At 41.3% G+C, this 144,179-nt stretch overlaps 2 protein-coding genes across 2 annotated transcripts; one reads left to right on the forward strand and one right to left on the reverse strand.

Annotated features, from left to right (window-relative positions):
- Positions 1 to 7,240: 7,240 nt before the first annotated feature.
- On the forward strand, positions 7,241 to 7,748 carry LOC131482784 (V-type proton ATPase subunit e 2-like). The gene has a single exon (XM_058678183.1). The coding sequence runs from the start codon at positions 7,283 to 7,285 to the stop codon at positions 7,526 to 7,528; it is 246 nt and encodes an 81-aa protein (XP_058534166.1). The 5' UTR covers positions 7,241 to 7,282; the 3' UTR covers positions 7,529 to 7,748.
- Positions 7,749 to 12,893: 5,145 nt separating this feature from the next.
- Positions 12,894 to 101,230, reverse strand: LOC131482780 (storkhead-box protein 1-like). The gene is given in 8 exon segments (XM_058678182.1): positions 12,894 to 15,606; positions 15,608 to 15,878; positions 15,880 to 15,970; positions 81,173 to 81,176; positions 81,278 to 81,425; positions 85,378 to 85,476; positions 89,830 to 90,092; positions 101,043 to 101,230. Coding segments are annotated over 7 exon segments (3,267 nt in total). The 5' UTR covers positions 90,003 to 90,092; positions 101,043 to 101,230; the 3' UTR covers positions 12,894 to 13,125.
- Between the last annotated feature and the right edge of the window lie 42,949 nt (positions 101,231 to 144,179).

Genomic DNA, 144,179 nt, shown 5'->3' on the forward strand with positions numbered 1-144,179 from the left:
AAGGAACAAACCCAAATGGCAAATAAACATATGAAAAAATGCTCAAGTTCCCTGGCAATAAGGGAAATCCAAATTAAAACATCAATGAGGTACCACCTAACGCCAGTAAGACTGGCCCACATGAATAAAAGCACCAACGACACTTGTTGGCGAGGTTGCGGGGAAAAGGGATCCCTACTCCACTGCTGGTGGGGCTGCAGGCTGGTACAGCCTCTATGGAAATCAGTATGGAGAATATTCAAACAACTCAAATTCAACATACCGTATGATCCAGCAATAGCACTCCCAGGAATATATCCAGAACACTTGTTCTATGAGAAACCAACATGTACTCCTATGTTCATAGCAGCACAATCAGTAATTGCAAAAACATGGAAACAACCAAAATGCCCATCAAAAGAGGATTGGATAAGAAAGCTATGGTTCATCTACTCCATGGAATACTACTCAGCTATTAAAAAAAACAAAATGCAGTTCTTTGTGGCCAAATGGGCCAAACTGGAAACCATAATGCTAAGGGAAATGAGCCAATCCCAAAAGGTTAAATACCACATGTTTGCCTTAATTTAAGATGATATGATGTTATGTATAACATGTTATGTTTTGAATGTTACATGTTGTGTATAAACTAAATTGAAGTATAGGTGAGGTGGTCACAGAAGGTGGCTGGGAACCCGCATTTACTTTTAACATATTGGTTACTCATTACTATGTCAATTAATTCCATAATGATGTAAATTTTTGCTGATGGTATGTTGGAGCTTTCAATTGACTGGGATGATACTCTGCTGGCTCTGTCATCAGACCAGAGAGGGTATACCTAAGAAGCCGTTGAACTTGACGGGACAATAAGATGCTGGACTCTATGTTTGGTATACGCTTGCAATGGGGAAATCTCAACTGAACTTGAGCTGTGGTTATGCAATAAGGTGGAGGAATCCACCATGGTGGGAGGGTTTGGGGAGGGGTGGGGAGAACCCAAGTATCTATGTAACTGTGTCACATAATACAATGTAATTACTGAAGTTAAATAATAAATAATTAAAAAAAAAAAGAAAAAGAATAATAATCTGTCATTTCTATTTAAAATTATGCATCATGCATATTTTTCCTTTGAATATTACATACAGATTTATAAATATATTTTATCAAATGGAGGAAAAACTGAGCTGCTGTTGCTTTCAGTTTGTTTATAAATGCAGGTAGCTAGCCTCGTCTTCTCCATAATCAATCCTATATGTATCCTCCCAGGGAGATTGGTTAACTTTAGTCAGCTGCATGGCCAAAGGGAAATTTCTTTCCTTTAATAAGTACATGTGCTGTATAGAGGACACATTGTGGACTTGGGGTTATGGATGTGGGTATAAAAAAATTGTCAAAGGAGTAAGACAGATTCCATTAGCTGGAAGTGGCTGCAAATTTCTTTTCTTCATTATATTAATAGTAAGGTCGGTTAGATTGAATTATAAAAGGTAGTTTGTCAAATGACTGGCAAATTTTATCAAATGTCATAGCTGGCCCCTTTCCCCTCTTTGTCTCTGTAACTGTAGCTTTCAAATTAAAATAAATGAATAATTGCATTTTATTTAAGAATGCTTTTAAATTTACAAATCAAAAGTTGTGAGATAGTAATATAAGAAATCCTCATATTCTTTCACCATCTCCTATTTCAGCATCAAATATTGCTATTTTTAAAAATTTTTGAAAACTTTAGCTCACATATAAATGAATAAATTGTGATAGATCTTTCTCTGACTTCATTCAACTCAATGTCCTTCAGTTTCACCCATTTTGCTTCAGATGATAGCGTTTCATTCCTTTCCGTAGTAGAATATAATCCACTGTGTGTGTCTGCACGTGCGCTTGTATCACGTATTCCTTATTCATGCATCTGATGATGGATGCCTTGTTTAGTTTTATATAGCTACTGTGAACAGCATTGCTATAAATACGGAGAGACAATTATCTTTCAGACAACAGTTTTTGGTTATCAAAAGGTATAATATATATAGTTTGTAGTTTGTCTCATTTTAGCTGATTGCATTTCAAACCTCAGATTAACATAATACTTTCAGAATATATTCTTTTCTCATTTGTAAACTGCCTCAGCGTGGTTTCCAGGAAAACCACAGCTTAATAGGTTGTGTTGTTAAGTAGAAAGGGCCTCCACCCCAGGGAGAATGAGAGATGGGTTTTTCCTGACCTGCCTCTTGTTATCAGCACAAACCTGTATGGAACATAATATGCTTTCTTTTTGGTCTGCTTACTCGGTGTCAAAATCTTCACTGTATTTGCCAGTCATGGTTGCTTTGAGCTGCAAATCTACCAAAAACAGTACTTGAAGTAACTTTGTTGCATTTTGTTTATTCATTTTGTTGGCAATTTCACAGGACTTTTCTTAGAATGAAACTTAGGCTGTACAATGAAATGTGAATAGTGTAGTGCTCTCACTATAGTTTTTGTGATTATGATACAATAATATTTTGGTGATCATTTCTATGGCATTTTAGTAGTATCACCAAATCTTGTCTAGTCAGCAGCCAAAGCATCTCGCCTATTGTAGCTAACAGTCTTTTAAAGCAGTGTAATGGACATTTGATCTTATTTTTCTACATGTGGACTTGCTTTGATCATTCCCACACATGGCCATGGGTGGAGGTCATGAGACAGTAGATATTTGAATCTTTTAGGTTTCAGCAGGGTGATTCCCAGTTACCTTGCTGTGAAAGTCAGTCACACAGAAATGCATTTTTATATACAATTTGAGAAGCCCACAGGCATTGGAAATTCTCTTCAGAAATATCACCGATGCCTGGCAGCTTCTGCAAGGTAACTTGCTAATGTCCCCTGTTTGTGCAGTGAGTTAGCTGCGTGTAGCCGTATCACCTTTAGCAGAGCCATTTTTCTTTCCTACTCTGGCATTGTGGAAATGACAAAGTAAGAGAAGAGAGCCTATTTTCTGTATTTTGGTTTTGAGATCCTTTTTCTGACTGCAAACTCTTCCTTTTCCTGCCTGACTTTCTCTACTTTCTAATATAAGTATGTGTCCTTTAAAGAACAATAGGGGTGTATCGGTTTTCTGCATAAAGATGGCTTTCTCTAGAGAACATCTATATGTAGTTTTTTCTTTCCAATGTCCTAAAGATTGAGCTTTAAGAATGTTGAATTTTGTGATGTCAAGAGCCTTAACTCAAATTCAATGATGACCAGATTATAGGAGTTTGTCTATCTTTAAGTTTCCAGGAATGAGTGAGTTTTAAGAGATATTTATAAGAACACACAGACATTATTGATTAGAGGAAGACAGATTTAAGAGGGTATCCAAATACCATGCAATGATGCAATCTAAGAACGTATGAAGATCCTGAACAGCAAAGACAGTACTGGGGAACTGATAACACAAAGTTAGGAAGGGACTTGGTAGGCCTGGGCTTCTGTAACAAGACACTGTACACTGGGTGGTTTGGCTTCAGCCACAACAAGTTTTTTTTTTTTTTTTCACAGTTCTGGAGGCTGAAAGTATTAAAATGTAGACCCTGGAATATTTTTCTTCTGGTCAGAATGCTTTTCCTAATTTTCTGGCAGCTAGTTTTTGATCCTATCTCTACATGGCAGAAAGTCAAGAAGTGAAGTAAAATACACTAGTATTATTGGATCAGAACCCCAGACCTCATTTAAGCTTAATTACTAAGGTAAGATCGTGTCATCAAATATAACCCACCTTGGGAGTTTGGGATTCACACTTTATCATTTTTGGAACAATCCAGTAGCAAAAGAAGAGAAAGCTAATCTACCTGATCTCTTTTAATTGCAAAGATCATATTTGTAGGCCATTGTAAGAGTTAACAGTTGGCATCAAAATTCTAGGCACTGGACAGAACTTTTTTTTAATCTTGCTACAACTCTATATTTCAACATTGTAGATAATCCTCTACAGTATTAACTAAGTGTTGTAAGTACATATAGGATAAAAATAGCAGTTTCAAGAAAGTGGGAGACAGGATATTCATTACAGAATGTTGATTCAATATAGTATAAATTTCAGAGTACATGAATAAACGAGAGAGTACTTTAGACTATCACTTGAAGAGTACAGCTAAATATTATTGCATTGTCATTAGTGCAGAGTCTGTTTCCCTAGCTGGTTCTTCTCTAAACAAAATTGTAAGGCTCTAGGATGACATCCCATTGCCTCACAATCTGCCCAATTTGTGACTGAGTATGCTGAACACGAAGACACTACAGTGAAGGGGAGTGGAGAAAGTCTTGTTCAGAAAACCAGACATGACCTACCTTTTTGTTTATTGGAATACTGTGTTAGGTGCAAGCCACATTCAACTTCATGCAGTCCTCACACGGCCATAAGTGATCAGTGAGTTCTTGAAGAAGCAGGAGTACTGAAGGGCCTCTGCAATTTATAGGCACTGGTTCTCCAAGCAGAAGCCAGGTCTCCCTAGTTTCTCTAAAGCTTGTCTTTGGTCATGCTTACCTCTCTGATAATTACAATCCTTTGGGTTTTGGAGGCGAAATTTTAGCTTGTGTAGGGGAGTAGAGAATGAGTGCTGGCTGAATGATAACATGTGAAAAACCGTGCAGCCATCTACCTTTTCCCCTCCCTCCACTAACCATGAATGCCCTGATATAATTACAAAAGTTTATCTGAGTTGTAAGAATAGATATTAACACTTGCCCAATTGCTATAATCACAATCAGTTGCCTCAAATGATGACCAAAATTTCAGGTGAGTCAGATGGCATTTCATCTATTTAGTACCCCAATATGTGAAATGTAATATCTCTAAAGCATTATCCGCAACACTCAGTAGATACATACGATTCCTTTACAGACATCCATTGTCTAACTTTCATCATTGCATGAGAACCTAAGAAATAGCTAGAAAATGTGCCCTCATATAGAAAAGGTGCCATCTTCCAATGCAGAGTCCTGGAAATACAACAGCTATTACAGGCACCCTGTTCTTTAGAACAATACTAATATATGTCCATTTCTCTTAAAGACCTGCAGGCAGGACAGAAGTCTCATGTTCAAATACCTCAATTCAGCATACCAGAATCACCTTGGCTATGCATGAATAGGCAGGGGTCTTTACTGAATGTGCTACCTCTTATTGCATTCCCTTTAGAAATGAATATTTCTGTGGCACAGGCCTTCTTGTAACTTCCATGATATTTCTAAGACATTGGCAAAATTGTCTTCAGTATTTTATTTCTGACAGCCACACCATAGTCATATACCTTTGTGTCCAAATTGTTTCCATGATAGAAAAAATACATGCAACTTAGGAAAACCTTTGTAGGATAAACCATGGGAAACTTTCAAGGATACTGATTTTTTTTTTGTAAGCAATTTCAACTTTCATTTATTTGACTGCCAAGAACCCAAACTCTTTAAGTGAATTGAACAGAAGTTTACTTTTCAAAATTAACTCTTTGTGACTATGGTTTATTACTCTCCTTGCAAGATAGAATCAATATTTAACAAATTAAAATTAGTTTCCTGGCTTTACTTCATGCTATGCTAGGAATCACAGGGTTCTAGAGGGCAATGCCTTAAAAGACTTACTATGTTTGGGAATGTGAAAGCTGAATTTCAGGGGTTAAACTGCAAATGTTTTGCTCCAAATCCTAAGTAGGAAAGTGGCAGAGATGGGACTAAAGCAACTTGCCAACTCTGAGACTGAATTAGTTTCTCTGTACTACTTCTAAGAGTCATGAATAATTTGTTATGGAAAGGTTGGTGTTTGACTGAAAACACATGCATTTGAACTATTTCAGAAATAAATAATGCTATCAGGAGCAGCTTTACCTTTTTTATGACTTTTTTTGAAGAGTGTCTACCCAAATTTATGGTTTTGTATTCTACCCACTTAGTAACTAAAAATATAAGGTCCATTTTGTGAATTACTCTCACCAAAAATACTATATTTACGATGGCATCATTATTACTATCTGTAGGTTACTACCTGCTATGTCTCCAAAGACAGCTAAATATGTAATTATAAGCTAATTAAACAATGGCACAGCAGGGAGAAGAAAGTGAATTACAATTTGTTCTCTCTGTTCTGAAAACTTTAATTTTATTTATATGATTATCAGAGAGCCAGACAAGAGACAGATAGAGATTTCCCATTTAATGATCCACTCCCCCAGTAAACCAGAGACTGGGTCAGAATAAAGACAGGAGTCCAAATACATGAGCCATCCTTGTTTCTGAGGTCAAACATTAAAGTTGGATTTCTTTTTTTCTGTCACCAGACTTTTATTGCACACAAACCAGGTTTTCAGTACAAGTCATGCTCGATGGCTCCACTCTAAAGAAAGGCTACGGAGGCCAGGAGAGGAAGGGACCCTGGAGGGAGATGTCCAGGGGATGACCGGCCTGAGCTCAGAACAGCCTGCAAGCCCAGAACCAAGAAATCTGGATGAGACGAATCACGTTCTTCTTCTGCTTTAAAAACAGTGCTGACTCCGTGGGAAGGAATGCCAAATAAATAGACAATAAATAGACAATAAATAAGAGGGGCTGGCTTTTCTTAACTGGAATGGCAGGCTGGATGTGCCATGTGCTGGGAACCTGGCCAACTGGGTGAGCACTATCCCAGTGTCTGGGCATCCCTGCTCACTCTCTGCTCAGGGTCCCGGGGCCTCAGTATGTCTGGTGTTCTTAACTGCACTCAGGAGTTGGGTAGTGAGGTGGGAGCAGCATCCACAAGGCCACTGAAACAGCGCTGTCTCCCCATCTTACTGTAGGCCCAGCTCCCGCCACTTGGATGCTGCTGAGAGAGCCTCTGGAATCTGCTGTGGTCATGGCACAGTGAGGCAGGTTCCAGGCACCCCGGGGCAGGAGGTGCTGTGCTCTGACTGACAACTTCAGGGAAGGGGTGGGCTTTCCCACACAGGTTCCTGGTGGGGAGGTGGAAGAAGGGAAACAATATTTTGAAATATGACCCACAAGCAAGCCAATTTAAGTGGCTTTATATCTACCAAGGATCCCCGACACCTACACATCACTCCTGATGTGTGATTACTCTTACTTTTTGTGTGTGGCTATTTCTCTAATACTCCAACGTTTACAAGAATTGCACAGCCAGAATGGAAGAAATGATAAAAATCCTATGCCTGAGCTGAGAGGCCTGTGACACAGATCGACAGAAACTCTGCAGCTCACAGATGTGGCAGGGCTGACCTGTGGGTGTTGGGGCAATGGGAATGGATCTGCATCCTCAGCTCTGCATCCCTCCTGGGCATCTCATGCCCCGGCCATGACGGCGCACTCCTTCGCCCTTCCCGTCGTCATCTTCACCACGTTCTGGGGTGTCATCAGCATCCCCGGGCCCTGGTTCGTGCCGAAGGGGCCTAACCAAGGAGTGAGCATCACCATGCTGATGGCCACCTCCGTCTGCTGTTACCTCTTGTGGCTCATCACCATTCTGGCTCAGCTGAACCCCCTCTTTGGGCCCCAGCTGAAGAACGAGACCATCTGGTACCTGCGCTTCCTGTGGGAGTGACCAGCTACCTGCTTCCCACGCCAGGTGCCTCAGCCTCTGGATGACCCCGGTTCAACATCCCTGATGACCCTCCCACCCATGCCCTCCCCCTGCAGCTCTGAGCCCCCACTATGGAGCCTGCCTGTGCTCGGGTGTACCATCTTCCCGCCAGTCTCGTCCCTCAGGGCAAGCCTGTGCTCAGAGACTGGTTGTCGTAAGGCTGTCCTGCCCTTTCATTCCCATTGCCCCTAAAGTTGGATTTGAGAATGAAGCCAATTGAAATCCAGGGACTCTAACATGACATGTGGCCATCCCAAATGATTTAAAGACTGGGTCAAATACCACACCCACACCCTTCTGTCTCACACTGCTGTCTCTCACTGCTTTTTTGAGGATCACATGTAAAGATCCACAGAATTCTCAGTGCCTTGACAGAGGAAGGTAACAGTCGCAGTGAAAACAAAATTTATGAGAAGGGGTTCAGGCTGTCATTCATAAGGCTCAGTTTTTTACAGTCGATTTGTCTTACTCTCTCACCAGATGTATTCCCCTGATAGCTTAATGGGAAATTTCCTGATTTCTTTCATTCCATACAACAAACCTTTCCTTTTCCTGGTTTCTTGGTATTTGCAGAGGCGTAACAGAAAGAATTTAACCAAGTGGGATGTGTGTTTCTGCTATGGAAATATTTACACTAATTAGATTTATAATTTTTTGCATATAAACAATTTTCTAAGAAAATCTTTTGAAGGATAACAATACTCAAAGCGGTTCACTTTCAGGGAATGTTACGGATCATTCTTGGGACAAGCATTAAGCCTATTAGGTATGATGATAGTTAAAATCCTGCGTTCCATATTAGAATATTTGAGCTTGATGCACAGCTTTATCTTCTGATTCTAGTTTCCTAAAGTTAGAGACAATTGAAAGTAGCATTAATTGCTCAAGTAATTGTACTGCCCGTGTTGGAGACCTAGCAGAGTTCCTTGGTTCAGCAGGAAGTTTGTTCCAGCCCTCACTGTTGTGGGCATTTGGGTGTGAACCAGCAGAAAACAGCTTTCTCTCTCTTCTATCCTGTCCAATGAATGTATACATATGTAGATTTTTAAATTAATAAAGTCTTATTGCTCAAGTGAATTAGACTATTTGTAAGTTTGTGAAGAACTCCAACAACATAGAAAAATGTTTCTTATATAGAACAATATGAAAACAGCAGGGCATAATTTGGAAACTATGAAATGAAGATCTCTGCATAAAAATGTTTTAAAATCTCCATTAAAATAACTATTTTCATAGGCTTAGTAATGTTTTGGATAATTTAAAAGTATTTCCTACTTTTTTGTGTTCCTCAAACTCTGTTTAACTTATTCATGCTAGAAAAATTAATAAATTTTAAATATAGGGTAGAATCCCTGCTAAGTGTTACAAATGGACTTGTGATCAAGAAAAAGAAATTAATTAAATATTATGATGGCATAAGCCAAGTTTTCTTTCAGAATTAAAAAAAAAGCATTCAGAATTTGGATGAGGAGCAAAGTACTCATTGGGACACCTCCAAGCCAGTTACAAAATGTAAAACATGAAGTGTTGCCACAGATGGAAAACATTGGTTGCATGACTAAATTGTGTCCTTCAAAAGTATATTTTAGAGTCCTAATCTACAAACCTATGAAATAGGAAATAGGGTCTCTGCAGCTAGAACAACAACAAAAGATAAAATTGAGTCATGCTGGGAGAAGATGAGTCCAAATCCAATAGCTAGTGTCCCTGAGGGGCAGAGAACCCTGGGGACAGAGACACACAGGGAATATGCACAGATAAGGCAGAAGACACCTACTGAATGACAGCATCAACTGAAGAGATGCATTACCAGCTAAGGCACTCTGCAGCATCAGCAGAAGCCAGAAGCGAGATATGGAGCAGTTCCTTCCTCAGAGTTCTCAGAAGGAATCTAACCTCGGGACACTTTGGCTTTAGACTTCTTACCCTCTAATCTTTGCAAGAAAAACATTCTCATTTTCTAAAGAATTATTTTGATTTTATTGAAAAGTCAGATATATAGAGAGGAGAGACAAAGAGGAAGATCTTCCATCTGATGATTCACTCCCAAAGAGGCCACAATGCCCGGAGCTGAGCCAATCTGAAGCCAGGAGGCAGGAACCTCTTCTGGGTCTCCCACGCGGGTGCATGGTCTCCAGGCTTTGGGCCATCCTCCACTGTTTTCTAGGATACAAGCAGGGAGCTGGAGGGAGGTGGGGCTACTGGGATTAGAACCAGCAACCATATGGGATCCCAGCGTGTGCAAGGCAAGGACTTTAACCACTAGGCTACCATGCTGGTCCCAGTTCTCATTGTTTAAGCACTCAGTCTGTGATCATTTGTAATCATAATACTGAGATGTCAGAAATTTTGGTCATTTAAAATGTACCTAGGACTTGGGGTTACCTTAATGCAATGCTATTCCATTGTTTCTTCACCTTTCAATCATCCTTGCCCTCTCAGTAATGACATTTTCTTTTGTTTGCAAATAAGTAACAGCACTTTGTAGATTTACATAATGTATAGCAGAAGACATGTGTCCCCTTTGAGTATCTGTTCATAATTGATTTAAGCCTAGCTTCCTGGATCACTCTAAGAAAAGAAGATAGATCAGACCATCCCAAGTCCTGCAGCAGTGCTTAACTGATGCTTTATAGGTGCATAGTAGACACCAGAACAAAAGAAAAGCTCTTTGGGGTGGAAGTCCCAGATATGTAATAAAGTGGATGCATGCCAAGCAGACAGGTGAAAATTCCTTTTTTTTCCAGATGAAATCAACTTCTGGCTGAGACAAACTGAAACATACTGACCAGATGAGTAAGTTTAAATGATCAAAAGAAAAACTAAAGTAAAAAGGTGGTATGGGATAGTGGCATAGGATACCCATGTGGACCATTTTAAGTGCTATATGATAACACTGCCAAACACATGCAGCAGAGTCCAGAGGGACGACAGATGACCGGTGGTGAACAGGACCATGAAAATCTCCTGGAGGCAGCCTGGTTTAATTGTAGGGGTCATGCAATATTTTAAAAGCTTAATTTAGGCAGGGGAAAAAGACGCATATTTTCTATGAGTACTCTGATGTCAATTGATTGAGAGTATTTTAGATGTTAAATCTAGGGCCCTACATGGTGGCCTAGTGATGGAAGTTCTCACCTTGCGTGGGATCCATATGAGTGCCGGTTCATGTCCCGTACTCCACTTCCTGTCCTGCTTCCTGCTTGTCACCTGAAAAAGCAGTGGAGGGTGGCCTGGGGCCTTGGGATCCTGCTCCTGGGTGGGAGGCCTGGAGAAGGGTTCTAGCTTGTGGGTTTGGATTGGCTTAGCTCCAGCAATTGTGGCTGTTTGGGGAGTGGACCAGGGACGGAGGTTTTTCTCTGTGCCTCATTCTCTCTATGGGTCTACCCTTCCAATAAAAAGAAATAGATCAATCTGAAGAAAAAGGAAGAATCTGAAGAAGGAAGAAGTTGTTAAACCTAGAAATAATCACATTGAGGAAAAGAGGTTATTGCAGAAATTCAGGTAAAAGAATAACAGTGTATTGATCATGAATCATGTATGATCAAAGTATATTGTGTATGTGTGTGTGGGAGAATATACATGCTCACAAACATGTAAGGACTGGTAATGTTTTTTTCTTTCCAGTTGTTTTCAATATGTTTCAGTTTGTACAGTGGTTGCAAAATCAAAATAAGGGCTGGATCTTCTGATCTTCATTAACTTCTCATTGCCACAAACTCATAATAGCTTAGGATATTCATTGGTATATTTTTGCCTAATTTAACTAATAGTTCATTGAAAGAACACATCTTACTCTGGTTCTCTCAAAAAGGCTTCTGTCTTATTGTTTACATGATTTATAATTTCATCCATAAATATTAATGCTGCAGTGATAGGCCGTCTTAGGCACAGAAATTACTAGGGGACCCAGGAATGGTCTTAGAAAGAGTGTGTCTGGATCAATTCACAAAATACCCATGTGATTAGCAGCACTGGAAAATGTAATCTAACCCTCCACACCACTGCCACATCTAATATATCAAATACTAATTTTCCCTTGCTTATTCCCTCTTTTATCCTCCATTCAAAAAAATGTGCTGAGCTGTTGTTGCATTGCTTGAGTGGAGGCATAGCTGAAGCATGGAAAATAAAGGAACTCATTCCAGTGTGAGTTTTATGTCTACTATCTTAGGAAGCCTGAGGTATCTTGCTCTTACAGGTAATACAAAAAAGAAAAGATATGGATATACAAGAACATGCACATGATATAGAAAAGAGTAAGTGTTCCCTCCAACTAGAAATTTCTCTGAGGTAGTGAACCAGCTGGAGGAAGATGAGGGATACAAAAAGAGATCTTTTGAATTTTAGTTCAATGGAGAATTGATACTGAACATCTTTTTGTACAAATAAAAGGAAGAAATAGACTGCCTAAAGTAGTAATGGCAGTTGATATAAATGGGTAAATATAATTATAAACAGACATATAAAATATCTAGCTGCTGCAGACACAAAGAGGCCGTAGTGATAGGCACAAGTTCCATTTAATTATTGAGTAATCAGTGTTAGAGGTGCTAGCTGCCAACTAAAAAATTGTTATTAGAAAAGCAAATTAATTTCCAGGAACATGTATTTCCTTTCATAAAGCAACCTAATAGCGTGTCCACCTAAAAGGGACATTGAGGCTAAACATCTTTCTGCAATAAATAAAATCAAGATGATACCAGTGAGCAATCTTGGGATGATGGTACTTAAGCAAATCACAGTAGTTCTTATTCACTAAGAAAAATAAGAAATGGGAGAAAACTTTCTCCTAATTGTGTCCTTTGGTTATCTACAGTTCTTACAATTCCAAAGTTTACTTGAATATTACTATGACAGGACGACATACTGAGTAATTCATTGTGGTTTTAAGTGGATGATGGGTTTTATGGCCATTATTTGATTGTTTCTCCACTGTCATCTCTGTTTATAAACACTGATTGCTATCAGAGCTCTATGGCTACACTTTAAAAAAAATGAAAGAAAATAAAATCTTGGCTGTTTTTCTGTTTATCCTTTATGTATACTCTTTGAATTAAAATAAACTTCAACTGGAAGTGAAAGCCATATTCTGTCAGGGTTGGTGATTTTTGATAATACTGGACAAATCTTAAATTGAGAGTATACACTTGAGTGCTGATTGTGAAGGCTGAAGGCATGGAAATGTAAATCCCTCCAAAGTCTTTCCCATATATAAAGAGGGACAAGGAATGAAATGAAACTATCCTTTTGGTGGCTTGTTTGTTTATTTATTTATTTATTTATTTATTTATTTATTTATTTATTTATTTTTATAGGAAGAGAACCAAAAATTCAATATTTTTATTGTAAATAATCTATACTTTCCCAATATATTCCTAGTAAAAATAAGCTTTCAAATTATTTAAACTATCAAAAGGGAGAAATCCAGTAATTAGAACAAAATATGTAATGAGGTTAATAGTCCATAAGCTTAACCTTAGAGGGTTCCTACACACTCAGCTGAAAGATTAGCAATGGCTTACATTTTTACAAAACATAACAGTTTCAAAAGAAGATTAAACATTTATGACAGGAGTTAGCTGTAGTAAGGAACTGGATGTCGGTGTCTGACTGCTGTTCATGCCTTCCTGCAGAAAATTCTGCCTTCTTTTCAATCCATCCAAAATGACTGAATTAGAAGCCAGGCTCTGTGTCCATGGAGAATCTATTCCACTGTCTCCCGCCACACTGTGAGTTTCTGTTCCTTCCAGGTGACTGTGTTCATGTTGCACATCCGGAGCCAACACTGGCATGTGTGATCCATTGAAAAGCTCTTTGAAATGCTTTCTTGTTTCCTGATTCTTTGCACTCCAGCTCCAGCTGGCTGTGTTCACTTCTCTGATACGGTCAAGGTCTCCAAGGCTTTCAGCTTCAGCAGTGGCCTTCCTGGCACTGCAGTTACCAAACACACTTCCATCAGCAGGTGCTGGGGCCTGTCAACAGTTAGTCACACCAGGTTCCTCTTCACAGTTAAAACCAAATGGAGTCCCTGAATTTAGTACATGGGTTTCTGCAGACAGATCAGGTTTTTGGCTTTTGCCTGGGTTTGTGAGCAACCCAGTGGGTTTACAATCTTCATTTTTTGCATTCATCTGAGGCACAAACCTGTCTGTATTGCTGTTATACTCACTCAGAGACCTCTCCATCACTTTTTGCTTTTCTAAATAATTCCACTTGCTTCTGCCTGATAAGGGAAACTGCATGCAGCCAGGCAGCATTTGACAGAAGTCATCATTCTCAGAGAAGTCATCATCCTCTAGATATAATGAACTGCAGGCCCCATCCTCAACCTCCACCTCATCCTGAGACAAGGCCTGAGCCTCGTCGGGAAGCCCTCTGTGTTCTAGACTCCCAGTCTCTGCATCCTGGACAAATGCTATCCTAGTTGGTTCTTCAGAGTCCCTGTCTTGCTCAGGTTCTTGCAAGTGGTTTGCACCAACTGGGTAATCCAAAAGGCCAAGATTTTGAAACTGGTGTATCGTTTGATCCACTGATCTGGAAGCAGTGCGTGTTTGGCCCAAAGAGGAGAGATTTGGTGAGGGTGGGATATGCTGTGTGTCTTTGGTTTCCCCTGACTTGTCAAAGTAAGCATGACTGTTCAATACATCTGGGATTAGGTCATTTTCTTCCCCATATGCATTATATTTTGACCTGCTTTCCCTAAAGGAACAGCATGTACTACCGTTTCTTCATAAAACATGAGACTGAGAGTAATTTAAGAGGCTATTTCTGTACCCATCCCTGATGGGCTTGACAACAGAGTTATTCACATGAATGGATTCTCCCTGTAATTTTTCATCAGCGTGCCCAGCACACAACTGTTTGGCTTCACCATCAAAGAGTCCCAGGGAGTTCCAAGGCTGTGACCTTTGGAGAGGTCTTTCCCTTGGACCAATTTGTCGGAGTTTGATGTCACTGGTCTTGTGAATGCTGTGTCCTTTGGTTACTGGACTCCCTCGCAGAGACAACCCCTGAAAAGGGTTACTGATTCGCTTTTTGTAAATCAGATGGGAGCCTGGCACTGTTGAATTCTCACCTAGTTGTGTCTGTCCTACTGCTTCGTTTGGGCTTTTGGTTCTGGGAGTGGGCTGTGGAGCAGGGAGCTCAGGGTGCTGCTCCGCTTCGTGAGCTGGCCGGAGTTCACTGCCCTGACTCCATGCTTTGTGTCTGTCCCCGTGTGAATGGCTTCGCCTGTGGGGCTTTGCAGGCCGACCCTGCTTTGGCCTAACTCTGTCTCTTAAAGCATGTTTCTGCCTGGCTGTCAGCACAGCAGTGGAAGTGCCCTGGCTGTTAATTTTTTTCTGTTCTTCGTATTTTTGCATTAGGACAGTATGTTTGTTTAAGTTGTCAATAGCCAAAACAGGGTTAATTCTTTTGATGATCTCATGTTCAACATCTCAAGGGATATTGTCCAAGTCATCTTCATCTCGGACAGGCCATTCTTCAGGTGGAAACTGGTCAGAGAAACTGCTGTACTCAGCTTTGGGCTTCTCCCTTCTGGATATGCTGCGCCACCAGAGACTAAAACCAAACTTCTTGCCTTTTTCTTTGTCTTTTGAATACAATAAAGGTTTGGTGCTGTCACAGACATCATTCTCCTCAGACACTGAAACTGCTTGATTCTGCACTAGTGGTTTGGATTGCCCAAGATCTTTCTGGCATTTTCTAGTCACTTCCACAGCAGGTGGTGGTTCAACATCCCGAGTGCACACATCAGGGAAACACTGGCATGACTGGCAATGGAACACAAGGGCAGCATTCTCATTGGTTGCACCTGCACAGCCCTCGGCGCTCACCAGATAAATCAGGGAAGTTGGCCCCGGGCGACTGCCACTAGGTAGGGAGACTCCCCGGTTTTCCTGAGTGGTTGTAGTTGTGACAAAGTAAGTGTGAGGAGTCATGATGAAGTAGCCTTCCCCTGTGTGATAAATCTTCCTGTCTTTTATCAGAGCTCACAGAGTGGTATAGAGAATGTCTTGAGATGGAACGGTGATGCCTTGGGTAATGTTTCATCAGATGCTCCAAAAGTGATTCCTGGGTTACCACAGTCTGAGCTGCATTCATATCAGACACAGCACAGCAAAGGACCTCAGCCAAAGGCACAAACTGAGACTGTGCTATTGGGGCCATTTCCACTGGAAAGACATCACCCACGGCGCTGATGCAGAAGCCGCGCGGCGGGCGCAATGCCCGGCGTCGCCAAGCATCACGCAACACCTGCAAGCAGGCTGGGGGCGCGTGCAACAGCAGCACTCCGCGCCGCAGCCACCTCCTCCGTGTCCCCCGCCGCCTCCTGCGCTTCGAGCCAGCACAGCACCAGCGCCAGCGAGCCCGGAGCCAGCTGCCCCGGCCCAGGCCATGCTGCGGCGGGCAGCCCGCAGCCTAGCGCTCAGGTGCCAAATGCCGGGAAAGAGGACCGAAGGACTGCACGCGACGCCGGCTGCCCAGACAATCTTATTTTTTTAAGACTTATTATTATTGGAAAGCCGGATATACAGAGAGGAGGAGAGACAGAGAGGAAGATCTTCCATCCGATGATTCACTCCCCAAGTGAGCCGCAACAGGCCGGTACGATGCCGGGAACCAGGAACCTCTTCTGGGTCTCCCACGCGGGTGCAGTGTCCCAATGCATTGGGCCGTCCTCAACTGCTTTCCCAGGCCACAAGCAGGGAGCTGGATGGGAAGTGGAGCTGCCGGGATTAGAACTTGCGCCCATATGGGATCCCGGGGCTTTCAAGGCGAGGACTTCAGCCGCTAGGCCACACCGCCGGGCCCTTGGTGGCTTGTTTAGTACAAACTCGTTGATGACAGTATGTTAAACTAGAAAATATCCCATTGGTATATAGATGTTAGAGTAATAATACGGGCCGGTAGTAGGGAAAATGAAAGAGAAAGTATCCCCTACGGATCCCTCTTTTATTAAAATGCATTTTTATGTGTTGGAAAAACAGGGGACAACAAGAGAAGTGGAAGAAGAGAGAGAATAAGAAGGGCTTACATTTGCTTGTTCACCCGCAAAATGGAGACAGGAAGTGGGGCTGCTCCGTGATAAAGTCCCGGGACTGGATCTCACTCAGGTCTTCCCTGTATTTGGCAGGGACCCATGGTAGGCATTCATAGCAGCTGGAATCATGAGCAGAATTGGAATTGAACCCAGGCCCCCTGATGTGGGATTCAAGTGTCTTTGTTGCAACATCAAACAACAGCCCCAAGAGTTGATCTTCTCTGGCCAACAATGTGGCCTACTGTATAAAGCCACCAATTCTGTTGGTGGGGCTGGTTCAAGTCCCAGCTTTTTCACTTCTTTTGCAGCTTATGCACTTGGGAAAAAGCAATGTGAGATGCTCCAGATGCTTGGACGACCCCCTGCAACCCATAAAAGAGATCCAAATGAGTCAGAGCTCCTGGCTTCTGACTTAGGCCTGGCTCAGACCTGGCCATTGTAGCAACTTGGGACTGAGCCAGCAGATGGAAGATCTTTCCTCTGTTAATAAATATCATAACACTATAATGTAATAACATTAATAATAGCATTGACTTTTTAAAAATTTAGATGATGTTTACATAATCGATCATGGTGGGAAGGATTTAGTGTTAGGGAGAAGTGGGTGTGATCATTGCTTCCAAGCTGTCTATTCCTTCTTCTCATTTCTGGGGGGAGGGGACAGAAGGGGCCAGGCCATACCCAGCCTCCCTACCATTCCAGTACCCCAAGGGCCACCCAGTATCAATCAAGGGTCACAATGGCGCATGTCCAGAAGGTTCTGCCCAGGTGGATGGAATAGTTTCTAAATGCCGTTAATCTCAACAATCTTTGGATGTGGAATCCCTTCCAGTGTCCATTGGCTGACACCATCAACCTTACAGTCTCCAATCGCCCAGATATTCACTGTCGTCCTTAGGCTCTGGTAGTTGTCCATATGTTCTGTTCTCCATTCTCTATTATGGTGCTAGATGTCTTCTGCAGGCCCCAATGAGCTACCATGTTCTCCATGTCACCATGGTCTGCCATCCAGCACTGCATCCTCTATAGTGGGCAGGAACACTGCCTTTCTAATAATAAAGAGTTCTTTTCTTTTTAAATAATCCTTACTCTTAAGTAATCCAAGAGCAATAAATGATAGTAGCGTAGAGTTAAAATGGATAGTAAAAGCCTGTGAATTTCATTCTTTGGGAAAAGTGTCTAGGAGGTGACTGAAATCTGAGCACGCTCTTGTTTTAAGATCTACTATCAGTACTGTGATCACATTTGCTTGCTCCATAACAAACCCTTCTCAGAAATTTATATTATCTGATCGTGTCCTATATATTATGTTCTGTTCCTTTAAATTCCTGTTATAGTGATTGTGTTTTGTAAATTCAAGTCATGTTGAGCATATTCTCAGTCTATTTGGTTTGGTGATCCTTGTCCTAGAGCACCTGGTTATATTCATTTACCATTTATTAAACCATCAAATATTTATGTCACACTCCCTTCCATGCTTGGTGCTGTTGACAAGTGTGAGAAGCAAGGCAAAGGAGAGTTTAGAACCTTGTGTCCAATTCTGTTCTTTGTATTCAGTCTGGCAATACATTAGAGCATCTTAGGTCTGTGCCCTCTATGTATTTAGTACTAAACTTCACCTAGTTTTTCTCCCATCAGAATCTAACATGCCCTTGCAAGTGTATATGCAGGAGTCATGTCTTTTTTTCTCAGGAAGAGAGGAACAGCGAAACTGGGTTAATTCCTTGTCACTGCTATACTTGAAGCTCCCTGGACACTGAGAACATGTGCTCCCCAAATCTCCCACAGGAGTTGAGTTTCCACATCATGTCTCAGAAACTAACTTTGGCGTAGATTACATTGCTCCATATTCTCTTGCCCCAGTTCCACAATTATTTTTTCATAATTTAACCAATATTTATACTTATCAGGAAAGATGAAGTATAAATGCTTTGCCACATGAAATATTTGAGAGTTTCCAGCTAGAATTATTAGAAAGGATTGAAAAGGAAGACTCTTTTTAGAAGGATCAGTGTGGATGACAGTTGCTAAGAGATTAAAATAAGAGTGATGGAGGGAGTGAACAAAGGTGGCAGCAGGTAGAAGTTAGTGATTTAACCAGCTACCCAAGTGCCAGGCCTCAATATCCACTTAGCTTGGGATTGCATGTCCTCACTAGTTTTCTTCAATTTCTCCTTCAGGATCTTGATTTCGTCTAAAACATTATTTTCCCTGAGCTACATTTCTTAATTCTTCAACAACATATGCTTTCCATGAAAACTCTAGCCCAAGAAGTTCTGTCTTCTAAGAAAAAAGTTTTTTAGTACTTTTTCTTTATTAATTTTTTGCCTTGATTACTATCTGATGCTTTTTGTTGTCAGTACAATGTGACTTTGGTAACATGCTGGTGTTATTTAAATGTAAACATTCTATGTGATCATGGATAAATTCTATCATCTTTGGTGCTTCATTGATAATAAGACCACTTAAAGAAAGCAAAGTTTCAGATACTTCTGTTAACTTGCTTCTGATTTCCTGAGCCATCTGGTACTTTTTCAAATAATTCCATGTTTGAGTGAAATGTATATAAAGTGTTTAGACAACAGCTGTGGGATTTATAAATTTGTTAATTACAATATAATTCTCTTAGAAAAAGAAAAGCATTTCAGTTTTGCATGAAAGATATCTTGTCAACCATAGAATCATTGTAGTTTAGAAATTATTTCTATAATTGAAATGACCTCAAGAGATCACCTGGTTTACCCATGATGTTGAGGTAATAAACAATCATGGCAGATAGGAGAATTACAGCAGAGGCGTTAAAGATTAGATGATGCACTGAAGGCCATTTGGGCTGTTCCACCAACTGAAGATTTCAGGCCTATATATCTTTATATTTTTCATCATTTTAACTTTCTTCAACTGGAAGTATTTGAGCTATGAATCTCAAACTTTTATTTATACCTTTCATCTGTCTGTCAGTAAGGATATACTGTTTGGCAATTTTTTCATTTGTTATCTTAAATTTTTTTTTGTTTAGGAACATATAGATCACTTCTACTTTGAAGAGATGTTGGGCTTCTATATGTAAAGTCTTCTCCACAAGATGTCCAAATGATTGATAATCTGAAAATTATCAATTATCTGAAAGATTATCAATTATCTGAAGATTATTTAATCTGAAGTTTTTATTACATATGTACTCTTTGATGGCAGGCCATACACACACACTCACACACACTATATATATACATATATATACATATATATACATATATATCTATTAACTTTTTTTAAAGAGTTATTCATTTTATTACAGCCAGATATACAGAGAGGAGGAGAGACAGAGAGGAAGATCTTCCATCCGATGATTCACTCCCCAAGTGAGCCGCAACGGGCCGGTGCGCGCCGATCCGAAGCCGGGAACCAGGAACCTCTTCTGGGTCTCCCACGCGGGTGCAGTGTCCCAGTGCATTGGGCTGTCCTCGACTGCTTTCCCAGGCCACAAGCAGGGAGCTGGATGGGAAGTGGAGCTGCCGGGATTAGAACCGGCGCCCATATGGGATCCCGGGGCTTTCAAGGCGAGGACTTTAGCCGCTAGGCCATGCCGCCGGGCCCCAATATTAACTTTTAATATATAACTTTCTATGTGGCAGTAATTTGAGTCATTTGTTAGTTTACAACAATGAATCGCTTTTCAAAGCTTCTCACTTTGTCTCATAAAGAGAAGTCTCGGTTAAGGAAAGACAGCCCTGCTTTCCCATCTTGTAGCTCAGCCATGTGCCTGGTTAATGGCATGTTGCAAATAGTTATTTACATCCTCAGACTTTATCAGGGCCACTGAAACCAGGGCACTGACTTTCGATTGGTCTTAAGGGAGTTTGCTTTGCCTCTGGTGAAATGTTTCTGTAATCTCCTGACCTTACTCTCACCGGACAGTTACAGTGATACAAGCAAACATCCACAATTTTTCCAAATCCATGCTTCCTTTGCGTTCCCTTGCCTTTGGCCTGAGTGACTGGCAGTGTGGCACAGCCCTTTTTCACCTTCAGAGTGGCTTTTCCACTTCAAACCATCAAATGTTAGAGCTTCGTGACAGCCTTGATCCAACCCTGGAAAGTATGCCTTCTTTGGTCCAGCACTTGCCTATTAGCTTGGCTCCATAAACTTTCGACTTAGAAAAACGTTTCATGAATTGTGTGAATAATACAATTATTGAAGTTTAGCCAGGAGGGTTTATCCTAAGCAAAGCACAGTGGTACTGAAAAGTGGGAGGGCAGGCAAAGGGGTGAAGGATAAAGCAAGTCAAAAACTTTGCATTTCCAGAGTGGCAGTGCAGAGCGACTGAGTACATTTTTTTTTTGCCTTCTCAATCACAGCTTTCACAGAGGGAGTAAAGAGCATCTCTCTTTGCTTCAAATCGGGGTCTCTTGACAGCCAGATTTAATTCAGCTGCACTTTCTGCCTGATGTGGAGTGACATGTGATAGGGGTGGACTGGCATTTCAGATGAGTGGAATTGCACACGAGGTTTACAGTGCCCATCTCTTCCTTGTTGTCTCGTCTTAGGCAACAAGAAAGGTGCAAGGTAGGCACTTAATTGTAAGGAACTAAAGTGACACTTCCTCTCTGGAGGCAAGTTCTTGGAGGTAGAGTGCAATTGACTTGACAAAAGACATCATGGCTCAACTTTCCTTCTCAGGTAACTTTACTTCTCTGATTTGGAGTCTACCACCTCCCAAGGACACCTCCTTAAGAAACTTGGTTTATAAGACTTCATTGTTTCATCTTTAAAAATTGGGGAAATAGTAGTTTATATACTACAGGGTTACACTGAGGAATCAATCCTACCACGTTCTTAGTACAAATCAGACACTGAATTCCATTAGTGAGCACACATTAGCAAAATGCATAATAATTTACTAAGATGAATAATAATGCTGAAGTTGCGAATTATTTCATGATTCCTCAATTTACATATTTGACTGACAAGATTGCTTAAGGAAAGACCTAACTTTGAACTGTAAAATCATAAAAAATGGACAAATTTTACATAAAGTGAGATGAGTGTTTTTGCTGTATTCTCTGTGGGGTCCTTAATTATTTCCCTATGAGAAGTCAAAATTCTCCAGAAGTCAGACATGTTGTCAGCTGCACGTGAACCCTAGTTAGGGAGCCATGTGGGGTTGGGTTGAGGGGACTCACTCACTTTACAGGCACCCCGTCAAGAAGATAAGGGCAATCCCAATGTTGATCCTTTCTCATCTGAATTATTTCATTCACAGTATCATTTGCTCTTCAAAAAAATTTTTTTTGCAGTACTTAGCTTCCGGGAAAGATCTAAATAACTGCCAAGAAGTGCTGGCATAAGATGTAGAAATCCATTTGAATGGCTAGTGGTTATGCTTCTTTAAATCTAAGTGACACACACCTTTGAGATACAAATTCACATTTTGGCTTTGAAATGTTTCTGCCTACTTAAATGTACAAAGCAAAAAAGTCATAAATTGGCAACTAAAAATAAGAAAGATAAAATTAGAATGCACATGAAAGTATCGATGCATAATATGCTTTGTGAAATGTGTTTGTGTGCAGTTTAGCTATCTCCACTTTAGGGTTTAGGAGTCATCATTTTCAAGAACTTCTGTGTTCTGTACATATGCAAATATTTCTGAGATGGGCTTGGATGACTGTGATGTTTGGCCTCCCAAGTTTCCTCTTAATTAGTGTGAAGATTCCAGTGGCTGCTCCTCCTTTACCATCCCCATACACACCACTTGATCATACTAGTCTTGTTTTCTTCCTGTTTTTGCTTAGTACATCATTAACAATTTTTGCATGAAACAGATTTTTGCTGAAAGTGACTGGTAAACAGTTAAAGAAGGTAACAATCACAAGCTGTCATCCTAAAATACATACTTTTTGTATAATATAGTATAATTTTTATTGGTTTTTGGTTCTGGTTTGCCTGCTAACCTGCCAGTGAGTCACTGGTGATTCTAATGGTCATAATTGGATCCCTCTTCTCCCTTCTTTCTTCTGTGTTCTCCCTCACTCCCACCTCTGCTACTATTTCCACTGCTAAAGAACAATGAAACCTCTACCATGTTTCACAACTGTACATGTTCATTTTTTAAGGTGTGGTAGTATTTTGTAAAGCAAAATGATTTTCTATCCTGAGGTTCTTATTTTTTGTTCTAAGCCATTTTGTGGATAATATTTGTAAGAAAATGTTCTTCCGATCAGAGCAGACACCAGAGATGGTGTGTGAATGAGGAAAGATTTCTTTCATATACAAGAATGTTTGCTCTGTGCCTAAGATAATGGTAACCCTAACACTTGTGGAGAGCCTTCCACAGACTGGGTGTGGCGCCAAATGCTTTGCTTGTCTCAATTAGTAAATTTTCCAAAAAGCTTTGGAGAGGAATGCTATCACTTTTTTTCCATCTTTGATGAAACTGAAACCTAGCTAGGGGAGTAACTGTCCAAAGGTTCATAGTGATTAAGCTGAGGAAGAAGCTCAGCCGGTCTGGTCTGACTCTGCAGTTCTTACTGTTGTCAGAGATGACTTTATTGTAGAGCTAACCGTGGGAGAGTCATTGACCATGGTGAGATTCTTTTCCCATTCAAAACAGACTTAAGCTTCTCCTGCAACTCAGTCTATGGTATTTCCAATCATTTCCTATTTTTGGTAGACTGGTGGAAAAATGAGAGATACTCATAGGTGCTTAAATATATCACATTAGAAATATCAATTAATATGCAAGGGTCTCATTTTGGGGAAGTAGTAAGTGTCTATTTATATCCTAAATAATATGTGTTACTGTTCAATTTGAAAGGATTACAAAAATGACCTTGAAATTTGAATATTCTGTGCAAATGCTTGCAACAGTATCCTGGTGCTATTATTCTTCTCTCATATAGTTGCAAGTATTAATACAGCTATACACAGTCTCCCGTGTAGGCCTTGTTGTGGCATTAAATATAGCATCATTCAATTTTTATTAAATTTAGGAAAATGTAAAAGACCAGCAAACTGTGTTTGAAGAGAAAACTACTTAGGCACTGTCTTCATAAATTCAATACCACTTTTAATTGTATTTATTCTTCAGTAAACGGCGCAGTTTATCATGCTCCTTGAGAAGGCATTTTCACCAAAGAAAATTTGGACTTTCTTTCATTGATGTTTTTGTCATAACAAGCTGATGCAAAACAGTGCAAAACAAACTGGGCTATTTGGTTTTGGACTGAGTTGCAGTTACCTTCTATATGTTTATGGTTTAGATACACTCTGTCAACTTTATATTTCTGAGGAAATTTCAAAGCAGATTCATTTAAAACCTTGGCCAGGGTCACTTGTAATGTGGAAATTAGCATTAGGTGAATGTTGAAAAATAGGACAGATGCCTTCTTTTTATTTTTAATTTTAATGTAAAATCTGTTTATGTTGTTTCCTTTAACTATAGATTATAGCTCTTTTTATTCTTTCTGACCAGTGTTTCTGTCATATGGATAGGAAGCTGGGAAAAGACTGCAAATTCAAACCTAATGGGTATACCAATTCCTGGAGTGTTTCCCTGCAAGGAGCTATTCCAGGCAGCCAGGGACCATTTTCCTAAATAAAACGCACTGTTCTGAAGTCTCGGTACATGCATTTAGCAAACTATAATAGGTTTCAGCAGATAGCACATGCTTGGGAGTGCCCAACATTGGTGTCACTTTTGGCAGCTGAAACTAAAGAGTGATTTAGGGAAGGAGTAGAACAGGCTTAAAAACCATTTTTTTTTTTTTTTTTGCAGATGATGAGATACAAGATCTAACTGGCATCCCACCACCCAATAACAAGACAAGAGAACAATGATGCTCGCGTGCGCACGTACACACACACACACACACACACACACACACACAAAATAAGGGCTATTACAGAAACAAAGAGCATGCTAGGATTATTCCAGGATTAGATGACCTTGGCTTTGCCCCCAGAGTACAAGATTCAGCAATTGCCATCACAGTTGGCTCTCCTAGGAACTACTATATCTAGAGGAGCAACTATCCTGTTTCCTTTCCTAGTGTTTTCCAAATCTCTACTTTGCTGTGGCCAAAGGCAGAACTGTGACTCCAGCAAGAGCCTTGCTTTGTTACCAACGATAATAAGAATAATGAAAGTAAAGGTTTTAACTCATAGGACTTGGCCCTTGCTTCTCTGGCTTTCACATGCAGCATCATAAATAAGAACCACCTGCATAGGTCACCCTCAATGTAACAATTTATTCTCAGCCAATGGGCTGTAAACGGAGAAATGTTTTAATGTGAATTTCTAGTTATTCTCAAAAGATAGACGTCTAAGTTGGAAACTTATTTTAGAAGACTCCAGAGTAGTTACTAAGGGCAAGTTATGTCCCCAAATTTTCTGTGTGTTTCCTTGGAAATATTTAGTGTGTTTAAGTATAATTCCATTAGATTTGAGTAAATAAAAATATATTTGCATATTAGAAGTTAAAGATATTTGTATGATTACAATACATGGAGTAGATTTTATATATCATGGTTGTTTCAAAAGTTATTGGAAAATTTTATCATAAGAACTAGGCAGACATTTTAAACATTTTACTGAACTAATCTTTTTATTCCATTTAAGAATATTTTAATGTACCTCAATATCATAATTATATGTATTTTATCTAAAAATGTGTAGATATGGACATAACTATAGCACATGCCAATTCAATATAAAAAGAAACAGGATGCAAATGCATGCCTATTTTTGTTTATATACACTTCACACATGCAATTCTTTTAGTACTTTTGCAAGTACTGTCCTGTTTCTTGAGATTTGTAACTGAAGGAAAACTTGTCTTATTGTATTAAAGTCAGTTAGCTGTATCCCTAACCAGTTTTCTTTCATTTTTCTAACAAAACTAATACTCCTTTCCATTTCACTTTTTAGATTGTTTTCTAATGACATAGTTACAGCAATCAGCTTGCATGGCCTTGTGGGTAGCATATAGGAGCAAGGGCTAGACAGTCACTCTAACGCATTCTCTGGCCTGCTGTGCTGATACCAAGGTTTAGCTAGGATATGTGGTCCAGGCATAGCAATATGACTCCATATTTGCTTTTCTTGCTTTTTTTCCAGAAAATTCTGAAACAGTATAGATATTTGATTGGTCACCATTTCTTCTCCCTGAGGAGAGGTGTTCATTCAGCACAAAGTTTCCAAGGAAGAAAATGCCAGAGACATGACTGGTATTTGCATTACATTTCCTCTGACAAAAAAGCTGCACTCTTTTTAGGAATCTCAGAAATGGAAGGAAGTAAGAAGTTAAGTAAAACCAAAAATATTCTTAGGTCCTAGAGGTGAATATTGTAATGACTTTTCTTTTTTCTTCTTTCTTTTTTTTTTTTTTGAAAAATAGTTTGATAAGTATATTTGGGAAAATTGTCTTGAATATCACTTTAGATGGGGAAGCAGTCACTATAAAGAAGAGAGGTTGGTTAGCTTCCAAGGCATTCTAGGTGGTGGCATGGTGATGGTGGAGTTAGCTCTGGAGAGGAAGCAGGGAGTGCTTTGTTGAGGGGAAGGCTGACATAACACAGTGATAATGCTCCCATCAGCTTCACGGACACTGTGGTATCCCTAAAATTATCATGGTTTGGAAGAATGCATAGTTTTTTATAAAATGATGAGAAGATATTGTTTTCATTACAGACACATGATAAATAGGAAACAGCAGCAGTTGTGGCTATAAACCAACCACAGAACTAAAAGCTTAAAGGAAAATAAAGCTGTGTTTGGGATGAGATTTGCTGTCACATAGTATGTAAGCTATCCCTAACCCATGATGATGTCTGCATTACAGCTGGAAACTGAACAGAGGATGTAGTTGATAAAGGGATATTAACAGGGCTGAAGAGCTCTCATTTTGAGGATTTTCATCCTCAACAGGCCTAATTCTAATATGAAACTACAGGTATTAGCAAGTACCAGTCTGTTAAATTCTCATGAAAAATGCTGTGAAGTATGATAGTGTGGGTAGCTTTTCAAATTTAGGTGTCTTTTAGAGTTTGCCAGCAGATGATAATCCATGCTGAGGACAGGAAAAATAAATTACATTATGTACAAATACCAGAGTTTTCTCTACTAAGGATGATAGATATCTGGAGTGGTGTTCAATAACACACTTACATAAACCTGAAATTGGTCTCAAGAAACTACAGCTTGAATCAATGCTGAGAAGAGGAGGTTGAGAGCGGTTACATCATTATCAAAATGCATATCAGCTCAAAACCACTTCCTTGTTCCTCCACTTACTATTGGCTTCCCAGTACATAAAGTTCAAACATGAAAATTTACATAGTTTTCTAGTTTCTCTCTGCTATCAATCTGCTTCTCTTCAAAGCAGAATATTTTGAATGACATGTGTGTATCAACTGCTTTAATTATTTGATCATTCATTCTTTTTTTGATTGTTCGTTCTTGTCTTACTTCATTCCAATACTTTTAAGCGTTACTTACAAAGCTGCCAGTAGCCTATGCTATGCGCAATTTGTTTTTCTCATGCTGTACCTATGTATGCTATCAACTGATAGCAACATCAATTGAATCATATCAATTGAATAATCAATTATATATGATGTGGAGTATTAAAATATTTGTGATGATCACATATCAAACAAATCTCTGTCCAGAGGTTTGAAAATGAAATGAGGCAGCAAATGTAAACGTGTTCGAACATGTACCCACAGCTCCTTCTCTGTCCCTGGTACTGATAATAATGATGATGTGAGGGTGAAGGAAAATGAAAGTTAATCTATCCTTGGATGAAGAGGTACTAGCTGGGCATCTTAGAAGCCAGTGAGCAGTGAGCATAGTCTGGGGATTTTAAGGAGGCTGAAGAAGATGCCAGGCTGTTGACCCAGGGGCTTCAGCCAGTTTGCAGGTCTGATAACAGCAGGGTTTCTTGAGTGTCAGCACATTTCTTCAAGAAACTTGCTTGATTGCTTGACTTTATCATGAAGAGGGCACAGCAGAATACCTGAGCCATACAAAATATTGTTTTGGTGGGATCCCAGACAGTGTTATGTTAAGAGATTCACGTTTCATGAGTTAGATGCATCCCACTCAACCTCAAGACCCTGCATATCATAGTCGCAGTAATTCCTATCACCTTTGTATTTGTTACAAAAAATTCAAACCTCTTAAGTTGTCTAAAGTTAGGACAGACCTTGCAACTGAAGCTGGATGTCTTCAAGCCAATGATTAAATTCACACCCAAACATTATTTGGACGCTTTTATTCAATCACAAGCTCAGTAGTGTGCTTTTGTTCAAGTAGTGTGTTTTTTCAAGCATATGAAGGAGAAAATGTCATGCTCAGCCCACTTACCCACTTAGTGACAACGTTACGTGAAATCCAGTCCCTTCATACCATCAAGGACCCTGGCTTTGGATTGGCTTGGCTCCAGCCATTAAAGCCACTTGGGGAGAGAACCAGCGACAGAAGATATTTCTCTCTGTATATCTGCCTTTCCAATAAAAAAACAAAACTGAAACAATAGATTGTTAAGGAAAGAAACTGAACAAGAGAAATAAATGAAAATATATTCAAGACATATGAATTGGAAGAACTAATACTATTAAAGTACTCAGGCAAGCCAAAACAACCTATACATCCCATGTACTTTCCATGTAACTATAGATGTTGTTTTTGGTAGAAATAGCACAGTTACTCTTATTAGTCATATGTAATTAATCACAGAGGCAGAATATTACCTATTCTTTCAAAGCAAAATCTATATATTTGCTTTTTTAGAAAATTGTTCTAATGAAGCACTTTTTATTTTTAAAAATTTCTATAAAGTAAGTAGATTTCACATTTCCTGCTATAGAATTAAAAGTACAGGGCTCCCTCCCTCCTCCTTTGCTATTTCCCTCCTTATTTTTCTCAAATTTTTACAAGATCACATTCAGTTGCTTAACTTTCAGTTAATTTCAGTTAATTTCAGTTGATTAACTTTCTAAGCTATAAAAATATTATGAGATATATCAAGCAGAGGAAGAAGAAAGTAAGCTGAAATCAATATGAAAATCCTATTTTTCAGGAGTGTAGGGCATGCTGTAGGCAGGAATGAATTCTCAGTATGTTGTTCTTTCATAGATTGTGTATTTATGCTCTGTGTATTAGTTGTCACAGAACAAAGAGCACAAGTTACATTTTTCCTTTAAGGACTGGCTTATTTCACTAAGCATAATGGTTTCCAGGTGGGTCCATTTTGTTGCAAGTGATAAGATTTCATGCTTTTTGATAACTGGGTAGTGGGCATCTGGGTTCTTATGGTAGCTATTATTGTTTGTGCTGTTACAAACATGAGATTACAGAAAACTCTGTCATACGCAGATTACCAAATCATATAGTACATCTATTTTCAGTTATACCAGAGGGATCTCCATTTTCTTAAGAAGTTGCAATAGTTTATACTCTCACCAACAGTGGTGGACTAAAGTATCTCTTTTCTCACATCCTCAGTAGCGTGTATTTTCCTATCTGCATGTTGGCCATTGTTCCTGGAGTTAGGTGGAGCCTCATCCCAGTTTTTATTCACATTTGCCTGATAGAGACCTTGAGTTTTTTTCCCCCGTATGTCTTATTAGCCATTTAAAGTACCTTTCTAAATATTGAACATTTTTGTAGATTTGCAGATTTAACTTCTGTTCCACTACCCAAGTTTAATAAGGTCTTTATGTACAGTGAAATTTGGAGGAAAGGATGTCTTTTTTTTTTTCAATAACTTCTTTTTATATTCCTTAACTTTGTTCTCTGCTCATTCAGATTTTCTTTGAGGAAAGAAAATCGAGGACATAAGCAAAAAAAGAAGAAATGTGAGAGTTGTAAGAATTATTTAAGAATAGATTAAATGCAAGGTTTCTCAATCAATATTGATATTTTTGCTGTGTGTTTATATTTAATGCATTGTAGGATGGTTAGCAGTCACTTTAGCCTTCCCCCAGCATATAACTCTGAAGCAATTTCCCCTAGTTGTGGAAATCAAAATGTACCTTCAGATAGTGCTAAATGTCCCCCCAAAGAAACAGAATCACTGTGCTGGTGATAAGGGATTGAATCAATCAATCAATCAATCAATCAACTGATCAATCTTCACTTCTGTGTCTCTACTAATGCTCTGTCAAGAAAGCCTGTGCTTTCTATAACAACACTTCTAGATTCTGACCTGTTTCAAACTTGAACAGAAACACTCAGAAGCAAGCTGAGCTGGTGGTGCGCTGGTCTTATATCCTGCCCAGCTTTCTATTGCTCAGTCCTTGCTCTGGATCTTTGCTTGATATTTCAGTTTCAAGAAACTTGGTGTATTACATGGCAATATTAGTGTTTCTACATAAACTCCAGTACTGTCATGCTTGCTAGGCTCCCTTAGACAAGGCCTTGGCTACACTCACTCCTCCTAACTGCTTGTGTCCACTGCCTTTTTGTTAAATGCTATGCCTTGTCTATCTGCTCGGGTGTTTGATTGTTGCATGCCACTTCATATCTAAAGCCCGACTATTTTGACAATGAACATGTTAAATCAGAGATGAATTTATCTGTCTAAAGAAGGAAATAGAAAAGAAATAAGTAACACAACTGATTTTCAGAGGAAGATGGAACAAAATGGTCCGTGGTAAAAAGAACACACATTCCCACAAAAATGAACCTTGGGGTATACAACTCAGCCAAAATAAGTGGAGTTTAACATCACATTAGTAAATTTCTGTCCTTGGTTTTCAGTTCTTTGTATGCTGGCACAGGCCTGTTTCCTGTTATTTCTCACGTGCTTGGCTTTATTAGGCATGTCCCAGATGCAGTGTGGTCTTGAGTATATGTTAACTGGGTCCCTGATTGGTTCTCAGTTCCCTTGGTTGTGTTGTATTTGTCACCTGACTAAACTGCGGTCAGGTAGATTCCCCTGTTTCAGAATCCTGATAAAGCATTGGTAAAATAAAGCATCCTAACGTGCTTATCCTGTCTTCTTAGAAAAGGATAACTCACTTTTCTAGAAACTCAACCATAGGAATGAAATCAGTAAATAACCAAATCTTTCACAGGTAGCCTCCTTCTTACAAAGATCTTTCCATTTCTAACCACATTTGTCAGGTCACCATTCCTGTGCCCAGCCAGTACTTAGATATTTGTTGAGTGAGTGATACCTTCATCATTGAAGCAGTCTTGATTTAAAATTAAGCTAGAGTAATTCAACTTAACAGAAATTGTGTCCTTTGAGGATTGACAAATAATGTGTCATTTTCTGCCTTTACCTGAAAAGTACATGTAGAGACTTAACAATATATGTTCATTTCATCATCACTATAAGAGCTTGTTCAGGAATAACTTTAGAACAGAAAAGCTTCTATATATTTAATGCACTTGAACTAAAATATAGTCACAAAAGATTCATGGTGGTTTGCAACCATTACGATTTTTGGCAAACAGATATATTTTATCATCTGGAAAAATTCATCTCTTTAATTGATGATATCCAACTGAAAATATTAGGAATCTATCTGAATTCTGCATTTTCCTAACTCTTTTTTTGAGATTTATTTTTATTTTCATTGGAAAGTCAGATTTACAAAGAGGAGACACAGATCTTTCATCTGCTGGTTCACGCCCCAACTGGCCACAATGGTAGGAGCTGATCTAAGACAGAGCCAGGAGCCTCTTCCAGGTCTCCCACTGCAGGATCCCCAGGCCTTTGGCCATCCTCTACTTTCCCAGACCACAAATAGGGGAGCTGAATGGGAAGTGGAGCTGCCAGTGTCTCCTTACTGTGCCATTTCCTTCTTTTCTTTGAACAACTCTTTTATCTCAACCATCTGATTTTCTTCTGTGTACTATTTCAAAGTAGTTTTAGATATTCTGTTCTTTATGAATGATGATATTGGGCCTGGCATGGTAGCCTTGTGGCTAAATCCTCACCTTACATATGCTGGGAGGTCAGATGAGCACCGATTCATTTCCCGGATGCTCCACTTCCCATTCAGCTCTCTGCCTGTGGCCTGGGAATGCAATAGAGGAAGGCCACAAAATTTGGAAGAACCTCCTCATTCCTAACTTCGGATCAGCTCAGTTCCAACCATTTTGGCCACTTAGGGAGTGAACCAGCGGCTGGAAAATCTATCTCTCTGTATTTCCTTCTCTCTGTAAATCTGCCTTTCCAATAAAAACAAATCATTGTTTTTAAAAAGTTATGCTATTTAATATGTTCTTTATTCATATAAATCAAGTCAATATCAGTTTCCTTCATTTAAGTTTTGTAATCATAAAAGCTGTTAAATATTCTGTGTTTTTTTCCTCCTTACATTGGCTCCAACTTTCTTAGGCTTCATCGAAACAATGTCTCACTATAAAACAAGTCATTTTCTTTTAAATTCTCTTGCTTTTTTTTCCCTTTAATTAAAGCACCATCCATCTCATCCTTAATACCAACACATTATGAGTGAAGGAAAGGTTCAGCCAACTTCTATAGCATGCCACAAAATCAATTACAATTTTATAGAAGAAAAATTGATATAAACTGTGATGCATATCCACAATGCAATGATACTGAAATGATAGATGTATTCTGCTGAGTAATATTTGATTCTGTCAACTTTCTGGGAAAGCTGGCCCTCTTGAGATTTTAATTGCAAGCAATGACCATGAGATGAAGTACATTTTATCAATACTTTTAATTCTCATTATGTGGTTTTCATTTGGGAAAATGTATGCCTACTAATATTTCAAGTCTTTCTAATGTTGTATATCATTAAGTGTTAAAATGCATTTTATATGTATGAGTGAAATTACATTTCAGATCTGGCAATTATTTATAGTCCTTGTCAATAATGCACCCTGTTGAACACAGGTCATTCTAGTTTTTTACTGGTTGAAGTACTTGTATTAGTGGAACACTTAGTCTGTGATTATTACCTAAATAAAAAGGATATTGTTGCAATAAATAAATCAAGGAGGAGAGTAGAAATTAAGTATTATTTCATCCTTAGAATTATATCTATGATGTGCTTCAGACGTGCTTATAAATAACATTTAAAAATCTATCAAAATATTTGGTTGGATTTTGAAATGAAGTCATAAGAAGCGGTGCTTTCCTTTGTGCAAAAGAGAAATGTTTTCTTTTTTTAATTTATTTATTAATTTCATTGCATTATGTGACACATTTTTTTTTATGTACTGGAATTTCCCCCATCCCTCCCCAAACCCTCCCTCCCCCCACGGTGGATTGCTCCACCTTGTTGCATTTCCATAGTTCAAATTCAGTTGAGATTCTTTCATTGGAGGATTTGACCAAGCATAAAGTCCAGCATCTTATTGTCCTGGTAAGTTCAATGGCTTCTTGGTGAGACCATCTCTGGTCTGAAGGTGGAACCAGCAGAGTATCATCCCAATCAAGTAAAAAACCCAACATAATAGTTACAACCATTTACAACATTATGGCATTAATTGACGTGGTATTGATTAACCAATATGTTACTAGGGAAATGCTGGTTATCAACCGAAACCTGTGACTTCCTCACAGACATTTCAATTTTGGTTTATATTCAACCATGTTCCATATACCTTAAAATGGTTATAGATTGCTATTCAGCTGTCTCTTGTCTATTTCAATGTTAGTATTTAGCATTTTATAGCATTGAAGCATGATTTTGCTAAACCTGGTTGTTTTTCGGATAGTCTAACTCTATCACTTTAACAGGACCAATGTCAACAGTTTAGGTGAACGTTTTTTTTTTTTTGGGGGGGGAGGGGTGTGCAGAGAAATCCTCAACACCCCAGAGAGGAGTAACTGATCTTTGTGTCCCACCCAGCAAGTTATAAGTGCATCCCTGCTGGCCGCTTCCTGTCTGTTTCTAAGCATTCCTAGTTGTTCTCTGTCTATCTATTCTAGTTTGTTCATATGTTTGTTATGAGGGGTTTCTGGAGCAATCCTGATGGTCCTTACAAAAGAGGGTGGGGACCCAAAGTTGGAAGCAGGCAAGGGCCAGAGAAAGCTCTTCTCCCTAGTTCCAAAGGAAGTTTACTGTTCTGTTTCTGCGGACCGCTCAGGGATCCTGGTTGTCGTTCTGATGACCCTGGATCCTGCAAGGCAGGAATTGGGCTTCTTCCATCCCACACTGTAGGTCCAAATGGGGATGGGTGACCTCAGAGTTCTTGGCCTCTAAGGGCACTCCTTTTCCCCCGTGGTCTCCTTGGCAGTAGGGATGTAGTCCTCGGTGGTCGTACTGAAAGTCCTTGGTGAGGCTCCGGGAGTCTTCAGGGTTGGGATACAAGCCTCCTCCTGTCCCCCTGCTCCACTCTGGGGTCCCCCACTGCTCTATGCGTATGACCTCCTGTTAAGAGGTTGTTAGGATTGCTCCTGATTCCCCCCACATGTCTTTGTAGTTTTGCTATTGTCTAATGCTGACTCGAGTCTGCTGTCTATGAGTTACCAGTTATGATCCTGATGGGTTATCCTTCTCCCGTCTTCCTCACACCTACTGGGGTGGTGTAAGATTTCTCTGCTCTCCCTCCCCATTTCCAAGTATCATAGGGCCTTACAAGTTTATTAGGTTTTACATTTCGTAATGTAGTTCATAAGCAATCTGACTCATATCAATTGTTGGTTCATTGGTTACTTCACAATGTCTTATTGCATGAGATACAGGCTGTTTGGGGTTGAAATATTACTGGTTCCTGGATTGACATCAGTTAATAACAGCCACATCTATCACAACAACAACAACATCAACAACAGAGTATAGCACCCTGATAAAATAATGTGCCACTGAGTAACCAACACATGCTTAATTAAAAGGAAACACAGAAGTCTTTTGGGAAAAATGATGCCATCGTCTGCTTCATGAGCACGTGATGAATTCTACTAGTGGAAAGAGATTATTTGGGAGCAATCAGACTGACATAAAAACATTATCGCAGTCTTGTTCAGTCTGTCCCGCCTCTCATTAAACTCTGGAAATTATTGATGCTTTTTGAAGCCCAACTCGACCCGACCAGCCCCCTACCCAGCCCAGATAAATACTGACATATGTGTTTCTGTTTAGCAATCCCACCCCTATCTTGGTTTCGTGTTCATCAGAGGGATAGTTACCTAAGAGGAAGATGCCCACTATTTCCCACCTAGGCCACTCGAGCTTCTGGGTCTTGGTTTGGTTGGTAACTCAATCTGGTTCTGATAGTTCTTATGGGTACTCTCATTCAAACCTGCATGTCTCAGTCCCACTCTTGCCCTAATGTTTATGTTTACTATTGTTGGGAATCACCAGAAATTCATCTCTGACCTACACAAAGGCTGGCCTTTTTCAAGAGTGTCCCTGGGCAGCTTTTTCTGATTGTAAAAACTCTGTAGCTCGTTGCAAGGGCAACCAGCAGGCAGAGCCTGGCACCATTTGGTGCACTGGCCACACAAAGCCAGGGACCCCCTCACTGCCTTGTGGCTGTGGTCCTGGCATGCTGGGTCCTCGTTCTCGGGTCCGGCCTGGCTGGGCTGCTCCCCCAGGGCTGTCCCTAGCCCTGGGGGGCAGCCAGCCATCCCCAGGCCAGCAAGGTTCTGGTCCCTCCCCCACTCGCCCCACCTCTAGCTTATGGCCAAGGGGTGGAGCTAGCCCTCTAGCCCGGGTCCGGAGATTCCCTTATGGCGGGCTTACCCGGAGGGAGGCAGTAGCGCTTGGGCCTGAGAAATAGCCAGGGACCCCCTCACTGCTTTGCGGTTGTGGTCCTAGCAGGCTGGGTCCTTGTTCGAGAAATGTTTTCTTCCTTCTTCCCTTTCTCTCTGCCTTTATACCGCTCAACTTCTCTTCCTTACTCCTTACTCTTTCTATATATGGAAATTTAAAGTGGGTTCATGTATGAATTTATTGCTCCTTACATTATACTCATTAGCAATATATGCCACACTCATGTAAGAATCTATTATAATCAAGTGTCACTAGGCCATTTATTATATGGAATTGATTTTCATAAACCCACTGAGGAAATAGCACATAATCCTTGTCCTATCACTTAATCTCTTCCATTACATGGAAAAAGGACCTAACAAAGACCATGTTCCCCAAAACTCAGTGTTGTGACAAAAAAATGGAATTAGGAAGTGCTTTAGGTGAAATTAGCTTCTCTTGTCAATTGTCATCAAGATGGATTACATTCAGCTACTATGCAGAAGTGGAAATGCAATCTAACATGTTTGTGGCTAAGACAATTGTGCATATTTTTAAACTGTATCAGGTAGGACCTATTAAGATTTGTTGCTGTTATCATCATCACTACATCCTACATTATGCAAAGCAAGCCATCAATTCCATTAGTCAGTCTCTTCCCTCTTTGCTGTCAAAGATGCAAATATAAACTTGTTTTGTTAAGATATCTGTTAGGAACTGTTAAGTGATGTAAGGTTATGCTTCTGAAATAAAATCACTATGGTTCTCTCTCTATTTCTTCCCCAAAAAGAATTTGTGTTAAAATAAGTTTAAGGTTATAATTTCTTTAAAATAAATGGATATGAAGTATTCACTTCTGAATTCATAGTACATAAAACAGCATTTAATGACCTGGTACTTATTGGAAAATACACATTTTTGAATGCAATGCTGATATAGTGAATAAATGAATGAGTAAATAAACTATGATCAATGGTAAACCATACAAAGGAAATGATTTGCTCTATTCAAATGTTCTTAGATATTCAGGAAATACAAGATAAACATATGCCATTCAAAATTCTCAAATATTCAACAAATAAATTGCACATGTTTTGACTTGCATACTTGAAAATCTGAAATACATCACTCCCTTAAGCAGTCACATATTGCTCTAAAGTGTTCAAGTAGATGTCCGTTGCTACTTACATGCGCTCATCAACTTCAATGTGAATCCAGAGCACTAGGGAAATTAGAATTTTTCATCACTGAAAAACATTAGATCAACATCTGTTTCGTTAGGTAAAAATTATCTTAGAAGTTAAGATGTCAGCCTCTATGCCTGTCCACTGACAGCCCCTCTGGGATCTACACCCATCTACAGCTCCTGTGCTAGCTTCCTGCCAATACACACCCATGAAGGCAGTGATAATGGCTCAAGGAATCGCATTCCTGCCACCATTATGGGAGACCTGGCACTGGCTTCTGCCACAGTGCCTGAATGTTGCAGGAATTTGAGTCATGAACATGTAAGACAGAGCTCCATCTTTCAAGTAAAATAAATGAAATAATAACTAATTCTTCAGAGATAATTCACAGATTAGATGAAAAGTTTTCTACATTTTCAGATGAGAAGTGATTGCGCTGATTTATCACAACCATTATTTTAATATAATCAAGTTAATAAAATAACCTGTAATTAAGAAGTTGGATAGTGTAATTTGTTTTCATTTTTGGGTAGTACAAATTTTTCATATATAATTAGACTATATCATGCTCATCCATTACTGCTGCTATGTATTGCATGAATATTTTACTAACTGTTTTGAAATTTATATATAATGCCTCATAACAATTTAAACTATTTGTGAGGCAGAGCTTATTAATAATAACTACCAAAAATAACTAGTTTGGGTAATCTGCCCAGTTGTGTAATGTACCCAAAAATATGTAGTTTTTTTTTTTCACTGAGTTATTGACATTAAAAAAGCAAACAAGAAGCAAAAAGATAAGCTAGGTTGCAGGGCATGATTGTTTTCCAGCCTTATGAGGTCCTACCTTATGAAAGAAGTTCCATAATGTTAACACAATATGGAAGCCATTGTGACTGACTTGATTGATAAAAAATGGAGAATAAATTTGAAAAAATCAAATTTGGCTCAGCGGTTTCCTTTTTTCTCTTAGAAACAAGCATCTCACTAAGATCACTTTCTTAGTGTCTTGAAAGTCTTAAAAAAGGGCTAGTAGCGTAGTGGCTGGGGTACTCGTCTTGCATCCCCAGGATCCAATATGGGTACCAGTTCTAATCCTGACTGCTCCACTTCTCATCCAGCTCCCTGCTTCTTGCCTGGGAGAATAAGTCGAGGTTGGCCCAAGCCCGTGAGGCCCATGTGGGAAACCAGGAAGAGGTTCCTGGTTCCTGGCTTTGAATTTGTTCGGCTCTGGCCTTTGCAGCCACGTGGGGAGTGAATTGAGAGGACAGAAGATCTTTGCTGCCCATCTCAGATTCTCTCTGTAAATCTGACTTTCCAATAAAAATAAATCTTTTTATTCAATCTTTTTTTAAGAAGATTTATTATTATTGGAAAGCCGGATATACAGAGAGGAGGAGAGACAGAGAGGAAGATCTTCCATCCGATGTTTCACTCCCCAAATGAGCCGCAACGGGCCGGTGCGCGCCAATCCGATGCTGGGAACCAGGAACCTCTTTCCAGGTCTCCCATGCTGGTGCAGGGTCCGAAAGCTTTGGGCCGTCCTCGACTGCTTTCCCAGGCCACAAGCAGGGAGCTGCCAGGAAGTGGAGCTGCCGGGATTAGAACTGGTACCCATATGGGATCCTGGGGCTTTCAAGGCGAGGACTTTAGCCACTAGGCCACGCCGCCGGGCCCTTTATTTAATCGTAAAAATGCCTTGTTCTTTTATGTATAAATTGCTACCTGGACAAACCATACCAGTGGTGAAGCCCGGCACATGACTGTGTTCTCCTGGACAGCTATCTAACTCTGGGGTTATTTCTTTCAGACCTGCTTCTTTCTCATACAAGGCTTTACTTTCCATTTTGCCTTTTATCAGATCAGGGAATTCTGCCCAGATTTTAATACTATTTCGTCTTATTTCTTAATTTGCACATTTTGAATTTTTAAAATGCTGTTTTGTAGGCTTTCTAAGAGACTGCCACACACAATCATATACGCATCGTATAGTTTTACATTCATTTGTGCAGATGCACAAGCATCCAAATCAGAAACTCAAACAAAACTGTAGATTTGAGTTTAAGTAGTACTTTTCCATAGGAAGCTAGTGACAGACATGATTTTCCTATGCTCATTTTAACTTCAGTGTCCTAAGAACTGGAGGGACCATCTGAGTGACATTCAGTGTAGGGTGATAAGTATGAATAATGTTTTTCATTCAACTTCAGTAGAAGGTTTTTTAGCTTTTTCATTTCTTCAGCAACACATTGATCATTAAATATCATGTTGTTTAATTTCATGCTGTAAATTTTCTTTTGATTTTGGTTTATGGAATTTTGTTTAAGGAGATGTATATTAACTGTGTAATAGCAACTATTATATCCAGATATGAAGATAAGATGCAGTATGCATCTCTGCTTCCAAATCAAAGATGGGTTCCCAGGGAAACTGTTGAATGTATCCTGACACTAAGATGCTGGACTCTGCCATTGTTCTTGCCTACAGTGTTAGGATATACTTAAATACCAGAATTGTGGCCTTCTGACTGATTATCAAGGACTATATTATTGTAATAATATACGGGAATTCCCCTGGGAAGGGAGGGATGGAGGGAGAGGATTTGGGGTGGTAGAAGGGAAATCCTTGAGCCTATGGAACTATATCATAAATATCAAAATAAATGCATTTAAAAATATTCTGCCATGTTTTAAGAAGTAAAGTGCTTTCAAGCAGGCCACAGGGAATCAGATGCCCTCGGAGGCCGAGTACTCTGAGGTCACCCACCCCCAACCGGAGCTTCCCCAGGGCATGGAAGAAGTCCAAACACTACCGTGCAGAAACCAACATCGTCGGAAAGACAACCAGAAGCCCTGAGCGGTCCACAGAAACAGAAGAACAAATAAACGTCCTTCGGGACCAGGGAGGAGAGCTTTCTCTGGTCCGAACCTGGCTCCAACTCTGGATCCCCACTCTCCCTCGCAATGACCATCGGGATCACTCCGACAACCCCTCATAGCAAACAATCATACAAACTAAAAAAACCTAAAATAAATAGACAAACAACAAAAAGTAGAGCTTGGAATCTGACAGGAAAGAGCTGGCGTGGATTGGCTCATGCCTCGCTGGGTGGGACACAAAGATTAGTCACTCTTCACCGTGGTGTTGGGGACTTTCCTGCACCCCCCCCCCAAAAAAATGTTCTGCACCTTAATTGTTGACAAATGTCTTGTTAGAGTTATAAGCCAGTCTAGATTATCCTAAATTCTGCCAAGATCAGCAAAATTATACTTCATCACAACAAATGGCTAAATACTAAAATGAAATAGACACGAGACAGCTGAATGGTACCTTATAGCCATTTTAAGGTATATAGCAGCCGGTCCTGTATATAAACTATAATTGAAATGTCAATGAGCTAATCATAGGTTGTGGTTAAGAACTTGCTTTTTCTTTTTTTTTTTTTTTTTTAACATACTGGTTACTCAAAGCCATGTCAATTCTATAATGTTACAAATTGCTGTTGATGTTATATTGGGACTCTTAATTGACTGGGATGATATTCTACCACCTCTAACTTCGAACCAGAAATGGTCTCCCCAAGAAACTGTTCAACCCATCTGGACAATAAGTAGCTGGACTCTATGCTTGGTATACGTTTGCAAGAAAAGAATCTTGATTGAATTTGAACTGTAATACTGCATCAACGTGGAGGAATCCACCAGGGGGGAGTGCGTGGGGAGGGGTGGGGGGATTCCCAGAGCCTATGAAACTGTCACATAATGCAAAATAATTAATGAAAAAAAAAGGAAAAAAAAAGAAGTAAAGTGCTTTGTTGCATTTTCCCAAAGGTAAAAATGAATGCTTCTTTTTCACATTTGAAAATATTGGGGGAAACATGCATTTAATTACAGTTTATTTGAGATACATGTGTTTATCCTTGTATTTGAAAATAAAGTACATTAGTTGAATGCCCTAAATATTTTGCTGCTGCTAAAAAATTAATATTGGCATTAAGTGTGTAATCCCCTCCTAAATAGCCAAGGGTGGGAGATACATTGGATCTAATCACATAAGTGTTATTTTTATACTATGGATGCCTTCTATTTTCTCAACTGATAATTTGTGATGGTTACTGCATTCAAATTAGCTTTACTTTAGTAACACACTACTTCTAATATATGCAAGTCAGTATAGGTACAATTACAACACCAGCACAAGTCCAGCCAAAATGTTACTTCTGATTTGATCATCCAAAGCAATTTGACAGCTTTTGAAAACAAGGAGGGCAAATACAGAAAAAAATATTAGCACTTGTAACAGAACTTATCCGATATGATCTAAGTATGTTCTGTTATCTCACCCATTTTCTACTTCTGTGTCTAGCATTTCATCAGACACTGTTCAGTACGGGTAACCCTAATTTTTATATGCAGGTTTTGGCACTTATATGCCCCAAATAAATACGTGGAGAGTAAGATCAATTAGAATGTTCAGTAGAAATATGTTTCTTTTAGATGATCTTATGTCATAGCCATACTTTAGACTTCTTAAGTAAACCAGAAACATACAAAAGCTTTTTTATATTCTTGAAATACACTATTAAATATTGCATATTGAGATTAAAACCAATAAATTAGGCCTACCACAAACTTCCTGTGTAAAGTCTACAAGGGAAAACAAAAACCCTAGGGTATTACAAACATGTGTCATTTAGCTGTGCATTAAATCACAAGCAAGGTTTAGACTTGTTTTTTTTTAAGAGTTCATGTGTTCTCTATTTAGTCTTCAATATAGGCAAACCCAAGAGATGATGGGACCTTTAAGAGATGTGGTCTAGTGAGCAGGAACCCTTCAGTGTCTTGTTAAGAAATGATTTCTCAATGTCGTCTAGGTTCCCATTATGGTGATGACATCCCCTGCCACCCATTTCCTCACCAGATTAAGGTGATGCCAGAGCTGGGGTTCTGTAAGATTTATTGATGTTTTAAAATTTTTTTCTTAAGATTTACTTATTTTTATAAAGTCAGATATACAGAGAGAAGGAGAGACAGGAAGATCTTCCTTCTGATGATTCACTCCCCAAGTGAGCACAACGGCCGGTGCTGTGCCGATCTGAAGCCAGGAACCTGGAACCTCTTCCGGATCTCCCACACAGGTGCAGGGTCCCAATGCATTGGGCCGTCCTCAGCTGCTTTCCCAGGCCACAAGCAGGGAGCTGGATGGGAAGTGGGGCTGCCGGGATTAGAAGCGGCACCCATATGGGATCATGGCACGTTCAAGGCGAGGACTTTAGCCACTAGGCCACACCGCTGGGCCCTATTGTTCAAAGGTGGTCAGAGATCACTCTGTACAAATCTTCCCATGTGAGTGGTAGGACTCAAGTCCAGGGCCATCTTCTTTTGCTTTATGAGGCATATTAACAGGAAACCATATCAGAAGTGGAGCAGCTGGGTCTAGAACTTGTGCTAAAATGGGTTCCCTACATTGCAGGTGGCAGCTTAACTTGTTGTGCCACGATGCTTGTTCTAGCCCCATAGCGTATATATCCAGAACATTGAGCTAAGTAAATCTTCTCTTTTCAAAAAATGACTTGGGCTTAGAGATGCCATTACAGCACTGAAAACCAGAATAATACAGCATTATGACCACTTATTTGTTAGGGCTATGATAGTACTTGCTTTATGTTACTTTTACAAAAGCCCTATAAAATTTATATTCATATTTCAAAGGATACATGAGGTTCCCAGAGTTTAAGCCATACTAATTTCTTTTTTTTTTTAAGATTTTATTATTATTGGAAAACCGGATATACAGAGAGGAGAGACAGAGAGGAAGATCTTCCATCCGAAGTTTCACTCCCCAAGTGAGCCGCAACGGGCCGGTGTGCGCCAATCCGATGCTGGAAACCAGGAACCTCTTTCCAGGTCTCCCATGCTGGTGCAGGGTCCGAAAGCTTTGGGCCGTCCTTGACTGCTTTCCCAGGCCACAAGCAGGGAGCTGCTGGGAAGTGGAGCTGCCGGGATAAGAACGGGTGCCCATATGGGATCCCGGGGTACTAAAGGCGAGGACTTTAGCCGCTAGGCCACGCCGCCGGGCCCAAGCCATACTAATTTCAAGATTAAAGATTCAGACTCAGGTTTCTCTATATTCATACCATTATCACTGGTATGCCTATACCGAAGCACTTGGATATAATGGGTACATCCTCTCTTGCAGTGACAGTATCATATGGATGCTCATCCAAGCTCTGGCCGCTGCACTTTGGTTCCATCTCCCTGTTAATGGTATCAGAAAATCATACATCCTGACTGGATCCCTGCCACCTGTATGGGAAACATGGTTGGAACTCCAGGCCAACAGCTAGCCATCATGGTCATCCTGAGGGACCCAGAGCATGGCTCTCTTTCATGTTGTTTCCTTCTTTCTCTGCAACTCTTTCAAAATAAATCAGTAAATCTTCACAAATAGTATTATTAGCTTCATTGGCATACTAATGAATATATAATCTTTTCACTTTTTTGAATTTCTCAAACGTAGTAATATTGGACTGTGTCAAAAGTTGTAAGCTAAGAAATTATCAATTACTCCTTGTAAGTAAGCAAGAAGACTGAATGTAAAGTGTGTGTGTATTTTCACCTGATTATCTGTAGTGTGTGGCCAACATGCCAGCAGTGCTCTATAAAGGCAGAAGTGTTTCTAATTATTGTGCTAGTATTTTATATAGGCAATTTTTAAAGAAAACAAAGATCACAATATTTCTCTGCCAAATGAAGAGTAATGTTTATAATAACACCGAAAGCATGCTATTATTTGAAAGTAAAATAAAGTTAACCTAGTGACGCTTCTTTGGGAAGATTTTTTTTAAGGCTTTGTTCCTGTGTGTTATCTCTCCCAGCCTCCTGGCCACGCCAGGTTTCTTCCAAGACCTTTTGGGGCTGTCTGCTCTTTGCACATGCCTCTACCTTGATCATGCAAAGAGGAAGACTGACCTTTCCATTTATTCTCTCTCTGAAGGTCCCCCTTTCCAGTTATAATTAGTATCATTAAGCCATAAAGAGAAAGAAAATATCTGTATTACAGGCTTCTACAGCAAGCTCTGGATGAGTAATGACTCTGTTTAACCTCAAGCAGTACTGACATTTGAAAACTTGAGTTTCTTAACACAGATGCATAAATCTCTAATGTTGGAATTTCAGAGGAAATGTTTTTGAGCAAAAGGTTCCTCCTGGAGCCAATAAACGTATTACATTTGGGTGAGAACAGTCGTGATTCTTTTTAAAGATAGCCTTGTGCTTTCAATGGACACTTTTTAATGTCGAGTTGATGCTATCCTCCAATACGATTACATGCCATTAAACACCATCAGTGTAGCCTTCGAAGATATTTTCTTCCAGCTTAATCTCTTAACTTAAGGACAGAAACTTGATTATTCTTGCTATTAGCTCCAAGTTTTATTCAGTAAGCAGATACTGAATATCTTCTCCACAAAGTCAATGAGCACATTTCCTTTTCTCTGAGACGCACTAGTTCCTTCCTATTTCCCAGTTTGGCTAATCCCTTTCCATCCCTTCACTCATAGATTAGATGCTACCACCTTCAGTGAGCTTCTCTATAGTTAATAATTTTTGTATTTCAGCTGGATGTTCGAACTACATTCATTTTAATTAATGTATTTGAGAGGAGGAAAAAGGGAGAAAAAGTGCGAGCCTGACCATACTTCTATCTGCTGATTCACTCCCTAAATGTCTGTAATGACCAGCTGGTGGCATAGGAAGCTGGAGACAGAGTCCTCAAATGGGTAACAAAAGCTCAGTTACCTGAGGCAAAATAACTGTCTGAGAGCTTCCATAACTAGAATCTGCAGTTAGGAACAGAGCCAGACATCAAACCCAGGCACTCTGAACTGAGACGGGGCGTCCTATCCTTGATCCTAATTATTAGGCCAAATAGCTGTTCCTATAGTCTCTTAAAATCATAGAAACTTTAAGGGCAGTGACCAGGTATTTCTCATCTTTGTTTCATCAACATATGGAAAAGTTTAGTCAATGAGAGGTGCCTTCAGGAATATGAAAAAGATCGACAGAGGATCAAGAGGCTTTATATTCTAGTGAAGACTATATTGATGTTCTTACTTTTGAAAGCTGTATTTTGTAAATGTGATACCGTTCATTCTTTCCTCTAACAGCATCATTACTTCCAATAAATGCAGAGACTAAGGAATGGGGGCTGGGGTTTCCTTTCACCTTTGGAGAGAGGACTTTCATAGATGTCAAAGTTTAAAAATAATTCATGAAAAACTGAGTTTAACTGTGAACCATTCAGTTTCCACTAGAAGAAACAGAGCTGAGCAGCAGGTTAAGACCAACTACAGACAAATAGAAGTGTCACTTTCTCCTACTCACTGTCATCGTTGGGTTCAGTTTAATAAATGCAAAATCTGAGTGTAATAGAGATTTACAAAAACATTTACAAAACACATATTGAGATGTGATGATAAAATGCAGTATGCATCTCTGCATCCAAATCTAAGATGGATTCCTACTGAAACTATTAAATGAGCTTTACAATAGGATACTGGGCTCGCTGCTACTTTCTGTCCATTCCTACAATGTCAGGATACACTTAAATAGCAGAATGATATACTTATGACTAATGTTGAAAGACTATACTATTGTAATTACCTGGGGGAGATTAGTGGGAGGGGATTTGGAGTGGGAGAGGGGAAGTCCTTGAACCTATGGAAGTGTATCATGGAATACTACAATAAATTTAAAAACAATCAAATGATTAAAAGTGAATCCTTTGCATGTTAGTGTCGAATTTTTAAACAAAATATATTTTTAAATTCTAAAAGGCAACTAATTTATAGGCAGAGTGATATGATTTTGTAGCTTTGTAAATCTCTTAAGATGACATTACACAGAAGATGTTAGGTTTTAATATTTGCCTCTGCAATCATTCTATTGCTGTCTTTAACTGTTTTTTGATACTCTGTCAGAACATTGCAGAATGTGTCATTCATAAATAGTACAAGTTGAGTTGCTTAGAGATCTGGGGACCTGGAAGTCCAAGAGCGTGCCACTGACACCTGGTAAAAACTCCCCAGCTTTGCTACAACACGATGAAAGGGCTTTTGAGAACTAGTGAGATGGAGAAAAAACTTGAGCTGAAGTCATCCTGGTATGAGGAGGCTAGTCATATGCAGTCACACCAAGTGACTCCCCTGCTAAAATCATTCATCTATCGAAAATGGCATTGCCTTGATAAAATGGTTATTGGTTGAAGCGCTCTTAATATGACTACATTCAATGTATACATTCAATGTATATTGACTACATTCAATGCATAGCGATTTTGATATCACAAGTCTTCTGCAGTACTTTTCTGTACACTCTTCACTGCTATGATGAAAACTATCTTGATTTCATGGAATTTCTCAAAGCTATTCGATGGCCACGAGATGTCTTGAGACTACATAATAGGAAACCTTGACAAATGTTTTTGAAACCTCCTTAGAAGCTGCAGTGACCATTACTTTGCAAGGAAATGCTTGGAAAAAGCTGAGCTATGCAGGTAACACTGACCTTAAGGGACATATTGTTCAACTGGAAAGAATGCATACTTTTTGTTCAAGGAATAGCATATGAAGCTTCTTGTCTATTCGGTTACATCTGGGCTGATACTGAAGTACAGAGCAACGGCAAAGTGTTCCTGCTCTTTGATGGGTTGGGCAGTACTTCAAACCTACAATGTTTAGACAACTAGGAGAAAACATCTCTTTGAAATGTTTACCTGGAAGTCTCCGGATTACAGCTGTCAATCTTGGCTCTTTGATTCTGTCTAAATCTAGTTCCAATTAATTAAGAATGTGATTTGCAATATCCTTATTAGCAGAAGCATATGGGCTTTTACAGCTAAGTAGTGCTTAAAAAGGAAAGAGCAAATCAGAACTCTCAGCAAAGGATATGGAAGCTAACCCTATCGAATTGACTATCAATAATTAAGGCTTTGATGCCTTGCATCATTTAGATAATAAGATTGCTTTGAAGTAAATAAATATCAAATTAGGATTTGTGGCAGTCACAGGTGTTTGGCAGAGCCGGCCTATAATCACACAGAAAATGAATGCGTTTTACTCAGCATAATTAGAAAAAGAAAGGAAGTTTATATGCGAATTGTGAACCACTTTAGTCAAAGATAACCGGTCAGACTGCTTTTGGTAATTTAAACTTTCATTTGGATGAGAATTTGCAAAGTATCTATTTTCAATGCAATTTGAGTGCAGCTGATTGCACCCTGTCAGTCATCTGACAGAGAAATTTAAATGTCCCTGATAACCCTCCAGTCTTGCTGTGGTGCTGACAGAACAACATGTGCATTTTTTAAACTTGACTTCTCTCACTTTCCCCTGAACGGGGAGTCACTTCCCACATTTATCAGAGGATTTTTCATCTTCTGGTACTGAGCCTATACAAATGCATTTCATGGGGCGGCATGGTGAGGAGCAAGACAGTAATGATTACAAAGAAGACATTTATTGGACTGGAAACATTAGGTAATCTAAGAACATACTGAAATGTAAACTTGGCAGCTGATAATGTTCACACTCAGAAAGTTACCTGACTTGTAACTTCTCTTAAATCCTTTATATTATGTCATACCATGATTTCTATGACTTTTTTTAAACATTCTTCTGTTAGACTATAAAATATTTATTGAAGGGTGCAAGAGCACAAACTTGCCCCTTATGCTCCCCAGATAGTCAGACATTTCAGAAGGCAGTCCAACCGGACCCCACCCCAGGCTCTGCATTTCCTGCCTTCAAGAACTGAGACCTACCAAGGCTAAGATGCCTGGGAAAACTGGTCAAGTCCCCACCAAAACTCTTCCATTTTCTTAGACAGTGTAGGTATGGAAGAATTCTAACCCTAACTTTTATATACATATAAACCAGTTTCCTGAAGGACTGGGCTTGCGTATGGGTTCAACTGTATCTGTATGGGTCTTGGTCACCTTCTCTGCATTTTCCTCTTGGTTAATAAGTTTGATATGGCTGTGAATTCCTATGTCTATTGCTCTGTTTTGTGTCTGTTTCCTAACATTTGAGAATAAGAACATTGAACTGTTTGCCTCAGTTACTTGGACCAGTATCTGTCCTACTTATATTCTTTATAAAGTTGAATTTAAATGTTGGGTACATTTTCCCCCACATCTTTACCAGTAGTTATTATTTTTTTCATGTTTGGATGATTGCTGTTCTGAATGGGGTGAGGTGAAACTTCACTGTAGTTGCATTTGCAACTCCCTGATGGCTAGTGATCCTGAGCATTTTTTATATTTTTGTTGTCCATTTGCATATTATTCTTTAAAAACTGCAAGTTTAGAGTCAATTAAACTTTTGTATGCAAAAACTGACTATAGATAGGGAGGAGTGGGTATTTAGGAAAGCAGAACAGTGAAGACAATGTGGTAACATTCTTTGAACTGCACCTTCAGAATGCACAAAATCTGTTCTCTACATATTTATAAATATTTAGGGCCTGGCAAAGTAGCCTAGTGGCTAACGTCCACACCTTTGATGCACTGGGAACCATAATGGCACTGGCTCTAATCCAAGAAGTACTGCTTCCTATCCAGCTCCCTGCTGTAGCCTGGGAAAGAGGTCGAGGATGGCCCAAAGCCTTGGGACCCTGCACGCGTGTGGGAGACCCAGAAAAGGCTCCCAGCTCCTGACCTCGGATATGTTCAGCTCTGAATACTGCAGCCACATGGGGAGTGAATCACTGGACAGAAGATTTTCCTCTCTGTCTCTCCTCTATGTATATATGACTTTCCAAAAAAAAAAAAAGTAAATCTTTAAAAACAATTAAACAGCAGTAATGATTGGCCTGAGGACAGAACTTGAAATTCAAGTAGGAAGAGTAGACCATTATACAAAATGTTGCAAATATTTAATATCCAAGCCATATCTTTGAGAGCTTTTTTTAATGTTTTGGGTTTTTAAGCCTGTCTTTCCAAACTGTCCAACAGTTGGTAATTTTATGTGCATTGTGCCAGCTCTGAATTCTTCTGTACCTGTGATTTTTATGCTACTAGTCACACAGTCAACAGTTAAACTTTTACATCTTTTATTAAGCACTGACTCCAAAACCAGTGCACGTTTATTTTGAGCAAGTATTGAAAACATATGAACTAATCAAGTTTACTGCTGAAAATCTCTTTCTAATATATACGCACACACATACATCATGTATTTATTTTTAATATATATCATATCTATACATAAATTATACACACACACACACACAACACAGTCCCCAGTGATACACTGTGGGGTTGTAGCACTAAGAGCCTCAGTATAGTCTGGACATGCCATCATTGCAAGGTTCCATGGGGGTGGAGCCACTTCCAAGCCAAGCCTAAGGCTCATAGCTCAACACTGTTTTTTGGTCACAGACTTACCTTTTTTCTTTCCCATATTGATTCTCCATAAGGAGTGCTTGATTCTCCATAAGAATCTTAAATGCTTCCTACAGGATACATGCCTCTTTAATGATATGCAAATACTACCAGAGATTTTTTTTATCATTCTTCAAAATGTTATTTGAGCAAATTCCCCAATCAAAAATACTTGGGTTTACTTAAGAAAAGTAAATTGCTTATCTGAGACAACCACACAAATGTATTTTGGGTTACTATATAGATTGGCATTTCATATCACACAGGATGATGTTCGCAAGCACAGTGAAGGTACATGTTTCTGTGCTGACTGCAGACATCTCCAGCTGTCTACTACACCTTTCTTTCAATAAGATTTTATAACCAACAGTACTAGATTTCCTTTAGTTACTCATCTAATTATCCACATATTCTTTTGTGTTATACCTATATAGTATGGTGTAATGTATATGACCTTGTATACATTCTACTCACCTGACAACTTTTGATTGAGGTTTTAAGCATTAGTTCAGGTTTGACTTCCTCTTTGAGATATTTCTCAGTTGTTTTATGAGGATATCCATCGCTATTTCTACAATACCTCATGGCTATCAATGTTATACTGATTGTTTTTTTTAATAGCAAGAATCACATGAATATATTCAACTCTGTATTCTCAAGAGTTTGAATGATCTAGGGTTATGCTTCAAAAAATCTCTTTTGAATAGCAAAGAAGATGGGAAAAAAAGAACTAAAGGAGACAATGGCAAAAAGAATAAATTAAAGTAATATCTTTCAAGGAAACTAAAGGCAAATTTTTTATAAGATTATTTCATTCATCTATTTATCAGAAAGAGAGGGAGAGAAAGAGTGAGAAACAGCTCCCAGTTCACTGGCTTCCCAGATGGCTGCAATTGCCAGAACTGCAGCAGCCTGATCTCCTTGCTGGGTTCAGGGAGCCTAGTACTTCAGCCATCATGTGCTGCCTTCCCAGGCACATCAGCAAGAAACTGAAGTGGAAGAGGTACAACTGGGACACGAGACAATACTTTGATATTAATACCAGACACAGCAAGGTCTAAGTCCTCACACTCAGTGCTGTTAAGTGCTGTGACAAGATATCATTAACATATGGTAATCCACGAAAATTACCACCTGGTTGATTAATCCATTCCCTTTCAGTTAACCTCTAAACAATTTGCAAGGAAATTAAGGTCAAAGTGTAGTCTTCCTTCTATGGTTTTAGGTTGTTACATAAACAAAGTTTCTAACGGTTAAACAGGACGTGAGTTTCATACTTGCTGTAACAGCAAGTCATTGCCCACAGATTTCTTTCTTTTACCAGAAATAGTCTATGTTAAACATTTTCATCATTTGACTCGATTTAATTTTTTTCTCAAGAGGCAAAGCCTTTCTGAAAGCAGGGGCACAGCACTTCTTACTATTCTCCCTTCATCACTCTTCCTTAAGCTAAACAAAGCATAGCACACGTCAGCTACGCAGCTGTGCCATTTAACTCACCAGCTATTATTGGAAGCAGCCACTTTTGTTTTCCAGTATAGTGTTCTTTCTGTGGCGGTTGTTTGGAACTTCAGTTAGAATGTTGCTTGACATGCCTGCATATTGAGTGGGAGATTGCCAGTCCCAGTCCCACTCCAGAATCCAACTTCATGCTGATCTGCACCTTGCAGGACAGCAGGTAGTGTCTCTTGTGGTCACTGGCACACAAGAGATTATATTGAGTCCCCAGTTTCTGACTTCAGATTGTTCCATCCTTGTCCTTTGAAGGGATTTGGGGAGTAAATTAACAGAGTAGACATCTATGTATATTTGTGTCTTTGTCTCTCTCCTTTCTTTTTCCAAAACTAATGTTTCATATGTGGTTTTCATCACTCCAAGTAATGGAAATGATATTTCTTGGAAATAGTAAACTGACTTTAGTAAGACTCATGTTGGAATGGGTGTTTGATCTCATCTCATACTCAAATACCTAGGTTCTTTTTCTAACTGTGTCATAATTCCAACCTTCTGTTAATGCAGCAGTGACGATAATGTGAAGCAGTTAGTATTAAAAGCCAACTAGCTGGATTTCTTCCACTGTGTGAAAGTCTTAGATTGAGTTCCTGACCCAGTTTTGGCTATTGTGGGCAATTAGTGACTGAGCCCGTAGAAGAGTTTCTCCCTGCCCTCTTCCCTCCCTCGCACTCCTTTTTCCTATATCTTTCTATACGTATACATCTACTTGTAAAATACATAAGTTTTGAAACATTTTAAAAAGTCCTTGAACTGTATTTGATACAGTGTTTCTTATATATAATCATAGCCCTATATAATGTATAGGAAACTTACACCTTTCTGTTTTGTGTTGTTTTGCAATATAGAAATTTCAAGTATGAACCATTGTTTAAACTTCAGATGTGTTAGATTTAGCAGTACTGTGTGGGAAAAAATGCCTGATTTATGAATTGGATGGCACTGAGAAACAGGAGGGGTTTAGGGAGCCCCATCCAGCAATATGGGCAGCAGTATTTATACACAGAAAGCAAAAAAGAAGTGGCCTACAGAAACAACTTAATGACAGTTTAGCATTTGTTTTATTTGATCCTGGTATAATAAAACACCCATTTTACATGGGCAGGGACTGATTAGCTGGTAGCCTATTAATGCCTGATATTTATCTGTTTGTATATCAATCAGTTCACCAAGTGCAAAGGCAGCTTTAGAGTAACATTTGTGTTTATATTTTCCCTTTACCTGTAGAGATGTTATCTGTGTATTTTTAAAATTACTTTTGTGAGTTGTTACTTTGTTGTATTTGCAAAATTAACATCTTCTCTTTGCACATAAGCTAGTTCATTGGGTACTTGTCTGAATGTGATTCAGTTCTGAGGCTCCATTTCTCCCAACTGGAAAGTTTGGCTAGAGAATTTTGGCATGCTGAATAGTGCTGTTTTGACAAATAGTGTGAGTAACGGGTATCCTTATAATTCAGAGTTTGGCCAAGGACACATTCCAATCAGGAATCATTCTGGGAAAAGATGCCTTGACAGAAGGTGGCTTTAGGAAAATTCCTCTAAAGTAAACAGTATCTTTCTTGAGAGTAATTATTTCAAAATCTAACTTTGCTGGGTTCTAGTCTCCAAAACCTCTCTTTGTTCTGAAAATGTTAACTCTGCTGTTCTTGCCAGAATTTCCTCATCCCAAAAAACATTGACACACATTGCCTTCACAAATCTGCTTTCAACTTTCAAATCTATTATGCCAAATCCAGAATTTTTCATAATTAAATATTCAGTGCAATTTCTACCCAATAAGCTTGCTTATTAAGCTATAACTGTCTCCTAAGTCATAACTGCTGTTTAATTAATCCATGGAAATGTGAAATAGAGTAATTAAATGATTATTTATAATACAGAAGGATAAGTAAGACAGTAACCCTAAAGAATTTCTTGTGTTAAGCCTTGTTTACAGAGTATCTCCTCTTCAGGGCTTCCCAGTGATGACTAAGTTGCCACAGTGTTTACTGGAGAAGCCAAATGTTGTTTGAAGTTTAATGACTTTGAAATTGCTTTTAACTCTTCTAACCTCCTTAGAACAACTTTCAAGCTTCCAGTGCTCTCTCACTAAGACTACATCATGGGAATTGCTACACAATCCACAGTTACCAAGTGCCTCATTTCAAAGTATAGACAGGAATAATTGAAATGGATTGATGAAAGTAATGGCCTGTTTTTGTAAAATGACGTATATTTGACTATACTTACTACATTATATTATTGATCAATTGTTATCCCAATGACAAATAGGTGAGGTATTAATAAAGTGTCAGTTTACCCCTGAGAAAATACAGGTATGAAGAGAATTATCATAAATAGGGTCATCTGGTAACTCATTCGGGACCCTCAACTTGACCCAGTTTGTCAAACTATATACTGTAGGTTCTTACCCACTAATCTGTTCTATATCCCTGAATTATTTGATTCTCATGAGCAAAGTTTGTGAAGAAGTATCCAGACTGTAGTGTTAACATATTTGAATGGTGAAAAAGTGAGAGAGAAAGAAAGAGACGGAGAGAGAGAAAGGTCTTTTATCTGTTGGTGGAACTCCCCAAGTTGCCACAATGGCCAACCAAGGCTAAAAGTCTCCCACATGAAGAGAGGGATCCAACCACTTGAGTCATCTTCAGTTATTTTCCTAGGTATATTAGAAAGAAAACTGGATGGAACTGGATTGGAAGTAGAGCAGCTGAACCACAAATTTGAGCCTACATGGAATATTGGCGTCATAGAGGGGCAGCTTATCACACTAGGCCATGACACTGGCCCTCAAACCTAAGTTTAATACTTCAATAATAGTTTGAGACTTCAGTTATTTAGGATTTCCCAAAGCATGCTCCTTTAGCATCTCAGAATGTGAGCTTACTTGAAATAAGGTTATTTTCAGACAGAAATAAGGTAGGAACCTCATCTCTTCTCTGTTGGTTGGCATGCAATAACATGCAAGTATTGTGTCTGTTATGTGCATCTGAGGCTTAGAGGTTATCCATGTCCACCCCAGCAAATCAGCAAGATGAACCACGTCTGGGTATCTGATAATGAAGAAATTCGAGACAAGTATTAAGGGGCTTATTCTGAGTTAGCTTAGTGAAAAATAAATTAGTTATGATCTTGTTTCAACCAGTTAAGTTTTTGAATCTTAAGATAGAACTTTTAAATGTTATATCCAGATATGCATAAAGATAGAACTAAAATTTCATTCAAAATGCATTACTTGTTAGTGTCTGTTTAACATTTCCTAATATCTATTTTTATACATGGAAAACTATGATAACAGTTTAAAATAGGTTACAATTCAATTGAGCTATCATATGACAAATTGTCAATTCTACGTGACACTGCCCAAGTATTTGAAACCTCATTCTTCACCTATGAAATCACGATGCACTATCTATTTAAATAACCTATACTTCAATTTTTCAAAATCTAAAACAGAATTACTGATGTTGTCTCTCATAATATTTTGAGCAGTTAAAGTACTTAGAATGAAATTGCGTCTGACACAAACATTGTAAGGTTTTTAGCTGCTGTCCTTATCATCATTAATATTGACTGTTATGTGTGAGAATCAAATTTGATAAAGTACAAATAAATGCTGAGCTTGATGTCTAGAAGACAAATGCTGACTAAATGATGCTAACACAATTTAATTATTCTTTAGTAATCTCATGAAATCATATTTCCTCAGTAATGCCATGCTGGATGAATTCACTTTTGGGGCATACTCTTACTTTGCTATGTAATATTCTGATATACTTCAAAATAGTTCATGCATTTATTTGAAAGGCAAAGTTACAGAGATGGGGTTGGGGGAGACAATTTTTCTTTCCACTAGTTCTCTCACCAAATGACTGCAGTGGCTGTCACTGGGCCTGTTCAAAACCAGAAGCTTCTGTGAGGTCTCCTACATGAGTGTAGAGGCCCAAGGACGTAGGCAATCCTCTGCTGCTTTCCCTGGCAACACCATCAGGGAGCTAATTTCGGCGTGGAGCAGCCAAGATCAAACTGGTGACCATACGGGATGTTGTTTGCATCACCTAGCAGCTTTGCTCACTATGCCACAGTACTGTTACTGGTAATATTTACTACCACTTGATTTAGTATTTACTTTTGTCAGAATCATTTTTAAAATTTTGACTTGATAGCCTTCTCATGGGTTGAACAGCATAGAAAAATTTTCATTCTTATAAATGCTACCGTAATGTGATTGCAATAATCCTTCCAGTTTTACCTTTCCGACTTTGGTGCTGTGTTCTGCACTGAAGTTAAATAATCTAACAATAATTTTGCTAAGTGTTTCTCACGGTTTTTCCTGTCCACAACATTCTTGGTGCTACTTTCCTGCTATCCATTTTGTCTTCTTTCTTTATACAGAGTTAGGACCATTAAAAGTGCCACTCATCCACCAAAGATTTCTGGATAGTTTTGAGTGAGTGCACATTTACTCTCATCTGATTTCTGTAAGTCTGTATTTCATAATTTTGCAAATTTACTTCATAAGTAAAAATAGCTAAATAGGAATTGAAGTGTCTCCCCTACTAGATCACTAATCCCTTAAGGTAGTGGGATGAAACCTGAACTTGGAAGTCAAGTAGTTCTTTTTCTTTAATCTCTACCCACAAGGTCCAGATCCCAGATGACTTTTCTGATCAGTTTAATCAATGAACTTCATGAGAGAAAAAATAGATTGACAAATGGCCTCCTTTATCCAATCTAATCCAATTTTAAAAAATGGTAAGTGACAGGAATGATACAGCATGACTGGTTTTACTGAACTTCATTGCATTCATTTATCACTTGGAAATCTTGATGAATTACAAATTCGAACCAGTACATCTGGGGTGTGTCTCCAACATCTCCATTTCTAACCAGCTCTCAAATGGTGACTGTGCTGCAGATCTCTGAATCATGCATTCGCAGTGACACCTCAACTTACAACAATAGATTTACATATTGCATCCTCTGTGGCTACTTGTGGTAGGGGTAAGAATACAGGGACTCTCATGTTGTTTATTTGCAAAGTAGTCATGTCTACACTGAATCTTCATACAAGACAAATTAGAGCAGTTTTTTCTTATTTACAGGAAGGTAGATAAAATGAGCCAAGTAGAAGAAAAAAAAACTTCTTTTTTTAAAGGAAAGAACGGTCATAGGAAACACATCCTCACAACTGAAACATGCAGAAATAATACTGGCATAACATTCACCCTCTCTTTATTATATGATCCCTCACATAATTAATCATAGATTAGTCACATAACAGTTTTCATTAGTTATACAGATTTGCTCATAAGAAGGACATTCCTTTATTCTCTCTCATCTCACCCAGTGTATATATAAACATTTGAAAAGTTTGAACTAAAACAAGCTCATGTTTGGATACTTATTATGGAATTCCTGATTTTCACACTAGGGATATAAAAAAAAGAGCTTTTTCTGGACACCTGAAGAAATAGCATAGCCACCAATACCCCTGTGCTGGCAAGCAACTAGTGAAGATTTTGTCTCATCATAAAAGCTGTGCAGAGTTGTCACAAGCAGTGTTCATCAGCTGGGGTGCTTGGCTGTCACTTTAAATTCAGTAATAACATGAATAATAGTATTTGTATTTCTCATGGATAAAATGATATAAACTAGATTAAGTGCATAGCATAGAACCAGAAGAATAAAAGATTTCAATAAATATTAGACATTTTTTTGCATTTACCTCTAAAACTGTCTTGGGTTACAGAAGAGGTTTCATTTAGGATTGAATGGTTTGCCTTGTTATATTCAAATAGCTCTTTTAGCTCTGTGATTTAATGGTACAATCAGTGGAAGCATTAGTTATCAGCTTCGTTTTGTATGTGGTAAATAAGCATCTTAGAGATCTGTTTCTAGAAGATACCATGAGTCAACCACAAAAGTTTCAGAAATCAAACAATTTGTTCTGGCTCTTTTTTTTTTTTTTGTATGTAAAAGGAAAAAAAAAAACTAACTGTGTAACTCAATAGGTCCAAAACTACAATAGTATGCAAACTTATTGGCTCATATGTATAAATATAGAAAGTTAGGTGTACTTACAAATGTATGTGAAATGTGTGACTTGTTTTCCTATTGTAGTGGAGGGGAAAAGATATGTGTGCCTACAGGTGTACTTGTAGAAGGAGTTAACTTACCTGAACATGAAATTAGTTTAAGAATTTCATGGAAACTGCATAGCATGTAAAAAGTATTTATCATTTTCAAAATACTTTTGCTACAAAACAAAATTATCCTTTCTTATTATATGCTATTTTTAAAATATTTATTTGAAAGTCACCACACACAGACACAGGCACATGCACATGCACAATTCATCAATCTTCTATATCCACAGATCTACTTCCCAAATGGCTGTGCTAGCTGGGACTGGACTAGGTTAAAACTAGGAACCTGAAACTCCATCTAGGTCTACCATATGGGTGATAAGGGCCCAAATATCTGTGTCATCTTCCTCTGTTTTCCCAGGCGCATTAGCAGGGAGCAGGATTTGAAGTGGAGCTGCAATTTGAACCAACACTCATATGGGAAAGCTAGCATTATAAACAGTTCAAGCTAACATGCCCACAATGCCAACACCTAGACTTTTTATTGCATTTTCCCATGTAAATGTTTTTTTTTTTTTTTTTTTTTCGGGCCCTGTGCTTGCTAGACCATGTAAATGTTTTTAAAAACTTGAAATACTCATATTTATAGATCTCCCCATACATATGTACGACACATACATATTTCCATATATGTACAACTTACATAAATATTTGAATATATATTCAGAGAGTTTAATTAGTTAGACAAAAAACCCTACTTTTTAGATCATGAACATGAATTGCTTGAGCAATAAAAGTTTTTAATGCTGTATATTGATAAAACATTGCTGTTGTTGTTGGCTTATTTCATGCAAAGAGAAAGGAAGTGAGTTCGCATTTCGGGTTCACTTTCCAGATGCTTAAAATGGCCAAAATATTCACTTATGCATCAGATGATCATTGAAGAAGACATTTTATGTCTTTATAGGAAAAAAAAAAAGCTGGAGAAACATGGGTGCTGGTCAGTTCTACATAGTTTCACTATCCCAAAGGAATCGTGTTTTCCAGGTGACAGTAAAATTGAAGGATGACTTACAATCATGACTTGAATATCAAATGCAAATCATAGCATCACAAGAGAGAACGTTGCATAAGAAAGCAGGCAAAGATAATTGGACATCTAAAAATAATCCAAGAGCTTGGAGAGTGAAATTTAGCTTTGCAGATTATACAAGCAGTCCCCTCCTGCAGAGGGCAAGGGGTTAAAGTACTGCAGAGGACACCCAGATGGCACTTGCTAACAACCTCAAGCTTTGCATAACAGTATTTACATTTCCAAGTTAGAATCCAGTCTTTTTTTTTTTTTAAGATTTATTTATTTTATTACAAAGTCAGATATACAGAGAGGAGAGACAGAGAGGAAGATCTTCCGTCTGATGATCCACTCCCCAAGGGAGCTGCAACAGCCGGTGTGCGCTGATCTGAAGCCGGGAACCAGGAACCTCTTCCAGGTCTCCCACACGGGTGCAGGGTCCCAAAGCTTTGGGCTGTCCTCGACTGCTTTCCCAGGCCACAAGCAGAGAGCTGGATGGGAAGTGGAGCTGCCGGGATTAGAACTGGTGCCCATATGGGATCCTGGGGTGTTCAAGGCGAGGACTTTAGCCGCTAGGCCACGCCGTCAGGCCCTAGAATCCAGTCTTGCAGAGTTAGACATTGGTACCATTTGTGAAATAAAATACAATAACTATCTCTGCAATGCACTTATGCCTTAACATTTTATCTGCAGCTATGACATTTTTTGCATGAGTAATGGCTATACAGATATTGATAGTATTGAATTCATAAACCATTTTTTTAAAAATAGTAGATTTTAACATCTTCTGTCCTCAGTCCATTTTGTCTTTTTTGTTGTTTTTCATTTATTCTTAAAATTATTTCAGGCGCGGTGCGGTAGCCTAGTAGCTAAAGTCCTCATCTTGTGTATGCCGGGATCCCATATGAACACAGATTCGTGTGCTGGCAACCCCCCTTCCCATCCAGCTCCTTGACTGTGACCTGTGAAGGCAGTTGAGGACAGCCCAAAGCCTTGGCATCCTGCACCTGTGTGGGAGACCCAGAAGAAGCTCCTGGCTCCTGGCTTCAGATCCGTTCAGCTTTGGCTATTGCAGTCACTTGGGGAGTGAATCAGTGGACGGATCTTTCTCTCTGTCTCTCCTCCTCTGTATATCTGACTTTCCGACAAAAATAAATATTCTTTTAATATTTATTGTTTCCATGATATGGTTTTATAAATATAGTGTTTTCCTTGTCACCTCTCCTTCCTCTCTCGGTATTCTCTCCCCTGACTGTTACCCCATATTATTACTCCTTCAGTGACAGTCACAGCCCAACATTATACTATTTAAGAATATCATGACATCGTGGGTATAGGTAATGGTAGAAGTCCGGTATCCTACTGTCAACAGCTTTTTGGGAATCCTGCCTTTATTCAGGAGTAGAGATGCATGCTGAAATGTACCTTCATTTCCCCATATGCCAGTTTACATGATACAGTTCATCTAGGAGGATATATGTATGTACATGTTTACCTACATATCTATGTATCCTGTATTTTGTGTAAAGATGGCCTTGTATCAGAGAGAACGTATGGTATTTAGCCTTTTGGAATAGTCGGCCCATTTTATCTCTCTGTAGCCTATCCACTGTCACTGGAAATACGTCTACTGAGTCCTATAACCCTCTGGGAATGACAGAACTTACTGAAAGAAATACACACACACATCTATATATGTGCTTATATTTATATTCTTCTACCCATATGTATGTATCCCAACAGATGAAATGTAAATTGATTTCTTATTCTTTGGCAAAAGGCACAAATTTTGTTATTCTATAAAACAGTATTAGGAAAATCAAAGTGTTCCATAAAAACTGGAAAAGCCCTTTGAATAACAACATGACAATCAAATCGATTGTTGCTTCTGAGGAAAGAAGTGTAGATAAATTCATATTATGTTTTGAAAACAAAACAACACAAATCAAGGGGATCATCTTCCTCGATGAAGACAGCTTTAAGAGGATGACATATGTGGAGTTGGGTCTCTGCTTTTGGCTGCAAAGTAGCATTTCCTTTCTTAGATCTAAGTTTCCATTAGCTTATTCAACGTTCTTTGCATATCAACAGGGAAAGAATATGCATCCTCAATGATCCTATTTCCTCCTCTTCTTAAAAAAGACACCTAAAATGTTTGATTGTTCATGCTTTAACAGTGCTAACAGTTACAATATAAATTTCTTTAACATGGAAAATTTAAAATACCAAAATAAGAGTTTCCATCAAAAGGAAAAACAAAGACTGCTTTTTGTACAGGATCCATAGGCATATACAGCAAAAGATTATCCTTTATACTTGAATTACCGACTAATCCACTTTATAAAATTCTGCTTATGTCATTTCAATCGACTAAGATTAATCCTGCATATTCCTATTTTCTCAGTCTAACACTCTGCATTTCTTCCTTAGTGCCTATCCCCATGGATTGTGGGTATTAAAGACTAGAGTTTTTAGATAACAAACATACCTGAACACTTTCTTTTGAGTAGATTTCCTCCAAGAGTGCTTCACATTGAATTCTAATGTGTTGCCCTCAGTAGCTCCACCCTCCACAGCTGTCTGTCTTCAAGTGATTCAGTGAACTGTAAGTAGGAATTATAAAGGTGTTTATATGCACACACATCTATATATAACTAGCCTTTTTCGCACAATCACACAGAAATATGCATTTAATAGCATGTTAAGTGTATCTGGGCAAGTGTAGTAAAACTCCTAACTCTTAGCATTCCAAATGGTTGAAGATATTACAAATTCTTGACAGAGGGATAGAGAAAGTTTTGAGCATATTGCATTCCCTCACTGTGTGTGGATCTGAGTAAGAATCACTAGGCTCTCACCAGGAGTTCTCTAAGCCTGAATTGCTTTTTGTTTTTGTTTTTGTTTTTTTAACATACTGGTTACTCAAAACCATGTCAATTCCATAATATTGCAAATTGCTGTTGATGTTATATTGGGACTCGTAATTGACTGGGATGATATTCTACCAGCTCTAACTTCAGACCAGAAATGGTCTCCCCAGGAAACTGTTCAACCCATCTGGACAATAAGTAGCTGGACTCTATGCTTGGTATATGTTTGCAAGGAAAGAATCTTGATTGAATTTGAACTGTAATACTGCATCAAGGTGGAGGAATCCACCAGGGGGGAGTGCGTGGGGAGAGGTGGGGGGATTCCCAGAGCCTATGAAACTGTCACATAATGCAAAATAATTAATAAAAAAAAAAGAGTTTGTAGGCAGCTCTGTTACTCTGCATCCCACAATATGATAGCAAGCATTTTTCCCTACTGTTCCCACAAGGCAGTAGATAATTTTTAAAATTACAATTGATCATTGTTTTTGTTTTACTGAGTGTGAAATAGAAAGTTTGGGACAGATTTAATAGCTTCATGGTAAGAACTTTTTCTTGTTCTTTGTTAACTAAAGATATGCTTTTTTTTTTTTTTTTTACTGATTGGTAAAATATTTTTTATTCCTGGGAGTGAGAGATGGCTGACTTCAGTATTTTAGCATTTTAGCCTTCTTTTGCTCATCAATTCTAGTTCACTGGCAAGTCAAGTTGATGCGATCTGTAAATTACAACCTCCGCCCATCTGCTTGAATCTATATTGGTTCAATTCAATATTCGGTGTTATATGAAAGTTGTGGTGATTCCTTTCTGGATTTCGAAGTCTTCTGACACCTAAACACTTGTTTCCCATCCAATAAGCAAAGTAATATACAGAGAATATAAACTTTGTGCCATTTCCCTGCTCAAATGCAGTGAATGACATTAGTCCTATACTCAGCTTATAACTGTTCTAATCGATTTCACTCTCACCAGTCTTCCTATCGCTTTAACTACAGAAGCCTATTTCTACCCGTGCTTCCTGGAAGGCCGATTTCCTCATGGGTCACCACCCTGCAGTGTGGAAGTGGTCCTGGGCTGACTCCCGCCAGGGATCAGCTCCTCAGACTCTGTTTCTGTCTGTCTCTCTCCTAATTAGTAAAACCCTTTATCTAAAGGAAAAGATTATCTCTCTTCTCTCTTCCTCTCTCTTCCATGTCGCCACTGTGTCCCCTTGAATAGAGAGCTCCTATGTGATTTGCTGTGTCTGGCTGTTTGGGTTTGTGGCAATAAAAGCTAACACACTCATTTATAATCATATTCAGTTTGGGATATTTAACATAATTATGTTCTGTTATTTTTAAAGATCTAACTTTTTACAGTTTAAGTTTTTGGTAGGCATTATTTTTTTTAAAAATCTGATGGCTAGAGTATTTTTATTTACTAAGTCACTCCAGCTGATTTTCAGGGTTCTGTTCTGGAAATGTGAGTCCAGTGGTACTACAGGCACACTGAATTCCTCATATTAAGCTTATTTTCTTCCAAGAATCAAGTCTGTGGCAGCTCCTTTTAGACAGCATTTAATATGAGATTAATTGTGGTATCTGTAGTAATGCCATCTTGTTCAAGATTTGTAATACAAAGTGATAAGCATAATTATTGAAATTTATACAATTTAATAGTATATATTTATAAATTTAATATAAGTTTAAACATACTGTTACTTGAGCCTGCTACATTACTTAGCTTATTTATGAGTAAAAGTAATACAAAGTTGAAGTGGAGTATTCACAAATTAATGGATTTACATTTGGTTATTTGAAGCATATTTATAAATTTTATTCCAAATACCTTTCATAAACAAATGGATTATGCATCATGCAGGAAAAGAAATTTAATTTTTTTACTCTAAATTCAACATAAATATATTTTTAGGAATCATATAGCTATAAACCCAAGTGTCAGTGTTTCAAAAGAACAAACAAATAATTCATTCCACACTTAAAGGTTTTAATTTTTCTGAAGTGTGGAAAAACGTCTATTAACTATTAAAATTACTACTAAAACTGAGGGAATTGGTTTCTCTCCAGTTTTATGATTTTATGAGACCATAAAATCATTTGATTGATTATGGTTTCTTTGAAAGTTCATAATACTCAAAATGATTCATATCTACAGGGTACCTTTTGATTACAGGGAAGATTATTTTTCATGTCAACATTACTATTTGCAATACTACACCATCATTTTTTCCGTTAGACATGACAGATTTTTCTATTGTGTCCTCAACATTTTAAACATTTAAAAATTTTAATAAAGATTTTACATATCAAAAAATGAATCTCAGAGAAATTAACTTATTTGGATTCTCCAGATAATAAATAACAGTTGATATAGAAAATTGCCACCCAAACCTGAACTGATTCACTTTTTCATATTGATAGATCATGAAGTAATTTTTCAAAATATGTATAATGTTTTAAACTTTAGATATTGGGCATATGGGCCTAGTGTTTCGCCTAAGGAACAGCTTCTGATGAGAGCTTTCAGCAAACATACCTGTTGCAAGTACATCAAACCAAGAGGATTTTGAGTCATGTGAGATATGAGTAAAGGCAATGTGAGAATCATGAAGTCATCAGACCTTGATAGACACCATGTTTGCTTTGCAAAGAGTTCCCTAAACAGTGCTTTTATCTCCTTCCCCTGTGAACAATTAATATGTCCTTCCTTTGTGAGTGCTGCTGTTTTCATTTCCTTCCAACCCTACTTATGTACATCCCACTCCTACCTTTCTCCACTATAAATGCAGATATAGGGATTACTCCCTTCCCTTCTACTTCTCCCAACAGTGTCTCTTTCCCACCATCTTCCCCTTATTATCACAATTTTATAGTTCTTTAGCAACAGTTAACACTCTGCCATTTGAGTGTACCGTGTCAATGTAGGTATAGACAGACAGAAAATCTACATATGTCAAAACATTTTTAAATGTTCCATTATGAGTCATTTTTATTTGGAAGTAGAGATGCCTCCTGCAATGAATCTCCACTTCAAGGTACAATCATTTCCATTGTACAGTTATTATATGACAATATATGTGTATACTTCTTTACCCATAAATCTAGTAGTTTTGTATTTTGCAAGAAGGTTGCCTTACATCAAAGAGAACATATGGCACTTGTCCTTTTGGGATTCACTTATTTCACTGAGCATAATGCTCTCTAGTTGGGATCATTTTACAATTGCAAATGATAGAAATGCATTCTTTATAATGGTTGTGTGGTAGTATCCCAAGGTAAGATGCATCACAATTTCTTTATCCATTTCTCTTCAATGGACATCTGTGTTGCTTCCATGTCTTCACTATTATGGACTGTGCCACTATAAATATAAAGTCTCATCTCATTTTCTCATATGCAGGTTTCACTTTATTTGGATGTATGGGAATATGTATCTGATAGCTGGGTCATACATTCAATAAGTTTTCAGTGCAGAGTGACTTACATAATGACTGTTCTAGTAAATAGTTGAACCAACAGTGAAGAAGGGTACTTATTACCGCATCCTGGCCAGCAGGTGATGTAAGTAGATTTCTGAATGTAGACCATTCTCTCTGGAGTTAGGTGGAATCTCAACATGGTTTTTATTTGTACCTGCCTAACAGCTAGGGAGCCTGAGAATTTTTCATGTCTAATACCTGTTTGAATGTGTTCTTTTGACAAAACTTGCTCATTTTGTGTGCATTTCTTCACAGGATTGGTTGTTTTGCTGTTGTTCAGTTTCTATAGCTCTTTGTAAATCCTGGATATTAGTCCCCTGTTCATTATGTAGTGTGCTGAGATTTTCTCTCATTGTGTTGGTTGCTTCCTCATTTCCTTTGCTATCCAGAGCTGCTAGGTTTGTGTTCATCTGATTTGTATAGTTTGGCATTGACTGCCTATGTTTTTGGTGATTTTTCTAAATCTTTGCCAATGGCTGTATCTCAAAGAATGCTTCCTATGTTTTGCTCTAATACTTTGATGATTTCTGAGGTTGTTCATTTAAAGCTGATTAATTGTTGCTGAGGGTATGTTGGAGCCTTTAATTGATTGGGTTGATAATCTGATGGTTCTGCCCTCGGACCGGACAGGGTCTCCCCAGGAAGCTGAGGAACTAGACTGGACTATAAGATGTTGGACTCTATGTTTAGTTTATGCTTGCAAAGAGGGAATCTCAATTGTACTTAATCAGTGGATATGCAACAAGGTGGAATATTCCACATGGGGGGATGGTGGGGGGGAGGGGTGGGGTGATTCCCAGTTCCAACGAAACTGTATCACATAATACAATGTAATCAATGAATAAAAAATAAAAAGCTGATTTTGTGTAAGGTAATAAGTGGGGGTAGGGAGAGAACTTGTTTGGTACTTCTAAAACTAGATATCCAATTGTCCCAACAGAAGTGTTTGAAAATGCTAAAATTTTACCTCAAATATTTTAAATTATGTTGTCAAAGATTAGTTGACTGTGCATGTGTGGAATCACTTCTGAGGTTTCTATTCTGTTCCACTGATATTTGTGTTTGTGCCATTACCACAGTGCGTTGATTACCACTGTCCTGTCTTGAAATCTGAAATTGTGATTTCCCCAGTTAAATTTTATTCTTCAAGATGGTTTGGTTGGGCCCGGTGCAATTGTTCAATTGATTAATCCTCTGTCTTCCAAGTTCTGGGATCCCATATGGATGCTGGTTCATGTCCCAGAAGTTCCATTTCCCTTACTGCCCTCTACTTGTGGCCTGGAAAAGCAAGGGAGGATGATCCAAAGCCTTGGGATCCTGAAGCCATGTGGGATACCTGAAAGAAGCTCCTTGTTCCAGGCTTTGAATCAGCTCAGCTCCAGCCATTGACGCTTTTGGGGGAGTAAACCAGCATGTTGAAGATCTTTCTCTCTGTCTCCCCTCCTCCCTAAAATGCTTTTTCTATAAATATACGACAGAGTAAAACTCTTCCTTCTGCTGGTTCACTCCTCAAATATCCACAATAGCTCAATCTGAGTCAATCTGAATCCTGGTGCCAGGAGCTCCTTTCAGATAACCCAAATGGCTGCAGAGTGCAAAGGCTTTGGGCAATTCTCCAACGCTTTCCCAAGCCCCAAGCAGAGGAATTGATGGAAATTTGAGCAGCCAGGGCATGAAACAGTGCTCATTTAGAATCCCGGTGCTGGCAAGTTGAGGTTTTAAGCCACTGACTTATCATACTGGGCCCATAAATATTTAAAAAGTTTTAAAAATAGGATTCACTCTTTGCAATCACTTATGTTTCCAGATGAATGCTTGCATCATTGTTTCCATCTCTGAAATGAACATTGAGATTTTGATAGGGACTGTATTGAATTTAGATATCGCATTAGTAATATGGCCATTTTGATTATGTTAATTCTACCAATCAAGGAAGATGACAACTCTCCACATTTTATGTCATCTTCCTTTCTAATATTTTTTTTTGGATAGGGTTTTTTTTTTAATTATTTATTATTTAACTTCATTAATTACATTGTATTATGTGACACAGTTACATAGATACTTGGGTTCTCCCACCCCTGCCCAAACCCTCCCACCATGGTGGATTCCTCCACCTTGTTGCATAACCACAGCTCAAGTTCAGTTGAGATTCCCCCATTGCAAGCGTATACCAAACATAGAGTCCAACATCTTATTGTCCAGTCAAGTTCAACGGCTTCTTAGGTATACCCTCTCTGGTCTGAAGACAGATAAGAAAGCTATGGTTCATCTACTCCATGGAATACTACTCAGCTATTAAAAAAAACAAAATGCAGTTCTTTGTGGCCAAATGGGCCAAACTGGAAACCATAATGCTAAGGGAAATGAGCCAATCACAAAAGGTTAAATACCACATGTTTGCCTTAATTTAAGATGATATGATGTTATGTATAACATGTTATGTTTTGAATGTTATATGTTGTGTATAAACTAAAATTGAAGTGTAGGTAAGGTGGTCACAGAAGGTGGCTGGGAACTCGCATTTACTTTTAACATATTGGTTACTCATTACTATGTCAATTCCATAATGATGTAAATTTTTGCTGATGGTATGTTGGAGCTTTCAATTGACTGGGATGATACTCTGCTGGCTCTTTCTAATATTTTTTAAATAATTTTCATCATAGAGGTCTTTGAAGCTACTTGTGAAATTTATTCCAAAGTGAAATGCTTCTCTGATATTTTAAAGGTAACTGGAATTACAAGCTCTTTCTCAGATGTGAGTTAGTTATATATATGAGGGTGATCCATTTATGTTCATTAATTTTGTATCCTGCTACTGTCAAACTATATGAGTTTCCATAGTCTCTCTTTTTAAAAATTGTTTGATACAATTTAGTTGACACTGCTGTTTTCCTTCCCCATCCTCCAAGATCCCTCCCCTCCCCCTCACGTCTCCCCTCAAGTCTCACATTGGTGTCTTTCATGAGTTTCCCCAAGTCCATCATGTTGCTGTTGGAGTGTCTCCCAATCATAAAGGAGACTGTCAGTCATTTCATTGTGAGTTCAGGCTTGTAGCCTGAACCAGTTCTGAAGATCAGATATCATATGTTTGTGCCAATAGCCTCTTGATTGAGTCTTTTGGTTCTCTTATTTATAGAACTTGTTCTCTGCAAACACAGAGATATTTTCATTCTTTAGTTTTCATTTGAATTGTTTTAATTTTTTTTCTAATAGCTCTAGAAAGTATTTCCAATACTACATTGAAGAGCAATAGTGAAACCTGAACTCCTTGTCTCATTCCATATCTTAGAGGAAAGGTTCCTAGTCATTCCATTTTCAGTCTGAGGCTGACATTGGGTTTTTCATATATTGTTTTGATGGTATTTGAAAATGTTCTTTCTTTGTGTATCTTGCTTAGGCTTTTTTTTTAAGCATAAAGTGGTGTTTGATTTTATCAAATGCTATCTTTGCATCTACTGTGATTATATATATATATATATATATATATATATATATATATATATATATATATAATTTCTGAATTTGTTGATGTGGTGCATCACATTTGTTGATTTGCACATGTTAAACCATTCCTGCATGCCAGGGATAAATTCCACATTGTGCATGGAGGATGATCTGTCTGATGTATTTTTTTATTCTGTTGGCTAGTATTTTGTTGAGGAGTTTTGCACACATGTTCATGAGTGATTTCAGTTGTATAGTTTTCTTTCTTTGTTGTGTCTCTACCTGGATTTGGTATTAAGGTGATTATTGCTTCATGTAATGAGATTGGAAGGATTATCTCAATTTTTTGTTTTGAAAAATTGTAGAGGATTGGAGTAAATTTTTTTTAAACATTTGGTAGAATTCAGCAGTGAAGCCGTCCAGCCCAGGGCTTTTATTGTTTGGGAGTGATTTATTCACTAATTCAATCTCTGTCCTAACAATAGGAGTCTATTTTTCCCTTTAAATCCATTAAGATTTGATTTAAGTAACTAGGTGCATTGGCATTTAGTGAATATGCACTAATTATATTGATTTCTTCTTGCAGAATGGGTCCCTTGAGAATTATGCATTGTCCTTCTTCATCCCCTTTAACATTTTACATGTTAAAATCTATATTATGTGAGTATTTTTCCTTTCCATTCATCTGGAATATCCTTTTACATTCTTTCACTTTCAGTTTCTGCTATTCTTTGTTGGTCAGATGTGTCGTATGTAGGCAAGAAATATTTGGGTTTTGTCTTTTGATGTAATTAGGATTACTCTATAAGTTAATTTTTATATGCATATTTATGATCTTTTCCTTATTTTCAACTGAAGAGAGCTTTATTTTCATGTGGTATTGGCAAAAATTGCTTTTTGTCAATTCTTTTGGGACTGCTGTGTCCTTCCTACATTTTCTTCCACAATTCTTTCTCCTTATTACAAAAGCTTTCCATTATTGTTTTACTGAATACATCTTTGAGCCCAGTTTCCATTTTTTGCACCTTCTGGAACTGCCATAACTATTGTCTTTGTACTTTTAATAGTGTTTCCTAACTCGTCGATTCTTGTTTTTTTGTTTATTTGTTTGTTTGTTTCTTGGCTTTACTCAGTTCCTATTCTAGCTTTTTGACTGTTCCAGAGTTATTGGAACATTTATCTTCAAATTTTGAGATTCTTTCCTCTACCTCACTCATTCTACTATTGGGGTTTTCTGCAGTCTCGTTGTCAGTGGTGTATATTACATGGATTGTTTTCTTTCTTTTCCTTTTGCTGGAACTGGACAGAAATTACATCTGTGGGAAACCTGGGTTTATTTTTTATGGACTCCCTGGGTTGCCAAATTAGTATTGTTTGCATGGTGGGACCACTGCAATGGCCTGGGAAAAAAACTGAGTTCTCTTCTGGCTTAGAGGAAATGCAGCTCGCTATTGTTTTCCCTCCAGAGCTTTTGCCACAGTATACAAAATGGCACCTGATGTGGCACTGCTGGGGGTATGGGCTTTGAAATCCACTCTTTTCCCACATACAACTACTAGGGCTCTGAACTATGCTTATGCTGGTGGCCAGATAAAAATGCAGCAGGACCCACAATTTTATGGCTCAGTGCACATCCTGGCTTCCTGCTGAACTTCCCTTCCCACTTGGTGACTGGTGGAGGCCTTCTTGCTACAAAATGCTGGCAAACAGGTCTGAGTGCAATCCAGTCTTATGTTGGATGGAAGCCAAGTCAGTATCATTTTCCCAGTGAGACCAGTGACTTGAGTTGAGCCAGAAGCGAATTCTCTCTTGAGTTCTCTCCTGATGTAATGCATCCACAGTTTGCTGTTGACCTTCCCCAAAGAGCCATTGCCACAATACACAAAATGGCATCCAATGTGGCAATGGTGAGAATCTGCATTATGAAATCCACCCTGTTCCCACACCTTACTTTCTGGGCTATTCCATTCTGCTCTTTTTCAGATTAAACAAATCAGCAGGAAGGGCAGTTTTAGGTCTGGGTTCACGTCCTGAGTTCCCAGTGAATTTCCCTTCCCACCTAGCTGCCAGTGGAGGTCCAGTTGCCACTGAGATCTCAGTTCACTGCAGTTCAAGTCTGCTGTTGCTACTACTTCAGTATATCGATTGGACTCCAGGTATTTCTCTGATATTTGCCTGTCCGCTCCTATTTCCTAGATTCACTTCCTGTCTGCCTCAACTTGGCTAGTCCTTCTTCACCTATTTAAGCTTATCCTTATCCTATTCTGCCATCTTTTTTAAAGATTTATTTATTTTTATTGTAAATTCAGATGCACACACACACACACACACACACACACACAGATGAGGAGAGACAAGCAAAAAGATCTTCCATCCACTGATTCACTCACGAAGTGATCACAATGGCTGGAACTGAGCCGATCTGAAGCCAGGAACTCTTCCAGGTCTCCCACGCAGGTACAGAGTTCCAAGGCTTTAGGCTGCCTTGACTGCCTTCCCAGGCCACAAACAGGGAGTTAGATGGGAAGCAGTGCTGCCAGGATTAGAACCAGTGCCCATATGGGATCCAGGCACCTTCAAGGTGAGGACTTCAGCCACTAGGTCACTGTGCCTGGCCTCTATTTTGCCATCTTCAAAAATCCTACTCACTAATTGGTGTTGCCATTTTAGGATTAGATTTCTTCTCTGGTTTAACTGATATTGTCTACACTTATATCTTTGGATATTGAAGGTGTTATTCTCTTTTTATTGTCTGAAGTAGATTTTTAAGCAACATTAGCAGTTCTATATGGTCAAGGTAAATTCTTCAATTTTTGTTTGACATCAATTTTTTAAAATTTCATTTTCTAATATGAATGAAAGCTTTCCTGGGTATGTTATACTGAGCTAATGCCTTTTTTCTTTTAGGATTTTGAATATATCTCCATTGTCTTTGGAGTAGTAAGATTTCCATTTAAAGTCAGCTGTGAAATCTGATTTGTATTCCTCTATAAGTTATCTTTTATTTCTCTTGTGCATATTTAAGTACTTTTCTTTATGCTCAACTAAAAAGAAGTTGATTATGATGGGTCATGGTGAGGATAATTTCTGATAATGTCTATTCAGGATTCTGTGCCCTTCCTGCTATTTCTCCCCTTTCTTCATGTTGGGGGAAGTTCTTTCAAATTATTTCATTGACAACATTTCAGTGTAGCTTCTCTTTCCTTGCCTTCAGAAAATGTTTATGACTGGCAACCACTGGTCATCTTGGAGCATATATTTTGCAAATGAATGAGAGTGCCATGACAATTGCATTCCAGCTCACCAATGAACTATGGACTGGGAAAGAACAAGTTTAAGTCTCAGTGTACATAAAACTGAGAAAAGAAGAGGTGCTATCCTTGTTGTTGGATAAGAAGGAACAGCACTGGGCTGGGGCAGGAGACTCCAAAAACAGGGCATCTGCACACCAAAAGTCATCTAGCAGGATGCAGTGAGGAGGCAGTGAGTGTTGCTGTCACATAAAGCTATAACAGATTGAGAAGTCACCAGTGGATTTGGCCTGTGGTGGGTACAGCGAACTGTAACCAAGCAGTTGGTGACAATGGAGTTGTGGAGTAGGTGGATTTGACTGGAACAGGCTAGTGAATAAAGGATATAGAGAAATAGAAGTCAGAGAACACAAGTCATTCAAGGACACATATTAAGAAGGGTAATGAGACATGGCATGGTGACTAGGACAAAGCAGGAAGCTGAGCTCAAAGCAGCTATTCTCATTTCTGTTAGGTGGGAGGAGCTACAGCACTTAAGTGGGCTGACAAAGACCTTGATCAGGAAAGAATGGACATTAGTGAGGCGAGAGAATCGGACAACTTACTGAGCTAAAGTAATGAGTGTAGAGAAGTTGTGGGCCAAATGACAGCCTGGGAATTCTGCAGGCACGTGGGAGACTATTGAAGGCAACACTAGATTCTCAGTCACATGACATTTTTTGCTAACATACGAATATTCACTTTCAAGTTTAAGTCTGTATGGGAGAAGAAAACATGAAGTGTGTATTGAAATTCCACAGATACTATTTAAACTAAAATAAAGCAATGATTAAAGATAACGATGAAGTTATTAATGTTCAAAAAATCACTAACAACTTTCAAATACCTAAGTACATTATTAATAGTGCATTATTAATAAGTATATTGTTACATCTAAATATTAACATTCAATAGCTTTATAATTCTAGGAAAATGTGAGCTAATAAATATAATTTTAAATACAAGATATACATAAGATACATAAACATGTTATTCAGCAGTAACAATTTAGGTTCTTTAGTAAAGATTGTTATATCACATTTTTGTCATTTTGGAAGTAGGCCACAAATAGAAATTATCTGAACATTTTACAGTGTGGTAGGCTCCTGGTGAATTTCCTTGTGCTTTTCCTTGTGTTCCCATGTCAGCACGTGGAGTGTGACTAAGAGACAGTTATAGCGCCTAGTACTGCAGCACTGCTGGCTAACATGCTGCTTGTGGTACTGTAGCTTCTATCAGAGTTCACCTTGGAGTTCTGGCTTCTCTGCTTCTGACTTAGCTCCTGCCCCTGGGCAGGCATCCAAAGATGTTTCAAGCTGTTGGGACCAGGCCACCAAACCAGGATGCCAAGGTGGAGTTCATGGCTTCAGGATGGTTCAGCCCACGTAATTGTGGCCATTTGTGGAGTGAACCAGTGGAGAGAAGATTCATATTCTCTCTCTTCTCTCTCCTCTCTCTTTCTCTCTCTCTTTCTCTCTCTCTCTCCTTTCCACATCTCTGCCTTTCATCAGTGTAAAATTGCCACATGAATTTGTCTATATAAAAGACCCATCAAGGAAAACGCCAAAAATTGATTGAGGAACTATCCATGCAGTGTTTCATTCAGGAAATATTCTGTATTCCTAGAGCCGTAACAGCATTAGTATAATCTGTACACACAAGAAGCTCACAAAGATTGAATGATAAATATTATATTACCTTTGAAAAATAAAATTAAAAAGAGATACTTTTAACACTTTAGCTTATTTTAACAATTTAGACAATAAGAACAACCTAGAGGCCTTACAAGGAGGTAAGGGTCTGTTTGCTTCAGTGCGCTGAGTAAGCAAACACATCGATATGCTTTCAGAGGAAAGGGTAATTCCACAACACCTGCTGGAAGACATGACCATCCTTTCATGGAAATAATAATTGGCAACAAATAGCTCTTCAGACTATTTTTATACTTTTAAAATCCAATTATAGTACCGCATTGATTCTTATTAGATGTATGATCAAGAAACCTCACTTCAGGTGTGTGCAAATCAAAACTACAAACAGCTAGCAGCTCACATCCACTGCTATTACTGTAAACAAAAGTATAGATGAAGGTGAAGGCCTGGCCTTGTCAGGGAGGGCAAATGATGCAGATGTCATATCTGAACTGTGACATGCAATCGTCATCAACATGAATGCTAGCTTTCCTTTCTTCTCATACTGTAGTTTCCAAGAGTTTATAAACTAGAGGTTAAAGCCACAGGGGATAGAGGTTTCTGAAATAATTGAATGGCTATAAGACAGAATGCACTCAGTAACACAGTCATCCTGCTCAACAGGGTGAGAAGATAATCTGATTCCTTTGTATTCGTTCCACACAGAAGGTTCCTTCTTCCCATTGAAAGGCCCCAGGAACATATTCAGCAAAGTAATAAGTTTTTCTTATCAAGCAATGGCTTGAATTTAAACCATGTACTTGGTTTTCTTTATGTTATTGGCCTCCAATGGTGCCTTTTGAGAATATTTTATCAAAGGTGTGGTTCATGCCATCAATATCTTCCAAACACTAGTAGGAACTTTGCCTATATCCTGACAGTCACAGGGCAAAGCCTCAGATGGCTTCATGTTTTCCTTGGTTGAGTCTGAAGTAAAGAACAGCATTTCTCTTTCTTTTCTTACTGTATCTGACCCATAACTTAACTTTACAGACCAGTCAGGGGGTGCCGAGGTACATGGTCCTTTGCTCTTTGCCCTCCTTGGATCATCCATGCACGCACATACAAACACACGCATTCACATGTACAAATGCACACACACACACACTCACATCTCAGTATTTAACTGTCATGAAATGCAATGCTTCCTCTGGCATGGGGAAAGCACTGCCCTTGATATACAGACTCTTCCCATTTGCCCAGTTAAATATCCGAAGCAGATGAAAAATTTGAATCTCCTTTTATTTTATTTATTTTTTTAAATTAGAAAGTATTTATTCTATCAAAATCAAAATAACACATTTATCTTACATTTAGAAATGGTTGTTTTTGATTGTCAACATCTTGATTTACTCTTTTCCTCTGCATTTCCAATGGGCCAACAATTACATATTTTAGAAAAGAGTTCTATATATATATATATATATAAAATCAACTTTTGAAAGAGAACACATTTCATGTATTTCATGATACAGTTTTGGGTACACTATGATCCATTTGTCCCTCACCCTCCGCTTCATTTCTCCTTTTTTCCTCTTTTTATTTATTTCATGACACAGATTAATAGTCACTAGGGTCTCCCTGTCCCTCCCAAGCTCCCACCCCTCCTCCCTGTTGCCCCCTGCCTTACAGTCTAAAAATGGGTGTCTTTCATGAATTTTCACAAGTCCATCATGCTGCCACTGAAGTGTCTCCCAACAACGTAGAAAATTATCAGCCATTTCGGTGCGAGTCCATCCCTGCACTGTATACATGGGGACATACCTCTGTCTGCTTCCACCTATACACATACTTATTTCTGCTACACTTCCACTATTCATCCCTTTATGGACAACCCACCACAGAGAGAAAATATAGTGAACTTTCATCCCCATGAAGTTAATGAACATATAACAAAGGTATCAATGTGGTGTTTGGGTGGTAAAAAAGGGTGTCCAACATCTTCCTGTATGAATAAATGCCAGAGTGTGTCCTGTGTGGCACTAATGAAAGCACAATAAGAACTAGATCATCATTACTTATGGGCAGTAGCAATAACAGTGATAAGAGAGACATTAACAATCTCAGGTTATTGCAAGCAATTGGTCTTTTATGGATGATTGATTAATGGGTTACATCACAAAATAGTATCATTTTCTTCATATTTATCAAAAGGCAAATCTGATTAGAGAATAACCACCTGATAAGCAGTAGGTGTTTAACTAGACAAACTAGGAATTGAAAGTTATGAAGATGTTTTAAAAGCTAAAATCTGAGAACAGGTGAGACAGCATGAAACATATGTAATGCACCATTTATTTTTAGATCACTTTTGCATTTTTGTTGCTGAATGCACTGTCATGTTGGGGAGGGGTAACATTTGACCTGCGGAGTGTTTGGAACTTCAGCTTTTAGCAACCCTTACCACTGCTTACACTGTCTGGGTCCAGTGAGAATATCCTGCCAAGGCAGACCTTGGGGAGAGGTGATGGATGGATGAAGCAGTTGAGGCCCTGACAGTCACAGGCAAGGCCTGGATTTCCACCTTTGAATCACCCCAGGCCCAATTATTGAAGGCAATGTGAATGAACAAGCAGAAGGGAACACATCTTGCCCCTTTTTCTCACTCTCCCTTTAGGCTGTCAAGTAGTTTTTGTAAAGTAAGAATTATAAAGATAATCCCAGAAAAATTAAAATTAAGGACATTTTCACCAGTAGACCTCCTTACAAGAATTCCTAAAGGTAAAATAGTACCTCATTGCCTACTTCATAAGATTTCTCAATAAAGAAGTAACCCGATAAAATTGATAGAGGCAAATGACCTGCTAAATGCACAAAGAGCAACATAACAACACAGAACAGGAAAAATCAATAGTACAATGCTGAAAATTAACTCCCATGCAACCAGCCCCAAAGAAAAGGAAATCATTACTTGAACAATAATTCCTGTAAATATTGGATGGGAAAAAAGGGAATGAGGGAGTTATGATTGCATTCTTGGAACTATAACCATGGAATCTGCATAATCTGTTTTCTTCATATTGTTAAGGAAGAAAAAGAATCTTCCCTAGAATAGCAGTTATACAAAGGAAGTAGTTAAAGAAGTAAGTGTTAAGGGTTATGCCATGCTTGTAAGAGTGGCATCTCCTGTTGAAAGTGCTGGTTTGAGCCTAGCTACACTCCTTCCAACCCAGCTTCTTATTGACTTGACAGTGATAGAGTGGATGAAGACCAAACTCCATTGACCCCTGCCAGTCGTGTGACAGAGCAGCTTAGAAATTCTGGCTCCTAGCTTTGGTCTTCCCTAGACCTTCTCTATTGCTGTGCATTTCAAATAAATGAAAAGTTCTTAAAACAATGCATAGACTGGTTGAGCCAATTTTATTTTAAAAAATGATATGCATCTACAGGACAATCCCACACAGTGTGAAAGTAAAATGATGGGAAAAAGATATTCCATGTAAATATAATCAAAGTAGACAAAGCAAATTTTAAGTTAAAAATGTAAAAAATAGGGCCCGGCGGTGTGGCCTAGCGGCTAAAGTCCTCGCCTTGAAGGCCCCGGGATCCCATATGGGCGCCGGTTCTAATCCCGGCTGCTCCACTTCCCATCCAGCTCCCTGCTTGTGGCCTGGGAAAGCAGTTGAGGACAGCCCAAGGCTTTGGGACCCTGCACCTGCGTGGGAGACCTGGAGGAGGTTCCAGGTTCCCGGCTTCGGATCAGCGCACACCGGCCCGTTGTGGCTCACTTGGGGAGTGAATCATCGGATGGAAGATCTTCCTCTCTGTCTCTCCTCCTCTCTGTATATTCGGCTTTCCAATAATAATAAAATCTTTAAAAAAATGTAAAAAATAAAATTGTCACAATACAACACACAACTTCATAAAATAACTATTATGATAAATAAAGGGAGAGATGGGCTCTAATACAGTAATTTTTGAGGGCTTCAATTCACCAGTTTCACCAACTGACAGATTATACACACAAACAGGAACAGCAAAGCAACAAAGTAGATAATCTATACTATTGAATGAGACAAGCTAATATTTAAAGGGCATTTCATCCACCTGCTTTGCAATAACATCCATTCCTCTCTATATCATTTTCTGAGATAGATTATGCTAGATGAATATAAATAAATTGGCATGAATTCAAATCGCGGTGAACTGAATGAATATAACACCACCTCTTGAATAAGAAGCAGCTGAAGAGAGCCATCAGGAGAGCAGAGGGCATAATAGAAGAGCTTATCTGGAAGGTAGCTGAAAGCGGGGTGTAGTGTCTGCACAGGGAATCAGAATCATCAGATGTAAGGGCAGGAAGAAGCCAGGAGATTGATCAGTTCAAAAATGCAATGTACTCATTAACTCAAAAACTGAATCATGTTCTAAAAATCCAGATGAAAAGCTTATATATATATATATATATATATATATATATATATATATACGCATATATATATACATATATATATTACTTGCAAGTAATGAACATATGTCAAAGTCAAATAATTAAATCCAAGCTCCCTTTATGTAAGTGCCAAGATCTGAGCTCACAGCTGTGGATAAATATTAAGCTAGGGTTCACTGACTTGTTTGGGTGTTAATGAGCTCTTCTATTTTTTTTCAGCAATCACAGACGTTGCTCTACTTGGAAAATTAAGTAGAAAAGTCAGGTCAACATTAACATTCCTGTGCTAGTTTAATTCTACATCGAAGCCATAATTCCATAAATTAAAATGTCAGGTGTATATTTTGAGATCATCTAGAGACATTCAATTTTGCATTTCACAGACTTTTAATATCCTTTTGTGCCTGCATATAAAACATATATCTGTGTCAAAAACCTTGAAATCATTTGTAGATATATTTTTTTCTTTTATTGCCTATGTTAAGAATATTTACCTGTGGGAACTATAAGAATTCCAAGCAATTTACTGTCTGGCCAAAAGTATCACATTTGCACATAATGTATTGATGGATAACGTGTGCAAGGTTGAGTAGCACTTCATCAATACATGTTTTCCTTAGCTGCTCTGGGACAGAAATAGGGCATCCCTTTTTGGCCTGACGTTGCATGGGCTTATCCTAAATGGCTGGAAATTTCAAGATCATTATTCAGCCATCAGGGCTGTTGTGTTAGGAAGGTTGTTCTTGCCATTATGTTCACTGGGGTGGGGGGGAGCGGAGGAACTGTCAAGGACATCATCCACTACCTCACTCAGTGCCTGCCCCATTATATCCTATGGGAGAAAATTCCCTCTGCTCTTTGCACTAGGGTTGGTTACATTCATTGGCAACCACTTTTTAATTTTAGGATGGTAAGCCTTTCTCTCACTGTATTCCATTTTAAATAACACATTATCCAAGCATCTGTTGATGGACTCCTAGGTTGATTCCACATGTTGATTACTGTGAACAATGCTGCAATGAACATTGAAATGCTGTCTCTGACAGACTGATTTCAATCACTTTGGATCTGTACTAGAAGTGGGAATGCTGATAGTTCTATATTGGAAGATTCTGAGAATCCTCACGCTGTTTCCAATAGTAGCTATTTTAAGTTTATATTTGCACCACAGTGTGCCAGGGACCCCTTGTGTCCACACTTTGAGGAACACTCGTTAGCCACAGCTTTTCATGATGCCATTTTTACAGCAGTGGAGTGATACCTCATTACAGCTTTGATTTGCATTTCCCTGATGATCGCAATGACGAATGTTCTGTTAGCCATTTAGATACCTTCTCTTGACAAGTGTGGATGTAAGCCCTTTGTCCGTTTTCTAATTGAGTTATTTCTTTTCTGCCCCTGAGTTGTTTGCATTTCTTCTCCTTGTATCTTCGGGGTATCTGCTCTTTGCCAGATTAAAAACTAATTTTTTTGGTGCAAAAATGCTTGAAATCCATGCATTTGAGGAGCCTAAAAAAGTTCATGAAAGATCTCTTATGAAAAAGGTATTCGTTGATTTTTTAAAATGTGACAATAAACAAATCTATTATTTTTTTCATAATTTTCTGAAGCATCCTTGTGGTTTGCAGATACTACCTCAAATTTGTGCAACTCTTTCTTCCACTGAACAGCTTTTTAGCTTGATGTAATCTCAACTGCTTACTTTCACTTCTGTTATTCTGCTTTTGGGTCTTATTTCAGGCATTTCCACCCAGACCGATGTCCTGTGACAGGTCTGTGCGTTTCTTTCTAGTAGCTTCACTGTTGCAGATCTTACATGTATGTCCTCAGTTATTTTGGAGCTGCGTTTGTGCGTTGTGCCAAACAAAGGTCCAGTTTAATTCTCCTCCATGTGGATATCCAACTGTCTCCGCACCATTCAATGAGGAAACTGCCCTGCTCCCATGCTGTACTCCTGACACTACTGCAAGTCAATTGCCATAAATGCATGGGTTTGTTTCAGGGCTCTCTGTTGTGTTCCCATGGTCTGTTTTTAGGCCAGTGCCATGCTGTTTTGATGGTTAAAGCTTCTGTAATCCATTCCTAGATCAGAAATAAACAAGAAAATATCTGCCTGCCTTGAATTTGGTTTGGTCATTGAAATGTACATTGCTTTTGCTAGTTCAGATTTACACCAGTTTCTTGTTTCATGCTGGGTGTACTTCAACAGACTTTCACATCCTCCCTTTGCCCTCACACTTTGTTCTCACAAAGAACAAACAGATAATGCATTATTGGGTATTGCTTGGCATGTGCAGATAAGGTGGCACACAGACCTCCTAACAAGCTGGAATGCCACACAAATCACAGATTGAAACAGGAATCATATGTCCAAATTTGAAACTGAAGGACATATTTGGCTTTCAAAATGTCTTTCTTTAGAATACCAACAACAAAACTTGTAATGGTTGCTGATATTATGTTGGGGCTTTTAATTGATCGGGATTTTACTCTGTTGGTTCTACCTTCAAACCAGAGAAGGTCTCCCCAAGAAGCCGTTGAACTTATCTGGACAATAAGATGTTGGACTCTATGCTTGGTATATGCTTGCAATGAAGGAATCTCAACTGAACTTGAACTGTGGTTATGCAACAAGGTGGAGAAATCCACCATGGGGAGAGCATTGGGGGTGGGGGTGGGGGAATCCCATTACCTATAAAACTGTGTCACATAATACAATGTAGTTAATAAATTAAAAAATAAAGTAACTCATGCATATAAATATATTGTATAGCCTGTACCTTTTCTTCAACATAATTTTCTATATGAATGACATCACAGACAAAGGCCCTTACTTGCTTTTACCAAAGACACAGAAAAGCAAGAAGAAAACATAAAATGTTTATTTTTCACAAGTACTTCTGGACTTCAGTTTCAGTGTTGCTATCTGCTATGCTGTATCACAAATGAGTATTGTGATGGGTACCAATACTCACTGGTGATGAAGCAGCCGAGCCCCTTGGGACAACCACATTCCTCACGAGTGCTTGTTTAAGTCCCAGTCCCCGACTTCTGATACAGTGAAAGCAGTGAAACATGGCCCAAGCACTCGGAGTTCTGCCACCCATGTGGGAGACCCGAACAGAGCTCTGGTTCCTGAGTTGGTGCAGCCCAGGCCTGGTTTCACAGGCATCTGAGAAGTGAACCTGCACATGGGAGATCTCTACCTTTCTCCTCTGTCACCTTCCTTTGAAATAAATGCATAAATCTCAAAATAAAAATGACCATTAATCACTGCAAAACATTGTCTGTACTCTATTCTCATTTAGCCACTTAAGCACATTATATGGATTGATTCTTACATAAAATGTTATATGACTTGGCCCAATACATATTTGAAGCACTTGTAAGTTATTTATTATCTAAAATATTTATTCAGTTTTGTTTATTTCAAAGAGCAACAAAAAGATACAGAGAAAAGAGATCAAGAGAAAGAAAGAGAATCTGCCATTCACTGATTCATTCCTCAATTGCCTGCAACAGACAGTGCTGACCCAAGCAGGACCCCCACGAACTTGAGTCATCACCTGCTACCCCCAGGCACATTAGTAGGAGGCTGGATCAGTGGGCGGAAGCAGGACTCCACCCCAGGCACTGTGGTATGGTTCATGGCTGTTCTAGAGTCAGCTGAACCTGCCTGCAACACCACACAAGCCCTAGCAATTGCAGTTTATTAAGCATCATGTCTCAACTATGTTTTCTTAATCATTAAACTAACTCGATAGTATAGGCGCTGTTAATGTCATTCTGCAGGTTAAGGGAAAATTCAAGGTTCAAACCACACCATTAACTTTTCTACAACCACACACTGAAAAGTCACCTAGCCTGGAACTGAACATATGGCCTAGCATTGTGATATAGTAGGTTAAGCTGCCAGCATCCCATATCATGTCCTTGCTGCTCTACTGCCAATCCAACTCCCCAATGATGGCCTAGGAGAAGCAGCAGAAAAACAGCCTAAGGGCTTGGGTCCTGCCACCTACATGGGAAACCCATGTAGAACTTCTGGTTCTTAACTTGTGCCTAGCTCAGCATTGGCCACTGCAGTCATCCAGGCAGTGAATCAGTGGATGCAAGATACCACACTCTCTTGTACCTCTGCCTTTTGAGAAAATAAATAAATCTTTAAAAATGAAAAAAAAAGAAATCAAAATCCATTGTGAAGATTCATGTATTTCACCATGCCTCACTACTGCGCAAAAAAAAGGTGCCCAAGTAAAGACATGCTAGCGCTCGTGCCTCCCCAGCCAGGAGACAGGGCTGACAACAGGCAGACTCACTGCTCCCTGCAAACTAGCCTTGATCCCTCAGGAAAGGGAGATCTTCTGTCGGGCACATTTACACAACAAGAACACTTACCACCCTTTATGAGAGAAAGGAACAATAAACTTAGAAGCAGGATAGACATTATGGCGAAAGAATTCGAACTGAACATGGCAAACATGGTCCAAAAGGCATTCGTACCTTTAGATATTTCACCAGCTTCTGAATTTGCCAATATTCTGATGGTGAATCCATGTTGGCTTCCTGATGAAGGTCAGTCGGCTCCTCCTCCTCCTCACTCTCTGAGGAGTTCTCCCTAAGAATCTCCTCACTCTTATCAAGGTTCTTACTGCGAGGGACAAGAACAGGCACAACAAGGACCTGATTACACTTGGGCAACGTGTACACAAGCAGCAGATAAGACACTGACATCTGCTGAGTGCTTGCAGATGATGGCTAAGACTGATAAGAGAGGCTGGCCATATCACGTGTTCTGTATCACCACTCTGACTGTGGCACTAATCATAATAAGAAACCAGAAACTGAACAGCCAAAGGCTGTGCTGCACAGTAAGGCAATGATTGGTCCCCGTGTGTCCCTACAACCCCTCACTTAAATCAATTAATTTAGCTAAAACTGAGTAAAATTAAAACTCTTCTTTTCCAATCCCACTGGTCACATTGAAGTGCTCAGTTCAGATGCCGACCACATCCTTCAAACACAGCAAGGTCAACTGGGCAGTGAGAGGGCTGAGCGCCCTCTTCTCCATGATGCCTGCACCAAGTACTGCCAAGGCACCAAATGTCAGAGCAGCTGCCACAGCCTGATATGGGGGTGCCTGACCCACACAGCCTGACACAGCTGGGAGCCAAGCTGTCCCCAGCAGCCCCTGCAGACAGTGGGTACTGTGTCTCAGGAGGCACACATATATGTCATTCACATGTAAGTACCAAGAACCCTGTCCCACCTTGTTTCCTGTCTCTCCAGCAAGTAGCACACAGATGTACTTCTCCAAACAGTTGGTGTGAGAGAGAATGAACTGAAGCATGCATGGACGAACACATGATGGAATAACAAATAAACGTATCCGGGCCAGGGTAAGAGTCTGAAAGGGAAACATTTCTAATACTGAATTCCAGGAAGTGGCAAGAGAAGTGGGGGTGACAGGCAGGAGGTGACAGTGAAGAGAACTGACACCTAGAAGCTGGGAGACCAGGGCTGAGGCTGGCCTCAAGCACTTGGAGTTTGGGGTGTCCCAGAGTGATGATGGGAAACAGGTGCAGCTGAACTGATGCCCAACTCCTCAAGGACTGCACGTTTACAGACAATGGCCACCAGGAAGGGAAGAGGTGTGCACTGTCAGTCTCAAAGGAAAGACACCTCTGTGACAAGGAGAGAGAAGTCTGGAGCCATGACAAATGTTGCCTCCTGTCCCTAGACCCTACAGTTAGGCAGGGACTGGGGACAAGAAGAGCCAGTAGAGAACTGCTACCTTCATGGGACATTTTTAAAACATGTGAGGAAGGAGAGGGTGGATGCACTTATATACAGGACACGTATCAGGAAAAGCACTTCTGGGTCATGTGAAGGAACCCAAGAAGGCTCAGAAGGAAGAGCATGGTAGGTCTGCACAGATGGAGGCCTGGCAGACGGGCCTGGGGACAAGAGTTCAGGTGAAGAATATCATGCAGAACAGTGTCCACGCGTGAGAGGAGCCTGGCCACCCTCCAGACACTCCTGAGCCTTCTATAGACTCCTCCATACCTCATCAAGCAAGAATAGACACAGTAAAGCAGTCATTTTTTTTCCCCAAGGGAAACAGTTGCTACTGGGGCACTTCACACACACACTAGCCCAGAGTTCTCTAAATTCTCTGAAGTCTTACTTGAAATTCAAATACTTCACTTTAGACCAAACACCCACTTAGGAACAATGACATGGGTATGTTTTTTCCTATCCCTCCCATGACATCCTAAATACCACTGAAAATCCTAGGAATCCTAAATAAAACAAATGGAAGATGTCTCCGAAAGAAAATCTCCTGAGGAGTAGCACAGTGCTCCAAACCGTCCTAGCCCGGGTCCTGGAGAAGAGCACACCGAAGGTCCCGTCCGTCCTTCCCCACAGTGGAAGACACAAGCACTGATGGAGCATAATGGCCTTGAGAGAAGATGGCCTAACCACACAATGAAGAGTTGGACTTGGTGGGCCGAAAAGGAAAGCCAACTACAAGTTTTCTGCCACAAACTCAATTCAAATACAATGCTATAGGTGGTTTGACACGACAAGGAAGGAAAAAGATACTATTCAAAGCACTACATAAAAAGTAGAATTTGCTGTATTAATATCAGATTAAGCATATTTCATGTTAAAAAAAAATTACTGGAACATTACATAATGATAAAGGAGAGACACAGCAATCCTAAACATATACACACCAAACAATAGAGCTAAAAAACACATGAAGGAAAACAGAACTAAAAGAAAAACAGAAAAATATGCAATCACAGCTGAAGGCTTTAACAGCTTACAGAATAATCGGAAAGAAAATAAACAAGGATGTAGGAGAAATCCCTACCAGCACTACACAGCGTAATTCAGTCCACAAGGACACAGCACTTCCGCCAAAGAAAACAGAATAAACATCCTTTCCAAGCACCCAAAGAACCTGGTCCATACAAACCACCAACAATTTTAAAAGACATAGTTACACAGAGTATGCTCACTGAGCACAATTAAACGACACTAAAAATCAGTAAGAGAAGGATAAAAGGAGAACCTCCAAACACTGAAAACTACCCAAGTAATGTAGGAGTCAAAAAGAGTATATCAAGGGAAAATTTTTTTTTTTTAAAGATTTATTCATTTTTATTACAGCCAGATATACAGAGAGGAGGAGAGACAGAGAGGAAGATCTTCCGTCCAATAATTCACTCCCCAAGTGAGCCGCAACGGGCCGATGCGCGCCGATCCGATGCCGGGAACCTGGAACGTCTTCCGGGTCTCCCACGCGGGTGCAGGGTCCCAATGCATTGGGCCGTCCTCAACTGCTTTCCCAGGCCACAAGCAGGGAGCTGGATGGGAAGTGGAGCAGCCGGGATTAGAACCGGCGCCCATATGGGATCCCGGGGCCTTCAAGGCGAGGACTTTAGCCGCTAGGCCACGCCGCCGGGCCCGTAATTTTTTAAAAATACAAACTCGGTTGAATGAAAATCGAAACACAATGCATCAAAATGTGGGCTTGTACTCAGCCAACACAGCAAAACATTACAGCAGGACATGCTGACTTCAGAAAAGGTCTATCAATAGAAATAAAGAAACTGGAAACTAAAATAACAGAAGAGCAATATAAATGCAAGTCAAACTGAAGGAAGGAAATTAAGAAATCAATAAAATTGGAAACAGAAAAAAACAATTTGAAAAATGAGTAAAACAAAAGCTGTTTCCATGCAAAAGATTAATAAAGTGGACAAGTGTCTAGCTATACTGATTATGTAAGTTAGGCAACAAAGATCAAATGAATCAATCCCTTTAAAAGCAGAAACCAGCACAGTTCTCTCAGAATGAAACAAGTAAGTCTGGACAACTCTAACTATAAATGGCATCTAATTTATAATTTCAAAGCTCAAACTTGGGTCTTGAGCCCTCAGTGACTTTGCTGGAGGATTCTGCCTGACCTAGGAGAACTACTTCTAATTCCACACAATCTGTTCAGAAAGCAGAAAATAAATGATTAAGCATATTGAACTTTTAATTATAGGGATCCAAAAGAGTAAAAATTTGCACAATGTTAGTTGAGTGCCTTTAAAGTTTTCTTCCCTCAAGTGCTGAATGTTTACTAAAATATGGGATATATGCCATTTCCTCCCACCCCTACCCTGTCACTCTCCTGCAAGTGGCTAACCCTTCTCCAGCCACTATACTTCTGCCATCAAACTGAAAATCAGGTGTGAGGTGGCTAGGCGGCCTCTGTCTCATTATTGTGCTTGGATGAGAAGCATCGTTAAGTGACTGAGGAGCAGATTGTCACAGGTGTGAGGGGCAACATAATTGCAAGGATGGGCACACTCAGGGTTCACAGCAGGCCTGATACTTGGTTCTCTCACTGAGTTGGCTCACACTACGAAATCCCACACTGCAGGTCACTGGCACGCCACAAAAGCACAGTCCAACACTCTCCCATTGGCTCCCAGGCCTAGGAGCAGTCAGCCTTCACCTGGGGTCCCCAGAGTCCCAGGAAGAAGCCACTGGTCCATGTGCTCACACCTGTCCTAAGAAGCCATTGGTCAAGACAAACTCACCGAGGCAGCTGTGCTCTTCCAGGTGTGAGAGAAGCCCTGGGCTTTTTGAGTCTTCCTCCATGTTTTTCCTCTTGGGTGTCTTTGACTGGGAGTTTGGGACTAAAAATTAAAAAAAAAAAAAAGCACATTAGTTTCATATTGATGAAGTGAATGAACAGGAAGGAGAAGGTGGAAATGCACCCAAACACTCCTGCACCCCAGGGAGCTTCTTGACAACAGAAGGAGATGCTGCAGCCCCCCTTGCACCTGGAAGTGTCCCTCTGGCCTCCGCTCCTGACAGACACACCTGACAGACGCACCCGACAGACAGTGTCCTGAAAACCCAACACTGCCACCATCAGACCCACTCTCAGCATTACAAAGGTCACAGGAAGGAGAGGGGCTCCACTTTCCAAAACAGTCCTTCCCTCCAGGTTTCTGGGCTTGCTTCCAGAATATTGTGCAGGTGTGGATCCTTGTGTGTCCCTGCAGGAACCATGGTACTGACAGAGCTTTAAGTGTTGTATGCTACAGGTAAGAGTGTGATCTGGGTGTCCTGGGTGCCCTGGGCTTTGCAGTCTGGTGTGAGGTCAGACCCTGATCCTGGCTTTGTCAGCAGTCTACAGAGGATCCCAGATGGGGTCAATTTTATTGCCTATATATGCCAAATCAGTGTTTACTAACACAGGCCGATTAATACTTCTGAGACTGCAGCATTTTTATAGTTGGGAAGGGATGCTTCAAAGAATTTAAGGAAATGGGAATTCAAAGATAAGCTTATTTTCACATTAAGAAATGTTGAAATTCACCTGCAATTTTTCATATTTCACATATCTCAAGAATGTCTTGAAGATTCCTCTTATGCATGGGTTTTGATTTTTTTTTGGCACAGCGAAATTATCTTTAAATCCATTGTTCATGGACTTTGTAAAATGCCCCTGTATTCAGGTTATATCAGCAGGGAAAGTGCCATCAATGTAAAGGTAACTCTATATTAAGGAGTTTTTTAAAAAAAAGATTTGTTTATTTATTTGTATTTTTTTTTTACAGTGATTTTTAAATTTTATTTAGGAGCTTTTTATATTACTGTATAAAGTGTGTATATTTTACGGGGTAAAGCACAATATTTCAATTCACATACATAGTTCAAACTGATAACAACAGAAAAACCAGGGAAATAGGCTTTTCCATTTCCTTACCCTTCTTAGTGGGTACCAAAAGAGTGAAATAGAAGTAATAAGGTCTAGTGTTTCACAGCAGAGTGAGGTGACTATATTTCACAATAACGCATTATGTACTATAAAATGAATTTTCCCAGAGGAGGTGGTACACTCCAGACATACAGGGAAACATAATGAAATGGACAAGCTAGTTCTTGGTTATGTGAACCGTTACATTTCAATAGAACTTAAAATTTTATTTATTTATATATTTGCATAAAATAACAGAAACCTCTTGAAAGAAAAAGCCAAGGTACAATATTTTCTAAACATTAATAGCTTAAGATGTATGATTGTATCTTCTGCACATTTCTTATATGGAAAACTTCATTGAAAATTTACTAATTTGGTGTTATGGACAGACAAAATCACACTTGGAAGTTCTGCAGATAAACAGCTTTCTAGGAAACTGAGGGGGAAAAGGAGACAAACTTAGATCACTCAATTCTCACTCTCATTTTTTTTCCCAGTGTAAATTTTCCAGTGGTGAGAACATCCTGTGATGTGTGAATCTCTCAGTTGAAAGTTTATCTACCAGAATAAGTGAAGAACAGTCTGAAAGCGACACAGGAGAGACTGACAGTGTTGACTTTATCTGGTGAATTACAAGCTCAGCACTATGACTGTTTCTAATAAGAGTATCTGAAGATACAATAGGAACAGAAAATGTTACTGACTGATCAAAGAATTCAAAAGAGCTTTCTGTGTACTCTGCTTTATCTGCACATGAATGCAAACTCTGTGATACCAACAACTGGCACTAATCAAAAGAGCAGTTTCATAGGAGCAGTAAAAGAAAAGCAATGTTAGTAAAAACTAAAAATCTATCCCTGTACTTCTCATTTTTATTATTAAAATATACTTTTTCAGGCATACTTTTTCAATAATACTCTCAGTGCCAGAAGAAAAGCAGTCTAGGACAAAAAAGATGGGCAGAATGTGACTTCTCAAACATGCGTAACTTCATATGTACATCTTTAATACCCTAATGTCGAATCCTCATACCTAAACGTGTAGCCACCAAATAACAAAGTCAGGTATATTAGAAGAAGACCTGAATTTGATGGTTTCATTTTGGAATATTAGTTTTATAACTAATACAAATATCTAATACTACACCACCATACTTCTCAATGTATACAACAAAATAAACTTAAAAACCAAGTGAAAACAGCCAATGGATGCTTAAAACTTCATGTTAACACTCACGAAACATTGTCTTCTGTCAGCTTGGTAACATCAGAAGAAAGTTCGTTGTCGTCAGTAGCTATGAAAACCTTCTTTGGTGGATCTTCACGTGCCACTTCACCTTCCCAATTCCACTTCTGGGAGAAACCTCTGGGAGTACCGAAATAAGATCAGTGCATGTTAGGGAAGATGGTTTTTCTACATCGTTGTCATTCAAGGTCAAACATCGTTCCCACGATTGACTGATCTGTATTGCTGTTTGAACTTCCCATTCAGTCATTGCTTCCCTCGCTGCCAAATTCACGCCCTCCTCCAGATTTGGTCGATTTATAAATGTTGAACTGTTTCTTCTAATCCTCACAGTATCAGCTTGGAAAGCTTGTGAACTATCACCAATCCCATTCATCATTGGGGCACTGGTGGATCGTTTCAGAATGGTGTTATTTGTGTTGGTGGGATTTGGCAGCTCGGAGTCTGTTTCCATTTTTTCCTGTGACATTCCTGTCTCCAAGATGAAGTCACTACTTAGTTCGAAGTTCCCAAGTTTTTCCGGTTCTCCTTCATACATGGACGGATAGACAGTCAAAATAAGAATCAAAATTTCCCGCCTCTGAGACTCACGAGCGCCCTGCCCCTTTGCGCACGCAGGGCTCAGCGCAGGCCTACTACACCTATTTATTTGTATTTGAAAGGAAGGATTAGAGAGAGAGAGACAGAAAGATAGAGAATGTGTGTGTGTGAGAGAGGGAGAGAGAGAGAAAGAGAGAGAGAGAGAAAATCTTCCACCTGATGATTCACTCCCCAAATGGCCACAATGGTCAGAGCTGGGCTGATCCAAAGCCAGGAGCCAGGAGCTTCTTCTGGGTTTCCCACGCAGGTTCTGGGTCTCAGGGACTTGGATGAGAAGCAGAGCAGCCAAATGTAAACCAGCATCCATATGGGATCCCGGCACTGCAGACAGGATTAACATGATAGGCCACCATGCTGCTCCACTCCACCTAAGTTTAGACATTCAAGACTCTTTAGAGCATTTACTGAATCCAGTCCATACCCCATGAGACATTGATATTTCCCATGAGGTTTCTCCATATGTTGTATTATCTTTTTTGCATATTATTTATCCTGACTCTCCAAATATAGCGAACAGAATCCTAATTTCCCTTTCCCTTCACAGTGCTCCAAACATGAACCCTAGTGCTGTCCAATCCTGTTGCTCTGGGGAGAGGAGTTCTGCATAGTGATTGGTGGTATACCCACATTCTATACTGGAACCCCTGAGTTCAAGTATAAGCTCCACTTCTGATTCTAGCTTTTGTTGATGTACCCCTTGGGAGGCAGCAGTGATGGTCCAAAATGATGGGCCCAGGATTAGCACTGTCATAGCTGGTAAAGCTGCCTTCTGTGGTGCCAGCATCCCATATGGTTACCAGTTTATGTCCTGCCTGCTCCACTTCTGGTCCAGCTTCCTGTTAATGTGCCTGGAGAAAGCAGTGGAAGATGGCCCAAGTGACTGGACCTCTGCTGCCCACATGGGAATACCAGGAAGAAACTCCTTGCTTTTGGCTTTGCCTGGCCTAACCCCAGACTCCAGTCATTGCTGCCATGGGCCGGGGGGCAGAGGGAGAAAGATGGAGCAGAAGATGAAAATCTCTATCTCTCATGATCATGCCATAACGCTTTCGAATAAGTTTCAAAAAAAAAAAAAAGCAGCTGGGTCACTGCCACTTATGTGAGAGACCCTGAATGATTTTCCGGCTTCTAGCTCCTAGCTTTAGTCCAGCCCAGCTTCACACATAACCCTAATGTTCTCAGTATTTGGAACGTGAAGTGGTGAATGGGCTCACACACACGTTCTCTCTTTCTCCCTCTGCCTTCAGATAGGAAATAATTAAAAAAAAAAAATCCTTTGCTGAGAATACAGAGAATAGCATCAGGACTCAGTTTGTACCAGCTAGCATATTTAAGCATGATTCTATATGTTTCTACTATGAAATGAACATATATGAAAACTCAGACCCTTACACAGGGCCTAAAATGTCAGAAAACCCAGCAGTAGTCAACATACACTTTGACATCAACAGTGGCCCTCCAATTTAAAGTCGGCTGCAATCTCTTGGTCATTTGATTCTTCCCAAAATCACTCTGGCTCTTCGGTGTGGTCTGCTCTGGGCCAGCTGCAGCGTCTCCCTGTTTGGGTGCCTCAACAAGTTGAACCTTTTCTTTTGGTTGCTCTTCCATGAATTTAACCACCTTTACACAGGCAAAATTCCAAGCACTTTCTGCAGCAATGTTCTTGATTTATTCCGTGGTGTTTCCTGAAGCTGAAGCCTGGGGAAGCGAGCAAGAGAGACAGCATGATGCCAACTCATTCCGCTGAGCAACAAGGCTGGCTCAAGGCCATTTCAACGTCGGTGGGCTCAGGCAGAGTGTGACAAGATGAAACTCTGCCTGAGCCTACCCGGAACAACAGTGCAGCTTGGGCCCACACACCTCTCATGACCTGAGACACGTCACATCAAGTGCCCAGAGCAAAGCCCAAGGCAGCACCTTGAACGTATCCAACAGACACAGCACTCATGGAGAAGGAAGTATGAGTCATTTTAAGAGATTTCTTATGAGAAATGGTGCAAACCAGGGGGAAAAAAAGATAGCAGTGTCTTTAAAGAACTGCAAAGAAAACAAAGGTAAAGACCTGTCCAACTCCTCTACTGAGAAGTGTACAGATACACACATCACTCAACAGTTAAGGCAAGATAGAGACACCCACAAACAAACAAAAACAGCATCCTCTGACCACAATCCTAGAGTGTGAAATGTGCTTCTTCAGCTGTCAGAACCATCAGGCCAGAAACATGGACCTACCTGCACAGAGACTCAGGCTATAGAAATTATAACAATAAAATCACAAAACATACTGAAGATTTGTGTATTATTTAGAATTACTTAAAAACATAAAAAATTTTAACCAAAAATATCTACATTTTGAAGATGTCATAGACACTAGATTGGATATTACTGAAGACAAATATTTAAAAATTAGAGATGTCCACTGTAAGTCCCAAGGCAGGAACAAAGAAACAGTTAAAATGGAAGTGTGAGTAATAAAGAAAGAGCATAAATAAAATAGACTCACTTTCAAGGTTCAACTATTGCAAAAAGGGAAGAAAAAGACAAAACGGACAAGAAAGTAAATTAAACTATTTCAGTAGTTATAAGCAATGACAGTTCTTTCTAAAACGAATTAAAAGAAGAAAAAGGAAACATCCACTTCTTGAAATCAAGAGCAAATTTACATGGATATTAAAACACATTAAAAATAGGAAGCTGGAGTGGGCATTGTGCACAGGGGTTAACCCAGTGCTTGGGGCACCCGCACCCAGTACCTGCAGCCCTGAATGTAAACCCCAGCCCCACTGCTAATGCTAGCTTTCTGGAAATGTGCATCCAGGCAGGCAGGAAGAGACGATTCAAGCACTGGGATCCCTGCCCTCCAAAGGGAGGCCAGGACCAAGGGCCTGACTTCCAGCTTGATCCTCGCTACTGTAGGCTTGCAAAAAATGAACAAGCGATAGAACATCTCTCTCACTCTCGCTTTACCTCTTCATCCTTCTACCCTTCAAATAAACAAAACAGAAAAATAAACATATTTTAAAATAAATAAAATGCTGCCTAAGAAATGTTCATGCGATCAATAAAACAAAGCAGGAGAGGCTATAGCAAAATCAGACTCTAAAACAAGTAACAGCGGAGATAACGGTCGACCGAGAGTCATGAAGCACGTGATTCTAAATAAAAAATCACCGACCAGAACGTCACAATACTGGAGGCAAAGACAGGACTAGAGGGGAACCACACAAATCCACCACAAGGAGACTTCACACAGTCTTCTGCGGGACACAGCCAGCGAGCGGACACTCAGCCAGACACGTCAGCCAGGACCAGGTGACCTGAGGCACATTCAGCTAAGCCCACTGAGGGGCACCGCAGGAGCACACACTCTTCCTAAGTTCCTAAAGGAGATTGTACCTTCAGCCATAAGTGAACATCAGGACCCTGAATGGAACTTAAATCATTTGAAAACCATTTCTCGGGGTTGGCACAGTGGTGTAGCACAATAATCCTCTGCCTGAGGCATCAGCATCCCATGTGGGCACCATATGGGTTCACGTCCCAGCTGCTCCACTTCCGATTCAGCTCCCTGATAATGGCATGGGAAAGCAGCAGGGAGTAGGGGGGCTAGTCCTTGGGCCCTGCAATTACTAGCAGAAATGGAAGCAGCTCTCAGCTGTGACTTCAGATTGGTCCAGCTCTGGCTGTTGCAGCCATTGAGAGAAACAATGAAAGGAAGACCTCTCTCTATATAGTTCTTCCAAGTAAAATAAATCTCTAAAAATGCACCATTTCTCTTAATTAAGCTAGAATTCACTTAATAAAGATCTAGAAGATCATAAAATACCCTTCTATGAATAAATAAATCACATATCAAAATCTATGACACAGTTTATGCAGCATTTATCAAGAAATGTAAAGAAAAAACTTAATTGCAAAAAAAGCAATTATTGATTTAAACTTCTAATATAAGAAATTAAATTAGAAAGGCAAAGGGAAAGCCCAGTGCAATAGCCTAGTGGCTAAAGTCCTCGTCTTGCACACATCAGGATCCCATCTGGGCACCAGTTCTAATCCCAGTGGTCCTGCTTTCCATCCAGCTCCCTGCTTGTGGCCTGGGAAAGCAGTTGAGAACAGCCCAAATTGCAGGGACTCTGCACCCATGTGGGAGACCTGGAAGAGCTACTGGCTCCTGGCTTCGGATCAGCTCAGCACCAGCCATTGTGGTCACTTGGGGAGTGAATCACCCAACAGAGGATCTTCCTCTCTGTCTCTCCTCCTCTCTGTATATCTGACTTTCCAGTAAAAAAAGGAAAAAAAGGCAGAGGGAAATCATAAAAGCTGAAATCAAATAGAAAGACAAATAATAAATAAACTCTATGAAACAAATATTTCATTCTTGGAAAAATATCAATAAAATTACTACATCTCCATCCAGATTAATCATGGAAAGCAGGAGAGGAAACACAAAAACAACAAACATTAGGAATGAAATTGGAGTCTACAGATAGGAAATAACATGGAATCTTATGTCTGATGCTAATAAATAAATTAGAAAACCAGTACACATTCATTGGAACACACGAACTGCCAAAACTCCCTAAACAACAGAAGTGGGAGAAGTCCACGTAACATGGCATGTGAAAGGCAAGGATCAGCCACTGAGCCATGGCACCAGACCCCTCTTTAAATATTGTTATTTCACCCTTTTCTCCAAAGCAAGCATTTTATGGCTTTTCTAGTGCATACCCAAGTTGTCAGACCACCATTCTTGTGCTCCAGAGCCACAGTGGCACAAAATGAGTGTCCCTTGAACACATGCACCGTGATTCACAATGGCCCATCTGGTAACGAAGATGGCTACTAAGAAGACACTTGTGGGGAGTGGACACAGCAAGAACGTGCTGGAGCACAGAATGACTCATGCCCTGGCAGGATGGAGACACATGGTGTGAGATTTCATCATGTTACTCAGAATGGCATGCAATTTAAAATTCATGAATTACTTGTTTCGGGAACATTCCGTTTTGTATATTTGGACCACCACTAATCACAGATAACCGAAACCACAGGTAAGAGGGAACTACTGTAAGTCCTCAATGAATGGAAGGCCATACTATGTTCCTGGATTAGAAAACTCAGTATCCGAAGAAGTCTGGTTTCTTTGAATTCATCTTACATTCATCAGTCATGATTCTTCAGGATTTTCCCCCTTTTTGAAGAAACTGACAAGGCTGACCCTAACAACCCTTTAAACATATAAAATACCTAGAATAGCCAAAGTTTAAAACACAATACTGGCAAACTCCTACAACGATCAAGCCAGTTGTAGTATTGGTATAAAAATAAGTGTGGGGCCCGGTGCGGTAGCCTAGTGGCTAAAGTCCTCGCCTAAATGTGCCAGGATCCCATATGGGCACCGGTTCTAACTCTGGCAGCCCCAATTCCCATCTAGCTCCCTGCTTGTGGCCTGGGAAAGCAGAGCCTTGGAACCTACACCCACGTGGGAGACCCAGAAGAAGCTCCTGGCTCCTGGCTTTGGATAGGCTCTGCCCTGGCCGTTGTGGCCACTTCGGGAGTGAACCAATGGATGGAAGATATTTCTCTCTGTCTCTCCTGCTCTCTGTAATCTGCCTTTCCAATAAGAAAAAAACAATAAATCTTAAAAATATATATGTGTAAGATCAAAGGTAGAGAATGGAGTGTACAGATATAAATTCTCACACATATCTAAAGCTGATTTCTGATAAAGATATAAAGATAATTCACTGGAGAAGATGATAGTTTTGCATTTTTTGATAAATGGTGTTGTAAACAACCAGATATCTATTTGCAAAACAAATAAACTTTGATCCATATCATATAAGCAAAAATAAAACTAAAGATACTATAGGCTTAAATGTAGAACATAAAATTTAAAAAATTCCAAGAAGAAAATAAGAGATTCATCTTTGTGACAATGGGTTTGCCAAGATTTTTTATTAGATCAACACTACCAAAAAAAAAAAAAAAAGAAAAAAACACATTTGAGTTCATGAAATTACCAGACAATGGAGCATGAAAAAGCAGGACTTGAACTAGAAACAAGTATTTATCAGTCATACACCTGACAGACCATACATGCCAGCAACATACATATGCTCTTGCAACTCAAGAATAAAAATTAAACAACCAAATTTTAAAAACTGCAAAAGACCCAAATAATGATAAAGATACACAGGCAGGAAGTGAGCCTAAGAATGATTGCTGTCAAGAAATGCAAAGTAAGAGCATGCCTTTGGCACAGAGGTTTACATGTCTGCTCGAGTCAGCGGCATCCTTCTAAGCCAGCATTCGGTTAAGCAGAAGGGGGGAAGCAGCAGGAAGTGAATTGCTCCAGGAGTGGGCCTGAGGCAGCTGCATGACAGGTCCGGAGCCACAGGGCTCCAGGAGTGGGCCTGAGGCAGCTGCATGACAGGTCCGGAGCCACAGGGCTCCAGGAGTGGGCCTGAGGCAGCTGCATGACAGGTCCGGAGCCACAGGGCTCCAGGAGTAGGCCTGAACCAGCAGCGTGATAGGCCCAGAGCTGCGGCTTTCCGACTTGAGCCTGATCATCAGCCCTGGCTATTGTTGGCTCTGGGCAGCAAAATACAACCAGAATGCCTCTCTCTTTCTGCCTTTAAAATAAAATAAAAACTAACCAATTAGGAAATGCAAATGAAAACCCAATGAGATAACAATACACTCCTAAACCATCTAAACCTAAGGATGACCATACAAGCTACAGAAAGCATGTGGTATGGTCTTCTCCTACACACCCATCATGGATGTAAACCATAATAACCCTTTGGAATGCAGTTTATCGATGACTTAAAATTTTAAATATACCACTACCATATTGCCTTGCCATTTCATTCTCGTTTTATTGAGAAGTAAAGGAAATGAATGGCCATACAAATGCTTGTATAAAATAGTTCATGGTAGCTTTGTAATAGTCCAGAATTTGAAGCAACCTGTATGTCCATCACTAGGTGCATGGAGAAACAAATTGTGGTATATCCATACAATGGGACTATTCATTCATTAAAAAAAATCCACTGGTGATAAATGTGAAGGTATAGATGAATCTCAAAAGCATTATATTGAATGAAACATAACATATGACTATATTTATAGGAAGAACATACTCAATACTAATCTATAGTGAGCCAAATCAGAAGTTACCTATGAGAGAAGATTGAAGGCATTTTCTGAAGTGATGAGAATGTTCCATTTTTATTTAAAGTATGGCATAGATATTTGTCAGAAATCATGACAGAGGGATGAGCATTTGACCTATCAGCTTAGTCCTGATTCTATCCCTAATGCAACTTGAAAAGAGACTTTCAGCAGTGACAGGCATTGTGATACAGCAAGTCTCTTCTTGGGATAGCCACATCCCATACTGAAAGGGTTAGGACTGAGTCCCAACTCCGCTTTCCATCCAGCTTCCTGCCAATGCGCCTGGAAGGCAACTGATGAGGGCCCAAGTGTGTAGGTTCTTATCACTCCTCTCCGGGAGCCAGATAGAGCGCTGGGCTTCTGGCTTTGTCCGGTTCATCCATGGCAATTGCCTCTAGGGAGTGAACCAGCAGATAGAAACTTTCTCTTCCTTTCACTTTGCCTTTCAAATAAATAAAAGTTTAAGAGATACTATTACCAATATACTAAGAGAGAAGATATTACACACATGAAACAAGACTCAAATTTTTAACATCAAAAAATTAACAAGATGAAAGCTTTAAATTTTTGAACTTTGGGTTACATACAATGAGCCATAAAGGCAAACCATGGTGGGATGGAGTAGAAAAAAAAAAAAACTAGAAAACTAACTGCAGAGTAACTAGTAACTAGTAAAAGAAAAAGGGAAAAAATTAAAGATGCTACATGAAAAAATATTTTCCAGTGCTGAATGTCACCACTAATGAAAAACAAACAAAATAAAGACCACCATGAAATCACAGAAGACCTAAAAGCTTCAGAAGACAGGAAAAGCCAAAACATGTTACAAAATGCCTTTAACTACTAGGTGAAAAATCTACTTCCAGGTTGCCACAAGTATTATTCTAGGAATGACAGCTGAGAGCTGAGAGGAAAAAAATACCTGATCCTCAATTTCTTCCCCGCCCATGTGTCTACCCACGAATCTCCACCAAGTGAATGATGCGGGGCACTCAGAAAAACAGACATGGAGTGAACGGACATGCTCAGCATGAGAAGGGCTGTGAGTGAAAACCCAGTAGCTAACACCATACCAGTGGTGTGGAACAGCTTCGCCCTCCAGTCAGGAACTTCCATCCAACAGGGTCTGCAAAGTCACAATAATTAGGAATGAAAAAGAAATTTTTTAAAAATATCCAGGTTAGAGAGGAGAAAATGAAACCATCTGTGTTTACAGATGACATGCTTTACTATATAGAAACATCTAAAGAATCTACTCTTACAGGCATGCAAAAGTGACCCCACTGAAGTTGTAGGACTCTTGCTAATTTTATCTATTCATTTGAATAGGAAAGTGAGAGAGATTTTTCCATCTTTTGGCTCACTCCTCAAACACAATAGTCACGGCTGGACCATGCTGAAGCCAGGAGCCAGGGACACCACTCCAGTCTCCTATGTAGGTGTGCGGGACCCAAAATACTTGGGTCACCATCATGTGCTGCTGCTGTCTCCAGGCACATGAGCAAAGAAAAGCATCAGAATATGGGATGCAAGCCGCCTGAGTGGCAGCTTAACTCACTGCACCACGGACCCAACCTGGAATTCCTTCCTGCATTTAATATCCAAACAGTCAGATACACTTTAACTGTACTGTGTCTCTATAAAATTGTAACATAAAATTCAAAAATTCAAAATAAAAAATTAACAAAGAAAATTTTAAACACACTGTGCTTCTATGTGCTAGCAGTGAATAACTGCACATATTAATAAAATAATTCTATTCTCAGCAGCATCAAAAATAATAACACAATTAGGGCCTGGCATAGTGGCTTAGCAGCTAAAGTCCTCACCTTGAATGTGCCAGGATCCCATATGGATGCCGCTTCTAATCCCGGCAGCTCCACTTCCCATCCAGCTCTCTGCTTGTGGCCTGGGAAAGCAGTTGAGGACGGCCCAAAGCTTTGGGACCTTGCACCTGCGTAGGAGACCTGGAGGAAGTTCCTGGCTCCTGGCTTCAGATTGGCTCAGCAACAGCCATTGCGGTCACTTCAGGGAGTGAATTACCCAACAGAGGATCTTCCTCTCTGTCTCTCCTCCTCTCAGTATATCTGACTTTGCAATAAAAATAAAAATAAGTCTTTAAAAAATAATAATAATAACACAATTAGCAAACCTGATGGAGGAGAAAGGCTTGTGTACGGAAAACTACAAAATCTTACTGAAAAAAATCAAAGATAAAAACAAAGATATCTCTGGGCCCGGCAGCGTGGCCTTGTGGCTAAAGTCCTCGCCTTGAATGCCCCGGGATCCCATATGGGCACCGGTTCCAATCCCGGCAGCTCCACTTCCCATCCAGCTCCCTGCTTGTGGCCTGGGAAAGCAGTTGAGGACGGCCCAAAGCTTTGGGACCCTGCACCCGCATGGGAGACCCGGAAGAGGTTCAAGGTTCCCGGCATCGGATTGGCACAGCATCGGCCGTTGCGGTCACTTGGGGAGTGAATCATCGGATGGAAGATCTTCCTCTCTGTCTCTCCTCCTCTCTGTATATCTGATTTTGTAATAAAAAAATAAAATCTTAAAAAAAAAAACAAAGATATCTCTTACTCTTGGATTGGCAGATTTAATATTGCTAAGATAACAAGCCACATAAAGTTTACAAATTAAGTGAAGTGCCTATCAAAATCCCAAGGGCAATTTTTTTTTTTTTTGCTCAAATGGCAAAACTAAGTCCCCAATTTATGTAAAGACTCAGCGAATCCCGAAGAGCCAAAGCAGTACTGAAAACTAAACAAAGTATGGGGACTCCCCTTTCCCTTCTCTCAAAACTGCCTGAATTGTCATAATGTACAAAACAGAAGAAAATATCTGAAAAATCTTCCACTTGATAAAGAATATATTAAAAACTCCTGCAACTCAACAATGGGAAATAATCCAGTTTTTTAGGCGGGCAAATGACTAGAATAGACATTTCTTCAAAGAAGATACACAACTAGTCAGTAATCATATGACGATAAGCTCAATATTACTGTTGGTTAGAGAGCTACAATCCAAACCCACAGGAGAGTCAGTAACACAAAGTGACCAAAACGAGGACACGTTGGAAAAGATGCAGACCAACTGGAGTGCTTGTCCTTTGCTGGTGATTCCTCCCAAAATTAAACAATCACAATTGACAAAAAAATCTCAACAACCCAAGTGCCCTTTGACAGGTAAGTGGGTTAATAATGGGAACATCTATAAAAGGGGCATTGTTCAGTTATCAAAAGGAATGCAGTTCTGATACCTGCCCTCCCACATAGTTGAACCCGGAAAGCATTATACTAAGTGGAAAAGGCCAGGCACAAAGGGTGATTATCGTGTGAGTCCACTGAAGCAAAATACCTAGGACAGGCACATTCACAGCAAGAGTCCATGGGCTGGGGCAAGGAGAAATGGGCATCACTCAATCCTCATGGTGACCATAACTCCCACAGGAAAAGAACTCAACTGCTTGAGCAATTTGCTGCTGCCTCCTAGATACACCCCCTGGGTAAGGAGGCTGGGACCAGGAGCAAGCAAACGACCAGGACCCAGGCTCTATAATATGGAGAAACATGTCTAGACAGGCCCTGTGATCAGAGCCAGAGGTCTACCTCAGATTTCCTTGTCTTACCACCATCAGCTTCATCCAGTCTTGCTTCATAAAATCCCGTGCCAACCGATGTTGCTGCCTTCGTCTAGCACTATTTCATAAAACATGAAAAAAATATTCAAAGGCAACACAATCTTTGTGCATCAATAGAACAGTCCTGTAGGCCACTTCCCTGGAGGGACAGCAAGGGTCAAACCATCACCTTGTCCAGGCCTTCATATAGAGCCCAGGCTTCTGTCACTACACTCTGGCCCAAAAGGAAAGATGAGAAGGGCCTGTACAGAAAGTCACTTGCAGTATGAGAGCTACCATCTGGAAAATCAAGGGACATTTTATTTTGAAAGTGCTACAAATCAATAGAATTTATATTGTGAAAAACACTCTAATAATTAAAAGAAAAGTTCAGAAAGAGGCAACGTCATTCTGCACATTTTTGATGGTATAGAAAAGCCTTGACTGACTAATATGGATGTTTAAAAGCAACTATGTAAACCTGCCTGTTTAGACCTATTTCCTGAAATTTTTGATTTTTTTCTCTTAAAAAGGTAACATCTTCAAAATGTCAGCACGTATTTTTTATTCTAAATAATTCCCTTCTTGTCACCTGCTTTGCCCTTTGGGAGTAAACATGCACTGTGATTAATGCAGGCAGCATCACAACTCAAGCCAGGAAGTGAAGGACTCGGGCATGAGCTCCTGACCAGACCAGGTATGCACAGACAGAGTCCCTCCCTGACTCAGTCCTTCACTCTGCAGGCCCTCTCACAGGTACAAAGGGCCCTCTGCAACCCAGCTGATAACTCACAGACCCTGCCTTCTGTTGCATCCTGAAAGGTGCACTGGGACCGCAAGAGCCTCAGGGGGGAGTCAGCCAAGGCCAGCAGAGCTGAGGCCCCCCGGAAGACAGTCGCGTCTGCTGTGACACTCTGCTCTGCTCTGTGCAGCACGGCTACCACTCAGACACCTTCCATGGCACTGTTTCTCGGGATCTGTCTGTGCCCAACCTGCTGCCTCCATCCCTCCTTCTTGTCTCACTCCTGTCATCATCTCCTTTTTCTACCCTACCCTCAGACAACACGTAGTACAGATGTACATGCATCTCGTGCCACTACACATAACACACAAAGCCAAAAGCTCAGGAAAACAAAATATTTGGGTAAAAGTGTTTTTAGAATCCATGCATATTTTGCCACAATACACATTCTCCAAACACCTTCTGAAATCTTGTATATAATGGTAATGTGTCAGGCATAATTATGTGTGTGTATGTAACATGTAAATGTACATACAACTGAAGTGCACTTCAAAAGCTATTGCATCTTGAATCAGTTTCATGGTCTTGTCATTATAAGTGACCAGAAACACCCAGACATTTCTAGACCTGTGAAGCTGGGTGTGTGAATATCAATAGTGTTCAATAGAGACAAAGATTACTGCTCAGCTCTAGAAAGTCAAAGAAAACAATTTGTTTTTTACCTCGCTTTCTAATTAAAGATTTAATGTCTTTAGGCTATTAAAGCAAACATCAGAATCCTACTCAGGTTGTCTCCTACTTCCTTCAGAAGTAAGCACGGTGTAACAGCACTAAGAAAAGCAGGGAAGGCTGGCACAGGAGGTGCCTGCAGGGATGACACCCCACAACGGGGTGCCCACACTCCACACCAAACCAGGCCAGATCCAAGACTCCCAGCAGAGCCCTGCAGCAGTCAGGCCTACCCTGGAAGGACAGCCATGACTGGCATGCTCATGTGGGAGGGCCCAGGCAGGAGGGTGCCCCAGCTGATGGCAGGGGTCACAGGATATGGGCGTGTGCAACAAGGACGGGGAGAGCCGTTTCTGTTTCATAGGCCCAAGCCCACCTGTGCAGACTCTGTTCTGTAGCGTTCACTAGCCTGGGAGTCCTCAGCACTGCCTCCCTCCTGGGCCAGGTCGAGTTGGGCTGCCAGCAGGAAGCCAAAGGTCAACACTGCACCTGCGGTCAGAAGCAGGAGCAGCACCTGTCACGGGCCCGGGCACCCCAACAACGGCCCCCACCCTGGCAGCGGCAGTTGTGTCCAGTCCTGACAGTTGGTTCCAAAGGTCAGGTGTTCTTTTTTTCCCTGGCCCCAGAGCCAGCGTTCCCCAGCCCCTGGGAAATGCCCTCAGCAGCCACCAAGGGCACCATCTGCAGAGGCACAGGCCCCAGCTCTGCCTTTTCTACAAAGACCCCCATCTGAGTGACTGAGGTGCCACTATTCAGCAGCAGCACCCACACCTCACTGCTCTGGGTTCCAGCTTCATGGAGACCAAGGGCCTGAAGCAGCAGCACCACCACAAGCAGCCCTGCAAAGGCCTGGGTCCCAGCCTAGACACAGGGCATCCCTGCTGGCGATGTCACGGCTTCGCTTTCTCCTCCAGTTCTCAGGATGGTTGCTGCAGTCACGTCTACCTTCCTCCATTTCCTTTTGTGTTTTTGTGCCGTGGCTGCATAACTAAGTAGGGAACTGATGAATCATAAAAACATTTTCATTCTTTAAATGGAGTGGCCATTTGGTTACCTGTTCCTCAGGAGATTAGCTTCAACCTGCTACTTTTAAAATGCACCTGCTGTCCTTGCCCAGGACCCTGCCCCGACCTGCCAAACAGCACCTCCTACTCTGTCGGCCTTGAGACATTGTCCACCCAGCATCTGTGGACACATCACCAGGAACCCAGTCAACCAGCTTGCTAGATGCATTTTGAACAAGCAAGTTATACCTTCACCATCTATGAGCATCCCTCTGCCCAGCAAGGCAGGTGCAAGGTCTCAGTGCCAGGTGGCATCCCCAGCTCCCAACCCAAGCCGTCCATGGCTCTCTCTGAGATGACCCTTCATCTGCCTGAAGAGTTATCATCTGAAACCACTCACTGAGCAACGAACAGGCTCAGTGCCACATGCTGGCCTCCGCAGGGTCCACAGTGCAGACACTGTGCTTCCTCTGTTGCTTGACAACACCGCCAGAGGGAGCACCTGGAGTCTGTAAGCGTGCATAAGTAACCAGAGATGAACTTCAGGGACACACACCTGTGGCAGAGTACGTGGGGGTGCTGCCTTTCTCCTGGAGTCACTCACTGGCAGCTGCTCTGTCCCCTGCAGCCCAGACCCCTGAAATGAATGTTGGAAATCAGTGTAAACGCTTGCAGACAGAATCTACAACAAACATATGCACACATTCCAGGACATCAGGGTGAATATCAATTTTGTAATTAAAACTGCAGTTGACACATTACGGAATTAGCACATAACAATACATAACATTAAATCTATGCAATCTGAAAATTACATCTTTAATCAAAAAAGGTATCAAAAAACTACAAAAGAAAAATTGTTGACACACTCCCTAAATAATATTTGTACTATAAGTTACCCAATGGTATCAAAGAGTTTCTGAAAATAGCAAGACCACTGAAGGTCCCCTGAGCTGAATGGTAACTAAATTTTTTTAAATTTTAGAATTAGCCTAGATGCAACCAAGACAATTTTATCCCATTAAAATAAAATGATAATTAGCAGTAACTTTCAGAATTTATTTTGTTTCTGCTCTAATATTCTGAAATTTTTGCAACAAATATTTGCAGGTTTCCTTTAAGATCTTTTTTTATTTGAAAGTAAGAGTTATGGGCCCAGTGTGGGGGCCTAGCAGCTAAAGTCCTCACCTTGAACACATTAGGATCCCATACGGGTGCCAGTTCTAATCCCGGCAGCCCTGGAAGAGGCCCTGGGGTTCTGGCTTCAGATTGGCACAGCTCTAGCCGTTGTGGTCACTTGGGGAGTGAATCATTGGATGGAAGATCTTCTGCTCTGTCTCTTCTCTGTATATCCGACTTAGCACTAATAATAATACTAATACCAATCTTTAAAAAGTAAGAGTTACAAGACAGTGTGATAAAGAATGAAAGAGAGAGAGAGAAGGATAGGAATCTTCTACTGTTTCACTACCCAAATGGCTGCAATGGCTGGAGCTGGGCTGATCCCAGGAGGTAGGAGCCAAGAGCTTCATCTGGGTCTCCCACATGGGTGCAGGGTCCCAAGGCCTTGGGCCATCTTCTGTGCTTTCCCAAGCCATTCGCAGACAGTAGGATCAGAATTGCAGTGATCAGGCACATGGGATGCCCGGCACCTCAGGCAGAGGCTTAACTTGCTTTGCCCCAGCACAAGCCCCTTGAGGGTTTCCTTTTGAAATAGAACAGCTGTACAAGCACTGGCCTAGACACTCCAGGCCTCTCATCTCCCTTATACCCTCAGAACTACCATGCTTTGTGATTTTATCAAGAATCCCAGTACCTGTGAAACTGTGTCACATAATACAATCTAATTAATGAATTAAAAATAATAAATAAAAAATAAATAAATAATAAAAAAAAGAGTATTTAGTGGAGGGCCTGGCATGATGGATAAATCCTCACCTTGCAAGTGCCAGGACTCCATATGGGTGCTGTTTTGTGTCCCAGCTGCTCTACTTCCCATTCAACTCCCTGCTTGTGGCCTGGAAAAGCATTAGAGGATGGTCCAAAGCCTCGGGACCCAGTACCCATGCAGGAGACCTGAAAGAAGTTCCTGGTTCCTGGCTTTGGGTCAGCTCAGCTCCAGCTGTTCTGGCCACACAAGTATACAGAATATTTTTCTCTGTATCTCCTTCTTTTTGTAAATATGCCTTTAAAGGAGAGAGAGAGAGAGAGAAGCAGAAGGAAGGAAGGGAGGAAGGGAAATAGAGGGGGAGGAAGGAAGGGAGAAAGAAAAGTAGCATGGAGAAAAGGAAGAAAGAATGTTTAGTGAAGTCGGGTCTTCCTCCACTGTGCGCTAATCTGAACTCTGCATGTTTACTACGGAGTCCCTGTTAGCTGGTAGAAGTGAAAATTAGCCTCTCGTCTTCTGAGACAACAAACATAGACTAACAGATCCCTCCAAGCCACTTCGCTATGTTTTTGCACTAAGCTTTCTCTGACGGATGCAGTTAGAACTCACGGCATTCCTGCAATTTCACTGAATCTAAGTCACTGATGCTGGTCTTAAGGTGCCCTACCTGGTATCATGCATTTGTACCTTCTCCTTACTAGGACAGAGCAAGACATTCTTTGTAAGTTGGTAAAGTCAGTGTGAAGTGAATGCACTGAGAACTGACATGAAGAGGGAAATGATGTTCTGGAAGGCTCAGGGCTCTGTGCTCCCCCCACAGCAGACAGGCAGATCCACCTGTTCCAATGCGGCCCCTTCTCAGGGACTGATGTCAGGGAGAAAGTCTTGACAAGCCAGGATCTGCACGCTACCAAAGAGACAGAGAAAACCTTCAGCACCAACCCAGGATGGAGGCTGAGGAGGCAGAAATAAAGGGGAGATCTGAACCAGCAGACGCCAAAAACAGAATTTTGGTAAATGCCAACTAACAGCATGTTGGAAAAAGAAAAAAGAAAAGAGGAAGAACCTTGCTCAGAGTAGAGAAATTCAAGAAAGACAAAAATACATCTGCACTGAGAGAGGGAGGGAAGATGCGTGCAGGATGAATTCTGAATGCTGGGCAGGGCTGAAATGAAGGGACATGCAGTTATGGCGTTAATTCCATCAGGAACGGGGCTAAGCTACAGGAAGAACACTAGGGCTGCAGGTAAGGAGAGACCTGAGTGAGGAGGGGGAACCAGGGACCAGAGGCAGAGCATGTCAGCTTCACAGATGTCACCTCTTGAAGACCGACAGCACTGCTCACAAGGAGAATCCAGGAAAAGACACAAATACAACTTCCAAATTGCTATTCTTTAGGTCTTTCAGAATGACGTCAATGCAAACCAGGTGGACCCAGGGCAATGCAGGAACCTCTCTGCGAAGTGATAATGCACTATGCAACCTGAACCTCAAACTAAGGGCTGTAACCAAACTCTTGCAGGAGAAGCAAAATGCAAGAACACGTTCAGCCAAAGCAGATACACAGCAGCCTGTGCACTGTATTTATCTATTGAGTGGAATTTGATGGACTTCTATTATGCATCCTATCAAAATTTCTTCCCTCCTCAGGAAAGGAGCCTGGTGGGCAGAGAACATGCCAATGAGGAAGAACAGAGGTTGTAAAAACAAAACCAAACAATAAAAAAGCTGAGGTGGCTCTCCTTTCCATCTCCCAAGAACTGAGCCTACCTCAGGGACCTCAGTCTCCTGCCTGGGCTCCCTGGGGCCTCCTAACCCAACAGGGGAACCCACCAACACCTCATTCCCTGGGATTGGGGGTCTCTACTCTTTAGGAACATCTACAGGCCATGACAGCAGCCTGCCATGTGCATGTTGGTAGGTCTTCAAGGAAGGGAACAGCGTCCCCTGAGTTGAATTAATGTAATTACTCCAGGAAGGCTGTGACTGCACAGGGATGTGGCTTAGAGAGGGAATCCATGGAGGGCTCTCCCTGCACATCACTGCCCCAACTCCCAGGCACAGGCAGAGGCCAATCAGGGCCTGCCCCTCTCCCTTTGCTCCCAACACGGACCCCAAGGGCCAGTGGGCTTCCAGAGCCAAGACAATTCTCTCTAAGCCACACACCAAAATGAGAAACCGAGACATCTACCGGTGGTAAAGGAGCAGATATGTAATAGGAACTTAGCATGACAATCAAGGAGATTGAGTGCTATTTTTACGACGTTGTATATAGGACATTTTAACCTCTCAAGTTGTGGGATTTTTTTTTAAGAAACCATAACAGGGGCTCGGCAGTGTGGCCTAGTGGCTAAGGTCCTCGCCTTGATCCCATATGGCCGCTGGTTCTAATCCCGGCAGCTCCACTTCCTCTCTATCTCTCCTCCTCTCAGTATATCTGACTTTGTAATAAAAATAAAATAAATCTTCAAAAAAAAAAAAAAAAGAAACCATAACAAATGATTCCCTGACAAGGTTGCCATTTCTAGAAGTTCTAATCCCAGACTGGGGTATCGGTATCACCTTCAATACAAACTTGAATTTCTTTCAGCATTGTGTCCCTAGCAGCAAGTAATAAGTGTGACAGTCACCCAAAGTTCCTCATTTTAATTTGTGGTACAATGAGAAATAACAAAAATCAATATTGTGGGTCCGGTAAGAAAGCATAGCAGTTAAAGTCCTTAACTTGAACGCACAAGGATCCCATATGGGTGCCGGTTCTAATCCCAGAAGCCCTGCTTCCCATCCACCTCCCAGCTTGTTGCCTGCGAATGTAGTCAAGAATGGCCCAAAGCCTTGGGCCCCTGCACCTGCATGGGAAACTTGGAAGAGGCTACTGGCTTCTGATCGGCTCATTTCCAGCCGTTGCGGTCATTTGGGGAGTGAATCATTAGACAGAAGATCTCCCTCTCTGCCTCTCCTCTTCTCTGTGTATCTGTCTTTCCAATAAAAATAAATAAAATCTTTTTTTTTTTCAAAGACTTATTCATTTTATTACAGCCAGATAACACAGAGGAGGAGAGACAGAGAGAAAGATCTTCCATCCGATGATTCACTCCCCAAGTGAGCCGCAACGGGCCGGTGCTGTGCCGATCCGAAGCCAGGAGCCAGGAACTTCTTCTAGGTCTCCCACATGGGTGCAGGATCCCAAAGCTTTGGGCCGTCCTCAACTGCTTTCCCAGGCCACAAGCAGGGAGCTGGATGGGAAGTGGAGCTGCCGGGATTAGAACCGGCGCCCATATAGGATCCCGGGGCTTTCAAGGTGAGGACTTTAGCCGCTAGGCCACGCCGCCGGGCCCTAAATAAAATCTTTTAAAAATCTATGTTCTTGGGCTTGGCAGCATGGCCTAGTGGCTAAGGTCCTCGCCTTGATCCCATATGGCTGCTGGTTCTAATCCCGGCAGCTCCACTTCCTCTCTATCTCTCCTCCTCTCAGTACATCTGACTTTGTAATAAAAATAAAATAAATCTTTAAAAAAAAAAAATCTATGTTCTTATATCAACTTTTGGTTTTTGTGTTTCACTTAAAAAAAAATGAAACCTTGTTACTCTGACAATAGGCTGAAGTTAAAAATGAAGGTATTTAAAAAGAAAACTGATTATACAAAACACAGAAAATTAAATACCTGTACCTAGAAACTCAACCGTTTTCCTACTTTCATCTACACTCAAATTTACCAGCAACCATGGCAAACGACAGACTGCATGCAAGACAACTGCAGGCCAGTTTTTTAATTCATAACTGAATCCATATAACTAGTCTGCCTTTTTGTTTCTTAAACAATCTCTTGGCTTCTGAAATCATTTTTTTCTAATTGCTAGCTCTAGAGAATCATTCATGCTTTGTGGATCTCTAGTGTTATTTTATTTATACAATTGTTACACCACAGTGATTAGTGGTTAGAAATTTTCTTGGCATGCTGATATGACCAAAACAGCCATGAAAACGGGCAAACACTAGCATCTCTCTAAGGGTTCTTTTTTTTTTTAAGATTTTGATTATTTTTATTACAAAATCAGATATACAGAGAGGAGGAGAGACAGAGAGAAAGATCTTCCATCTGATGATTCACTCCCTAAGTGAGCCACAACAGCCGGTGTGCCAATCCGAAGCCAGGAACCAGGAACTTCCTCCAGGTCTCCAACATGGGTGCAGGGTCCCAAAGTTTTGGGCCGTCCTCAACTGCTTTCCCAGGCCACAAGCAGGGAGCTGGATGGGAAGTGGAGCTGCCGGGATTAGAACCGGCGCCCATATGGGATCCCGGTGCGTTCAAGGTGAGGACTTTAGCTGCTAGGCCACGCCGCCAGGCCCTGTCTAAGGGTTCTTTTCCCACTCTGAACTCCCTAATTTGGTTTTCTTAGGATAACATAATTTTTCTAAATGGATTTTTGTGATCAGAAAGTAATGGGTGGTCTAGATTTACAATTCTGTCCATTTTAATGGTTCTTGTGCTAGTTATTTTTAAACATTTAATCATTTTTATAGTAATGATATTTCTACAGATTTCTACCACTTACCAGGTTAATTAAATTGTCCATATTTTTTATTACATGATGATAGTTCTGACACAACTATCCACATGTTAAAAACTGACCTAAAATAGTTTTCCAGTTTCTTTTTAAAAAGAATGCTGAAATGCATTTATTTGAGACACAGAGAGAATGCACATATTCCTGTCCCCTACATCATTTCTCAATCGCTGGGGCAGAGACGGGCCAAAGATGAAAGTGAGGATGTCAATGCAGGTCTCCCGTATGGACGACCCTGGAGCCATCCCTGCCATGCTTCACAGGGTCTACATTAGCAAGGGGCTGAAGTCAGGAGGGGAGCCAGGAGTTGGCTGTCACCCTGTCACTCTGATGTGGGACGTGGGTGCCTGAATCCGCAGTTGCAATATAGGTCAACAGGCATGAGTCGTTACTAATTCCTCAGAAGGTCCACCCGATACTCCACATAACCTACTTCTGGCAGAGGTTCCCAGGGACAGACACCAGCAGATAGGGACTGTGGGAGGCAGAATGTTCCCCACTACCACCAAATGCCCGTATCCTCTTCCTAACACCTTCCCTGACAAAACGGATGCTCCACCTGGAAAGACAGATGCTTCTGGGTCATGTGAGTGAGACAGACATTATTACAGGGATCTTTAACAGAGGCAGGGCCGAGGGTCGGGTTCTAAGCAGTGATGTGATGACAGAAGCAGAGGTCACAGAGATGTGGGGGCCATGAGATAAGGAAGAACCAAATTTCCCTTGAAACCCAGGAGCCCAGCCTTGTCAATAGCATGACTCTGCCCTGTAGATTCTCCTTAGACTTCTGATGCCCAGAATGAGTCAATGCTAATGGTCTGCACCTTAAAGCCACTGAGTTCAGGGGAGCACCTCACGGCAGCAGTCGGAAGCTGATGCAGGCACTGGGCCAGCCTGGCCTGCTTGGTCCCAGCGAGTGCCTGCTCCGCCAGCAGACCTTGCCCACAAAGGCGCTCAAGGGAATACACGAGAGGAAAGATTTATGAACTCAGTGATGACATACCTCAAGTGATAAAAATCAGCATTTTCTCTACAGTGGAGCTTCTGCAGCAATGTCCTTCAGGACTGAGGATCCTTAAAGGTCACTTGGTGCAATGGCTGCACTCCTGCTTGGTAGATGGTGAGGGGGCTGTGTCAAGGGTTGGCTCACCCTGTCAGCCCACACCCACCACATCAGCCTGCTCAATTTCAAGAAAATATGACAGTCCTGGTGAAAACCTGGGGCCCACATCTGGCCACCTGAATGTGAGCTCTTGGGAGGGAAACCTTGGCAGCTGCATGGAGGAGGTCAGGATTGTGGTGACAAGACCCTGGGGCCTGGAGAGATTAGAAATACTCTGACTCAATCAAGTGACAGTGCGGGCACAGGCGTCTTTTCCCTCAACCCCCAGTAGTCTAGTATAGGATCCGGAACAACAAGTGCCTCGACAGCGACACAGCATACAAGCCCACAGTTGAGAAAAGATTGAGCATGTTCCAAGGATGACCAAGAGCTCAGCTGTAAAACCTAACATCACTGCTCTGACTCCCACGGCCTGGAAGCTTCACCAGAACACAGCTGTCTCGTCAACACACACATTTCAAGGTTGGGTGTCACCCCAGAGATCACAAGATGAGGCCTTCACAGCACTGACCAGAAAATCAAGCAGCTATGAGCTGAGCTGGGAGGGGGCATTCCTGGGAAGAGGGCGCTTCTGCTTCTGCTCAGCCTGAAGTGCGTGTAGCAGCTAACTATACCCTGACACTCTCTCTCTCTCTCTCTCTCTCTCTCTCTCTCACACACACACACACACACACACACACACACACACACACACATACAACAGAAAGACAGCAGAGTGAGCTACCAGGAAAACAGCCCACTGGAGCAGACAGGACTCAAACTCCCTACTTATGTCAGAGATGACAGAGAACGGGTGAGCCTAATCTTCCATGCTGCTCCAGTGACCTCTGGTCTCTAAGTTGTCCAAACCCCATTCTAGAAAGTCCAAGTGCACCAACTCCGTGCATGGCTCCCAGGCAGTATTTCCAGGGAGGGGTGTCACCTACTTTGAGCTTCTAGTGAACTTGGCTTCTGGCCCATGTGCAGCAGAAAGGTTACTCATCTTCCCCTTCTGATGAGGACAAAGGCAATTTTAGATGGCAATAAGAAAAAAATGGGATTATTCTGTAAACACAAGAGATCTTTTCCCCCAAAGAAAGGAATGTGGAAACATGACAACTGATGTGCTCACAGGAGGCACAAGTCACGAGAGCCAGGCCACACGTGCAAGGTGCCACCTGCCTGTGCCATTAGTGATGGCCTGCACACAAGGAACGCAGCTGACTGGCAAGAGGCAAACCTCATGAGGGATCAGCAGCACAATCAGCTGGGCCAATTTGTACTGACGGGAAAGAGAATGCATTGGGAAGAAGGACAGCATCAGTGAGAAGGAAGGCCACATACAGAAGCAAGTCCAATCCCATCAGGACTTGCAGAGATGGACAGAGGGCTTTCTTGCAGCGTAAGAGGCCTGCGATACTGCACGTCCACAGAACATACCTCTGACTCTTTCTCAAACATTGGAGACATCCCTGCTAGGACAGACGTGAGCACAGATGTCACGTTCAGGTCCTTATGTTGAGTTTGGCCTCATACACGGACACCCAGACTGCAAACCTGTCTGGACAGAGCTGCTTCATGAAATAAATGTCTAAGGCCTGTCACAGTAGCCTAGCGGCTGGAAGTCTTCACCTTGCATGCTGCTGGAATCCCATATGGGTGCTGGTTCTAATCCTGGCAGCCCTGCTTCCCATCCAGCTCCCTGCTTGTGGCGTGGGAAAGCAATCGAGGATAGCCCAAAGTCTTGGGACTCTGCACCCACATGGGAGACCTGGAAGAGGTTCCTGGCTTCGGATTGGCTCAGCTCCGGCCATTGCAGCTGCTTCGTGAGTGAATCAGCAGACAGAAGATCTTCTCTGTCTCTCTTCTTCTCTGTCTATGTGACTTTCCAATAAAAGCAAATGTAATTTTTTTTTTAAAACTAAATAAGTGTTGGGCCTGGCGGCGTGGCTTAGCGGCTAAAGTACTCACCTTGAAAGCCCTGGGATCCCATATGGGCACCGGTTCTAATCCCGGCAGCTCCACTTCCCATCCAGCTCCCTGCTTGTGGCCTGGGAAAGCAGTTGAGGATGGCCCAATGCATTGGGACCCTGCACCCGTGTTGGAGACCCGGAAGAGGTTCCAGGTTCCTGGGTTCCGGCTCACTTGGGGAGTGAAACATCGGACAGAAGATCTTCCTCTCTGTCTCTCCTCCTCTGTGTATATCTGGCTGTAATAAAATGAATAAATCTTAAAAAAAAAAAACTAAATAAGTGTCTAAACAGTGCACTAAGAGCCAGCGAGTAAGCCTAAATACTGCATGTAAGAAGGAAGTAGTGAGAGCAACTGTAAGAATGAATTCTAGTTAATGCTCACCGTGTGCAGCAATAGCTAATGGCTCAAGTTCTTGGGTTCCTGCAACCCCCATGGGAGACGTGGACTGAGTTCCAGGGTCCTGGTTTCTGCCTGGCCCAGCCATGGCTGTTATTTACATTTGGGGAGTGAACCATGAGATAGAAAATGTTTAATTCTGCCTCTCTCTTTACCTCCTAAATAGATAAAAACTTAAAGGTAAAAATTGACAAAATATAAAAATTATCACAAGAAAAAAGGTGCACAGAAAATTTGCTAGAAGTAGGACAATCAAGGAGTAGTTGTATCCAAACACACGTGGAGTCAAAATGTCAACTCGTATGGCTTAGGAAGGAACACTGTGTAAATGATGATGGCATGTGGAGATAAAAGAACGGAAATACAGCAGAAGGAACTTGAATAGACAGTGGCATGTTGGAGAAGTATGTGGTGGGTGTTGTGGATGCAGAGAGGTTGGGAGCGAAGCAGCAGGGCATTAATGTGTCATGCTGACCTGCAGAATGTCTCCCTTGTCAACAGAAATTTAACTCCAATTTCAAATGAAGCCTCAGATTTTGCCAGTGCTCTGTTTGCAATCCCTGCTTGAAAGGGTTTCTGAGACTCAGAGAATAACTAGGAAGTTTGCACCAAGCTCAGAACCAATCAGGAAGAACACATGGCAGGTGTCAGATTCATTACCTGGCCGAGCTGACAACACATCCTCTCGCATGAGCTGAGGGCTCCCAACTGGTCTCCAGCCGAAGAGCTCTACAAAGCAGGTGTAGCCTCATGCAGACGTGACTCCACCACACCGCTAACAACCTCTTTCAGTAGTGCTGCATCCACAGGGCACACCCAGATGAGGGCTCCAGGCCCTGTACCAGGCTGCTTTGTGCCAATCTGGTCAAGGCCATGCCTGTCAGATCCCCAACACTCAGGTCCCAGCACAAAGAGCAAGAAAGTAAGAGCAGACCTGCCTTTTCACCAGCACGTCATCTATTTTCAAGACTTAAAGCCAGTACTACCCAACTCACATCCATGTATTCATCCCAGAGGCTGATTTCTAAATTGTCTATTTACTCATCAGTTCACCAAGAGAGTCAGCTAGCCCTAGATTAAACTGACTGATACCAAAGGATTTTCCAACATCTGCCTGTCCTGAAATTCCTTCCTTCCTATTCTGCTGGGTGGGAGACAGAGAATTCAAACAGCTGGGCAGAAAACTTCCAGGATGAAGGGAAGATGTGGCACAGGTGGGCAGCTCTGGCTCCTGACTCTGCCGGGGTGAGGATTAAGTGATACTCCTGCAAGCTGGGCCGCACAGCACCTAGACATACCCTGCAAAGCTGAGGCGGCCTTCCTGCTTCCTAACAGCCATGACAGCCTAGCAGTGCGGTGATGATTGCTGAATGCCAGAACTCTCCATGCGCCTTCTGGATTAATCAGAAACAGGCTAAGAGTGCTGCTATGAAATGGAGGTTTTTCATTAGTACAGGACATATCAATACTATACTAGGGTTCTACATTATCAATATTGTCAAAACATTTGTGACCTAACTGTATTTCCTGCCAATATATTCTGTCCATAGCAGTAACACTCTTCTGTAATTTACAGTTTTCTGAAAAGCAAATGTGAGAAGATGTAAGAATAAGTTGAAAGATTTTTTTTAGCCTGTTTATCCAAATTGGTTATCAAAACTTAGTCTAGAATAAAACTTAAATTCAAATAAAACAAATTTCAGTCTGGCAAAATAGGAATTAGTCTCCAAAAGATCTGTTAAAAGCTATTATCTATAACGTAAATGCAGGCCTTTTGCTAACACATTCTGACATCAATTTAGAACTAACATATAAGGCTATTCTCCTGCCTCCAACCCATGCAAAAAAAAAAAAAATCTAAACTTGTTTTCTAATCTGTAATAACACTGACAGTGCACCTTTTCCCTCCTGCATTATCACAAGGGCTCGGCAGCAGAAGGCTTCTACAGCTGCCTGTATCCGGGCTGGAGGTAAGGCAGTGTTTGCTGCCCAGGTGATGTCTAGTCCCCAAGGCTCATAGGAAGGGGTACTGCTGGCACTGGGGTGATGAACACCAGAGTGGTGAGAGGTCTTGTCAAGGACTAATTCCCCACTAGCCACCAGGCATCTGGTAGGTGAGAAACTCATACCAGACCCAACAGACACTGCAAAAAAAAATTGCAATCTAATTTTCTCCCCTACAGGTTTCACATCCATTGAGTTTTCCAGGTTGTATCTATTACACAAATGACAGAAAGGCACTTTGTTTTACATGAAACTTTACAAGAGCTCAGCATTTTGGAAGGCCATACCATTGATGGAATTGCTACTGAAGCAATCTAAGCAAAGCCCAGGAGCCTGCACCTGGATTCACTCACTGCACTCCTTCAGGGAGCTATATGCGAGAGTGACCAGCATGTACCTGCTCATGTCACACTTCATGACAATTACTCTCCTTTTGATTCTCCTTCACTCTATAGGCAGACCACAATCCTGCCTGTGTGCTGCTATTAGCTAGGACCCTGATTCCAAAACAATTAGCCCTGCAAAACATGGGTGCAGGTAGCATTGAGAACAGCTGATCTAGTGGTATGTGGGTGACACTGAAAATACAATGTAGACAGTGGACCAACCCTCCTGTGCCTTTCCTTCAGGTTCCAGCAGCGCTTATGGCTAACTGTTGACAAGTGCTTTAGGTTCAATCATGCAGACATGCACTGATGTGTGTGTAGGTGACACTCTTGGGCTTCCCAGTGTCAGCAGGGTGATAAGAGAGTGCCTGCAGCTTTGCTCCTGGGGAACAAGGCTCAGGCAGGAAGTCTGGTGTGTATCTTGAATATAACGTGTTTTCCTGACACTACACAGTGTCTGCAGCATTTTGGGCTTGCATTGTTCTAAATAAAAACCAAAATGACACACACTCCCTACCACACAGTAGCAAATGTTAAGCGGGCCACTTCTAAGCCACTTAGAAAAAAATGTAAAATGGTCTTATTTTGTCATGGCAGATTGGTCTAGAAATCTCTAGTGTTCCCTCACATTTAAGTCTACTCAAAGTGTTCGTTTGAGTCAGGGGCCCTGAAGTCACAGCAGACAGGCTTCTTTCTAGAAGGCCTAAAGGAGCCTTTGGCGCTATCACAGGAACATTATCAGGGGAGTTTAAGTCAAAGTGTTCAAAAATAAGCAAAAATAACTCGGGTAAAAATACGTAAACTAGCGTGAGCTGCCGCCTGGTTTCTTCTTGGCACCCTGTGTAAAAGACAACCTACAATCAAAGTAAACAACTTCCAGCAAGACAGAGATTTCAAGAAAAATCCACTTAAAAATGAAAAATGGGCATTTCCAACCTCAGTGTCTGACATCCACTGTGACGCCCAAACCTTTGTCCCATCCCTAGTCCCCCATAGACACCAAAGGAGGCACACTCCCCAGTTAAGACTCCAGGACCCTGGCGGAAGCTGCACTGGATGCTTGAAAACACTGGTCTGAGGGCCACTGGGACGGAAAACTAGTAAGAGGGCATCCAAGGAGGCTAAAAGCAGGGTAAACTGAGAATCCTCTACGCTTCTGTTATCTGTACTGTGAAAAATAAGAAATCAACTCATGTTTGAAACTGACTCCAGAGTGGTGATTGAACTGAAGCTAGTCAATTAGAGTCCTGGTGGCAGCTTGACCAAGGACATTGTTAGTGAAATCAGGAAGGTAGGTAAAAGTTGTTGGTTCCTACTTGGATTGATAAAGAGTAATCCCCAGTTTCCAGCATCAGCGATTAGGTAGATAAGTTTGCAAGGAGACTGAGTGCTTGGGGAAAAAATGAGACTTGAAGAAAAATTCCATTCATTTGACACATAATGAATTGTGGATTTCTGAATAAGAAGAAAAACTGTATAGATGAAGAATAGCACTGGGAACTTGCAGATGTCTGGGTTAGAGAAAAGAGATATGGAATGAGAGCCACAAAGTTATGTGAGCTCACAAGAAGCAGGTTGGATAGAAACAGAATCCAAATAGAACTCAGAGAAATTTCAAGCTCAAGAATGCTCAGATCAAGAGGCCAAAGAGAACTCATGAGACAAACATAAAGAAAATCAAATAGTAAGTATGCTTTTCCTAGAAACACTGTGGACTGTATTCGAAAGAATTGGTGAGCATGACAAACTGTTGCTGAGGAAACCCTAAATGGAACAGCATCTAGTAGGCTTCCTGTGCCTTGGGACAAGTTCAGAGAGACTCGTGCATGGAAGATTAATTCAAGAATGACTCTCAGCTAAGTACTCCAAGTAGCGAGGATCAACATCTGCCCTGCCAATTTCAGTGATAAATTTTTTTACTAGTTACCAGGACAGATGAATCTGAACAAGTGGCATTATGTGCACAACCCACACAAATAATTCTGCAGTTTCCACATGTCTGTTTAACAAGTGCTAAACAGGATACATATGAGATTAGACATGTACTGCTGTGAATATAAATCACTAAAATTAGAATTGTGTGCCCATGTGAAATCAGCATGTCAGGTAATAAATGCCGAAATACAAGCAGCAAAATGTAAGGAACAGGAACAACGAAAGAAATATGACTTCTCAAAAGCAACATAACATTTCAATGAGGATGTAATGATGATGAGGTCTATGAAATGCTGAAAATGAATTCAAGAGCATGGCCAAAAGATTATCCAGAAAACAATTCATGAGATTAAAAAAATACATATACAACATGGAAGAAAAAGTCTGCATACTGAAAAGAAATCAAAATGAAATATTAGGAATGAAAAGTTCAATATGTCAAACAGAAAATACCGTGAAAAACCTCAACAAAATATTCAATGAGGCAGAAAATAGAATATCCCAACTAGAGGGCAAAACTTTGGATACATCCCAAACAAAAAAACAAGAAGAAAAAATGAGAAAAAACAAAATATTGTAAGAGATTTGTGAGATATTACCAAATTACCTACAATGTGTGTCATAAGAAAAACTGAAGGCTTTGAAAGAGAAAATGAGTGAAAAGTAACATTTTTGGAATAATAGGAGAAGCATGCCTCATTTGGGAAAAGGAAAGAAACAGCCACACTCAGGAAAACACAGAACTCCTGGTACACACCATCAGAAAGGTTTAAATTAAGGAATTGTAAAATATGTATAAGAGAAATGTCAGTTTACCTTCAAAAGATGCGCAGTTAGACTAACAGCCGATTTCTCCTACAGGAACTCTATACGCAGAGACAACCGAGAGACATAGTTGAAGCCCTAAAGGAGACAGCTGGGACTTGGGTAGTGGCACAGCAAGTCAAGCTGTCGCCTGAGATGATGACATTAAACCTGATCCAGTTTGAGTCCCAGCTGCTCCACTTTCTGATCCACTTCTGTGATAACGTCCAGGGAAAAGAAGCAGAAGGCGGCTGAGGTGCATGGGCTTGGACAACAATGCAGAAGACTAAGAAGAAACTCCTAGCTCCTTACTTTGGACCAGCTCAACACCAAATAAATCAATAAATGCTTATTTGAAAAAGAAAAGAGAAACAGTTAACTCAGAATATTGTGTCCTGCAAAGTTCTCATCTATAAAGCAAGGTGAAAGAAAAACCTTACAAAACAAGCAGAAATGGAAAGAAAGTCACCACATGCCCAGAATTGCAAATGAGTCTTAAGGATGTGCTACACACAGAAACAGATGATAGTCATTATTATCAAGGACCGTGAATGCTAGAAAAAGTCCAAAGATAATCCAAAGTAAACAAAAGAATACTTTCCAAGAAATGGTAAGACCAAGTTGTTACCTATCAATAATAACCTTGAATATAAGTGGATTAAATTCTAGATTTAAAAGATACAGAACAGATGAACAGAACAATAGTAATAATAACAATAATAATAATAAAAGACCCAGCTCTTTCTATGCACAAATAATACACCTTACCAACAAACATGCCACAGATAGAAAGTGAAACGAGGGGAAATAAGATATTTCATGCTAACAGAAAGTGAAAACAAAATAGGGTGCCCAACCTAATATCAAATAAAATAAAATGTAACATAAAAACTTCTTTTTTAAAGATTTATTCATTTTATTACAGCCAGATATACACAGAGGAGGAGAGACAGAGAGGAAGATCTTCCGTCTGATGATTCACTCCCCAAGTGAGCCGAAACAGGCCGATACGTGCCGATCTGAAGCCGGGAACCTGGAACCTCCTCCGGGTCTCCAACACGGGTGCAGTGTCCCAATGCATTGGGCCGTCCTCAACTGCTTTCCCAGGCCACAAGCAGGGAGCTGGATGGGAAGTGGAGCTGCTGGGATTAGAACCGGTGCCCATATGGGATCCTGGGGCTTTCAAGGTGAGGACTTTAGCTGCTAGGCCATGCCACCGGGCCCTAACATAAAAACTTTTAAAATAAACAAAGAAGGACTTTGTGATGAGTAAGGAATCAAACAGCACATATGAATATAGCGGGTGTATACATACACATAATACCAGGGCACCTGGCTAATTAAAGCAAAAACTTTAAAAAAGATTTAATTTTTAGCTGAATGGCAGAGTTATATAAAGAGACGGACAAAAAGAGATGCAGAGAAAAAGAGTGACAGAAGGAAATGTCTTTCATCTGCTGGTTCACTTCCCGAGTGGCAGCAATGGCCAGAGCTGAAAACAGAGCTAGCCTATGATCCAGACATCCCACTCCAGGGCATTGATCCAAACTAAATGAAATCAGCATATCTGTGACACCAAGTTTAAAGCAGCTCAACCCACAACAGCTAAGCCATGGAACCAACACAGGTATCCACCAACAGATGACTGGTAAAACAGCTAAGCCATGGGATCAACACAGAGATCCACCAAGAGATGACTGGTAAAAGAAAATGTTGTGCATAAACACTGTGGAAGACTACTCAGCATTAAAAATAAATTAATCAAGGGATGAAATCTGGTCACTTACAACTCAGTGGAAGTAATTGGGAACCATTATGCATTGTGAGAAAAGATAGTCTCCAAACGACACTATATATCTGCCATAATCTGTGGGAATTAATTCACAGTTAACATAAAAAGCAATCTATAGATATGAGAGAGGAACTCAGCGATCTGAATAACGTGTGCAGCCTTTACTTACACACCTAATGAAAACAAGAATTTTTTTTTTTTACATATTTTGGTCTGCTTATTTTTTCTCCATCATTTGATACAATTTATTCTTTCTAATTGGCATCTGTGGATACTATCACATAATAGAGTGTTAAACATACAGAAAAAAGGTATGAAAAAAACATAACTCTAATGGCACAAAAACATGTAGATCAATGGATTAGGTAGTCCACAAATGAATCCACCTATCTACATTAAGCTAATCTTTTACAAGGGAGTCAAAATCAATACTGGGAGAAATGACTAACTCTTTTTTTTTTATTTTAACATAAGTACATTTATTTACATTTAAAACTAAACATTTTATCAGCTTAAGAAAATCATTAAGCTTACAGTAACTTCATAGATTAGGTGGTTGCTTTCATTAATGAGAGAGCTACTAAATTTAGCAAAAATATTTTTTTAAAAATGCTGCAATCCATGGAAGTAAGGAGTGAAGATGTTTCTACCATAAACGTTATATTTTACAGAACTAAACCCCCCAAGGAAACTTAATGGACATTACATGCAACTAAATCCATGGCCATTTTGGTGTTATGCATTTTAAATTTATGTGCATTACAACTAGACAAAGTATGTTTCAGAGTCTTTGCACTGTTCTGTGATGCATTTGGCAAGTTTTTCCTTCAGAGAATCAGAGACCAAATCAGATAAAATGAAAGAAAAACTCAGCCACTTACATTCTTGGGAACTGAACAATAGGCCTATTAATATGGGATAATATTCTTAACCAGGATAATATTCTTAACCTCAGTAAAACAGTGAGATCATCTGACATTTTCATGGTAAACTAACACCTTCCTCCACAAGGTACACAAGTTCTACACAGCACGGCTGAATCTGCAAGAAGAACCTGCAGCTCCCATCGCTCCAAGCTCCAGGATGCAGAGGTATGCTGGTGCACACCGTGAAAGGCAGCCAACTAAATGTACAGTTAAAGAGTTGCTTTTATTTGCAGCAAATATAAAACATTCTTCCAGGAGTATTCCTGAAAACAGTGAATCACAGAACCCATCAACCAGTGGAGCCTAACTCACATACTGGAGGAGTAATATATAAACAAAACAGTAGACCAGACAGAAATGAAAGGAGACATAGTCCTAAGTACTCTGTTAAGATTCCAATCATCCCTGGTTAAGTACATATAAAAGACTGTGTACCTCTGCAGAACTATGTCCAGAAACGAGTGACAGAAAAGGGAATTTATAAATCATTGCACAAGGAACACTTTCAAAAAAATTTGTAGACGCTCAACATCTAAATTCAAACTAAAGGCACATGGAGATCTACTGGGAGAGTATGGAAAGTTTATCCAAAGCATAACTTCTGACCTACCACTGGCTGATCACTAACTTTTGATGGCTTGAAAACACAGGCATACATGTGTTTGCACAAATGTACATGTGTATGCACATGTTTCAAATTCTGTACACTATGTAGACAAAACAAATGCACAAAAGTTATAATGAACAATTAATATATAACATACAAATATAAAATATAAATGAACCACAACAAGTTCTTGAGAGTGGGATCACATTTGAGATTCGTAACACACTTAATTTAGTGTCTCTGTAATTATTAAACAGTAGCAGGTTATGTGGTATTATGAATTAAGTTACTGCTTACAATGCCCACTTTCCATGTCAGAGTTCCTGTTTGAGTCCTGGCACTGTGCCTCTAATCCGACATCCTGTTCACGCACCTGCAAAACCTGCTGACAAATACCCAGACACCCGAGTACCTGAGAGTCACATGGGAGACACGGATAAAGTTCCCAGGTCTTGACTTCTTCTGGCCCACCCTTAGTGTTGGAAGCATTAGAAAGTAAACAAGCCATCTCTTTGTATGCACTTTCCTTTCACATAGTCTTTTCAAAGTTAGGGAATATCATGTTAAAGTATGTATTATTCAGACAGTGAGTAAATGTGTAAGCAACAGAAATATCCTTTTGAAGGAAGGTATTCAGCTAATGGATTTATCCAAACACTTTAAATCAGATTTTGTCAATATGTTTAAAGTACCAAAAGAATTATTAAATAAGAAAAATGGTATTATCATGAACTATTAATAAAGGGACAGGAATTATTATTTCAGTAAATATGTGCTCTTCAACTGAAAATAACAGAAACCAAAACCTTATGCAGAACACAATAGTTTATATGATCAAAATTTGTAAAAATATAGAGAAACCATGACATTTATCTGAGATGTAAAAAATAAAATAAAATGAATGTCTCAACAATTTAGGGAAAGTAATCGGGCAAAACGACATAGGTATCATCACAATTGCAACATGAGAGACATGATAGAATGAGGCAGAATAAAAAAAGGAATAAAGGGCAAAATCATTTTGAGTTATGTGAAGAATTTCACACATTGCAAGAAATTCAACAAACTGCAACAGGATAAAAACAAAGATACATATCCTAGTTGAAGATTTGAAATCAAAGACAAGGAGACAATACTGAAAGTATCAAGGGAAAAAATGACTTCTCAACACAAGTCAGATTAACACCTGACTTCTCATGAGTAATGGAGGACACAATACAGGGTGTCCTATCAAAAACACTGAAAGAAAACAACAAAAATTGTCCACCAACAATACAGAAACTCATCTTTCAAAAGTAACCTCAAAATAAACACACAGACAGATGAAGACTGAACATTTATGACTTGAAGACCTACTTTATAAAAAACACCAGAGGAATTAACTCTGTCAGAGTTAAGTGCATACGACACCAATGAGTGAAACTCAATCCTGCACACTAAAAATTTTAAATATATCTAATTATAAATGATTCATTTAAAAACATTAACAGCAAAGACACAGAAACCACCGAAATAACAGATAATCAGATTTTTTCATATTACACAAAAACATACATTTCTTTGCAAAAGACAAAAAAGGTCCAACTTTATAGGCGACACTATCATCCTTCGTGCTATAGAACTCTAAACCTTGTTATTTGTCTCTGATCTTGTTGAGGTAGACACGATCCATCACCCATTCAGCACCAACATAAATTTAAAATTTAATGCTAATTATAATGCCTTTTTCCTGATTTTTTGTGCTCTACTTCTCATTCACCTCTCAGTTTATGGTCTGGGAAAGAAGAAGAGAAATGTCCAACTGTTTGGGCCCCTGCACCGATGTGGGAGCCCCAGAAGAAGCTCCTGGCTCCTAGCTTTGGATCAGCTCAGCTGTGGCTGTTTTGGCCGTTTGTGTGGTAAGTCGGCAGATAAAACATCTCTTTGCATCTTTCCTTTTCTCTCTGTAAAAATCTCCCTTTGAAAGACAAGTAAACAGATTTATTTTTCTTTTAAGGATGTAATATCTATTAGAGCCTTGATTAAAATGCTGGCTGCATGATAGTTGAAACACACGAAATGTAACAGTACTTAATTAATAATTAATGTAATTCCCTTTACTTATTCAGCAGGCATGTTCATGTCATTTGCCATCTCCACCACAAACCTGGCTCATTTTTGTTTCAGGGTTTTGGCATTTTCTATTACCTCTTTGAGAAGTGGAAAGATTTTTATCCTCACCAATTTCTCTTCAATGGCTTACTCCCCTCATTCAGAATTTTCTCAGAAGTTAAATGCTAGTTCTTTCTATATTCTACTCAACGTATCATCCCTTTTCTTTTTTCTATCATTTTATACCTCACCGAATACACGTATATGAAATACTTACAATCCAGAAATACATCATTTCTATCATTTAGAATAGATATGAATATTGGTATAGAACTTATGTCACTAGTAGAAACTATCTGATTTTTTTTAGTCAATATAAATATTTATTTCCTTCAATATTTAAGGGAAAACATGTTTAATCATTAAGAATAATTTTATTTTCTGTCATTAGTCTATTACTTTTTGATGGGTACATTGTCAAATTTTGCATAGAGCAAGCATCTGAAACAGTAACAACTCACTGTTTGAAAAGTACCAGCTAGAGCATCTGATTTTCTTGGCAATTTGTGAGCTTCATCATTCAGAAAGCTTTAAAATTTTACTCTATCACTTAAGTCCTGAGAACCACATAGAGGTAGGCAACTTAGTTTTGTGCCATCAGCAGCAATTCTTCTTTATAATCTTTTTTTTCTGGGTGGGGATGTGTGTTACTCTTTAATTTACACTATTTCCATGATATGGATTTTCTAACACAAATTACCCACCTCCACCTCCAATTCCTTCCTCCCCATTTTTCCCTCACACTCTATTTCCCTCCATGTTATTGCCATTTTCTAAGTCATGGACCCAGCATTTCCTACACAGTAACTAATGTTTGAAGACGACAACACAGAAACCTATGGATTCAATAATTTGATTTAATATAATATTAAACCTAATATATATATATATAAATTTGTATTTTACTGCACAAATTGATTTTAAAATGGGGAAATTTTGCCTCTCCATGGACATTTGTACGTTTTGGACACACTTCCATTGTTACCAACTCAAGATTATTAGAAACAGGATTTTTTTTTTTTGAGACAGCTTCTTACAGCAAAGAATTTTGTGGTGCCAAGTGGAAATGACTAACTCTTTAACAGCTGGTGCTAGAAACATTGAAGCTAAACACGACCCTCTACTTTTCACCTTTGAAACTAACCCAAAATGGATCAACTAGCTAACTTTCTGCATAGGGGAACCTGCTAGACAGTGCAACAGGCAAAACATCGAAACCAAACAGCTACGCATCTGCCTCTGAAGATGGATCCGAAGGAGAAAAGTAGCAGATACAAATCACACATACACCCCTCAGGTGCACCCCCACGGTTGGAACAAAGGGCCCCAGGGGGAGGCCTTTTCAAGCTCCACAAAACAGCTACAGTTGCCCTGAGGCCTCTCTGGCTGCTTTATTCTACCAGTGATGCCAAACCCACAGCAATCCAACAAGCTCCAGCCAAAGCAATGCTTAACAGTACACCATGTCCCTCAGCTAGTGACTCTGACTCCAAATACCACGACCACGTGTGGGCCAGATTCCACGCTTGGTCAGGAGGCTCACACACCAAGCACACGAGGGTAGACCCTGTTCTGTGGCACGGAGCGAGGAGGACTGGTCAGGGACCCCAAAAAGCACATCAGAGGGAAGCACCCCCAGGGACTCAGCTTGGAACGGCACAGAAAAACCACAAGCAGGGCACTTACTGTGCTTAGGGCAGGGACTTCCCTCGCAGGCTGGTCCGGATCACCTCCTCCTGTGGGACTCCAGCATGATCCTCAGGGCTGTTGCCTCCCCAGCTCCATGGCCATCTGCACAGGCCAGCACCTCAGGACTGAAGGTACCAGGCAGACGGCAGGGTACGCTGGTCTGGATCTTCTTCCTCCCCCACAGCTCCAGAATCCTCAGGGCCGTTGCCTCCCAGCTCCGTGGCCGTCTGCACTGGCCAGCACCTCAGGACTGAAGGTGCCAGGCAGATGGCAGCGTGCGCTGGTCCGGAGAGTCTGGATCTTCTTCCCCAGCTCCGTGGCCGTCTGCACCGGCCAGCAGCACCTCGGGACTGAAGGCGCCAGGCAGGAAGCAGCGTAGATGAGGAGCTTCCGGTCAGCAGCCAACTGGTTGAAACTGCCTGACCAATCAGGGCCACAGAGGAGGCGGGACTAACCTTTCCCGCTCACAGTGGTCCACCTATCACAGGAACACACACTAAAGCTGGCCAGGCGAGGCTAGGCTAGCAGTAAGAATGGGCACCTGCGAGACCCGTAGGTAGAAAGGTTAGTCCCGCCTTCTCCGTGGTCCTGATTGGTCAGTTAGTTTAAACCAATATGCTGCAGAACGGAAGCTCCTCACCCAAGCTGCTTCCTGTTTGGCGCCTTCAGTTCTGAGTTGCTGGCCGGTGCAGACGGCTGCGGAGCTGCACAGGAAGAAGACTCTCCGGACCAGCCCCGCGGCCGTCTGCCTGGCGCCTTCAGCTCGGAGGGGCTGGCTGGTGCAGACGGCCGCGGAGCTGCGCAGAACGAAGACTCTCCGGACCAGCGCCGAGGCCGTCTGCTTGGCGCGTTGGCGCCTTCAGCTCGGAGGGGCGGCTGGTGCGGGAGCTGTGCGGGAAGAAGACAGAGACTCTCCGGACCAGCGCACGTTGTCTGCCTGGTGCCTTCAGCTCTGAAGTGCTGGCCGGTGCAGACGGCCGCGGAGCTGGGAGGCAACAGCCCTGCGGATCTTGGAGCTGCGCAGGATGAAGAAGATCCGGACCAGCTTATAAGGGAGGTACCTGCCCTGAGCACAGTGAGTGTTGCACTTTATTTTATGGCTACACTGTTTTGTTTTCACTATCAGTTAAGCGTGAAATATCTTATTTCCCCTCGTTTCACTTTCCATCTGTGGCATGTTTGTTGGTAAGGTGTATTATTTGTGCATAGAAAGAACTGGGTCTTTTATTATTATTATTATTACTATTATTCTGTTCATCTGTTCTGTATCTTTTAAGGCAGGGTCGGGCACAGTCTGGGAGCCAGGAACTTAGTGCAGCTCTCCCATGTGAGTGTCAGTACACAAGTTCTTTTTTTTAAAGATTTATTCATTTTATTACAGCCAGATATACACAGAGGAGGAGAGACAGAGAGGAAGATCTTCCATCCGATGTTTCACTCCCCAAGTGAGCCGCAACGGGCCGGTGCTGCCGATCTGAAGCCGGGAACCTGGAACCTCTTCTGGGTCTTCCACGTAGGTGCAGTGTCCCAATGCATTGGGCCGTCCTCGACTGCTTTCCCAGGCCACAAGCAGGGAGCTGGATGGGAAGTGGAGCTGCCAGGATTAGAACCGGCGCCCATATGGGATCCCGGGGCATTCAAGGCGAGGACCTTAGCCGCTAGGCCACGCCGCTGGGCCCCCTTAAGACATTGCCTGCTTCTTCCCCAAGTGCATGTTACTAGGATGTTAGCACTGAAACCAATATAGGAGTTTGAATTCAGGCAGTCTGATATGGGATGTGAACATCAGAGCTAACACCTTTGCTGCTGTAACAAATATCCACTTCTACCCTTCTGTCTTTTGAGCATGATTCATAGGTCTTCATATAGTTTCTAAATTTTTGAAATTTTTATTTCCTTTTTTAGTGTGTTTGGGACGTGTGTGTGTGTGTCTGTGTGTAGGGGGAGGGAAATGAGAGAGAATGAGATCGATTTCGAGAGCGCATGTGAGAGAGAGGAAGAGAGACCCTCTTCTGTGATTTACTGCCTTTAGTTCTTGGAATGCTCAGTGTTGGTCGAGTAGTGTACAACCCAAATAGGTCTACCACGTGATTGTCAGGCTCCCAAGTGTTGAGCCATTGCTCGCTGTCTCCAAGGGTGTATTTTTTAGTGCATTGCAAACATTGTATATGGAAACTATTAAGGTGTTGTGCTGTTTTATTTTCAAAAAAATAATAAGCCTGTTCTTTATCTGGTAAATGTCTCATCTCTTAGAATTGAATTAAGCTAGAGCATGTTCAATATAAACCTTTCATTAGGTTGACTTCTCGCATGATTTTTGTGATTTAACATTAAAAAGAGAATTCGAGAATCAGTGTCTGGATCTGTGATCTTGCATTGCTTAAAAAATAGTAGGAGAAAGCAAGAGAAAGTAAGCACTCCCTACTATTGATTCACACCCCAAGTGCCCAAAATGTCCAGGTCTGGGCCATGCCAAACTGGGGAACTGAGATCTCAATCCAGGTCATCCATGTGTTTGGTAGAGATTTGATTGTATGAGTCATTGTTTACTTCCTCTAAGGTTATCATCACTAAGAAGGCAAAGTCAGGAGCCAAAGCAGCGTGCAAACCTAGACGTTCCTACTGGGATGCAGAATTCTAACCACTTACTTAAGCACTAGGTTCTATGTCTTTGATCTTGCAGATATAATTATTTTCAAATCATGTTGAGATTTTGATCCAGTTCACCACACAAACAAATACAGTGACTCAGCTTTTGAGCAGAGTGTCCAAGTCTGTGTGAGGACATGTTTGTTCATTCATCTTGGATAATAGAGCAGAGGTAGTGGCTTACATTTTAAATGTTTAACTGTCAAACCATTTCACCACATAGTCATACAGTTTTATATTCCCACAGACTGTGAATGAGAATTCCAGTGGCTTTTCATTATTATCAGAGACTGCTGTTTCACCGTCTTTTAAATTTGTGTCAATCTAGCAACTACACCTATTTTTTTATTACATATGTTTTTATTATTATTTTTAATTCATCAATTACATTGTATTATGTGACACAGTTTCATAGGTACTTGAGTTCTCCCCACCCCTCCCCAAACCCTCCCACCATGGTGGATTCCTCCACCTAGTTGCATAACCACAGTTCAAGTTCAGTTGAGATTCCCCCATTGCAAGCATATACCAAACATAGAGTCCAGCATCTTATTGTCTACTCAAGTTCAACGGCTTCTTAGGTATACCCTCTCTGGTCTGAAGACAGAGCCAGCAGAGTATCATCCCAGTCAATTAAAAGCTCCAACATACCATCAGCAAAAATTTACATCATTATGGAATTAATTGACATAGTAATGAATAACCAATATGTTAAAAGTAAATGCAAGTTCCTAACCACCTTCTGTGACCACCTCATTGAATTTCAATTTTAGTTTATACGCAACATATAACATACATAACGTAACATGTTATACATAACATCATATCATCTTAAATTAAGGCAAACATGTGGTATTTAACCTTTTGGGATTGGCTCATTTGCCTTAGCATTATGGTTTCCAGTTTGGCCCATTTGGCCACAAAGAACTGCATTTTGTTTTTTTTACTAGCTGAGTAGTATTCCATGGAGTAGATGAACCATAGCTTTCTTATCCAATCCTCTGCTGATGGGCATTTTGGCTGCTTCCATGTTTTTGCAGTTACTGATTGTGCTGCTATGAACATAGGAGTGCATGTTGGTTTCTCATAAAACAAGTGTTCTGGATATATTCCTAGGAGTGCTATTGCTGGATCATACGGTATGTTGATTTTGAGTTGTTTGAATGTTCTGCATACTGATTTCCATAGAGGCTGTACCAGCCTGCAGCCCCACCAGCAGTGGAGTAGGGATCCCTTTTCCCCGCAACCTCGCCAACAAGTGTTGTTGGTGCTTTTATTCATGTGGGCCAGTCTTACTGGCGTTAGGTGGTACCTCATTGTTGTTTTAATTTGAATTTCCCTTATTGCCAGGGAACTTGAGCATTTTTTCATATGTTTATTTGCCATTTGGGTTTGTTCCTTTGTGAAGTGTCTGCCCATTTCCCGTGCCCACTTCTTGAGTGGCTTGTTTGTTTTGACATTTTGGTTGTTTTGTAGCACTTTTTATATTCTGGAGATTATCCCTCTATCACCTATGTAGTGCGCGAAGATCTACTCCCATTCTGTGGGTTGTTTTTTTAACTTTTTTGATTATGTCCCTTGCTGTACAGAAGCTTCTTAGTTTGATGAGGTCCCATTTGTTTATTCTGGTCTTGATTTCTATTGCTTTTGGTGTCCTTCTTAGGAAGTAGGGAGTACCCCTAGATCTTACAGAGTATTTCCAACATTTTCTTCCAAAAGTTTGAAGGTTTCTGGATGCAGGTTTAGATCTGTTATCCATTTAGATCTGATCTTAGTGTATGGTGAGAGATGTGGGTCTATCTTTTGGTTTCTGCAGGCTATTAACCAGTTGTCCCAACAGCATTTATTGAACAGACCTTCCCATTTGCCTGGATTGTTGTTTGTCTTTTTGTCAAAGATTATTTGGCTGTACCTGTTTGGGTTCCCTTCTGGTGTTTCTATTCTACTCCATTGATCTTCCCCTCTATCTTTGTGCCAGTACCAGGCTTTTTTGATAACCACTTTTATACCATATTCTTGGCAACATTCCAGTGGGGAAGGATGTGGTTGGAGACAAAAATGTGTCGATTGAGTTATGACTTTTGCTTTGGAAACTTTCCACATTTCAGTCCATATGCAGGGCTAACTGGCTGTTAGAGGCTCACTTGGTTTTCGTCATCCTTTATCGTTTTATGGCACTGGAAGCCCTCCCACCTTCCAGCATTCCCATTTAAGGTGTGGAAATGGCACTCTGAGTTCATCTGTGATGTGATTGTTCCATGGAGTTCAATCTACATGTCTTTCTTATGTTCTTTCAGATGGCAAGGAAAAGCTTGAAAATTCTTGTGTATTTTTCTTGTTTATGGCTCTCTTTACAACCTCTAGAACTTGTGCATAATAATGGTGCGCTTGCAATGGGGGAATCTCAACTGAACTTGAGCTGTGGTTATGCAACAAGGTGGAAGAATCCACCATGGTGGGAGGGTTTGGGGAGGGGTGGGGAGAACCCAAGTATCTATGTAACTGTGTCACATAATACAATGTAATTAATGAAGTTAAATAATAAATAATTTAAAAAATAAAAAAAATAAAAAGGAAAAAATATATATTTAGTCTTGAAACACTGAAAAAAAAAATAATGGTGTGAAAGTAGGCATCCTTAATGGTTCCAGATTTAAGTGGAGTTGCTTCCAATAGTTTCCCATTCAGTATGGTAATGGTTTTGGAGTTTTGTATTTTGTCTTGTATGGAGGAGTGTTCTTTTCATATCTAGTTTACATGAAGTTTTTATAATGAAAGGATGTTGTGTTTTAAATTATTCTGTCTCTGCATCTGATGAGATAATCATATGGTGTTTGTTCTTCCATTTATCAGTGCTGTGTATCACATTTATTAAATTGCTATTTTAAACCATCCCTTGGTTCAGGGGAATGACTTATCTGATATTATGTTAGATTTTAAGAAAGATCTTCCATGCATTTATTCACCTCCAATGCAGCCCCAACGCCTAAACTCAGCCAATCTGAAGCCAGGAGCCTGGAGCCTCTTCCTGGTCACTCATGGGGGTGCAGAGTCTCAAGCATTTGGACCATTCTCCACTGTTTTCCCAGGCCACAAGCAGGGGGCTGCTGTATGGGAAGCGGGGCTGCCAGGATTGGAACTGGCACCCATTTGGGATCCTGACGTGTGCAAGACAAGGACTTTATCTGCTAGGCTACTGTGCCAGCCCATGATGGTGGATTTTATTAGCTAGTATGTTGTTCAGGATCTTTGTACTTTGCATCTGTGTTCGGAAGACATATTGTTGTGTACTTCCCTTTCTTTTTCTCTCTTTCCATCTTTGACTTTTTTGGTTTGGTTTTGAAAGCAGATCTAGGAGGATATGCTCCATTTAACTTCTTTTTAGTAGAACACTTTTTAAAAATGTATTTACTAATACAGTTCCATAAGCTGTGTCCTTTAGTTTCCTCTCTTCAAATTCCCTGCCCTGATTGAATTATCCTATATTGTTTCAGTGTAGTTGTTCAAAAAGTCCTAAGTACAGCATTCTGCTGTTTAAATTTATCTTGACATTATAGTAATAATGTCAGTCCAGCATCCTGCTGTCAGCATACGTTTTAAAATTTTTTTGCTGAATTTTTATTTTAAGCATTTGAATTTTAATGGTACGATTTCCTGGAGACTGGGAGTCGCCTTCCCCCAAATCCCACTCCCTGACTGATTTTCCTCATGTTGCCTCCATAGTATAGTCCTTCACCAGGAGTCATTCCATCAGTCTGTTATTGAAGTGTTCCCTGACAATGCCAGACAGTCCAAGATCCCATTGTTTACACATTTCCAGCAATTTCATTGGGAGTTCATCTTTGATTGGGAAGCAGGGATGCATATTGCGTTGTATCCTCACATCTGGGTATGGTAGCCTATATTACTCCATCACTATACATCCCCTTAAATGAGAAGCCACGAAATAAGGTCAACAACTGACCTTTCACATGTCTGTGAGTCATTTGAATATAATCTTTTGAAAAATGCTTGTCCATTTCCTGTGCCCATTTTTAACAAGTCGTTTATTTTTTCTTCCCTGGATTTCTGAAGCTCTTTATAAATTCTGGGTATTAGTCCCGTATCACTTGTGTAGTGTGCAAAAAATTTCTCCCATTCTGTTGGTTGCTTCTTCACTTTTTAACTTGTTCCCTTTTCTTTACAGAAGGTTTTTAGTTTGATGTTGTCTGATTTTTTTATTTTGGCCTTGACTGCCTGTGCTTTTGGCATCTTTTCTGTTTCTGGAAGGTTTATTTTATTTTGTTTTCTTTGACAGTCAGATCTACAGAGAAGAGAAGAGATAGAGAAGAAGATGTTCCATCCATTGATTCACTCCGCAAGTGGCCAAAGACTGGAGCTAAGCCAATCAAAAGCCCAGGAGTCAGAAGACTCTTCTGGATCATTCACGTGAGTACAGGGTCCTAAGACCTTGGTCTTTTCTCCACTGCTTTCCCCAGCCACAAGCAGGGAGCTGTATGGGAAGCAGAGCTGTCAGATTGGATCCAGTGTCCATATGGGATTCAGGTGTGTGCAAGGCGAGGACTTCAGCTACTAAGCTATCATGCCAGGCCCTTGCTGTCTTTTCTAAGAAGTCTTTCCCCATTCCTATTTCTAGCAGAGTGCTTCCTATACTTTCCTTTAACCGTGTGCTGGTTTCTGAGTGCAGATCTCAGTCTTTCATCCATTTAGAGCTGATTTTTGCACAGTGTGACAGTGCGGGTCTTGCTTCTTAATTCTGCAAGCTGCCATCCAGTTGTACCAACAGCATTTGTTGAATGGACCTGGCTTTTTCCCTGGATTGTTTCAGTGTTTTGTTTTTTTTTCCCGAAGTTATTTTGAGGTATTTCATCAGTCTCTAAACTTTCACATTCTAATATTGACATGTTCCTTTAGAGGAGTTATGTCGTCTCTTTCTTTCTTGTCTTTCTACGTTTGTAGGCATTTGTGGAAAGAGTTGTTTTTCTCCATTTCTGGTTTTTAAAAATTATTTCATTCATATCAACAGAACAAATGCTGCAGATGTCACAGCACAGTTTCAGAAGCGTCATGATACTTTCCCCATGACCCTCCTGCTGTGTTCTCCTTCCTCCCTCCCAACTGTTTTCTTTCACAGATTTTTAGAATGGCTTACTTTGAGTTCACTTCTCAGTCAGCTATACTACTCTCAACAGCTAGAAAATAGAAAACAAAACCAAGATGAGAACCTAATGTTCTTTAGGAATATAGATAAAGGCTGAATTTTCAATGTCCATCTCACTTCTCCATGTTTAAAAAGATTTATATGCTTTTGTTGGGAAAGCAGATTTGCAGAGAGAAGGAGAGACAGAAAGATCTTCTATCTGCTGATTTGTGAGGCTGTGGAAAACAAGAAAATCAAGTGAAGTTAATGGCAAAAATATGTAGGAGTTAAAAGATAACGTTAGGTGTTTATAGAGATGAAGGTCAAGGGATAGCATTAAATAAGGGATAATTTTAAAGGTTTATTTCATTTTATTAGAACGTCAGATATTCAAAGAGGATGAGAAGCAGAAAGAAAGATCTTCCATTGCTTTATCTCCCATGCAGCCCCAACGCCTGAAGCAGAGCCAATCTGAAGCCCGGAGCCTGGAGCCTCTTCCTAGTCCCTCATGGGAATGCAGAGTCTCAAGCCTTTGGACCATTCTCCGCTGTTTCCCAGGCCACAAGCAGGGAGCTGTATGGGAAGCGGGGCTGCCAGGATTAGAAGCGGCACCCATATGGGATCCTGACGTGTGCCAGGCAAGGACTTTATCTGCCAGGCTACTGTGCCAGCCATGATGGTAGAGAGGGGTAAGGGTAAAAGGTGCAAATGTTCAATAACTGTACCCTGTTTTGGTAAAAATGTACTTTTTTGTTGGAAATCTAGATTTGCAGAGATATGGAGGGACAGATCTTTATATCTCTGGTTCACTCGCAAAATTTCTCAAAAATGGAGATAGGCTGATCTGAAGCTAGGAGCTAGGAGTTTCTTCCAGGTTTCTTACATGGGCTCTGGGTCCCAAGGATTTAGGCATTCCCCTATTGCTTTGTCAGGCCTTGAACAAGGAGATCTGTAAGAAGTACAGCCAGAACACCAATCAATGCCCAAATGTGGTGTAAGCAATTGAAGGTGGAAGATTAGCCGGTTAAGCCATGATGCCAACCACATCAACCCTCTTTTATTAGACAGAGTATTACTATCACCAAGTGGGTAAAAATACTCATGCTCTTCACATTAACTATTAATTTTCTGCATCAATTTCAGAAGGTACACAAACATTTAAAATCTAAGATGTACTATATGTTTTTCTTTGGAAACTTGCCGTTTTAAAATTTGTTTTTGTTTATTTATTTGAAAGACAGAGCAAGAGAAGCATATACAGCCTTTTCATTCCTCACATGAAAAGTCAGGTCTGGACCAGGCCAGATCCAGGAGCCTGGAACTCCATTCTGGTGCCTCATGTGGGTAGCAGGGACCACAGTACCTAGCCATCACCTGCTACCTCCCACCCTGTGCAATGGCAAAAAGCAGGTTCAGAGGTAGAGCTGGGACTGCATCCTAGGCATGCCAGCATGGGATATGGGGATCACAGTCGGTGGCTTCGTCCTGGCACCACAATTCCTGGCAAACTCCCACTCACACACACACACTCACAGGCACCACAATGTCTGCCACATTCACATACAGATATACACACAAGAAAAACCTGGCACCACAATGCCACACACATGCACTGACAACACAATGCCATACACAAACCCTGGCACCACAAGGCTGCTGCAAACACACACACACCCTGACAACGTAATGCCTGCCACCCACACACCCTGGCACCAAGATACCTGTTTCCCCCACATACAATGGCAACACAATGCCACACACACACACACACACACACTGGCCCCATAATGCCAGTCACACACACACATACACCCTGGCATTACAAAGCCTCACACACACACAGCCTGGCACTACAATGCCTTGAACACACACTCACACACCCTGGCACCACAGTGCCCCCACCACACATACACACTCTGGTTCAACAATGCCTACAACACACAGACACACAAACACCCTGGCACTGCAATGCCTGCTCCTCCCCACACACCCTGAACCACAATGCCACACACACATACACATTCTGGCACCACAATGCCACACACACACACACACAAACACACACAGTAAACCACACTGACGCGAGCACACTCCCTGGCATCACAAGGCCTTGAACACACACACACACTCTGGCACCACAATGCCTCGAACACACATACCCTGGTTTGACAATGCCTGCTACACAAAGACACACACAAACACCCTGGCATTGCAATGCCGGTCCTCCCCACACACATCCTGGCAACACAATAGCACACACACATACATACAGTGGCACCACAATGCAGACCACACACACACTCTGGTACCACAATGCATGTTGCACACATACAGACACACACACACACACACACATTCACCCTGGCATCACAATGCCTGCTACACACACACACACAAAAAAACCTGGCACCACAGTGAGTTCTATACATACATGCACACTCAAACACTCAAGCATAGACACACACATCCTGGCACCACAATGCCTTACCCCTAGCACTGGCATCACAATGCCTTGAACACACACACACACAATGGCGCCACAGTGCCTTAAACACACATACACACCCTGGTTCAAAAATGCCTGCTACACAAAGACACACACAAACACCCTGGCATCGCAGTGCCGGCCCTCCCCACGCACACCCTGGCACCACAATGCCACACACTTGCACACACATACACAGACGCATACACACACCCTGGTACCACAATGCCTGTTACACACATACAAGCACACACACACACACCACGTGTACCACAAAGCCTGACACATTCACAAACACTCTGGCACCACAATGCCTGAAACACACACACACACTGGCACCACGATACGTTCTACACACACACACATGCAAACATAGACACACACAAACACACACACACACACACACACACTGGCATAACAATGCCAGTTGCACATACACATACACCCTGGCACCACAGTGCTTCACACACACATACCCAGGCAGCACAGTGGCACATAAACACTTAGAAATACACATCCTCGCACCACAATGATTGCCCCCGACACACACCCTGGCAATGCAATGCCTCCCCCTTTACATCCAGGCACCAAATGCCACAAACATACACACTGTGACACCAAAATTCCTGCTACAGACTCACACACCAAGGCACCACAATGTCTGCCCCACACACACATCCTGGTACCACACTGCGTCTCACACACACAGACACACACAGTGACTGCACCTCCACACACATTGGTATCACTCTGCCTGCCTCTGCCCAAGCACACACACCCCAACACCACAGTGATGTCCCCCCCACACACTGGCACCACAAAACCTAACACACACACACACACACACAGTGGCACCATAATGCCTCAAATACACACACATACACACACAATGACTGCCCATCCCCACACACAGCCTGGCACCACAATGCCACACACACACACACTGGCACCACAATCTCTCTCTCTCTCTCACACACACACACTCAAACACACACATACACACACACACACAGGTAATATCACCAAAGAAGTATGCAGAAATTGTTCTCATTGCATTTTCTTTCTCATTTTCTTCTTTCTCTTTGCTTCCTCCTCTTCCCTTTCTCCTTTTCTCCTCATGCCCCTCTGTTCTGTTTACTGCTGGAGAATATTCCACTGTGACGATACATACTTGTGTAGTTACCTAATCATCTGTCAGTAGGTCCTTGTTTTACATCTCTGGGTCACCATAAAATATGGAATGTAAAACTATATGTGTGGATAATCCTACATGTGTTTGGATGTACCCATGGCATATATATTTATATTTTATATTAAAAACAAAACAATACAAATTGATTGCCATTGTTTTAATACTTTCTGAAACAGATACCTAAATATGCCTTTCACAGAAAGGAAAGGATTAAATCACAGCAACAAAAGCAATATAAGTGAAGACTGTTAAGGCCAAGCTTGCAGTTTCCTAGGTTCACACACAGCCATATCAAGGTAAGTAAGTCATTTTAAAAATGTGTATGGAGACAAAGGATGTCAGAATATTGACAGACACCGAGGGTGAGGGAGGCTGTGTGAGAACCTGGGGCTGTGGATCTGGGCTAACACCCGGACCCTGCCCCGGCACACAGTCAGACTGGCATGCTGAAGCCAGCAGCCAGGACTGTCTGTGACCACAGCGTGGACTCAGGTTGTATCTGGCAGCCTTGGGGGAATCTGTTCCACAGGCCTGGTGAGAAATCCTGTAGCTTTCTTGTCCCACCTCCCTCCTGCCCAGGGGACTTCCCAGACCCCCCAGGCCAACTCAGAGGAGTTGCTGGGAAGCACTGATGGTGGGGGGGAGGGTCAGTGATGACCCAGCCTGCCCAAACTGAGACACACACACACAGTCCCTTCACAGAACTGCATGGAGAAAATGCCTTTTTTCTTTCTTATTCTGCTTTTTTGCTTGTAGTTTTCTACATCTCCATGCTTATGGTATTATTCATGTTTGCTATTATTTTTTGTTTCTTCAACAGTGACACACATTCATTGAGACAAACATCTGTGAACAGCCCACTTCCTAGAGCATGCAGAGGATCCCAACGCAGCCAACAGTGGCAGTGGTTGTAGCAGAGCCTTGATCTGGTTCTAGTCCTGCTTAGAGTCCAGTCTGAGGGATCTGAACCCAGGGGGGCTGGGGTGCAAAACTGTGGTCCCTTGCTGACACTAACATCCTGGACACCACCACCAAGGAACCAACTCCAGAACAGGATCTTAACCAGGTGTGTGTGTGTGGGGGGGGGGGGGGTTGCTACATATGGACTGTTGGAATCACACTGCCTTGTTACTATAGGAAATACCAGGATATAGAGAGGCCTAAAGCAAAGGGAGAAGTCACAGTTGGGAGAGGCTTCAGCTGTAATGAGAAGGGGCCTCCTTTGAGACATGGTCCTTGACAGGAAAAGGGGTTTTCTGCTTACCGAGCATGTGGAGGGCCCCATGCTCCCAGGAAAGAGAAGTGCCAAGCCCTGGGGCAGCTGTAGAGCTTGTAAACAGGACTCAGGCAGGGTTAGGGAGGACCTGTAGCTCTTTGTGTGTTGGGAATGAGGGGTAATCAAGAATGGCAGGGACCTTCCAGCCCTTGAAAGCCCTTGAAACCAGCCTGAGCCTTCAGTGCACCAGAACCCAGGATGGACCCTGATAGGGTGGGCCTGGGACTGTGAGTGGGATGCAGTCAGGGTAATGGTGCAACCTCACCCATGTTGAGGTTATTACAGGAGTACCAGTACTCCAGAGAGGGCAGGGGGTCACGTGGGAGCACTGGGTGAGTCTGAGCTCCTCTCTTCTGTTTTGTTGCCTAGGGGCTTCAGAGACCCTGAAGGTACCTCTGTGCTGCTAGGTGTCCTCTGAGAGAGATGGGGTCTTCAGAGGCAGCTGGATGCATAGCTGTTGGAATGTCTAAAGAAACACACACCACTTGGGGAGGAGGTGGCTTGTCCTTGGGTGCGGGGTCCAGCTGGTAAGGCGGCGGCTTGTCCTTAGATGCACGTCCAGCTAGGGAGACAGTGGCTTCCCCTTGGATGCGGTGTCCAGCTTTGGAGGCGGCGGTTTTTTCATTGGGTGGTGGTCTAGATGGGAGGTGGCAGCTTGTTCTTGGGTGCTGTGTCCAGCTGGGAAGAAGTTAGCTTGTGGTTGTTTGCGGGTCCTTCTGGGGAGTTTGCGGCTTATCCTTGGGTGTGGGGTCCAGCTGGTGAGGAGGTGGCTTGTCCTTTGCGTGCGGGATCCAGCTGGGGAGGAGGTGGCTTGTCCTTAGGTGCAGGGTCACCTGTGGAGGTGGTGGCTTGTTGTTGGGTTCGGGTCCAGCTTGGGATGGAGTGGCTTGTCCTTGTGTGCCAGTCCAGCTGTGGAGGCGACGGCTTTTCCTTGGGAGCAGGGTCAGCTGGGGAGGTGACGGCTTGCCTTTGTGTGCAGGATCCAGCTAGGGAGGTGGAGGCTTGTCTTTGAGTGCTGGCCTAGATGGGAGGCGGCAGCTTGTCCTTGGGTGTGGGTCCTGCTTTCCAGGCTGTGGCTTGTCCTTGGATGCAGGGTCCATCTTGGGAGGCGTCAGCTTGTCTTTGTGTGCAGTGTCCAGCTGTGGAAACAGCGGCTTTTCCTTGGGTGTGCATCTAGCTGTGAAGGGGGTGGCCTGTCCTTGGATGCGGGTCGAGCTTTCGAGGCTGTGGCTTGTCCTTGGGTGCAGGGTCCAGTTGGTAAGGCGGCAGCTTGTCCTTGGGTGTGGGGTCCAACTGGGGAGGCCGTGGCTAGTTCTTGGATGCGGGTCCAGCTTGGGAGACAGTGGCTTCTGGTTGGGTGTGGGGTCCAGCTTGGGAGGTGGCGGCTTGTCATTGGGTGCTGGTCTAGATGGGAGGTAGCAGCTTGTTCTTGGGTGCTGTGTTCAGCTGGGAAGAAGTTGGCTTGTGGTTGTTTGCGGGTCCTTCTGGGGGGGTTGGCGGCTTATCCTTGGGTGTGGGGTCCAGCTGGGGTGGTGGCGGCTTGTCCTTTGGGTGCGGGTTCCAGCTGGGGAGTAGGTGGCTTGTCCTTGGGTGCTGGTCAGCTAGGGATGTGGCGGCTTGTCCTGGGGTTAGGGTCCAGCTTGGGAGGGAGTGGCTTGTCCTTGTGTGCCAGTCCAGCTTGGCAGGTGGCGACTTGTCCTTGGATGCAGGGTCCAGCTGGGGAGGCGGTGGCTTGTGTTTGTGTGCGGGATCCAGCTAGGGAGGCGGTGGCTTGTGTTTGGGTGCTGGTACAGCTAGGGAGGCGGCAACTTGTCCCTGAATGTGGGATTCATCTGGGGAGGCGGCAGCTTGTTCTTGGATGCGGGTTCCGGATGGGGAGGCGGCAGCTGTTCCTTGGGTTCCAGTCAGCTGGGGAGGCAGTAGCTTGTCCTTGGGTGCAGGTGTAGCTGGCTAGGCGGCAACTTGTCTTTGGGTGTGGCTATAATTGGGGAGGCAGCAGCTTGTCCTTGGGTGAGGAGTCCAGCTGGGGAGACAGTGATTTGTCCTTGGGTGCGGGGTCCAGCTGGGGAGGAGGTGGCTTATTCTTGGGTCCGGGTTCCAGATGGGGAGGCGGCAGCTTTTCTTGGGTGCGGGTTGCAGCTGGCAAAGTGGCAGCTTGTCCTTGGGTGTGAGGTCCAGCTGGCAAGATGGTGGCTAGGCCATCAGCACAGGGTCCAGCTGGGGAGGCGGCAGCTTGTCCTTGGGTGCGGGTCCAGCTGGGGAGGCAGTGGCTTGTCCTTGGGTGCAGGGTCTAGCTGGTGAGGCGGCAGCTTTTCCTTGGGTGTGGGGTCCAGCTGGGGACCAGGTGGCTTGTCCTTGTGTGCAGAGTCCAGCTGGAGAGGCGGAGGCTTGTCCTTTGATGCTGGTCGAGCTTGGGAGACAGTGGCTTCTGGTTGGGTGCGGGGTCCAGCTTGGGAGGAGTTTGCTTGTCATTGGGTGTTGGTCTAGATGGGAGGAGGAAGCTTGTTCTGGGGTTCGTGTTCCAGCTGGGTAGGAGTTGGCTTGTCCTTGTTTGGGGGTCCAGCTGGGAGGCATTAGAGGGTGCGGGTCCAGGTGGGGAGAGATTGGCTTGTCCTTGTGTGCAGGTCCAGCTCGGGAGGCGGCAGCTTGTCCTTGAGTGCGAGTCCAGCTGTGGAGGCAGTGGCTTGTCCTTGGGTGCAGTATAGCTGGGGAGGCAGTTGCTTGTCTTTGCGTGTGAGATCCAGCTGTGGAAACAGCGGCTTTTCCTTGGGTGTGCGTCTAGCTGGAAAGGGGGCAGGTTGTTCTTGGGTGCAGGGTCCAGCTGGTGAGGCGGCAGCTTATCCTTGGGTGTGGAGTCCAGCTGGGGAGGCGGTGGCTTGTCCTTGGATGCAGGTCCAGCTTTCGAGGCTATGGCTTGTCCTTTGGGTGCGGGGTATAGCTGGGGAGGCGACAGCTTGTTCCTGGGCTCGGGGTCCAGCTGGGGAGGTGGCCGCTTTCCTTGGGTGCTGAGTCCAGGTGCAGAGGGAGTTGCTTGTCTCTGTGTGTGGGGTCCAGGCGGTAAGACGGCTTTCTGTCCTTGGGTGCGGGTCCCACTGGGGAGGATTCAGCTTGTCCTTGGGTGCGGGTCCAGCCGGGGAGGCAGCAGCTTGTCTTTGTGTGTGTGTCTAGTTGGAGAGATGGCGGATTGTCCTTGGGTGTAGCTCCAGCTGGGGAGACAGTGACTTGTCCTTGGGTACAGGGTCCAGCTGTGGAAGCAGTGGCTTTTCTTTGGGTGCGGGGTCCAGCTGGGGAGGCGGCTGCTTGTTCTTAGGGTGTGCCCAGCTGGGGAGGTGGGAGCTTGTCCTTGAGTGCGGGGTCCAGCTGGGCAGTCCGTGACTTGTCCTTAGATGTGGTTCCAGTTGGGGAGAAGGTGGCTTGTGCTTGGGTGTGGGTCCAGCTGGGGAGGCAGTGGCTAGTCCTTGAGCGTGGGTCTAATTGGGGAGGCGACAGCTTGTCTTTGGGTGTGGAGTCCAGCTGGGTAGACAATGACTTGTCCTTGGTTGCAGGGTCCAGCTGGCAAGGCAGAGGCTTTTTCTTTGATGTGGGGTCCAGCTGGGGAGGCTGCAGCTTGTCTTTGGGTGCGGAGTCCACCTGGGGAGACAATGACTTGTCCTTGGGTGCGTGGTCCAGTTGGGAAGGCGGTGGCTTGGACATCAACATACGGTCTAGCTGGGGAGGTGGTGGCTTGTACTTTGGTGTGTGGTCCATGAGGTCTGGCCTCGGCTGGACCTTTGTTCGGCGTCCAGGAAAGCATCCAGGGGCTTGGTCATCTGCGCGGGGTCCAGCTTGAGGGTAGGTGATATCTTGGTCATTGACGGTGTCTGTGAGTGCAGGCCTCTCCTTCGGTCTGCATTGGGATTTTGAAAGGCAGGTGGCGACTTGGGCTTCTTCTTGAAGCCCCCAACAGCAAGGTTAGCTTGGTCATCAACTCAGGTGCAGGAGGGTAGGTGGGCGCTTGCCTTCACGCAAAATTAATGAAGGCGGGCCATGATTGAGCACTCAGTGCTGGTTCCTGGAGGTGACGTTGCAGCTTGGCCATCTGCCTTCCCAGGGTGTTGCCTGAGTGGTTTGGGCAGTTCTGACACGTTGTTAGCTTTATTGCATCAGCGTTGGGAAGATCTTTTCCAGATCCGCTGGCTGATCAAGTCCAACTTAGTGCATCCCCAGACCGAGGCACTTGCTGCAAAACTTGACCAGGTGAATGTTGTCTCTCGCTCTCTGGATGAGTGGTTTTCTAGATATAAGTAGCAAAAAGTCAGAGTTTCTGCTAATATTCTGGTTAAAGTGTATGCGAGGGCTAGTGTTGTGGTGCAAATCACTAATCTAACATTTGTAGTGCTGACATCCCACATGGCCATATTGCTGTTTCTTGGAGTTATCTTTACTGCTCACTCCAGACTAGCTGTTTTTAAGGTTAGCTATGAGACTAGAACCTCTGTGCTTTCCTTTTGCTTCCTCTTTTGTTGCAGGTCTTTGTTTTCCTTGGTTTATTATGTTTTTGATGGATGGTTTCTTCTAGCCTAATGAGAAAGAAGGTCAATGGGAAATGAATTAGAAACTTGCTTCTGGAGGCCTGTGTGGTGTTTTGGATGAAACTGCTGCCTGTGTTGCCAGTGTGAGTCCTGACTGCTCTGCCTTCATCCAGCTCCCTGATAATGACCTGAGGGGAAAAGTTGAAGATGGCCCAGTTCCTTAGATCCCTGCCCCCATGTGGAGACCCAGACAGAGTTCCAGCTTCTGGCTTTAGCCTGGCCATTGTGGCCATGTGGGACGTGGACGAGTGGATGGAAGACATGTGTCTGTCTCTTCCCTGTGTGTTGCTTTTAGTTTTAAAATATATGCATACATGCATATTTTTAGTAAAAAGAATCTTGCTTTTGTGGAGAGCTCTTGTCTTTAGTTTGGTGATGTTTAGAAGTTGAAATGATGTGAGACTGAGTTGGTTTCGTGATGAGTTGAGCTGCTGCCTGCACAGCCACCAGCCCGTTGCTCAGGTCCTGGCTGTGCTACTCCATCCAAGCCCTGCTGGTGGCCTGGGAAAATCAGCTGAAGATGGTCCAGGTTGTTGAGCCCTTGTCGCCTATATGGGAGACCTGGATGAAGCTCCTGTGAATGGAAGAGCTCTTCTCAGTTCACTATCAAATAAGAGTGTAAATTTTAAAATTAAATTATGGACCATTTTAGTTCAGTGAAATGATGTGAACGCTTATTTGTTTCTTTGTTTCTATTATTGCTGCTGCAAGCGTATGCTAATTCTTATTGCATTGTGATTTATTTGAGCCGCAGAGAATCAGAAACAGGGAGACCTCCCTTCCACTGATAGCTGTGCACACGTCTACAGTTGCTAGCACAGGGCCCAGCCACATCGAGGAGTCAGGAACTCAGTCTGGGTTTCCGTGTGAGTGGAACCTGGCAGCTGAGCCTCATCTGCTGCCTTTTATGTTATATATTATGAAGATTTTAGTTAGATACAGAAATTAGTCTGGTCTTCAAACCAGGCAAGGGGTACAAATTGAGTAAATCTGTTTAATGTCTAGTTTCAGTGTAGCCACTATAATATGAATTAGTATTTAGAGTTTAAAACTTTTGAGAGGGGGTCCAGCATGGACCTAGTGGCTAAAGTCTTTGCCTTGAATGTGCCATGATCCCATATGGGTGCCGGTTCTAATCCTGTTAGCTCTGTCTTCCATTCCCCTGCTTGTGGCCTGGGAAAGCAGTCAAGGACGGCCCAAAGTTTTGGGACTTTGCACCCCATGGGAGACTAGGAGGAGTCTTCTGGCTCCTAGCTTTGGAAATATTGGCTCAGTTCCAGCCGTGGAAGCCTCTTGGGAAGTGAATCAGTGAATGGAAGATCTTCTCTGTCTCTTCTCCTCTCTGTAAATCCGACTTTGCAAAAAAAATAAATAAACCTTAACAAGCAACAACAACAAAAAAACCCTTGAGAGGGACTAGCGTGATGGCTCAGTGACTAAATGCTCACCTGGAAGTGCCAGGATCCCTTGTGGTTGTGTCATGGTGGCTCTGCTTCCCATACAGCTCCCACTTGTGGTCTATGAGGAAGAGGGTGGTTCAAAACTTTGGGACCTTATGCCCCTGTGGTAGACTCAGAAGAAACTTCTGGCTTGCCTCAGCTGTGGCCATTATGGCCACTTGGGTAATGAAGCAGTGGATGAAGATCTTTTTTGCCTCTCTTTCTCTGTAAATCTGGTCTGCCTTTCCAAAAAAAAAAGTTTTTAATTAATTATTCTTTAGGAAAGTCAGATATACAGAGGGAAGGAGAAACAGAGGGAAAGACCTTCTGTCTGCTGGTTCATTCCGCAAGTAACTAAAACGGCCAGAGCTGAGCCAATCTGAAGCCAGGAGCTTCTTACAGGTCTCCCACACGGGTGCAGGATCCCAAGGCTTTGGACCATCTTTGACTGCTTTCCCAGGCCACAAGTGGGGAGCTGGATGGGATGTGGAACAGCCAGGACATGAACCAGTGCTCATATAGAATCCTGGCATATGCAATTCAAGCACTTAGCCACTAGGTAATTGCTCTGGGCCCCAAATGTAAATAAATTTTTTTAAAGATTATTTATTTTTTTATTACAAAGTCAGATATGCACAGAGAAGGAGAGACAGAGAGGTAGATCTTCTTTCTGGTGATTCACTTCCCAAGTGACCGAAAAGCCTGGTGCTACATGATCCGAAGTCCAGAGCCTCGAGCCTCTTCCAGGTCTCCCACATGGGTGCAAGATCCCAAGGCTTTGGGCCATCCTCAGCTGCTTTCCTAGGCCACAATCGGAGTAGGATGGAAAACGGGACTGTCAGGATATGAACATGCACCCATACGGAATCCCGGCTTGTTCAAGCCGATGATTTTAGCCACTAGGCCACTGTGCTGGGTCCAATAAATAGATATTAACAAGAAAAACAACAAAGAAACTTCAGTAATCATTACCTGATTTTATGTTTGCCTGTAGATATTACAGATGTCACTGTTTTCATTTATTTATGGAACTCTAAAATCCCAGCCCAGAGTAATTTATGTACTTATCAGATAATGCTTGCCTCTACTTAAATAATAATTTTTACTTTTTTTTTAAATTTAGATTGTTGCCAGCAAAGGAGGTTTTGAAATGGCCACCAAAGAAAAGAAGTGGTCTAAAGTCGATAGCTGCTTGGGATATCTGCCAGGAAAAGAAACTGGGTCTCTCTTCAAAGTCTCACTGTGAAAGAATTCTCTACCCATATGAGCTGTTCCAGTCTGGCGTCAGTCTTATGGTGAGTTGCTGCATTGTTCTTAGAATTGGATAAATTGGTCCTGGTGTGGTAGCCTAGTGGCCAAAAGCCCCACCGTGCATGTTCCAGGATCCCATATGGGCACCGGTTTGTATCCTGGATGCTTTACTTCCCATCCAGCTCCCTGTTTGTGGCCTGGGAACGCTGTCGAGAAGAGCCGAAAACCTTGGGATCCTGCACCCACATGGGAGACCAGGAAGGGACTCCTGCTTTCTGGCAGC

This window comes from Ochotona princeps, chromosome 20, assembly GCF_030435755.1.
Source record: "Ochotona princeps isolate mOchPri1 chromosome 20, mOchPri1.hap1, whole genome shotgun sequence".
NCBI classification, from domain to species: domain Eukaryota; kingdom Metazoa; phylum Chordata; class Mammalia; order Lagomorpha; family Ochotonidae; genus Ochotona; species Ochotona princeps.

Excerpts from the sequence above, each read along its gene's own strand:
- LOC131482784 (XM_058678183.1), top strand. The coding sequence starts at position 7,283 with ATGACGGCGCACTCCTTCGCCCTTCCCGTCGTCATCTTCACCACGTTC.